This window comes from Peromyscus eremicus, chromosome 4 (assembly GCF_949786415.1).
Source record: "Peromyscus eremicus chromosome 4, PerEre_H2_v1, whole genome shotgun sequence".
Lineage (NCBI taxonomy): Eukaryota > Metazoa > Chordata > Mammalia > Rodentia > Cricetidae > Peromyscus > Peromyscus eremicus.
The window spans coordinates 90,972,079-91,116,257 of record NC_081419.1 but is presented as its reverse complement, the minus strand read 5'-3'; the positions used below and the strand labels follow the sequence as shown (position 1 = coordinate 91,116,257).

Below are 144,179 nucleotides of genomic sequence, written 5' to 3'. Positions count from 1 at the left end.
CACAACTGATCAAAATCGTGTGGTGCCTAGTCCCAACTGAGACAAGTAATCCACAACTCCTGCACAAGTGTAGAAAGACTGTAAGAGCCAGAGCAACAGGAAGTTTGCTGTAGGTGTGGATCTCCTAGAAATGTCAGAGAAGCCATACCCCATGACGTCTCATCATCATGGCTACCTAAATAAGACCTTAACAAAGGCAACAACGATAGCCACACTAACACGGAAGGGGGAAAAGTCTCAATGCCTCAACCCTAGACAAATAACTACAAGCAACCAAGGAATTCTTCGAGAAGGAGAAATCATCTTCCCCAGGGAAGAGACTCCAAATTGGTTATCCAGCACCAAGGAGTTAGCCCTGAAATCATGTACATACAAGTAACTTTATGTGGACTGAGCAGGTTGTATGTAACAATTAATGAAAAGAGAGGCCATGGACTTGAAAGAGGGCAAGGAGGGATATATGGGAAAGTATGGAGAGAGGAAAGAGTGGGGAGAAATGATGTAATTATAATCTCAAAAAACAAAATGAAAGAAGTTTTTTAAAGAGAGAATGAGTTACGTTTGTGCTTTTAGATATGTTTTGTCTGTACGTGAGTATATTTATAAATAGAAACACTCAGGTTGGGCAGTGGTGGTACGCGCCTTTAATCGCAACACCCGGGAGGCAGAGACAAGCAGATCTCTGTGAGTTCGAGACCAACCTGGTCTACAGAGCGAGATCCAGGACATCCAGGGCTGTTACATAGAAAAACTCTGTCTCTAAAAACAAAAATAAACAAACAAAAAAAACAAAAGCAGTTAAAGGACTTTAAGGACATTTTTGGCCACTGTTGCTTCTGTAAAAACAAACAAACAAATGGTCTCTATTTCTTTGTTTCAATAGCCAGAGTCTATTCTCTCCTTCCACCGTGTGGGTGGGTTCATTGGGGAAGGGTCAAACCTGGGTTCTCAGGCCTGGTGGTAAGCCCATTTCCCTTCTGAGCCATCTCAATGGCCTTCTCCCTGTATTTTTGAAGATTCCAAGTTTGTGATCCATATCTCTACTTCAATTTTTACTATGTTCACTCTGTGCTTGATGTAAATAGGCACTTAACGTTTCATGAGTGAATAACAAGACAACGGTTACCTGAGGACTTTTAGGTGTCCGTTTTCTATTGTTTGTTTTCTCTCATGATTTTGTTTTCTTGGTTTGGTTTGGTTTTTCACCATCAGTGACTGAGCTGAGGGTCTCCCTCTTAGTAGGCACGTGTTCTATCATTGAACAATTTCCCAGCTCCTTTTTTTTTTTTTTTTTTTTTTTTTTTTTTTTTTTTTTTTACTTTTTAAAATGTTTAATTTTAGGTAGGGTTTCACTAAGTGACCCAGGCTGGCTTTGAACTTGTGATCTCCCTGCTTCTACCCATGAGTGGTAGAATGACAGGCCAGCCCCACCAGGCCAGCTTCCCATTCTTCTCTCATTCAGTGCTCTGGTTTCTTCATCTCAGATGCATTTGTATTTGGATTTTTTTGTTTGTACCCAGTTTTTAGAGTTGCTTCTTACATCTTAGAGTCACACCAATCTTATTCTAGTTCTTTTGTTTGTTTGTTTGTTTGTTATTTCATTGAGAATTTCACACTTTGTATTTTGATCATATTCACTGCCCCCATTCCCAAACTTCTCCCAGATCCACCCCATTCCCTACCCACAAGATGTGGGGTCCTTTTTTCTTGTTTGTTTGATTTTTTTTTTATTTGTCTTTGTTTTTCCATCATCAAATCCAGCTAGTGCTGCCTATATATTCTGGGCCATCTGGCCATCTCCTGGAGTGTGTTAGATCTACCAAGGCCACGCCCTTAAAGAAAACTAAATCTCCCTTTCCTGGCCCTTACCGATTACCACTAGCTCCTCAGCTAGCCAGTGTAGACTTCATGACCACCTCCCTGGTCCATGCTGGGACTCCGTCTGGCTTGAACTTGCACTGGTCTTGTGCATACTGTCACAGGTGTTGTGCGTTCACACATGCAACTGTCCTGTTTCCTTCTTAAAATATTGTTTCATTGTCGTCCACTGGCTCTGATCCCTGAGCCTTGAGGGGAGTGGTGTGATGTCCCTTCAGGATTAAGCATTCCAGTCTCTTACAGTTTCTGTGTCTCTATTCTGTTTTTTGTTTGTTTATTGGTGTGTGTGTGTGTGTGTGTGTGTGTGTGTTGTTTAGTTGGTTGTTTTTTGTTGGTTGGTTCGTTGGTTGGTAAAACAGGGCCTCACTATGCAGCCCTGACTAGCTTGGAACTTTTATGTAGACCATGCTGGCCTCAAACACACAAAGATCCACCTGCCTCTGCCTCCCCAGTAAGTGCTGGGATTAAAGGTGTGGACCACCTGGCACTGGTTTATTCTGTTTCTTAAACCCTATTTTAGATATGTGTTCTTAAGCCCTAGTCTTGAGAACAATGTGGTTTTTGTTTTGTTTTCCCTTTTTCCTGGGCATTAGCTTAGCTTCACATTTCACCTGCTTTGTCCTAGACTGAAGAGAACTCCAGGCAGATTCTGTGCTTTGCCTTCCGCCCGGTGTTTTGCCCTTGACCCCTGTCCAAGTGCAGGGCATTGATCCACCTCCTCAGATCCACGTACATATCGGACATCCGTAGCCGGATCGCAGTTTGCAGCAGGATCTCATCTAGCTGGGATCTGCTGAAATGGAATCTCTCCCTACCCCACTCCACAGCTCTTGGATGCTCAAACAGATGGAGTTCATAACGCACGACAACCCCCAAGTGCCGCCAAGGCTTCCCGAGGGCTTCCACCACAGCTCTTTGCTTGCGGGAATCAAAGCTCCCAGGATGAAATTCAGCCCTCCCTCACTTCCTGCCCACTTGTTTCTCGAAAGTGTTCTATTCTGCTGAGCACAGGGAAAAGATACAGATGAGAAACGGGGGCAACGCTGGCTGCTTGGACACAAAGCTCCAGAAAGTGGAGTCCACTCCAAAGGTGGGTCTTTCCCAGCAAAGACCTTCCATTTCTGAATCCCAGGCGAAGGCCTGTCTTACTCTTGCTGTCCACACACAGAAGAGATGACCAATTTTGTTTTCCAAATCAGTCAGTTTCTTAGGCTTTGAGACTGCAAAATTCTTCCAGATGCTGGCGCCGGATGGACCAGTGATCAACCAACGTGTTTTCAGTGATATTTTTCAAAACATGAGCTCTGTGTATCAGCCTGAGGAAAGCCCCTTTCAGACAGGTTTACTACTGTTTGGTTCACTGATGCCCCCTGCCAAGTGAGAATCTTTTCCTTTTTCTCCATTTGTTGGAGGTTTTTTGTTTGTTCTTAACATTTGCAAATTTTGCATTCTAAAAACCTTGATGAAACCCAGATCAGCGTTACAGTGACTGGTAACCTTCTGGTTACTAATATCTTGTTCTTTTTTTAAATTTATTTATTTATTTATTTATTTATTTATTTATTTATTTATTTATTTTTGCCTTTTTATGAGAGGACTTAGCCTGTAATTGCCTTTTCTGTAATATGCTTGTCAGGCTTCAGTATGGAGACTCTCCTGGACTCCCAAGACAGATTGAAAAGTGCTGTGCATTCATCATTTACTAAGACCGTTCATGGTTATGGCGTTCTTGTATGACTGTGTTTTTCTTTCTCTTTATTAAATGTTTGGTATAATTTGCCAAACAGGTAAATTATGGGTTTGGTTTGGGGGCAGTTCATGCATCTCATATAAGCTTTTAAATTAGTTGTGGCAGTGGCGGGGTATATTATTATACCTCCCCCTTTTTTTATTTTTTACTTCTCTTATACAATACATCCCAGCTGCAGCTTCCCCTCCCTCCACTCCTCCCAGTCCCTCCCCACCTCACCTCTCTCTCAGATCCACTCCCCCACCCCCATCTACCCCAGAAAAGAGCAGGCCTCCGGAGATATCCACTGAACACCAAACAACAAGATCCAGTGAGACCAGGCATAACCCTCACATCAGGGCTGGGCAAGGGAACACAGTAAGAGGAAAAGTGTTCCAAGAGCAGGCAAAAGAGTCAGAGACCCCCTCTCCCACTGTCAGGAGTCCCCTCCAAACACCAAATCAACAACCATGACATATATTCAGAGGACCTAGAGTAGGCCCATGCAGGCTCCCGGATTGCCTCCATTCAGCCTCCATTCAGTCTCTGAGAGCCCCCATGATCCCTGCTTAGTTGACTCCATGGGCTGTGCTCTCCTGGTGTCCTTGACCCCTCTGGCTCCCACAATTCCTCCTAACCCTTTTCCACAGGGTTCCCTGAGCTCCTAGGGGAGGGACCTAATAGAGACCTCCAACCCAGGCTCTCTCTCTCTCTGCCTAATGTTTGACTGTGGGTCTCTGCATCCACTCCCAACAGCTGCCATCAGCTTCTCCAATGACTACTGGAACTGGACTAGGCACCAATCTGTGAATACAGCAGAACATCATTCTGGAATCATTTCATTCCATTGACTTTGGGGGAGGGCAGTCATGTTTGATTCTACCCTAGGTCTCTGTGCTACCCTGCCTCCAGTTCCTGGTCATCCAGGCAGTGTCAGACATGGGCTCCTCCTCACGTTGTGGGTCTTGACTTAGACCAGTCATTGGTTGACCATTCCTACCGAGTTTTGCACCATCATGCCCCCGCACATTTTGAAGGCAGGCCAGATTGTAGGTGGAAGGTTTTGTGACTGGGTTGGTGTCCCAGTCCCACTATTAGAAGCCTTGTCTGATTAGAGAAGATAGACAGTTCAGGCTCTGTGTCCTCCATCACTAAGAGTCCTTGATAGGGTCACCCTCATAGATTCTTGGGAGTTTCTACCTGGTCCCCCAAATGCCCTTCAATTCCAGTCATCTCTTCTCATACTCTTTCCTCCATCCTCTCCCTCCTCCACCTTGATTCCTCCTGTTCCCATCCTCACCTGCCCCCAGTCCAACTGAAAAATCTATTTATACTATTTTCCCTTCCTAGGAGATCCATGAGTCTCCCCTTGAGCCCTCCTTGTTACTTAGCTTCTCTGGGTCTGTGGATTGTGGCATAGTTATCCTTTACTTTAGAGCTAATAGCCACTTATGAGTGAATACATAATATGTTTGTCTTTCTGGGTCTGGGCTACCTCACTCAGGATGATTTTTTTCTAGTTCCATCCATTTACCTGCCAATTTCATGATGTCACTGTTTTTAACTGCTAAGTAATATTCCATTGTGTAAATATGCCATATTTTCTTTATCTGTTCTTTGGTTGAAGGACATCTAGGTTGTTTCCAGTTTCTGGCTATTATGAATAAAGCCGCTATGAACATAGTAGAGCAAATGTCCTTTTGGTAGGATGGAGCATCCTTTGGGTATATGCCCAGGGGTGGTATAGCTGGGTCTTGAGGTAGATTGATTCTCAATATTCTCAATTTTCTTTTTTTTTTTTTTTTTTTTTTTTGGTTTTCTGAGACAGGGTTTCTCTGTGTAGCTTTGCGCCTTTCCTGGAACTCAATTGGTAGCCCAGGCTGGCCTCGAACTCACAGAGATCCGCCTGGCTCTGCCTCCCGAGTGCTGGGATTAAAGGCGTGTGCCACCACCGCCCGGCTCGACTCTCAATTTTCTAAGGAACTGCCATATGGATTTTCATAGTGGCTGTACAAGTTTGCAGTCCCACCAGCAATGGAGGAGTGTTCCCCTTGCTCTGCATCCTCACCAGCATAAACTGTCACTTGTGTTCTGTATCTTAGCCATTCTGACAGGTGTATGATAGACTCACAGAGTCTCTTTGATTTACATTTCCCCTTGTCTTTTAAACTCTCCCCATTTTCCTACCTATTGCCAGTGGAATCTCTCTTTTTCTCTTCATTTGTCTTACCAAGGAACTATCTGGTTTTTCAAGTAATTTTGCTCAATTTTTTACATGCATTTGTTTATATTGGTAGTATTTTCATTTGTAAAAGAATGGCATTTTTATATAAATCTATCCCTTTCTTCTTTGGAATTATTTTCTTTGAATGCCCCCCCCATCAGAAAAAAAATATTTATCTCTGTTTTCTTTTAGTTGCCTCTCATTTGTTTTTAATGTTAATAAATTAAAATTTCCAAATAAAAGATAATATGCACATATTTAAAAGAAGATACACCAGATAATTCAGGAAAGTGAAAGGTAAAATTCTGTCATCACTCAGTTTCCCCTTTTTTTCTCAATAATCCTAGAACCAGATCCTCTGCTGAACTTCCAAAATGTCTTTTAGCGTGGACTAGCACATCTCTGTGTTTCTACTATATAAAATACACTTCAAATCTCTTGGGACACATGGTTCTAGACCTTCCACATGTGTTCACATGTTATTCATTAGACAGTCAATTGCAAGCATGGTTTTGTGCTTCTAAGTTAGATCTTATCAGACTAGAACATGGCTCAGAGTCACCTGAGGCATTCATAAGCACACAGATGTTGTTGCCCTCATGTCGCCCTCAGATTTCCTAATCCAGTGGGTCAGAGGAGGGAGAGGGCTGAGAATTTTCCCCGGTGACTAGTCCCTTGCTTGTTGCTGGTCCTGGTCACATTTTGAGAATCACCAATTTCTTTCAAGTATCAAAGTAATGACCCCATTCCAGTGCGTTTAACAAAGAGAAATAGAACTGAGGTCATTTGCTGATGTATCATGAAGACTTGTGAATTTCCCAAGCTCTGACTATAGCCCGCTCCCTCCCAACACAAACACCACTTTCAAAGTCAGTATCATAGCCGAGTGTTCCTCATATATTTTCTGATAATGCAACCCCAATGTATAAGTAAATGGTGATATGTTAGTGGAGCACCACGAATTTAAGGCATTATTATCTGCAACCGTCTGGCCATATTTCACAGGACTGGCAATTTCCTGTGTTTACAGACGGGCAGGTCTTAGAGGACCAGTCTTTGAGGTGTTTTGGCCTCTGAGCTAGGGATGTTACTCAGTGAACACAGCAAGAACAGGCTCCAGGTTTGCTCTCCACAAAGATAACAAAAAAAAAAAAAAAAAAACCACTAGAACAAAGCGCAGACTTCAGCCTGCATCAGTATCGAGAGGAACACTTATCTGACCTGTAGATCCCATCAGCATCACCAGGAACACTTATCTGACCTGTAGATCCCCATTTCATCACCAGGAACACTTATCTGACCTGTAGATCCCCATTTCATCACCAGGAACACTTATCTGACCTGTAGATCCCCATTTCATCACCAGGAACACTTATCTGACCTGTAGATCCCCATTTCATCACCAGGAACACTTATCTGACCTGTAGATCCCCATTTCATCACCAGGAACACTTATCTGACCTGTAGATCCCCATTTCATCACCAGGAACACTTATCTGACCTGTAGATCCCCATTTCATTACCAGGAACACTTATCTGACCTTTAGATTCCCATGCCATCACCAAGAATACTTATCTGACCTGTAGATCCCCATGCCATCACCAAGAACACTCATCTGACCTGTAGATCCCCATGCCATCACCAAGAACACTTACCTGACCTATAGATCCCCATGCCATCACCAAGAACACTTACCTGACCTAAGGGTCCCCATTCCATCACTCTGAGACTCAGAAGATTGGAAATGTAGGGCATGGGCCTGGGGACTTGCTTTTTAAAAATTATCCAGGGTAATCTTTATGTACCGTTGCATTTCACCACTCTGGGTAGCGGAAACAGAGTGAGTATATTGCTATTGTTATGAAAACTTCCAGAAGCAGGGAATAGCCCGTGAAAAAAGGAAAAGGAAGAAAGGAAGGAAGGAAGGAAGGAAGAAAGAAAGAAAGAAAGAAAGAAAGAAAGAAAGAAAGAAAGAAAAGAAAGAAAGAAGAAATTGAAATGAGGGTCTGCTTACCATTATCAACTCCAGTTCATAAGCAACGCCTGGGTACCCAGCTCTCTTTGGGGTATTTAACGTATTTCACACTCATTATTCATGATATAATGAGGGTTTTTAAAATTTGTTTGTTTGTTTTTAATGAGGGCATTGGAGATGGCTCAGCAGTTACAGCACTTGATACGTAAGCAAAGCAAGAGGTCCAGAGTTTGGACCCCCAGGAGGTATGCATATGCTGGAGGGGGTGGAAATGGCTGTAATTCCATCCTTGGAAGGTGGAGACAATTCCATTCTTGGAAGGTGGAGACAAGGTGGCTAGGGAGACTAGCTTTATTGGTGAACTCTGAGTTTTGTTGAGAGACTCATCCTCAAAGAACAAAGTAGAAGAGCTATGGGGGAAGATTCCAGATATCAACTTCAAGCCTCCACACATAAGATCACACACATGTACCCACATGTATCTAAGCACACATATCTATTCACCTACACAGCACACTCACACCAAAAAAAGTGGGGGATGTGGGGAGAGAAACAGTAAAATCTACAGGAGAAAAATCAGTAAGAGAGTAGTGAGATTTGAACCCACATCTGACTGTGGTACCTTTGTTTTTTTCCTTATAGTACTCCCTCCCTCCCTCCAGTGTTTCATCTAAGCAAAGCAGGAGAGTGTGGGTTGCTCCTTCTACCTGTGCAGCCCTTTGGATGGGGAGTGATGATGTGGGTGGAACTGTTGGTGCTTGTCACAGTGATGTTTCGGAACAGTTAAGCCCCTGGTAAACTGCTGTTATGGAGACACAGCCTGAATAATTAAAGCAAAAATGGGGTTTTTAAGTGTGAGCTGCCTAACACAGCTCCTGGGAAAGACACATTTCTCAGAGAACTTTTCAGTCAATCACCCCCTGAGTCACCTTTGGAAAAAAAAAAAAAAAACTGAGTGTGATTCTGGAAACCCAGCACGCACTAGGAACAGAAGAGCACACGGAGTCTGGAAAGCCCAACACTAACATTACCGCGCTCTTCCTTCTGATGTTTAAATCCGTGGGTGTGTGCTTCTTGGAAAATTTAATCCACATGTTTTAAGATCATTTACACTTAACCCATCAAACTCGGTTTTGGAAGAGGCCGTTTAATGTGTAAGAAGCCTGATGTGATTTAAAAACAAAACAAAAACCGCAAGGCCATATGTCCTTTGCCATCCCTCCTCTGGCTTCTGAGGCTGGAAGTTGTATTTGTCCATAAGAATCAAACCTAGAACCTGAAAACAGGCCACGTGGGGCCTCACCTACAAGCTTGTGAAGAGCGATGGGTCTAAAGTCTGAACAAATAAGTTCTCTCATTTCCCAGAAAAGTCAGCTCGCAGCTGTGGGAAGCAAGCCCACCACACCGCAGATCCCGCCTCCTCCGCAGACAGCCTTCTGCCTCTCCATGGGACAGGAGATGTATTCCAGATCTATCTGGTTTGCGTTCTAATTCAAAGAGAGCTTTGCCCACTTTTCTCAGGGTAGCATTCTAGAAGTCCAATTTAGTGATTCACTCCAGAGAAGACCAAGGAGCATCCAACAACGATGAACAGGCTCCCAACTGTGTCTGCCTCACTCCTGGGGAAAGATCTCCAGGGAGAGGATCCAGGCTCTGCTGAGTGTCAGTCACCCAGAGCCTCTTCAGGGACACTGGAATAACAGGGATTTGGGGGTGTACACATAGCATGTGCCCAAGAAGGGAAAGAGAACTTAGCCCCGTTCTTTCGTGCATTACTTATTTGTGTGCTCCAGCCCCCTCTGATGTATCTGGCTGCTTTTAATTGTCACAGTTTTGTTCTTGTTTTCCAACTTGGAACTATCATTAAATTACTGTTTTTTAAGGCTTTCAAAATCAATCTCAAATCCTGGGTAAATTGTTTCTTAGCATAGAATCACATTTAAAGTTGATTAAAAAAATAAAAAAAGGTGACGGCTCAACAGGTAATGCCACTTGCTTCCAAACTTGACAGTCTAAGTTCAATTCCTGGAGCCCATGTGGTAGAAGGAGAGAACTGACTCCTGTAAGTTGTCCTCTGACCTCCATTCTTTTACCAGAGCACTATACTCACCCACAAACACAATAAATAGATGCAATTAAATACAAGCAATGTGACAATCCTTCAATAAATTAGAATTGCCGTATGCTCTAGCTGTTCTCCTGGGTACACGCCCTCACAAATAGAAAGCAGGGCCCCAATAAGACATTCATGCATCAACCTCCAAAGCAGCTTTACTCAACATAGCCAGAAGACGGGAGCAACCCACATGGTTGTTTATTAATAAATGCATAAACAAATGTGGTATATGCACAAAGCAGAGTGTTGCTCACCCCTGAAAAGCAGAGAATTCTGACTTGTGCTATGAGTGGGCCTTGAAAGTATAAGGCTAAGTGAGAAAAGCCGGTCACAATATGGTTCCTTTTATAAGACATACCTAGAGATATCAACTTTATAAAGACAAAAAGTAGGTTGATGGTTGCCAAGGTGTGGGGCAGGGGAGTTGAGAGTTACTGTATGATGGGTATGATTTCAGTGTGCATAATAAAAAGTGCCCTGGAGAGGGTGGGTTGTGATACTTGTCCAGCAATGTGAATGTAGTTAATGTGTGCTTTAAAACTAAAAATAGGCTGGGCAGTGGTGGTGCATGCCTTTAATCCCAGCACTTGAGAGGCAGAGGAAGGCAGATCTCTGTGAGTGTGAGGCCAGATTGGTCTACAGAGCGAGATCCGAGACAGCTAGGATGGACTGTTACACAGAGAAACCCTGTCTCAAGAAAGAAAGAAAGAAAGAAAGAAAGAAAGAAAGAAAGAAAGAAAGAAAGAAAGAAAGAAAAAAAGGAAAAAAGAAAGAAGGAAAGAAAGAACTAAAATTAAAAAAAAAAGAGACACATGGTTAATTGCACATTACAGTATTTTACAATTTTAGAAAAGAAATAGCAGGAATGTGGGGTGGGGGTGGGGTTCAAATTAGGAAATGGTAACAAAAGTGGAGGAAGAGAGTAGTAAGAACGTGTGAAGGGATCCGTTGAAGAGGAAGGGGCATGCAAAGAGAATGGAGGAAGAAGTGGTTTTAGTTTGGATTTTTTAAAGATTTATTTATTTATTTATTTATTTATTTATTATTTATTTTCGGAGCTGAGGACTGAACCCAGGGCCTTGCACTTGCTAGGCAGGCGCTCTACCACTGAGCTAAATCCCCAACCCCTATTTATTTTATTTTTAATGATGTGTATATGTATGTGTGGTATGTGCACATGAGTGCAGGTTCCCAAAGAGGCCAGACGAGGGATCAGATCCTGTGGAGCTGGTGTTACAGGCAGTTGTGAGCTGCCCAATAGGGTTGCTGGGACCAAACTCATGTCCTCTAGAAGGGCACTATAAGCTTCTAACCACCACTGACTGAGTCATTCCTCCAATTTCCAGAAGTCTTTTTGGTTGTTGTTGTTTTGGGTTTTTTTGTTTGTTTGTTTGTTTGTCTATTTTGTTTTGTTTTTTATCAGAAACTAAATCCTAGAGGAAAAACATACAAAATTGTCGCACTCACCTTGTCTGTGTGTTTTGGATCACTAAGTCACAAAGCAAAGCTGCACTGTGAAGTTGACCAAGAGAAAGCTGAGAAGCAGAGCATTTGGCTCTTCACCGCTGGGGAGGCTCAGGCTGGCTGAGGGGATTCCTGAGTTCTTGCCAGTCACCCACAGGAGCACCTAGACTCTTCCCCAGTGAGTTCTGTGCTGCATTCCATCCCCAGAGAGAGGAACGCCACAGTTTTCATTTGATTCTTAGCCACAGGCTGACCAAACAGGAAGCTTGTCCTAACGTCTCCAGAATTCAGAATGTTTGTGGAAGGTGGAGTCTTGCCAGTGCTCAGTGAGTCAGCCACAGTTACCCGGAGGGGAGAGCTGGGGTGACCACTTTGGACAATATGCTGTTTGGAAGTGGGGATTTCTTCTACAAAATTTGAGCTTGGGAACATAGCGTGCTTTATATAAAGCAGAAAGTAAATAAATGATTTCAAGGCATTCCTCTCCCACATGACCAATTCAAAAACCAAAGCCATCAAACCCAAGTACCAAATGGATTCAATGAGCACTCATTTACCCTAACCTTAAAAATATAATACACATGAAACTATTTTAGAACCGTTTTTTTTTCCTCTCTCAAAAATGGAACTCACTGAAATAGAGACACACTGGCCACAATAATTTAGTTTTCATCAAGTGTGGGTTTTCAAATTTCACCGAAAGGACCCCAGAAAGAACATCTTTTTGGTAGAAGGAGCAAGGCATGGCAGTTTGATGTCATGCTGGGAAGTATGTTCAGCCGTATCTGAAATAATTTTTAATAGTTTAGCAAAAGTTAATACGACAACTAAAGCTGCTTTGTGTTTTCTTCGTCTTTGTGTTTTGAAATGTTGGGGGCTGGGCCCAGTGCCTTGCACATGCTACGAAAGGGCTCTATCCCTGAGGGACACCCTCAACCCAAGTACCTTGTTTTCAGTTTGAGAACTGAATTCCCACTGTTTCTTGTTTGACACCCTGATGTTTATTTGTAGCTGACATTATTAATTGTATTATTCTCTGACCAGGTGTCTCCTGATACCCATGTTTTTCTCCTTTCATAGTGACAAAACTCATAAGCTTTTTTTTTTTTTTTTTTTTTTTTTTTGGTTTTTCGAGACAGGGTTTCTCTGTGTAGCTTTGCGCCTTTCCTGGAACTCACTTGGTAGTCCAGGCTGGCCTCGAACTCACAGAGATCCTCCTGGCTCTGCCTCCCGAGTGCTGGGATTAAAGGCGTGCGCCACCACCGCCCGGCCGCAAAACTCATAAGCTTTTAACTGACCTTCTGGTTGCATGACCTAAAGATATTTCTCTTTCTACTTTACAGCTGAATGGGCTATGGGACCAATTCTGACAAATGCAAGGAGAAAGTGGTATAAGAAACTCCAAAGTTTACTTTTAAATAGAGGGGACAGAGCTGCGCGTGGTGGTGCATGCCTTTAGTCCTAGCACTCAAGAAGCAGAGGCAGGCTATTGGATCTCTGAGTTCAAGGCCAGCCTGGTCTACAGAGAGAGTTCCAGAACAGCCAGGACTACACAGAGAAATCTTGTCTCAAAAAGAAAGAAAGAAAGAAAGAAAGAAAGAAAGAAAGAAAGAAAGAAAGAAAGAAAGGAGGGAGGGAGGGAGGGAGGGAGGGAGGGAGAGAGAGAGAGAGAAAGAAAGAAAGAAAGAAAGAAAGAAAGAAAGAAAGAAAGAAAGAAAGGAGGGAGGGAGGGAGGGAGGGAGAGAGAGAAAGAAAGAAAGAAAGGAAGAAAGAAAGATTTTAAAAAGTAAAATAAAAAGAGGGGTATGCTGTTCTTTGTGCCTCCCCCACCCCCTGACCATTGGCTGGAATTCAGATATAAAGAGTATAACTGTTCTCATAATAAATCAGGGTCATGAGATCCTTAGGAATGGAGCAATAAGATGGAAGGTGTTTGGGTCTCAGCCTGTGTGATCCTAGATTACTCGGCTTTCACCAACTCTAGCACTCCAGAACATGGCCCTTTATAATAGCTGAAACTACTTATGGTGGTTTGAATGAGAAATGTCCCCCAAAGGCTCCCATATCCGAACACTTGATCCCCACTTTACAACCTAATTAAAGGAGATACATCCCTGGGGATAGGCTATGAGAGTTCATAGTCTCACCCTCACTTTCTAGTTTGTATCTTTGCTCCCTTGATGTGAGCTCTTGGCTTTCTGTCACAGCTGTCATGCCTTCTGCTCCCTGCCAGGCCTCCCCACAACAATGGACTATTACCCTTCCGGTCATCACCTTGGTCATGTCGTTTTATCACAGCAACAGAAAAGTAACCACTACATTCCTGTTTCTTCATGCTTTTAGCCAACGGTCATTGTTAGCTAATAAGCTATTTTAAAGTGTTATACTACTGAGGGATACAGAAGTCTCAGTTCCATTCTGTCTCTAAGCCTAGACATGAAGATGGCATAGACATGTGTTGGAAGATTTTATGTTACCCCATTAAGATGGACATAAGTTAAATGTCCCAAAAGCGACTCTGTCTTGTGAAACCTGCAGCCTTGTCTTCAGTGTATACTGTCTTTCCTCTGAGCATCTCCCTGTGTCTCTTGTAATACATCTGTTTAATTCTATGTTAAACCCTTTTCTTAATAAACTCTAACTTTGCTTCATAGAAAAGCAAACAAACTTAAAAACAAGTGGAAAAGGACATGGTGGTCACAATTCTGCATCTTGCCTATGTGTACCACTCAGCCGCCGGAGGCTGTGGCATAAAAGAGGCTTTTGTGGAGGAAAATCTGAGCAATGGGCCTCCCACTCAAGAACAGACACACAGGTACGGACTAGACTCCGTGTCTTTCAAGGTCAGAAAGGACCTGAAATTATTATTTTTTTTTAGGGAAAATATGGTTTTACAAAGTCTCCAGGAGCCAGGCTTGGTGATACACATATTTAATCTCAGCACTCAGGAGGCAGAGGCAGGCAGATATCTGTGAATTCTAGCCAACCTGACCCTACATAATGAGTTCCAGGTCACCCAGAGCTAGAGCTACACAGTGAGATCCCATCTTTTTAAAATGTCTTCAGGGATTCATTTCTTAGGTTAAGAAAATCCTGCAGGGTTTTCCATTCATGTGCACACTCTCAAGACTCAGTTTGCTCATGTTAGTGAAGAGCTTGTTGTATTTCATTCTGATTTTAGAACAGTCTTCATGAAAGACACATTTATTGGAAGAGAGTAAAAAAAAAATGCTACGTAAGGAAAGCAAGAAATCTGAAGCAGGACAGGAAGATTGAGATGTAAGAGCCCAAACCTTCAGTGTAAATAATGTCAGAACAGTACTGTTCCCTGGGGACCCTGGCCCAGATTAGAGTAAACAGGAAGTCAGTTCCATAGATAGGAACCCATTGATCTGTGCTTCAACTTAAATAAAAAAAAAAAAATTTAAGCCAGGCAGTGGTGGCGCACACCTTTAATCCCAGCACTTGGAAGGCAGAGGCAGGCAGATCTCTGTGAGTTTGAGGCCAGCCTGGACTACAGAGTGAGTTCTAGGAAAGGCGTAAAGCTACACAGAGAAACTTGTCTTGAAAAAAAACTTTAAAGAACTTAAAAAACGAGAGCATGTAGGAGGGTTAAACACAAGCCAGAGGAAGCATATCTTCCAGAATTCTGTCTGCCAATCCCCTGGGAAGTTTGAATGATGGTGATCAGACTAGTTGTCTACATTTTACAACCCCTAATGTAATAAAAATGTGGCAATAGTCGTCAATAACGTGCCTAAACCATTACTTAAACACAGATGTAATGGATGGGATTAGTTAATACCATCGGAAAGAACACAGCTAACACAAACAGCCATATGCAGAAGTTTGTGTGGACACTTGTTACCTCCTGTGATAGTCTGAATGTAATGGCTCTCAAAAGCTCATAGGGAGTGGCACTATTAGGGGGTGTGGCCTTGTTGGAGGAAGTGTGTCACTGTGAAGGTAGGCTTTTGAGGTCTCATATATGTACAAGCCACACTCTGTTGCAAGGTATTTGATTACACTGTATAAAGATATGTCACTGTGGTTGGTTTAATAAGAAGCTGAATGGCCAACGGCTAGGCAGGATTTCAAGGCACAGAGGATGCTGGGAAGAAGAAGGATGGAGACATCAGGACTGAGAGGAAGCAGCATTGGCAATACAGAGTAAATGTAACCAAGCCACATAAAAGAACATAGTTTAAAAGATATGGGTTAATTTAAGTTATAAGAACTAGTTAGAAACAGGCCAAAATTATCAACCGAGTTCTCATAATTAATAAGAAGTCTCTGTGTTGTGATTTGGGAGCTGGCTGGCAGGACAGAGAAAGACTCACTACAAATGACATCCAATGTGGGAGAACGTATTTCCATATAAGACCTAAGAAAGCTCAAAAAAGGTTCCAAACACAAAAGCAGAGCCAAACATGGCTTCCTGGTCCTGTGTCTCTCATGAGGGCCACAGTACAGAGATGTGTCTCCCAGCCACTGTCTGTGGGCTTGAGCTGCCAGGAGCTAAGCTGCACAGCAGTGTAAGATTTTGCTCATGCAGACAGAAAAGGTTACAGATACACAGTAAAGCAGGTTCAGATGAAAAAAACAAAACAAAACTCTAAACAGGTTACAGTGTGTTTAACAATGTGAGTAGGCTTAAGAAAAAAAGAAAAGAAAAAAGAATATAGACAGTTATGAAAATAAATAAATAGTTTAAAAATAATAAAGTCTTTAAAAAGAGTAAATAATTAAAAAAAATAAGCTTGTGAAGAAGATGGGAAATACATAAGGAGTCTGGATCCTGTATGTAATTGTGTTATCTTTGAATTTTTTTTGATTGCTGATAAGCAAACAACAGCTGCTGGGAGACATGGTATTGTAAAAGGGACCGCTAAAATAAACCAGCTTAGAAACTTTAAGAATGCCTTCACTTTAAAATGGAACTCAAAAATGTATTGCTTTGGGGAAGAGGTTATGCTTTTGTTTCCACAGGAAACTAAAGGCTGTGTACTCATTCAAGGTTGATATAGATCAGATTTGATTGAGGGAGACTCCCTGAAAATCTAGCTATAGACATAAAGAAATATACCTAAAAAAACAAAACAAAACAAAACAAAACAAAACCCTACAAGACAGGTGATATATATATATATATATATATATATATATATATATATATATTAGCTGCTCAAACATAAAACAAAAAAAATCATCTTTGACTGGCTTGTGTACAATATACAGTCCATACTTGTGTTAATGCAGACATGATGTATGTTACCTTTGAAAGTTAGTTTTCAGAGCAGGGGACCAAACACTAATAAAAATGAGTGGCCCAGGCGATCCAGCCTCTCAAAGTGAGTCTATTACAGTTTCCTCAGAGTTCTGCATCCTGAATAGCTTCAAGGCTGCTGGTTGAGATGGTCCAGCCTCACAAACTATTTTAGCTAGGACTTGACTATTTTCCTAATTTTCTCAGGATGCTCCAAAGATTTCAGTACCCCCAGACAACAGGAAGCAGTCTAGAGAACAAAACACCCATATTCCCAAGAGGTAGATTGGGTGGTTTTTGGTCGTTCAGTAGGTTATGGATATTTGTCATCATTTAGGGGTGTGGTTACACGGTGTTTTTAATAATGGTCAGGAAAAAAGCTGAACAAAGATTAGATTCAGGGATCTTGTTCTGAAAAGAAAAAGTGGGAATATAGAAACAATAGGCTAAAAGGGTAGGTTATTGAATCTACTTTTAAACTAAAAAAGCAACTACTAGTCTTAAATATTTTACATTAGTATGGATTTTTGTATATTGATACAAATTTAAGGTTATTTTTGTTATACTGTATATATATTTCTGTTCTTGTTTAAGATATTGTACCTCAACAGCTCATTTAAAAAAGTAATGTAAAGTTTTAGTCCTTGAAAGCTATTTAGGATAATAAAGAAATTCATCTATAATAATCAAACTTGTAGTCATATTAGAAATGTTTTCAAGATTAAACAGATATACTTAGATAGATAGATAGCCTTCAAACACTTCAAAGACCTACAGAATATGGCATTTAAGATGTTTAATAACCTGACACTTTTCATGACCGTGAGACACATCTGCTCCTGACAGCACCAATTTACTTCAGAAAGGATGATGGGCATCGAAGAAACTCCATATGGAATTTGCTTTCAATGTGGCAAAACTAGCCATTTTGGCAAAAAACTGTTCATGTCTTGAATGCTCACCATATGCTTGTCCAAACTGGACAAGCAGGACACAAAGGAAAGAGGCTGTTGAATTTTGCCAAGATAAGGTAGGACAGTCCTTCAAAGCTCCTGCTTCATAGAAAAGACTTTCAGATATTCTAGGCCTGTAAGCTAAAGATGGATGCACCAACATTGCAGAGGAATATTGGGGTGTCTGTCTGGGCAGCCAAATGTCTCTGTCATTTCTTAGTTTTGAAAGTTGCTTGTACTGCACTTCCTCTTCATTCAGGTAATATTATATCCTTCTGGGGTCTTTGATGGAGTTGAAGACTAGATAGTTATAGTTGTACTTTTCCTTAGTTATGATAGAAGGTAAATTAAGTACAAAGCTTTGGACTCATCAAGATAAGATAAAAAAATGGAGTATTTTCTTTGAATTTGCCAAATATATTAGATTGTAAGTATAATTTTTACATTATCATTGTTCTTATTGTATGTAGTTGTACTATGTCAGAGTTAAAAATCCTTTCCTTTTTATTTAGACAAAAAGGGGGAAATGTTGCAAGACATTTGAGTACACTGTGTAAAGATATGTCACTGTGATTGGTTTAATAAAAAGCTGAGTGGCCAATAGCTAGGCAAGATTTCCAGGCACAAAGGATGTTGGGAAGAAGGGCAGAGATACCAGGACTGGGAAGAAGCAGCATGGGCAATACAGAGTAAATGTAACCAAGCCACATAAAAGAACATAGATTAAAAGATTGTGTTAATATAAGTTAGTTAGAAACAAAACTAAGCTATCAGTTAAACTTTCACAATTAATAAGAAGTCTCTGTGTTGTGATTTGGGAGCTGGCTGGTGGGACAGAGAAAGACTCACTATAACACCCAGTGTCTCAGTTCACTTCCTTTTGCTTTCAAATCAAGATGTAGCTAGCACCATGTCTGCCTGCATGCCACGATGTCCCATCATGATGATAATGGACTAAACCCCTGAAACTGTAAGCCACCTCAATTAAATGCCTTTCTTTGTAAGAGTTGCCATGATCGTGGTATTTCTTCACAGCAATAGAAACCCTAACTAAGACACTTCCTTTGGATTGCCCTTTTATAAGCTAAGAGTATTTTTATATTTAATTTCAAAAAAGCCACCAAATTATCTTTCAAAAAAAGTTATTCTATTTTGTATTCCCATTCGCACTGAATAAGATTGCAGTTGCCCAGGTCCCCACAGCATCTGGTATCATCAGTGTTCTGGATTCTTGCCATTGTCATATGTGTGTAGTGAATCTCAGTGCCATTTAAATTTCCATTTCTTTAACAACAGATGATGTATCTTATTGTTGAGTTTCAAGAGTTCTTGTCTTTAAAAGATTTAGTTTTACTTTAGGTATATGAGTATTTGCCTACAGATATATATGTGTATCACATGCGCACCTGGTGCCTGCAGAGGTCAGAAGAGGGTGTTGATCCCCTGGGACTGGGGAGTTACAGGCAGGTGTGAGCTGACATATGGGTTCTGGGATTCAAAACTAGGTCCTCTGCAAGGGCAGGAAGAGAGCTCTTTGTGTATTTTGAATAGGTCTTTTCTCAGATAAACCTTCTGCAAGCATTTTCTCCCCGTGTGTCACTCATCTGCTTCTCTACAGTTTCCCTCCCCCTCCACCCCCGAGCAGAATTTTTTGAAAGTCAATGACATTTGGCTCACTGGTTCTTTCCTTTATGGACCTCAACTTCAGTGTTTCATCAAGAAAAAAGTCACCAGCAAACAGACGATCACTAGCTGCTCTCCCATAGTGCCTCTTAGGAGTTTTATCATTTTGCACTTTACAGTGAGGTTTGTGGTCTATTTGTAGTTGTTTTTGTGGAGTGCAATGTCTATGTCTAGGTTTAGTTTTTCACATTTGGATATTCAGTTATTTTATTGCTTTGCTCCTGTATAAAAACAAACAAACATAAAACCATTGGCTTTATTTCACAGCCCTGTTTCTGAACTGTATCTACTATATGCATTGGTCCACACAGTCTTGATTATTGTTGTTTTCATGTGTCCTGTGGCTGGGTAATGTCAACCCTACTTCAATACTGCATTGTTCTTCTGCATTGGGACTCCATTGGTTGCTCTTAGGTCTTTTCCTTCTCCACATAAACTTTATGACTAATTGTTGATATCTACAAAATGACCTACTTGGATTTTGATTGAGATTGCACTGCCTCTATAAGTCAAATTTGGAGTATGATACTTTCTTCTTAGCCATGAAATATCTCTTCGTGGATTGTCATTTATTTAGTTCTCTGATTTCTTTCCTTCCATCTTACAGCTTTCCCAGATAGATCTTGTGTGTTTTTCAAGATTTGTACTTAAGTATTTTATATCACAGGGTACCAAGACAGATGGTATTTTGTTTTAAGTTCTAATTCCACCTGTTCATTGTTGTAATATAGGAAAGTGGCAGTCTTTTGTATGTCACTCTTACACCCGCCAACATTAGCTTTATTGGTTATTAATTCCAGAGTGGTCTTTATTGCTGATGATTGTTTAGAATTTTTTGCAAAGAAGTGTTCTATAAAGACTCATATAGAAATCGTGTTAAATTACTTGGGTCAACTTTGGTTGCAACTAGTAACTACACTGCTATAGCAGGAAAACAGTCATGTGCAATATGTAAAGAAAGGAGTGTGCCTCTGTTTCAATAAAACTTTATTTCAATATATATTTATTACATTACTACTTTACATATTTAGTTTCAGAGAGTAGGTAGACTGACTATTTTGACTCATGAGCTGTGGTCTGCTGGCCCCTGATCTAGAACAACTGACCCTTTGGAACCTAATTCCAGTTCTCTTTTCACTGACTCAAGTGGACACAACAAAAGTTCAGGAGCTTGCCATTGACTGGCTTTTGCTCATTTGGGAGCACTTAGAAGAAACAAAAACAGTATCCTTGAACTGAGACTTCCTGTCCATGAATTCCTCTCAGCTCAACTTTTATCTACAAATGACAGTCTTGTGGCCTCTTCAAATCTCTTTACTCTAAGCCCTGAAGAATCTCACCACCAGTAGGCAGGCTAACATGGAAAGGGGGAATCTCATAGGACCCACTCCCCATAGACAAAGAACTATAAGATGCCCAGGACTTCTGAGAGCAGGAGAAGCAGTCTTCCTAAGGGATGACTTCCCTCATTGGATATCCAATACCAAATGGTCAGCCCTGAAATCATATACATACAATTAACAGTAAATGGACCCAGCTGGTTGTATTGATTTATTTAGGCATTTGTGTATATACACGCAGCAACAATAATTAAAGGAAAAGGGGCCATGAGTTTGAGAGGGAGAAAGGGGGGATGTGCACGAGAGGAACTGGAGAGAAAAAAGGGGGTAAATGATGTAATTATATCTTAATTTTTAAAAATAAAGAAATTGAAAATCCTCTTTGTTCTGTGAAATAAATAGCATTAAAACAGAACACATGGACTAGAGCTTTAGATGAAGTTCCAAAGGAGGAAATGTTTCATCAGTAGTTCTGGGCATAATTGTCTTTGAGCCAGTCAGGTTTTAAATACTTCAACAAAACGTGAATTAATCTGGGGCCAGAATCATTAAACAAAGTAACTGAGTAGGTAAAAAACATTGTCTAACATTTAAAGACCTTTCTGTTTCTCTCTGGCACATGGGGGCAATACCACACAATCTTACAAAGGCTCAGAGAGTTTCCCCACTACAGACCTTAGACAGAGTGGTATGGGCTGTGGAAGAGAGGAAGGTAAAGGATAGTGGGCAGACAGGAAACAGCCAAAATCCTAGGTCTCACCAAACTGCAGTGCTTACTGGCTTTTGTTTTTGTTTTTCCTGTCTGGTATTCCCCAAGCCGAACTGAAGAAAGGTCTGAACAACTGAGGGGTAAGTACTGGATGGCCAGAGAGAGCTAAAAACCAAACCAAAAACAAAACCAAACCAAAAACCCTCGTATGCTTAGCCCAGAAACAGAAAAGGAACTGCCAAAACTCAGAGGATGCCACCTCCTTCCTCCCCTCTCTGTTTTCTCACACCTGCAATACCATGGCAGTAATGACGGAGGCCACAGAGCTGAACCTTCTTTTGCAGTCCAGGGAGATGGGGTTCCAAGAGGATGAGGCAATCAATCACACCCTCTGTCTCTCTTTCTCTTTGCCCCTAGTGGTCTTCCCCCAGTTGGTCCCAAGGGCAGTGGAGTCAGGTAACTAAAGCCTCAGCATCCTGGCAGATGATGATATAAGAAGAATTCAAGAAAATACAATTCAGGAAAATGATGACCCCCCCCCCCCCCGCTGCCCCCATGCTGTTTTTAAACCATTGGGGTAACTGCCTAGCTGCAAATGCATGGAACTGATCCTCAGCAACCTTCCAAAGACATGGGGGGCAGATGGGATGATGGATGGCTACCTAGACTACAGACCGACCACAAGGTAAGACCCATGCAGGAGAGCCAGCAGACTGACTCTGAAGAGATCACAGGAGGGAGTTGGCCGATCACACAACCATTCCACATGCAGAGAGAGCATGCACCAGTCAGGTGGTAAAGCTCCTAACAACGTGTGCTCGAAAAGTACTTATTTTCTGTGTAATAATTTTAAAACAAAACAAACAGCAACAGAATGGCCATGAGCCAGTGTTATGTCTTAAGGTCTTTGGGCGCAAGCATCAGAAATACCCTAGTTCACTTAGGCAGAAAAACATTTTGTTTGAAAACTACTTATTGGCTCAGGGAATTGACAAGAACAGAGAAGAACTAGAACAGTAAGGTGATGAAAGGTCCTGAGGAGGACCTCTCACTGGCTTTATCATCAGGGCTACTCAGTTCCAAAGGGCTGCTCAGGCTTGGCCTCCCAGGGTGGGAGGGTTGCTGGATGTTTGGATTTCCATGGGGATGTCCAGAAGGACTAGGGGACAAGTACAAACCGGAGAGATGTTTACTTGTCAGCTGTCAACAAAATAGGTAAAATACAACCATCACCCTGTCCTACAGATGAGAAAAGCAGTGTAAAATGCCTAGAACATGTGCTTCCGACTGCCAAGGAATTGCTGGAAGAGGCTCTGGCCTCCAGGGAGCTTCGTACAAACCATGGTGCCCGCCTGAAACAAAGAAGAGAAGTAATTTGAAGCAGAAGTTCCCATTTGTGCCTGACTCTGCAGTTAAAACGAACCGTAACCCAGTTTTGTTTTTCTGTTTGTTGTTGTTGTTTTTAACAGTTTTGGGTTTTATTTTGTCTTGGAAATATGAACAATAATTTCTTTTTCAGTCTATACTGCCTCTGATATATCCCTAAGGAAGCAGTATTTGAAGATTTTGGCCACATATCCATCAGCAATATTTTTGAGGTTGGGTCCTTGTGTGTCTATGTTCTTTTGTAAACTATGTCTACTACAATATTCATTCATTGTGTGTATTCTCAGTAACATGTTAGAAAGAAAATGTTCAAAAATATCCATACACTACAAAATCACCATTTCTCTAGTAAACTGCTCACGAGTCAGTTGATGAATGTGCTTCGAATATCTGGTCCTACGTTCAAATGATTTTTAGACTTGATGCTAATAGCTGTTCTAATTAGAAAAAAATAAAACAGACATGTAAATCCAAAGGTGAAAACTTCATCTTTGGCTATGTTCATTAAATTACAACTATGGGTCTTGTTTTTGTAAACCCAAGCTATGCAAATGCCAAGAGTTTCGGTGGTGGGAGTGTAGTGGAGAACTGAGTAACTTTCCATTTATGCTGCTGTTAGGCAAAGAAGGAGAAGATGTTACATTGTTTTATTTTTAGCAGATGGCTTCAAGACTCCTGTAACTTGTTCTTTTTTTTTCCAGCTAGAAAGCTTAAATATATTAGAAAGCTATGAGTCCTACTGTTTAAGGATTATGTAGATAGAAGAGTTCATAGGAGCTAGCCTGGAATGGGAGGATTCATAGGAGCTATCCCAACATCCTCTGCAGTAGTGAAATCATGACAGGATGGAAGTGCATTGGATGGAAGGCCTTTGCAGGTTGGGCAGTGCCTCAGCAGGGACAGTTCTGGCTGCACAAGCATGGGGACCCACGCTGGAATTCTCAGCCACCACCTAGACGTGGGTGTAGTAGTCCCCACATCTGTACCCCAGCACTGGAGAGTAGAGACGGGAAGATTCTGAAACTCACTGGCCAAGCAATCTAGCCAATAGGTGAATGTCAAGTTCAGTGAGAAACCTTACATCAGAAAAAAAAATGAAGTGGAGAAGAAATCCAGTAAAAAATTCATCTTCAGTCCTGCCCTTCATGTATATGCAATGTACATCTACACAGACACATGAATACATGGAAACACATTTGCACACATACAGCACTTATGCTCCTTTGCTGTAGGATGGTCTGTATGTCAAATTGCTCTGATTGGTCAATAAATAAAACACTGATTGGCCAGTGGCCAGGCAGGAAGTATAGGCAGGACTAACAGAGAGGAGAATTGAGAGAACAGGAAGGTGGAGGGAGACACTGCCAGCCGCTGCCATGACAAGCAGCATGTAAAGATGCTGGTAAGCCATGAGCCACGTGGCAAGGTATAGATTTATAGAAATGGATTAATTTCAGTTATAAGAACAGTTAGCAAGAAGCCTGCCACGGCCATACAGTTTGTAAGCAATATAAGTCTCTGTGTTTACTTGGTTGGGTCTGAGTGGCTGTGGGACTGGATTGTGACAGAGATTTGTCCTGACTGTGGGCCAGGCAGGAAAACGCTATACACTCCTTTGCAAATTTCTTTCTCCACAGCACTTCAAAAGTAGGAAGAGTGCTGGGGGTAGGAGGAGGGAGGAGGGGGGATCTGTGGATGGTATATGGAGTGAGCAGAAAATTTCTTAATAAAGAAAAAAAAAGTGGCTCCTGTCTCTCTAGTAGACTTCACTTTTACCTTAAAACAGTAGATTCAGAATGTTCTTTAACAATCTGCAAGGGAGCATACTATCCATAAGTATCTGACAGGGAAAATGGCAAATAGTAAGTATATTTGATCTTTTATTAAGTAAAAACACTTATACTTCATCTTCTCAATGAAGCTTTTCTTCCAGCTTTGTTGGATGGGTTTCATCAGAAGTATTTTCCTCTATACATGTTTAAAGAAAAAAAGTAAAATAAATTTCAATCTGAAGGCTTCAGGAAGTTCATTGACTGTGGGGATGGGGGGCCAGGAGGTACAGTTAGACCTGCTTCTCTCTCTAAGAAGAACCAGGCTGAAAGGGTCATCAAGCTCTCAGCTCTGCTGACCACGGTGCTTGGGGCAGTGGAGCCTAGGGGTAAGCTGGTAGCTTAGTTAATGTGGTGGCTGTGCTGCTTGTCAATTTGAGTACTTCTGGAATTAACTACAACCCAAGCAGTCAGGTACACCTGTGAGGAATTTCATTTTTCTAATTTAATCATCTTAAGTGGGAAGGCCCCCCTTTAACCTGAAAATTTTTGAGGTGAAAAGATACACCTTTGATCCAGATCTTTTGAGGTAGGAAGAGCCACCTTTAATCTGGACCACACCTTCTACTGGCAACCTATGTAGATGATATGGAAGAAGGAAGCTCTCTTTTTGTCTGCTTGCTCCTGCTCTTGATCTCTCTCCTGACCACAAGTCCATTCCTTCCCTGACATTGGAGCCTACTTCTTTGGGATTCCAACGTATAGTGAAGACCAGTTGAGACATCCAGCCTTGTGGACTGAACTGGACTCTTAGACCTTTTGTTGGTAGACAGCCAAAGTTGGACTAGGCTTACCACAGCCTGTAAGCTATTCTAGTAAATCTCTTGTGTGTGTATGTGTGTGTATGGGAATATATATATATATATATATATATATATATATATATGTGTGTGTGTGTGTGTGTGTATACATACACACACATATAATGTATATATGTATATATACATACATATATATACTCATTCTGTGAGTTCTGTTCCTCTAGAGAACCCTTACTAATGCAGTTACTTTTCTGTTGCTGTGATAAAATATCCAACAAAAGCAACTTAGGAGAAGGAAGGTTTATTTTGGCTCACAGTTCCAGGATGCTGTTCCTCATGGTGGGGAAGGCGTGGCAAACAGAGCTCAAAGCAGCTGCACATCATCACCAGTCTTGAATCTGATATGGGTGAATGTGCAATGCAGCTGACCTCTTTCTTCTCCATTTGTTCTGTTCAGGACCACAGTGGGTAGGTCCTCCCACATTAAATAACTTAATCACCACAATCCTCCATAGGCATGTCCAGAGGCTCATCTCCCCAGTGATTCTCCATGCTGTCACACAGACAACAATAACTATCACAGCTGGATTAGCCTTCTCAGTAACTCAAGTCCAGCTCCTGATCTTTCCCATCTCTATGTGAATCAATGTGATCTCTAACTATTACCCTTCATTGCTTCCATTTCTACTTAAGCAAAGGCTACCTTCTTGGAAGAGGAGCACATAAGCCAGAGATTGAGACAATCTGATCAATGTCAGTCTCATTAAAGAATGACTAGGTCCTCAAGAGCAGGAAACATAATCAAACACAGAAGAATGTAGGCAGAATATTTTGTCCCACCACTCAGCTCTGTCCCACCAGCTGGCTCCCAAATAACCACATAGAGACTTATTTTTAATTATAAATGTTCAGCCAATAGCTTAGGCTTAGTAATAAGCTCTTACAATTTAAATTAACCTATATTTCTTATCTATGTTCTACCACGTGGTGGTACCTTTCTTCAGCACAGCATGTTCATCTTGCTTCTCCCTGTGTCTTCTGGTGACTCTGCCCTTCTTCTTCCCAGCATTCTCTCATTCTGGCTCTCCTGCCTAACCTCTTCCTGCCTAGCTATTGGCCACTTGGCTATTTATTAAACCAATAAGAGCAACACATCTTCACAGTGTACAAAAGGATTATTCCATAGCAGAAGAAAGAACACATGACAGATATAAATGTACAAGGGATCCAAATAATGTGGTTATTAGCTATGAACTTAAAATACATATGACTAACACGCCCAAGTCATTAAAAGATAACTCTGAGAATATTGGCAGAGATTCAGGAAGCATAAAATAATCAAAATCTGGGAGAAAGCACAAGTAAGACTTCAATGAATGGACTGAACACCAAATTAGGAACAGCTTCATAAACTGTATAAGCTGGATGTAGATCAGGGGGAAATGTTTAGACTGAAGCATGAAGAGATGGCCAGAGACACAGAGTGGAGAAGGAAAAAGGGGGAAGAAGCAGAGAGAAAATAGGTAGAAGAAGAAACATTTGCGAAGAGAATGAGCTTCTGCATGCTGGTGATGGACATGAGATTTCAAGTTCAAGCTGCCTAAGACATCCTGTGCAGGCTAATGCGTCTTTCAACAGGTTCCACTGGTACAAAATTCACCTCACCAGTGGCAGCTGGTGGCTCTCTGTAGAGGTCTGCCTTGCCCATCTTTAGAGAAGCCAGTGAGGGTTGTGTGGAATGTGTTTCAAACATCTAATTGTGCTTGTGAGTCCCAAAGCTTTTCTCTCATCATCTGGGTCACAGCGACTATCTCCTGTCCATGGTGGCTGCCTGTACAGAGACTTTGTATTCACCTACAGTTTCTTTTAGGTTTCAATTACTCTAAGCAATTACACATAAAGATTCACACAAACAGACTTTGTACATTTCATTATTAAAACATCCCAGGGCAAACAATAAATATACTTGAATCTTCTAATTCAGAGCGAGCGCAGCAAACTTTTCTATAAAATGATAGAGAAAATATTTGAGCTTCCTAGGGCACTTACAATCTCTCTTGTACCTATAAAGCAACACCATCATGGCACAAAGTAACCTCAGACAGTCCATAAGCTACAATCATGGCTGTGTCCCAAGCTTTATTACAGCCAGTATTACAGATGGGCCATAGTTTACCTGCCTTTAATTTAAGTGAATAGCAACTTCCCACTCTATAGAATTTGTTATTTTATTTTATTATTATTATTTTTTTTTTTAGATCTTGACTGTAATGGTTAATTTTTCTTGTGGATTGGATACATGCAGGCTCACCCAGGGGAGGAATCTCAATGAGAAATTGTCTAGATTGGCCTGTGAACAGATCTGTGAGTGACTGCTCTTAGTTGGGTTAGCTGAAGTTGGAAGACCCGCTGTAAATATGAATAGCATCATTTCCTAGGCTGGGCTTGAAGGGGAAGAGACCCAGCTGAGCACAGGCAGGCAGGCAGCAGTCCACTGCTCTCTGCTCTTGACTGGGGAATATAATGTGACCAGGTGTTCCAAGTTCCTGCCACCTTGTTCTCCCTGAAATGATGGACTGTCGCCTGGAATTGTGAGCCCTTCCTTTCTTAGTCTGCTTTTGTTGGGGCCAAATTATCACAGCAGCAGAAAGGAAGCAAAGACATTCATATTGCCAGCAATATCTTCTAACATCACAGCACAGAGCAGGCCATTGCCAGGCTAGTCTCTATGAATCATTTCTGACATATTAATATAGCAAAAGTTTTCCAGTGACAATTTTTTAAATATTCTATTAATAGAGAAGCATATTTTATATGTTCTTTGGGTTTAGAGATACTGAATATGCTGCTGAATTGTGCATTTCAGAATATAAATTTAAACACAGCTGGAAAGAATGTAAAGGTTTTTCATTATGTTGGATTGCCAGTTTTTATAGCTTAATCATGTTGGCAATATTTGAAATAGCAGTGCAGGGTGGAGTCATTACTGAGGATGGAGAACACACATTCATACATGAAATGAGTTCCTAGTCTTTAGGTCTTTGGGTTGACTTTAAGGTACTCCATAACATTATTGAATGAAAACATGTAGCGACATCCAGTATAGTCTTCTATCTTCGATTTCTTTACAGACATCTGCAAAGCTCTTTTTGCACATTTCATCAAAGCTTAGGTTTTTTAAAGCTGAATAATACTATCTGTTAGCTTGGTTCCTATGTAATATGACCAACTCTCCTGCAGATCTCACTGTCAATAAATATTTGGAGCACATGATTTTTCCAATTTTCCAGTTTAAAAAAAGGTACATGAAGGTTCCATTATTTTCTTCTTCCCCAAGCCAGTCATTATTTACTGTCTGGATGGCTAGTCTTCCATGCCAACCACAGTCCTTCAGAGCAGCAGTCCCCTGCTGTTAACAGACAATCCCTAACTTACATTGTCACAAGGGCAGAGTACACTCAGCAGAAACTGTACATCAAAAGCCTACATCACTGTACTGTATCGGTTTCCTCTCCTGTTGCTGTGATAAAATATTTGACCAAGCAACTTATAAGAGAAAGGGTTTGTTTCAGCTCACCACACTGCATCCATCAGCAGCAGAGAGGAAAGAAGGCTCACATGCTAGTGCTCAGTTCATTTGCTTTATTTTATACAACCCAGGATCCCCTGTCCAGGGAATGATCTCGCTCATAATTAAAACAGTTCTTCTAGTATCAGTGAATATAATCAAGATACACCCCCCCCCGCAATACACAACACACACACACACACACACATACACACACACACACACACACACGTAGGCATGGCCAGAGACCCATCTCCTAGGTCATTTTAGATTCTGCCAAGCTAACAACACCAACTATTGAAACAACCATTCTGGGTTTCATCTCAACACACATATCTCATGAGATATTTGACATTCTATCCTAAAACACGTTTTATGCTCTGTAAGTTTTGCCAACTCCAGGCTAGTGTAAGAGTTCTGCAGAAGCTGAGGTAGGCTGGGTTAGGTGATGGTATTTGTAGGCTGGATGTATTTTCAACAGCATAGTTTCAGTTTATAATGGATTCATCAGGACATAATCCCATCACAAGTCAAAGAGCGCTTGTAGTGTTTGCATCTGAGAATTCAAAAACGCTTGACTATATCCTTATGAGTACTGAAGTGAGAGGCCAAAGCCCTCTCCCTACCTGGACTATTAAAGAATATGTACCTCTGTGGAATTCTTTTTCTATTTTCAAGGAATTTTAACCACCCCCTCTTCTCTCCCTCGCATCCCCTCTCTGAGTCCACCTCTCCCATTTTCTTTCCTGACCCTTCCTAGACCCTTCCTGCTTCAATGCGAAGGGTTTTGAAGGTTAGGGAATGGAAAGAATAAGATGTACCTGGTATCCCTGGGGGTGTCGGAGAACCGTGTTTGACAATTATGGCAGTGAGGGCAGCGTGATGGTGGGCAGAGGGCCACAGGAGCTGAGTGGGATGGAGGAAGACAGAGTACGTGAGAGCGGGATGTGAATCTCTCACTGCTAAAGAAGAGGAATAAACAAAAGGGGAGGCTCGAACCCTTCATGGCAGACTGGAGAAGAGCTGGTGAATGGCTCAGCAGGTAAAGGCACTCACTGGGCAAGCCTGGTGACCTGAGTTCAATTCCCGGGTCTCACAGTGGAGAGAAAACAGACTCCAGAAAACTGTCCTCTGATCTCTGATTTCCACTTGTTCTCTGTGGCATTAAACACACACACACACACACACACACACACACACATACACACACACACACTAATAATAGTAATAATAATAAACAAGTCTAAAATAAACAAAAAAGAACGAGCTTGAGCTTTTTTATTTGTATGTTTTTAAAATAGGTAGGCAGCTGGATCTAAAGACAATAGACATGCAGCCAAACTGACAGACAAATGGATGTAAATGCACGAGCATGTGTGTATGCACATGTACACACCTGTGCAGGGCAAAGGCAGACAGCTGCAATACCTCAGTAGCAGCCCACATCTAGTGCCTTTTCTAATACTTTCCTCCATTGAAGCAAATTGGAGACTGGGGTGGAAAATGCTGGAAACAAGCCTGGAATATCTATGGTGCCAGATAGTAAGGAAGTGCTCAGAGAACGGAGGGCACGGGATCACTGATCGGCCTGTGATGGGAGCTACTGGCACAGGCTCAAGTGGACAAAACTGGGGGCAAAGGAACAAATTATAATGGTGGTAATAACAAAGGGCGTGTTAAAGCCCCTTGAGGAACCCCGAGTCCACACTTACATCATGGTGTGAATAAGAAGCAATTACAGAAAGGGGGAGCTTTCGGCTCATAGAATAACAAACACAGGTAGACAAAGGCATGAAAACAAGCAGGAAGTAGGGGAAGGCTTGATTATTGAATAAATAACGGGAAGTTCAGCAGCAGCAATAAGGCAGACACATCTGGGCAAGCCAAACTGTATCTACTAGACAAATGCAGGGCAATGGGACCATCAGCAAAGCCAGTATTGGTCATGGATTCAATCAAACACACCAACTGTGGTGCAAGCTATGATTTATTTACTCACTTCAAACTTCGCTGGTATCTTTGCGGAGCTTGTGAGAATGCACCTCACTCTGTTGGGAGTTGGCACATATTGGAGAAGAGTGGAGAGCTTTGTAGAGCACTAGCATCTGGGGCTGAGGACATAGCTCAGTCGGCTTGTCTAGCCCACATCGGGTCTTGGGTTTGATCTTCAGCACTGCATAAAAACTGGCCATCGTGGTGTATGCTTGTCATTCTAGCACTCAGAAAATGGAGGCAGGATGAGCAGAAGCTCAAAGTCATCCTCAGCTTCACAGACAATTCAAGGCTGGCCTGGACTGAGACTTTGTCTTAAAAAGAAAGAAATAAACAAAAAAAAGCTAGCATCTGGCATCAGTTAATACCGGGCCACCACACACACAGTGTCAGTGAGGCCCCAGCCAAGGGAAGGTAAGCAGGGGCAGAAGCAGCCTTCATCCCCCTTGCCAAGCAGTTTGCCTTTGGTGGGCAATGGTATCATTGGGAGGAAAGAATGTGGCTTTCTAAAGGCCACACTGAGAGCGGCAGGCCGTCCGTTCCATGCTTGTGATGAAGCAGCCTTTACGATGACATGGTGGTGTGCGGTGGCCCTAGGCAAGAGTGGCATTTGAGAACTAGTCTCCCTGAGGACAACTTCTCCGATGTGGAGAGCTATATGGTAAGGCTGTCAGAGTGACAGAGGCACCAGCATTGAAGCCTGTGACAGCACAAGAGAGGATCCATGAGCTGGTCCCTCCTCCAAGTGCAATGACATGGCAGCAAAACACAAGGACCCTGTCCTAGGCGGTCACAGCCACTAGGAGGTGCATTAGCCTCACCACGGCCTCACTCACCGTAATGAGGGAGTGGAAAGCCCTGTTTCCAGGAAGCGCTTTCAATGTGGCTCAGGGTCTGCCTTAGAATTGTATTCAAGTTTGTGTCCCAGAGGTGGGAATGGACTGAGATGTAATAACCACACACTATCCTGCTCCCAGGGACTCACAAATTCTCTACCCTCTCAGGATGCTGACAAACATCCTGCAGTGGACACTCCTGGGTTCTAGCCACGGGATCCTGGGGAGTTACATGCTAAGTGAATGAATGCTTAGAGGCAAATATACCTTTGCCTCTAGATGCATTTCAAAAGGGTGATTTATGCTTTTTCAAGAACTTGTAACACAGAACGACTAAAAACATACTTAGGTTGCTAAGATGTGCCAGGCAGAGGGTCAGTTGATTGGAAGGCAGCCTTGTCACTCACAGTACCAGTCCTGAAGCCCTGACTGCTTCACTCAAGCCCAGATGCATGGCCTCCCACACTTTCCCACGCTGTTGGCATACAGACTTAGAAGAAGCTGTTCTCAGACTCACTGCATGGGGAGTCTGACTTCTCGGCTTCCTCCCTGGTGACTTCCCAACTTGGCTTCTGTAGGAAGAAGATCTGCTTTTCTCCCAGAGGAGGCCAAATGTCATGACAGGAAAAAAAAAAAAAAAAAAAAAAAGCTGCTAGCAACAAGGGGCCCCAGTGCAAGAGCAAGGAGTAGGTTGGACCCAAGACCCTGACCAGATCCTTCTACTGGAATGGAGAGGGGAAAAAACAAAGGGTTTGCTAAAGCTGATTCACTCACTCAAGAGACTTCTCATTCCAGTAGCTCTGCATGCCTTCCTTGGTTCCGTCCCCACCCCTGTACACCCCCTCACTGCTAGTTCTGAAAGTCAGTGAGTGATAGGTTAGCATGGTGTTCATCCCATGGTGTCACCTAGCAACGTGCTGTTCATAAATAGCCACAATCATCTCTTCTCCAAAAATGGCTAAAACTTCTCTTAAAGGCATCAGGAAAAATGCTTAGCTCTTTGGAGCTGGTGTGAAATATTCCCGTCTCAGCTTTATTCCCAGCCTTCCTCTTCCTCTGCTCAAACTGACCTCCCAGTATGTTCATTGTTTACACTTGGCCTTTTTTTTAATGCATATTTCCTCCTAGGGGCGACATCACAGCTGTTCATGTAAGTATCACAGTTCTTTTGCAAACTTCATTGAGCTAAAAAACAACTCAAAAGCCAAAAACAGCCCTTTCTAATCTTCACCTTTTGCACTTGAGAGGAAATCACACTGAAAGTAGTAGAATTAGAATATTAACTCTGAGAAAGAGTTGCCTCTAGGAAAGTTAAAAGTGTAATAGATGTACAGTGCTGTCAGGTGAGAGATTTCTCTTTCTATTAAAAGTTGGAATTCACAATAACACTAAGAGTCCACTGCCAACCATGTTGGTGCATACCTGTAGTCTCAGGACTCAAGGGGCTGAGGTCAAAGAATTGCACTGAGTCTCGCCTGGGCTATATAGTAAGACTGTTTTTAAAAAATAGTAAAGGTAGGGTTGCTTCCATTAGCTAGGTCAATATTTAATAAGGTTAAACTAACTAATAATTCCAATATGCCTTTCAGGGTTGCCTACAGTATTCCAAATACTGACCTAGGTAACAATACAAAAATGGATGAACCTGTGCTGTTAAGAAGTTAAAAGTATACAGAGAAATGTGGGAGATTTCTCATTGCAAATGGAATAAACAATACTTGAGACAAATATCATAAAGAAGTGTGTCTTACATTTCTGGCTTGAACAACGTGGTAGATGTGGGCACCACATATTACAGTAAGGAGGACCGGGAGATGGAGGAAGAATAGGAGTCTCCTTTGGGATGCACTGAACTTGAGGTGTCCTGGAGACATCTACAGAAGTCAGGGTCAGACAGGAAATGGATGCACCTCACACTAAGTAACTGAGCAAAGAGGGAAAGGAGATCCACCTAGGGTGACCCCAGGACAAGCCAAAGTAGAGTGGGTTGACCTTCTAGCAGTCTAAAGGAGTAACTGACACTGGGGAGCACTGACCTCAGTAGAGGAAACCACTTCTCCTAATAGAGGGATGCAATAGGGGGTCTTGTTCCTCAACTTCCCATCTCTGGTTTAGGCCTTCCAACAGGCAGGGTTGGGATTAAGAGGGGGTATCAGGGTGGTACGGTTATATTATAACAGACAGGAAGGAGATGGGCTGAGGATGATCTGGAGAAGTAAATGGAAAAAGATCAGAACCACAGCCAGTGTAGACGGGAGAAGGCGGCATTGGTTAGACAAGCCTGAGAGTTAGGAAGGGGGTCTAAAGCTGGACATCCTGGAATTTCTCAGTTAACGATTGGTAAATAAAGCCATGTCTCCAGATGAAGTCACTCTGAGGAGACAGAGGGCTCAAGCCTGCACATGAAGACAGCTTTAAGGCCCTAGGTAGCATGAGCTTTCAAATGGCGCTGAGAAGGATCAGCCCGTGAGTTCGAAACACTACAAAACTCCATCTTCTGCACTGGGACTTCCAGAAAGGATTTGGTCTGTGTGATGGTAGCGTGTGCTCCCTCATTTCTTATCAATTTGATATAAGCTAGGTTCATTAGGTAGGAAGAAACCTCAGTTGAGAAAATGCCTCCATCACGTTGGACTGAGAGCAAGTCTGTGGAGGGCATTTTCTTGATTGATGTATAAAGTCTGCAGTTTGGATGCTCAGAACCCATGTAGAAGCTTCACAGTCCTGGCAGCTCACCTGTAATCCCAACACACAGGAGGAAGAGACAGCTGATGCAGGGTAAACTGGTTACCTACCTAGACTATTCAGAATTGTTGAGTTCCATGAACAGTCAGAGGCTCTACCTAGGTAAATAAAATGGACAGCTATTGAGGGGGATAACTACCATTAACTTTGGGCCTTTGCATGCAAGCGTACACAGGTGTGAACACACACACACACACACACACACACACACACACACACACATTCAAAGACCAGGAAAAAAATACCTTTAATCAGAACTCAAAGAGTACAGTAAAAAAAAATATGTGGATTCCTTCCTCACAGTTGCAGTGAGCTAATTTAGCCCAGGCTCATGATTTTTCTGGCCATTCTGAGGTCATTATTCCGTGGCTACTTGATTATTTTCTCTTTTTGTTCTCTTGTATGGGACTCCAATCCAGCACAAGGACTAGTGAGAAGATGCAGTTTCCAAGCAGGGTTTCCAAATAGGTAATCAGCATGCAAAACTAGCCCTGGGCCAGAAGGAGCAGCTAGGTCCTTCAGTCTCCAGCACCCCTCTCGCCCACAATACCAGGCATCCAGTGATGGCACTGCCCTCTAAGTGGGTATTGCCACTGATGAAGACATAGCCTATCACTGTGGGTGTTCTGATCTTAAGAGTACTGTGTCTCAAAGGAGGACCAAGGAAAGAGGAAAATGCTTACTACTATGTGTTCTTTATTTTTTAAGGTGTCCCCAGGTTTGCTGAAGATACTGCAGAGCTGCAGAAAAGGTTTGAACAGCTCCACATGGTGTTTTGAAATTCATCCCAACTGTAGGCTGATGGACCTGAAATGGGATAGACTGTCAGAATCCAGAAGCTTCAGCCATTTCCTTGGTGTCAGGATTCTACCTTAGTGATCTCCTGATCCAGGCCTGAGACCTCAGGAACACAGTTATCTCTTCCTCCTTTTGCAACTTGGTAGAAATACCTCCCACAGGACCTCCCTAAACCCACTTTATCAGATGTGTGACATAGCCTACTATCTTATTTGGGAGCTTCCTGCCAGACATAATGGCAGTGTCCTCACACTAGAGCTTGTTTGTGCACAAGATGATACCCAGGTGCATACAGTTCCTCTCAATGATAACCCAGGATACCCTCAAAGTTTGGGTGTAAATGTGGTCCCTGTTGGCAGGTCCTGGTACTGTTTTATTTACTGAGCTCTTGTCTGCTAGGGATCAGGGGGATAAACCTGAACTCATCTCAGACAACTTAGTTTACGATTATTAAATAGTCACAGTCCTTAAGAGTCCAGTGCACACCCAGAGCTGTGAGCAGGCATGACTGCTAGCCAGAGCATCCTAGGAAGGCTTTTCTGGGGGAGGGGATGTGGCAACTGCTTGAAGTGCTGATGGGAGGCGGTTAGGAGCAGCCAGCGGTGGCAGCTGTCAGGCGTGGAGATCTCATGTGCCTTGTGGTGGGAGGAAGTGTGGCCTGAAAGACTAAGAGAAGGCCAGAGGAACAAGCTGCAGGGATGAAGGCCAAGAAGGGTGCTGTGTCCCAGCAGCCCCAATAAGTTGTGATTTTGCCCTATGGACAATGAGAAGCCACAATAGCAGATTTGAAGGTCCAGGGAACAGATTAAGGGACTAGACAAGGCACTCAGGATGCAGGAGCAATAGATGGATGCAGAAGTCTGTCCTGAGCTGAAGTCTTAAACTAAAGGGGTGGAACTGAGCCTTCTATTCTTACACCCTCTAGAAAGAATGTTTTCTCAGCATATGTTCCCTTTGGGATAGCATGGGTACAGAATACTCATTTTTGTTTAGGAAATAGGGAGCTGTTGAAAATAGTATTTCACTTTTCTATATAGGCAGGGCTTCACGTTCAAGGCATATTCACATCCAGCTTTTCATTCTGTACTCAACAAAATTTATCATTTCGACTCATCCCTTATTTAAAGATCCTTGCATTCACAATCTTCATCCTATTGCGATGTGTATTTCCGGGCACATCATCAAAAACCTGCAGCTGCTAGGCCCATTATGAAATCCTAGACTCTCTGAGGTTTGAGGGAACATTGGCTCTCCGTTACTACCATCCCACTTATTTTGCTGAGGCCCAAAGAGCTAGCTGGAGGAAGAGCGGGCGTTCCAGTGAAGTAAAACAAGCACAAAGCCAATCGATACTCAGGCTCCCTAGTAATTACTGTATTGTTTTCCTGTTTATTTTTTTTTCTTTTTTTCTTTTTTTCTTTTTTTTTTTTTGGTTTTTCGAGATAGGGTTTCTCTGTGTAGCTTTGGAGCCTTTCCTGGAACTCGCTTTGTAGACCAGGCTGGCCTCGAACTCACAGAGATCCGCCTGCCTCTGCCTCCCGAGTGCTGGGATTAAAGGTGTGTGCTACCACCGCCCTGCTTCGTGTTTGTTTTTACTTCGGTGCTTGGGATCCAATGCAGGGTCCTGTATAGTGTACGAAGTTTTCTTCCACTGTTTATCTCAAGCCTCTCAAAGGAGTATTTATTTGTTTATTATTCTGTGTGTGCATGTCATGTGTATGCAGACACTGGTACCACACATGCACGTGGAGGTCAGCGACCAACTTTTTTCTTTACATGGGTTCCAGGGATCAAACTCATGATGCTACACTTGCATGTCAGGTGTTTTTACCCAGTAAGCCATCTTGGCAACTCTCATAAACGAGTTTAGAAGAATTAAATGGCAACCATGTGTCGTATATGTATGCTTGTACACCTGTGTGCACACGTATGGGAAGACACCAGATGAGGTTAACAGGGCATCCTCCTCTATTGCTCTTTAGATATAGTCTCTCACTCAACCTGGAGCTCAGTGATTTCTCCGATAGGCTATTCCACCCCTGCCCCTACACTGAGGTTAAAGTTGCATGTGGCTACACCTGGGTTTTGATATAGGTGTTCACTCTCAGGTCCTCATACTACAGCAAGTGCTCTCACCCACAGAGCTGAACGGCAATGTTAAGACTTTAATGTAGCTCAGTGTGTCCTGATTGTGCTAACATGACAACCCAGTTTTCACATCTGACAAGCATATTATCTCAATCATCAAATGAAGTGTGGCTCAAGGCAATGCATAAGACGTTTCAAGATGGAAATGGCCCAGTTTCCTCATCCTGCCTCTCCAAGTGGGAACCAGCCCCCACCAAGTACTTTCCTCAGCTGCCCTGACTCCGAATTCAATACCAGGGTAAAAACATCCAAATGGGTGGAGTGAGCAGGTGAGTCAGAAATGTCTGCTCTGGCAGGGACCCAGGGCAGCTCTTCTGAGAGAGACTAGAAAGTTGCACATTGCCTGGAATTTAATGAATACCAGAAGCCTGTTCAATAGAGAGGAGAGGGTGGGCCGTGCACTCAGGCAAACAAGCCAAACTCCCTAGCCTTAAAATCAGCCTCAAAACTCCTATGATCAGCTAGGGATGTAGCACAATGGCTAGAGTACTTGCCAAGCATGCCCAAGACCCTGGGTTTGATTCCTAATACTACATAAAACTGGGCGTGGTGGTGTGTATGCCTGTAATTGGGATATGTGGGATCCTGTCTCAACAAAAACAAAAAAAATGGCTGGGGAAAGTCAGTAAAATGCCTGTATTGAAAGCACAAGGACCTGAGTTCATATCCCCAGAACCCACATAAAAAGCAGGGGGTGGTATGGTGAGCAGATGGAGTTCTGAACATGGCTAGGTCAGGGACCCCAATGCCTTAGACCCCTGGGAATGGTTAGGCCTTCTCCAGATGAGGCTCAGAAGAACGGCAAAGCCTCTCCCTGGTCCTAGTATGGATGCGGACTCTGTGTGTAGAAACTGCCAAGCACAGCTTCCCCTCTCAGAGGACTGCAGCCTGAGGCTGCTCCCTCTGAGGCCTCCTACTGAGATTAGCTAGCCTAGATCTTCCCCTTACCTACTGTGTATAATAAACTGGCTGAGTTTCCCTACTGCTGCTGGTATACCAGCTTTAGCACGCATGGCCTACCCAATCTCAGCTTTTGAGTGCACACGCCTGTTATTTCTTCACTCCATGTTACCCCAGTTTGGTCAGTTTCTAAGCTGTGCAGGTAACAGCAGAACACTCCTGTAAACCTTGGTGGGGGGAAACAGATTACTGAGGGTGGATTCTGGAACCTCACTGGCCAGGAAGCCTAACAGAATCTCTGAGGTCCAGAGTCACTGAATGAACCTGCCTAAATAAAAATAAATAAATAAATAAATAAATAAATAAATGCTGATTCCCATCAAAGACATGTGTCAATCCTGAGTTATCTACATGTATGCATGAATAGCCACACACGTGTACACATACCACACACACACACTTTTAGAAAGCCTAGGCAGTGAGTGCTTTGTGGGCTGCAGAGTCTGACACAGCTACTCAGAACTCCTCCATGGTGGATGCACAATGCAGAGCATCCTACGAACACACACACACATTCTATAATGCCAACTTTACAGACATTGACATCTGAATTCTAAGTCATCTTCATGTCATAAGCTCATCGTTTTTCAACCACATTAACATGTAAAAAACCTTAGAGTGCAGGCAGAATGGAAGCAGGTGAGCTAGCCTTGGCTCACAGGGTTGTAAAGAAAGATGGCCAGTCTGGTTGTCTGCTGGGAACTGGAAACATCGGTTCTGTGCTCAGGAAAACTGAGCTACCGCTGCAGAAGTGGTGCCACCTGTGTTTTGTGGTTGATGCCCCTCAAGCCGGTAGTATTCCCCAGTGTGTGCTGAGTGGGGAGCTCAGTCAGTAAAGCACTTGCCTTGTATGCAAGGGACCTAGATTTACCTGTATAACCCATGCGTTTGTTGTTTGCTTTTTAAGTGTGCTGTAATGTGCTTGCTCCATGGCAGCGAGCCTAGCTTACCTGTCCACTTCCAGAACAGTGAGAGACCTTGTTCCCACCCCCAAAAAACCTATTTTTGGATGATGCCTGAGGAATGGTGCCCAAGGTTGACCTCTGGCTTCCTCATGCAGGAGCATATGCACCTGCACACATATGAGCATGTACACCCATGCACATCTATGAATGTACACACACACACACACACACACACACACACACACACAAACTTCCACCTATTTTCTCCTCTGGCTCTCAATCTCCTTGTCTGTGCTTCCTTTCTCTGATCCCCACCCCCATCCTCCCACCCTTGCAGCTTCCAGTTGTTTGTAGAAAGGTGTGAAATATGAAGCAAGCACTTTTCTTTTCCATTCATTCATACAAAAACTGCATGAACTACTTCATTAGTGAAATCTTGTTATCTATGCATTGGCTTTAATACATGGAAGTGAACCATGAGGAGAGAGACAAGAAACTGAACTCTATGGACCATTATTTGCAAACAGGATGGTTTGTACTGGCAAGCAAGGTCAGTTTCTCTAAAGACAGCACTCAATAGATGGCTAGAAAGTGAAAAAAAGAAATAAAAAGGACATGACTGCTTCTAGGTATGGTGGAGACTTATTGCAGATATGAAGGAATATTTATCGTAGATATGAGAGAATAAATAGCCAGAGGCAGAGAGAGAAAGAGACATCTGGAAGAGTCTAGAGTAGACATGACCAACAGACTGAGCTGGGCCATGTATATGTGGGGGATAGGCAGGAGCCAAGAGGTCAAAATGCAAACAGGACCAGTGTAGCCAAAATGGCTGGCTTGTACAAAGAGCAGTTGTGGAGAGGGCGGCCCAGCCCCTGGGGGTAAAGTTTAGGGGGGGGGGCAGCCAGCATCTGCTTTGATGTTAACAGGCACCTCTCAGCCTGTTGTTCCGGGTTAAGACCTAACACATTGTATGCTTACTTTCCAGTTTACTGGAGTCTAATCTGAAATTCTCATCTCCTTTCCTTACTTTCTTTGGCCTAATTAAGCTACTCCTTCTTGGGTTTATTGCTTTGGCGTTTCAGTTTGGGCTCAATTTTACTTTCTTCTTTTAAAAATTAAATGTTAAAGGTACAACATTTTCTGAAGTACTGCTTTGGCTGTACATGTTTCGATATTTGGTATGTTATTATTGTTGTTCGGGTTTAAATAATCCTAACTTCGGCTGGGCAATGGTAGTGGCACAGGCCTTTAATCCTAGCACTCAGGAGGCAGAGGCAGGTAGACCTCTGTTAAGTTCAAGGCCAGCCTGGTCTACAAAGCAAGTTCCAGGACAATCTGGGCTGTTATACAGCTAACCTGTCTCAAACAAAAAAACAAACAAAAAAAACCCCAACAAAACAAAAAACAACAAAAATAATTAACTTCTTCCAAAATTTTACTATTTGCTTCATGTTTATATATAATGTATATATGTATGTATAGGTATATATATGGATGTCTGAGGACAGCCTGTCCTTCTACCATGTGGGTCCTGGATATAGAACTCAGATCCTTAGGCTTGGTGGTAAATTAACTAACCCTTGGTCCTTTAACAACTGAGTCATCTCCACAGTGCTAATCTAAATTTTTATCATAGGTCTAATTTATTACTTTTGCAGTGTTCTTATGTTTCTTGTGTGTGTGCACGTGTGTATGTTCCTGCGTGTGAGTGTGGGTGCACAAGTACCACAGTTTGAGTATGGAGGTCAGAGGTTAGGTGTCTGTCCCCACTTCCACCTTGAGACAAGATCTCCGTTTTGTTATTTCTATTGTGTATGCCAGGCTGGCTGGCTCATGAGCTTCCAGGGATTCCCCTGCCTCAACCTCCCATTCTCCTAGAGTCCTGGAATTATAGGTACATGCTACCATGTCTGGCTTTACAGAGCAAATGAGTCAGCACCCCTAAGGCCTTTAATATTTCTTAAATATTTCAGATGTGTCTATAACCTAGCCTTTTGAAATTTATTTTATTGCACAATACAGTCATTTTTGTAAATTTTTTGTTTGAAAATAAAGTATGCTTCATATTTTTAAATGTTTTTATATGTATCGTTTGCCTGCACGTATGTATATGCACCATGTGTGTACGGTGTCTGCAAAGACCAAAAGAGGATGTCAGATCCCCTAAAACTGGAGTTGCAGGCAGTTGTGAGCTGCCATGTGGGTTCTGGGAACTGAACCCAGGCCCTCTGCAAGAGCAGCAAGCACTCTCAACCACTGAGCTACCTGTCCAGTCCCGTGTTTCATAATTTTGAGATACAGTGTGTATTCATTATGGACAGGTTTATTTTGGCTCAAGAGTTCAAGGATACCATTCATCTTTGTGTAGAAGTCACAGCCCCAGGAGCCTGCGCCAGCTGACCACACTTTCTCTGCATCAGGAAGTAGAGGATGAATAAATGCTGGCGCTTAGCTGGCTTTCCCCTTTGACAGTCTGGGACCCCACACCATGGAATGGTGCTACTCAGTTAGGGTGGGTCTTCCCACCTCAGTTACTCTAATCTAGGTAACTCTTCACAGATACTCCAGAGGTTTGTTTCCATGGAGATTCTAGATCCTCTCAGTCTAGATGGTAAATCTGACAATCAAGATTAACCAGCAAGCAGGGAACAAATGAAAAGCCTAAGAAAAGAACCATTCACTGGAAGAAAAGGGTTTCAGATCTTCAGGAGATAAGTCTCTACGATAATATGTCAGCCAGACCAATAGATTAGTTGTTGGGTGCCTGCTTATTGTGCTCAGGACAGTGAGCTCATTCTCAGAAACACAAACTTTAACAACCTTCTCTCTCCAGAGGGAAACGACTTTAATCAATTGCAGTCAAGCTGCAGGAAGTAATGGATGAGTGCCCACATTTGCTAAGCACAATAGACTTGAGGTTGCACTATGACCAGGAAGCAAACAGAAGCCTCTTTGTTAGCTCCTAAGGCATTGCACAAACATGGTACAGAGGCTCACCCTGACTTTCTACTGTCACCTTTGAAACATTCAAAGCATAATTCTTCTAGTGGCATTAATACTGAAGTTAGGAAGGATTTAGTTTTATTTATGTGTGTGTGCCTGTATGGATGTGTACCACGTGTGGAACTGGAGTTAGAGAAAGTTGTGCGTTGCCTGATGTGGGTCCTGGGAAACAAAACTAGATTAAGAGCAGCTAGTGCTCTTAATCCCTGATCCATCTCTCCAACCCTGTACAGACTTCCCTCTGAAACCTTAATATTGCTTCAGTGTCACTGTGGACAAGGCAGAAGTGAAAGAAAGGAAGAAGCACTTACGTAAGTGGAGGGAAAACAATAATAACAACAACACCTGAACCTAGAATGCGATGGGAATGGTGCACGCCAGAGGCTGTACTGATGGGAGCTGTGCACACCCGAGCCTTATTCTGAGATGGGAGCTGTGCACACTTGAGCTTTACACCACTCCCATCTCAGTGCAAGGCTCAGGGTGATGACTAGGCCAACTGGATGGCAGCAGTGCAGCGGTCCATCGAGGCAGAGAAGAGCATGGACAAAGGTCTGAGGAATGAGGGCAATCACTGAGAACTGGAGCATCCTCAACTTTCTGGAAGAGACACACTTGGGAAATTCAGCATCTGGTTTAATGGAAGGTTGTTATGATGCAACTCAATGGCCTTGCAGAAATCTCTACAATTCCTTGACCTGTTACACGGAGTATACTTGTCTAAGGAGTGCCTTACAGCCCTGTGTCCCGAGTGAATACGATGACTTCCTCAGCATCTCATTACAAGAACATCACATCATTTGTAAACATGTTGCTTTCATACTTTAACAAGATCTACTAACTAGCAGGAAGCTCATGAATTCATTGTTCTTTTAAATTTTAAGGCAGAGTAAAAACACCGACTCCCCACAAAAGGCCTTCTTGGTATGAACTGACATTGCCTGAAAAAGCTACATCCATGTCATAGACTCTACAACTGACCAGAACTTTGTCATTATGGAGACTCGTAATTTTGCAGACTGAGAATCAGAATTACCTTGGGCTATCCTGAATTCCTTCAGTAACTTTATCATGCCTCCTGTGTCAGGTAAAAGCTTTGGAATGTACTAATTTAGCAGATTATTCTACTCTGAAGCTAAAATATGCCACCAGATAGCATCTGAGACCTTTAGCAATGGTTTCCTCCCGCTACAACTCATGTGCTCAAGGTCCCCACCAGTGTATGTGGGGATTGCATTTACGACTAAACTTTTGTTCTGTGACCATAAAAGCTTATGCAATAATTTCCACAGCAGAATGTGTCATTCAGGGTAACCTGAATCCATGTTCCTAGGCTATGTTCATTCAGACCTGGCTAAGATAAATCTCTTGTTTTCCTTTTGGCACAAGAGCTGTATATTTTGCATTGCTGTGGCCTTCCTTAGAAGAACAGAAAGAGAGGTGGGCTGTGTATGTATATATATAAAATATACTGTTAAAATTCCTTTTTATAAATTCTTCCTCTACAGACTAAGTTGAAAATTATTTTTAGAGCAGGAAGAAGTAGGGAAGAAAGTATGGAGGACACAAAGATCTAAGATACAACAAACATTAAAAAAAAATCAAATTGATGGTTCCAATCTGACAATGAGTTAATAAGTAATGGAAATAAAGTTAAACCAATCTTCAATTGATCCTGTCCTTCCTTCCTACTCATGCATAGCCTCTTAACTGTTAACAATTATTTCCTTAGTACAACCAGCAACTCTGAGGGTAGAGGGACAGTAATCTTGCCATGTTTCAGTAACCCCGCCCCCACAACTCTACTCTGGTTCCAAGGACAGGCTTGTGGGAAAGATGATAGAAATGGCCCACCGTTCTTTGAGGGGTGATGAGGGACTCACTGGAGATCACTGTTTTTCTTCTGCCTCAAGAGGAAGTATCTGCCATTGCTCTGATGAAAAAGAATCCCTCTAGGGAAATGTCACCAGTGAGTAATTTCACACTAGACGACATCTAGCTTTAAAATGAGGGTCAGCCACAGTGGCCAGGACTCAAGGATTCCCCTGAGCTCTACTGCAATTCTATGTTCCCACTTTTCTGGGACTCTCCATGCCTCAGTAAGAGGGCTGAACAGGGGTCCAGGAATGAAGGGGAATAGAAAAAATAACTGCCTCATGATCTAATTCTAGAGTGAACACTTATTTCACATGACCCTTCTAATCCTACGAAGTGTGTCTGAACCTGTCATAGACAGACAAACTGCACCTGGACTCTAGAGTCAGAGACTAGGGTTCAGACCAGGGTGTTCACTCATGGGACCTCAGGAGCACTTTTTAACCTCCAGAGTCTCCTCTTAGGAAAAAGGATCCATACATTATAATTAAGTAAGGATTAGAAGTGACCAGGTATAGGGTACTTCATGGAACAATAACATTCTAGTTATTCATGTTAGATTTAATATTACAAATGGAGTTTTGAACCATCATTTATTTCAAGGATCTAAAAACTCAGATCTCAGAATGGTTAATTTTAACTAAATTCCCTCCAACAATCAGACATTGACAGATTTTTAATCATTTATGTGCATGTATGTGTCTGTATGAATGTATGCCGTGTGTGTGTGTGTGTGTGTGTGTGTGTGTGTGTGTGTCCCCTCCATAATCAGAGAGTGCATCAGATCCCCTAGAACTGGAATTACATGTCATTGTGAGCAGCCTGATGTGGACGCTGGAACCACTCAGGTCACCTGAAGAGTTAGCAAGCACCTTGAACCCCTGAGCCATCTCTCCAGCTATCTGGAGTTTCCTTAAGGAGTATTATTGGATATGCCACTATATTAATGGCATCATAGGAACCCAATTCAACTTCACTGATATAAAACTGTTCTTATACTTGGTATTGACCTTATGTGAACAACATAAAAAGCTTTCTCAAAGCTTGTAACCAAGCATGATATTGTATCATGCACAATCTGGGTATAGTTCATTCTTCAAATGACTACAACTATAACACAATAACCTAAAAGCATTATTTTGGTATCGTGATATTATCACAATTGATACTGCCCTAACAGTTCCCCCTTGTTTTTGATGTAATACAAAGGCAAGTGGTTAGTGTACACACACACACACACACACACACACACACACACACACACACACAAACAGAGTTTGTAGTTTGTTCAACATTTGCCACACATCTTTAAGGTAGCTAGTAACTGCAGCATGGGTAAAACCAGTAATTATGTAAATTAACAACAATTCTCTGGATCAAGGGTGACGTCATGAAGTTGAACTGCAGGTGAACTTTCAGTTAGAGAATATGACTCTGAAGAACGAAACCCCATTCATTGCTTTCTTCTCTAGCGATTACCATCTTACATAGCATATGCTCTGAAGAAGTAAGAAAAAGCCCTTTTAAATTTCATGATTGGTTTAATCAGGTAATTCCAGGAGAGGGGAAATCACTGAAACAAATCGTCTACCATCTGATAAGTCCAATTACATGGTATGATGGGACAAAAGCAGTTACAAACTCATATGTGCATATTTACATTATATACTCACAACTCTCAAGCTAGTTGACTCTACGTGGGGAGATGCATTGGGACAGCAGTTAAACAGGCTTCCACTGTCGTTAGAAAGGATGCAGTTAGGCTCCTAGTGGGGGTAATATACACGTGAGGCACTTCTGAGGTCAAGGAAATAGAAAGCAAAACATCCTACACACTGGAAATGTTCACACAGAAACTTGTGTATCTTTAATACAAAGGCTTTCGACTAGATTATTCTTGAAAATTTTCAAACACTGACAACTTTTTCAATTCTAGCTTTTGGGACAATGGGTAACGTTAGTATACCAAAGCAACTGAAAGGTTTCTAACCGTCAGGCTGCTAGGCTACGAGGACCTTGACGCCCCTTGTAATTCTCCTTCTCTCCCCACCCACTTTTTGGTTTGTATAAATCATCTCTGTCAGTGTGTGCAAGTTCTTAAGATTTTTAGTTTGACTCACCATAAAACACACATGGCCCTCATATCATTTATAGCAACTTTCTAGTGTTTCCCCTAATACTTAGAAATGTGATTCTGGAAGCCCAGTCAAGAGTAAGAGCAACATTTTAGTGATGAATTGGTTTTATCCATTAACTAAGGTTCTCCAAGTTATTTTTCAGAAAAAGGTTATACTTGCTCAATGCACTGTTGGACTACAATTAAAATTACTTTAAAAACACATTAATCGAAGTTACACATTCCAAATATAATCAGACATTCAATTTCAACAGAAGAAAGACCCATAAAACTCTCTACATTGCCCATTTAGAGGAAAGTACATGTTTTCTGCACTCTGAAGACTGACAGGAGTATTGAGAAATACCTGTGTGCCACTTCATTAAGGGGAAAAGGGGAGAGGGAGAGAAGAGAGCTGGGCTCACCCAAGGACTTAGATGGCACTATACACATGAATTCAAAGTGCATTTGTATCATTTCAGAAGCTCATTTTAGGCACTGCTGAATAACCAATGGAAATAGGTAGTTTCAAGTTTTTCCCTTTAAATTTAAGCCCTGTCTTATCATCATCATCTACTTAGAAACATACACACTCTCTGGAGTTGTCATGAGAAAATACAGGCAATTATGTTTATTTTTTTAAAAAATTCTCCCTGACTGGCACTGGGAAGAAAATAGGAATACCATTTTGGTAATGGCTTCTCCGTTCAAGGAACTGGTTGTATAACTGCTTCAGTACATACATTAAGTTTGACTGCCAGTTCCAAGTTTCAATAAATATTTTAAAACAGGATATGTAAGAAAAAGTGCTTAAAATCTTCCAGCAACCAAAAACTGCATTTGAGAAAAGATTTATTTACATTCCTTTGAGCTGTTCCTTACCCCTGGTTTCTCTGGTAGGCAGTGGGCCACCCTCTGAACAGCCCTTTACAGGGCAGACACCATCTCCATCTCTCGGCGCTGGTCTAAAATCATCCAGCAGGTGGCACTGGAACTCCACAAGTATTCCTGCTCAACAAATCAAAGGCTTCCCCCATAAGCCACAAGAACCACTTGAGAACTACTGATTCTGAGCAAACAAGCCCACCAGGCAAAATTCTTTCTGGTCATGCCATTCCGATGATTTTCAATATTTACTTTTACTCTAACAGTTCTGTTGAGCCATCTGCTTAAACTTTAGACACAAGGGGAGTTTTAAAGGAAACGCCCAATGGCAGTGCCAAATCTGTACAGCGAATGAGAAATCATTCCCAAATCCACCTCTACGTGCTTGGGAATCGGATTAAACTGTCCAACTGATTCACATAGGGACTCAATACTATATCATCAGCTACTTTTCTGGACTGATTTGAATTCGTATATGCTAATTACAAAAATCCAAGGTGGAAAAAAAAAAAACAATTTCATTACCATAGTTTTTAATGAAGAGAAATGTTTAAAACTGTAAAGGAAAAAATGGGAACAGGATGGCAAAATCTTAGCAGCAAAGTGGTTAAACAAACTGAAAATATTAATGCACAAACATTAAAATATTAAAGCATGTATGTTGCGTATAAAATACAGTAGAGAACCAGAAGATGCACTATAGTGACTAGTGCTTAACAGAAAAATGATTAGTTTTGTTCTTCCTAGAAGTATATACACAGTTCATTTCCACGGCATTTCCTACATAGCCAGCAAGTTATTTTCTTCAGTTATTCACACCTTGCTCCAACCTGAATTATAAACTCCATACTTACAAATATGAATATTCATTCAGAAAGAAAACCAGTATTTCTATTTCAACAATAAAAAGGAATTTTGAAAGTTAACAGTCTGCTCTAGGAAACCAAGTTTATCTGAAAATGTCAGGGATGAAGATCATCTGTGTAGCAGCCTCCAAATATAGAAACAGTAAAAATAAGACTTAAAATTGCTGCTACAGTGTCCGGTTTTGGATTTAGTTCATCCAATTGATTTTTAGTACAAAACTAGAAATAACCTCTTCTTCATAACATCTATAGTTATCAATATATTTTTCTTCTTTTCAATGTGAAATAATACTTCAAGATGATCTATATACATAATGTTGTCAGTTCAAGCTGTCATATAAATATAAATGCTTTCTTAAAAAAAAGTATCTTACAGACAGATAGTGTTATATATACATTGCTCAGTTTGATCTGGGGCAAAAGAAGAAAGCTAACACAAGCTGAAGCGTGACACATAAAGTAACGGTACAGAAATGACACTGAAAACCTGTGTGATTTTCTATCACTTCAGAAACTTTAAGCAAAGGGGAAAAAAAAAAGGCACACTGCTCAAGTGTCAAGGGAGTATTTTCAAAGAATCCCTCAGATGGTTAGAATTTTAATGTAACATTAAAAAAAAAGATAATTTGACCCCAAAACACTTTAAATGGTTTGTTGAAATATACCATACCATTCTGTAAATCAAACATCCCATAATACAAATGCTCTGCAACAGGATGTGATGAACAAGATGTTCCATTCACAATGGCGGATTAAATACTTTCCTGGGAGAGTTCTGCATACATTTTAATGCAAAGTAACTTTGCTCCTAGCTAGCTGAAATAAAATGCAGCTGAAAAATGTTATTGTTATGTGAGTAATAATAAGCACAGAGGATTAAGCTTTAAATAAAAAAATCAGTGAAACAGCTGTGTACATTCCGGTTTAGCAGAATGATAAATGGAGACTCAAGAAGAAACTGCTTCACACTAACTATCCAGTTAATGCTCCTGCCTTGTAAAACCTTTATGAGCAAGGTTAAGTTTTTTGGAAGGAGGAAACTCTGAAAGAAAACAACTTGCTGGATGAATACCACAAAAACAGAACAACTAAAAACCCTCGCTTTCCCTTCTATAGTTACTCAGTCTCTTGATATAAAAATAAGTGTTACGTTTCCATCAGAACATTAGACAATTACATCTGTGCTTAAAAAAAAAAGTTGGTCACTCAAGGCTATTAGAGTATTTTAAAGAGTTTAGAGTTCCAGAATGTACAGACAATAACTCAATATAAACTGCAGCCAAAGAAAAATGAGGACGAACATATCAAATCTTTCACATGAATACAAACATTATTAACTAGATGAGTTAAATACTCAAAATACATGGAATGTGGTGGTAGATATATGCACATCTACCTCAGAACTAGGAAGGGCAAGAAAAGTTTAATATGTCATAGTTCGTACCTTACATTTAGTTAAATATAAACATTTGTTATTTATACATAAAACTGCTTTCAAAAAACAACTAATAAATGATTTAGTTGTACTTGTTTTCTCTTTTAATTTCCAAGTATTAACTTTTCTGTACTGAAATCAACTGTCTCTTAGTGCACTTTTTAGTTAATGTCCTAAAAAATTCGTATCTTTAAAAAGTCCCGTCACCTAGTGCATAAATATAAAAATGCCAAAATTAATCCCTTTTAGTTGGATCATAATCTATGTTGACCTGTTGTAGTCAATAACCAGAAATGACTTTCTTCTGCAAATGCTCTATGATCTGTCCCAGAACATGCCATGCACTTAGGGAAACATCGGCACGGCTAGCATCTGTAAATCACAAGAACTGACGAGTTCTGCTTCCTCCAAGCATGGCCCCAATACCAGGCAAGATTCCATACTGCTTGCCAACAGCTTCCACAAATCCAAGTTAGCTAATTCCTGGAGATGAAGATTTTAAGCTCGTGTTGGCCCTGGACTGCTTCACCCAGCAGCCTTATGTTTCCCACCACAGCACCCACACGCCTCACCACAGCGATGGCACATTCTCAAAGGGACGTAGCAGCACATACATGGTACAATGAAGGACAGAGCTACCAGGGCTAACCATCTTAGGCAGAACTTGTCATCACTAGTGTCACATGAACAAGGGTCAGAAAAGTCTCCCTCTGAGTCTGACATACAATGATACAGCATGCTCTCTGCACAGAGCATGCAACTAACTTGATATATGCATCTTTTAACAGGATCTGGAGCATCCTGGCATTTTCCCCTGCCATTTTCTTCATGATTAAACCTTTCCTGGCAGTACACGCAGCGAGAACGTTCCCCATCCTCTTTTCTTCGTTTCGACTTAAATTTTAACGAGGGAGGCTGTGTCTTAAATACCACAGAGTCTTTCAGGGAACTTAACTTAGTTTCATCTCCACAGTGGTAGAGATAGTCTGATTTTTTACTGTCTTGTTTAGAAAATGGAATATTGGAGTCAGTATCGTCTCTCTCCAAGTCATTTTTCCACATGTCCGGATGTCTGTAGTCTGCATACCGACGTATTAAGATATCACGAGGATTTATTCTGACAATCTCATCCTCATCTTGAAAGCTGACGTGTCTGATTGACTTCAAAGGAACCTAGACAAGATAAAAATTGCAGAAAGGACTATGACAGTTAATTTTATGTCAATTTGATGGAGCGACCCTATCTAGGGATTCATTCAAGGAGCTCTGTGAAAAAGTTTTGGATGAGATCAACACTTCAGCTGGTGGACCATATCCAATCAGATAATACCTAAAACTAAAACTGTCTCTCTGGCATGGCAAGATGAAGTTCTGCCAGCAGGGAGCCTTTGTACTCAGGCTCCAGTTTTCCTCTATCTCCAAACCAATGGCTTATCTGTAGATTTTGGGTTACTATTTCTCTCCAGTACTGGAGAATGAGCCTAGGATCTTGCACCTGCTAGGCAAGCACTCAACCATTGAGTTACACCAACTAGTTCTTTGCACTTCTATCTTGTTACAGGACCTCACTAAGCTATCTAGACTGGTCTTGTGTTCTCATTCATCTTGCCTCAGCCTCTTGAGTAGCTGGGCTTATAGGTCTGTGCCATGAGACCTGGACTAGATTTTGGATTTTGTATAAGCCAATTCCTTAAAAGATCCACCTACTGGTTCTATTTTACAGGTTTTTTTTTTTTTTTTAGTGCCAAAGAGCTGGCTGCCATTGTACTATCTTTAAAAACATAGAAACGGGTAATGATTCCTGACTAGAAATGTTTTATGACACATGTCAGAGCCTCAGAAACTACTAGTAGAAATATGGCCTATAAGGTCCTGTTGGTGAGGACTAGGACAGAAACAAGAACGTGCTACTGGACACTGGGAGAAAGAAAAAGTGACGAGATCAATCAGGTTTGTTACACTTGGAAGGTAGAACTTGGAAGTAACAATATTGAGCAGAAGTGCTGAAAGTGTGGCACAGTTTTCTTCTTACAGTTTACAATACCGTGTGTGTATGGCAGGTGTGTGGGCGTATGTGTGCGTAGTTGTGCTTGCACATAATGATAAAGGACTTCCTAAGCAAAGTGAAACTAAAACTTTGGATAATTCTCAGTGTACTATTATTGCAAACAATGGGAAAGTGGAGAGGATAGCGGGCACACGGCTGGATAAAGCAAAGTGCTGCCAACATGGACTAAAGCAGGTAGTGCAGGATGAAGACAGAAGGTTTCATCTCTGGGTCTCTGCAAAACAGGCCAAGAGCATTGTGTGGCTACAGGCATACTCCATCCTTCCAGTAAAGAAGCCTGACTCTGGAGGCAGGGCTGAGACGTGTTCCCACAGTTCAAAAGTGAAGGCTAATCTTTTATTGCAGCAGGCCATGCTATAGTATTCTAGGACCCTGATAGCAATGCTGATACTAGGGGTGAGGAGGAAGCAGGGAGGACCACCAACTCAAGAGGGTAAGAAGAAACAACCACAAAACCAAAGATGATTAATTCCAAGTCCTAAAATGGAACGAAATGCTTCTTATTAGGGTTTGGACTCCCTTAGGATGAACTATGACATCTTCATTTCAGTTTCTCAATTCAAGAGAAATAGACAGTCAGTCTATTTTCTCCTCTACACTTTTCCTAACACTGTATTCTAGAAGCTATCTTCTGTCTGGTTCCACAGGATCACAGCTGTAGAGGAATTTTGTCTCAAGATGAATCATTTCCCCGGGGTTATCTACACTTGGTTGAAATGATAGTTTAAGACTTGGGAATTAGAGTACATGTTGGAGTGGGACAAGCCTTCTGGACCCCTGGGTGCAGGTGCTATATTATTATTCTCTATGTGAGAAGGGCATGTGAAGGCCAGAGTATAAAGTGAAGGATGCAGTGCATAAATTAGCAACATGAGTTCCTGTTTTGTCCTATTCTGATGATGCAGAGTCAAAAGCCACTCAGGCTGAATAGAGCCTACATACAGAGATGCAGCAGATGCATACTGAGTAAGTCTCATGTACATTTCTCTCAAGTGGAAATTAGACTTGGGTGCTGAGCTGCTATGTTTCAGACCAAGAGACAAATGACCATTACTTACCCTATTTTGGGACTTTAGGCTCCCACACTCCTTAGATATTTGCCTCTGTACATATTCCATACTTCGGCTCTGAATGTCCAGGCCTTGCTGACTGAATGGCATCTAAAATTCCAATAATTTCGATTTTAAGTGACAGCAGTATATAAATTTCTTACTTTAAACAAAACCAAGTACAACATACATTTCAAGCCTTTACACCTGATAGGTTGTAAAATCATGCCTAACCAGCCTCCTCACCACCACACACACCAAAAACCCATTTGGATAAAAAGCAGAATCAGGCTAGAGAGATAGCTTAGCAGTTAAGAATACTTGCTACTCTTACAGAGGACTTGGATTTGGTTCCCAGCACCCACACGATGGTTCAAAGCCATTTGTAACTCAGCTCCTGGGGATCCAAGCTGTTTTCTGGCCTCCAAAGGAACCACACATGTATGTTTGCTGTGCATGTATGTTGTGCATCACATATGCAGGTAAAACATTCATACACACAAAATAAATCTTAAAAAAAAAAGGAGTGAAAAGCAGAATCACTTCTTCCCCCATTTTACTCTTGGAAAGAATTTTCTGTTGTAAAATGCATTTAAAATCCAATTTAGCAAATAACATCTTGCACCAAACAACGCCCCCCCAAAAAAGAAAAACTACCACCAAAACCAAACAACACAGAAGATAGGTATAGTGACCCATGCCTGTAATCTCAGCACTTTGGAGGTTAAGAAAGGAAGATCACTAGAGCTAAAGGATAACCTGGACTAGAAAATGACAGTTCTAGTCTAGCCTGGGCTACAAAGTAAAATCCTGTCGAAACAACAAAAATGGGAGGGGCAAAGCACAATAATCACAATGAGTTTTTTGGAGTGATAGAAATATTATGGAATTGAGTAGAGTTACTGCACAATCTTGTAAATATATTAAAACCAAACTTAAATACATTAACAAGAGAGATTTTTATGGTATATGAATTACGTTTTTAAAAAAAGAGGGCAGTCAATGTCCTGGTAAGATTGCTTAGCTTGAGTTGTAAAGAAAATTAAAACTCAATAGATTGTGGTTAAAATTTTATCAGTTTACTTTTTAGAATTTTATAGTAAAATTAAATAGACATAAAAAGTAAATAATATAATGAACTTCCATGTTAATCATCAGTATTTGTCGTTCTGTATTTTTTATTGTTTTACTGAAACATTCTCATCTAAACCCTGCTACACTTAATAATTAAAGTGTAATTTGAAAATAGCAACACACATGTGTTCTATATGAAGTATGAGGTTTATAGGTAGAACATATAAGAATTCAGGAATTAACAGAGAAAGAGACCAATATGGATTAAAAGTTCTGGTAAGACTCCATGAAGGAAACACAGAATAAACTATTTGTTAAACTATTATAAATAGGGGAACATTACAGAGAAGGAAGTAAGAGGGAAACTTCTTGACTTAATACAATGACCTCCAGTTAAAAAGTACGTAGTCTTAATGGCCAAGGATTATAGCTCTGGGGTAACACATTTGCCTAGCACCAACAAAGCCCTGGTTTCAATCCACGGTGCTAGAAGAAAAAAACAAAACAAAACCCAAACTTCCTGTAATAGTTATTTTATTTTACTCTAGGAATAGACTTTACAAGTAAAAATGTCCATTTTCTATTATCCCTATTTTACTATCTCAAAAATCACATATACACATCCCATATAAACACATACACATTCTGCAACTATCCAAGTTAATGGACCAATAATACAGATACTGTTCTCTCATGTGACCTGTAAGTAAAGAGACAAATGGACAGTACTGCTTTTACACTCATTTAACAAAGGTGTTAAAATAGACACTGCAATTAAGTCCTGCTTTTGAAAACACTGGGAATACATGCTATTTCTATTATCTTTTGGATAATTTATCAGCTTAAAAGCCAAAAGATACTTTTCAAAAGGATTCTACTCATAATGGCAACAAAATAGTACAAAGGAGTAAATCTGACATACAATCCCTTTTCTTGAAGAAAATATAAAGTTAAGAGAAACAGGAAGAACTATATAGAAGGATGCACCATCTTCACACATGACACCAAAGCCTCCCTAAGCTAATGCACTGATTCAAAACAACATATATAAAACACAAAAAGTTTTCTTTTTTAACCAAACTTAAACCGAACAAGCTGCTAAGTTAGGACCCTTGCCAAACAATAACATTTCTTACAGAGATGGAATCTAAAGATGACAATGTGGTACAGGAACAGACAAAATGGTAACAGATCTCATCAGAAATACTAGAAACAGACTCAGACATACAGGTAAGCTTGGTATGTGACACTCAAGACACTATGAACCAGCAGGAAAGGCTCCAATACACAGCACTGTGCACCAATAGGGGAGGCTCTAATAAATCAGTTCTATGCAGGAAATAAAAGCAACTGGAGCTCCACTACAGAAGAAAACATGTCGAGCTGTGTTAAGGACAATAGTCACAAAACTTTCACAACAGGGAGGAAAATGGCAAGATAAGTACAGAGAGGAATTTACTAATTAACACCAGCAAATACAACACAGATACTACATTAAAAGTTAAAAATCCGTGTTTATTAAAACAACCCCCCCACACACACACAGGACAAGAGCCACAGACAAACCTCAAAAAGGACTAGCAATCAGAGCACACAGCAAAATATCATTTAGTTTACTACTCAATATGAGGTTTGTTATGACAGCATGTTCTTAAATAATTTATCAACAATAACAGCTATTTCCAATTACTGGAATTTGTATTGATCAATATACACTCCCTGTGCACAAAGCATACATTACTTATGTAGTCTAACTTGCATCTTCTTAAACTGAGTAGTGACCTCATGAGGTCACATATTTGAATGTGGGATTTGAAATAATAAATGAAATTAAACAGGTAACAGCTGGAGGTGTCTGAGGACACAACCAGACCAAAAAAATTAATTCAAAATCAAACATCATCAATCTGGGGTGATTCTGACAGCACTTGCCCATGTTACCACTTCACCGCAGCCCTGAGTCTAAATACACACAAGGCAACATTGCATGGTACACGCCTTCAGGTCACGCCTAGGAACACTGCCTGAAACACTGTGTCTTAGATCAAAGACTGTGTGTATGGATGGCAGTCTCCTTACTGTACATAAAAGGCTTCCTGCACTTACAGAATCATAATGGTTTAATTGTAAAATGGGCTTTATTATTTTCCTGCTGCCATTCCTCAGCATGTATCAGCACTCTATCTTTAGACTGTACTGTTAACAGTATTTTATTTCAAAAGTTGCTGACTTACAAGTTTCATTTTAAAAAGTCAAATTTTGGTAAAGGATTGATTAGGAGATTTACCTGCAAATCTCTGAAATGGCTCTAAACATATACCTACTATTTTGTATTTGTGAGAAGTGGCATTCTCAGCATTGACAGTAATAAATCAAAATACTGATAAATTCAGAATTTTTTTTTAAAGACACACAATGTTTTGAAGTATTAAATACTGCACCTGAGGCAGGGTTTAATTTTTAATTTTATGTTTATAAGTGTTTTATCTATACATATGTTTATGCATCATGTATGTGCCTGGTGCCTGTAGAGGCTAGAACAGGGCATTGGATCCCTTGGAACTGGAGTTACAGTTGTGGGTCCCACATGGGTTCTGGGAAGAGGACTGGGGTCCACTGGAAGAGCAACCAATGCTCTTCACCACAAATCACTGGTTTATTTATGTAAAAATCTTATTAGTGCACATGTTGCATTTGTCTCTGGTAAATTTAAATGTTGCCAAGGAGCTGTTTTAAAGTCAACTACAAGTTATCACTTGTATACCTATTTTATATCCATACATACCCATGGTCACACAAAAATTTCTTATGCAAAGGAGGGTTGCTAGAGCGGAAAGTTTAAGAAGGGCTGGACCAATTTGTCACGGAGTCTTTTACTGCACACCAACATCAAAAACCCACCTATGCACTCCCTAAGAAACTCACACATGCAAATAGCTAGAGAAAAGAATTATCAAGCCTGGCAGAAGAAAAAGACCAAGTGTAGAGATCCAGAAAAGCACATAAAAACCAAAGTAACAGAGGTAAAGGTAAGGGGCAGGCTGGGATACTTCTGGGTTGTGTGGTGGCTTCTTGGGTGCTCCTACATTTCACAAACCTCTGATCATGACCTCAATTCATAAACATTATCTTGTTCATGGTAAGAAAAGCAGCTATAATGACTTTCATGCCAGTTGGTTGAACTAAGCCTTAACTGAGTATTATCATTTTCAAACAATGTACTTATCTATACGAACCATTTAAACAGCCCATGGAACACTAAAGGAGCCAAAGAAAAACAGTGACAACATCTGTAAGCATTTCTGGAGGGAAGACTCGAAGCCAGCATTGGGGACACTTTCCCACAGAGCTCGCTTCTGCAAATCTCCCGGGTATATGCTTTGTCCACCTCTGTTTCGGACCTTTTTAAGGATATATGCACAGGGAATCCCCTGAAAGAGAAAATGCTCTCTCTGAAGGCAGGACTGTTTAGTACCCAGAGAAAGGAAGACATAAGTAAAACAGTCAGGCCAGTTACAGTCTTGACTTCCTGAAGTTTAAGGTTCTGTTTTAATTTTTAGCATTTCATATAAATTCCTAGATATATTTAGATTATTTTCTTCTCTTCTCCTTCCAACTCCTTCTGTGTCCTCTGCTACTCCCTCTCAAATTCATGGTCTCTTATTCCTTAATTGTTATTGTTAAATATATACACATAAATTTAGAAATACAACCAGCTGAGTCCCTTTGATATTTCTCATGTGTTTGGGATTAGCTCAGCAGGGGCTTGTTCCTGAACTCTCCTCCTCTCAGTAGCCATTAACTGCCTACAGCCCTTCATCGAGGAGTGAGTCCTTGTGAGAACTCCCCTATGCTGGCATGCCAACTGGTGTTCAGTTTTCAGGTCTTGCTTAGGCAGCCATATTGTTGAGATTTCACAGCTGCAGCTTCTCTCTCATACAGAGAAGACACTAGCTCACAGCAGTCATCCTAGTTTTCTGGCTCCTTAATCTTTCTTCCATGTTCCCCAAGCCTTATATCTGTGGGTATAAGAGTAAGTATTTAAAATACAGTCAGAAATTAAACTGGTTTAGGAAAGTGGCAGTAGGGGGTTCTCCTCTAGGGCCTGTGACCTTTACCAGCCACAGAGAGTTGACCAACTCCCCTCCTACTCAGTGGACCCAATATCCAACTAGACGACTGTTGGTCACTCACTGAATATAAGCACCACTATTGCATCTTTCAAAATATTAACATCATTATGTTGGTGTCACAACTGGGTATGTCTACTGAGTACTTTTCTTCCTTGGCAGCTTGCATAGCTCCATCAAATACTATGAGAACTAGTCCTTATAGCTCTAAGCTCTATATGCAAGCCTATTTTGTACATCTTGAGCGAACACCAACCTGATGTTTTAGGAAACAAGGAAACCAACATGAAAAATGAATGTCATGCTACTACGCTGTACTGAGAAAGAAGGCTCTTTGTGTCTTACCACACAATCTTGTGTCTTCTGGAGGAATTTATAAACATGGCAGCTAAATTTGGTAGCTATAAGTAAGGTAACATTCTAGACTTTATAGTTCAACAGGGCAACTGTCCAGTCCTTTTGAAAGGTAGCTTCTCTGTTGTAGAAAAGGATCCATCATTAAGATAACTCTGAAGCAGACAACTAAATATTCAAGCATTTTAATTCCTCTGTTGAACACTTATACTCACACCAAAAGGTTTTTAGTAGTAGCCCAGATCATGAACTACTGCATGTAGAGTATGTGCTAAGATGATAAGATACTGGTTATATAATCGTCTTGGATTCTGATTCTTATGTATCATTTCCTCAAACTGAAGTATTTGAATCTTAGAAAAGGGACTTTAATTTAGTTATTTTGAAAAACAAAATGAGGTTTCTGCTCTGCAAACTAAGGGTTGGATTCTGTACTGTGGGAAATTCTCCGTGATGCCTTTTAGATTATATCCAAATACAAATGGTATGGAATCCTAACACCATTGTGCTGAACACAAGAGTGTTTTACTCTTGGCAAGTATGAAAGCACCATCATTTGTGGTGATATTGTGTCCCCCAATATATTGTGCACCCTAATAAACTTATCTGGGGTCAGAGAACAGAACAGCCACTAGACAGACATAGAGGCCAGAAAATGGTGGCACACACACCTTTAATCCTAGCATCTAGAGGTAGAGATCCATCTGGATTTCTGTGAGTTCAAAGTCACACTGAAAACAGCTAGGCATGGTGACACACACCTTTAGTCCCAGGAAGTGATGGCAGGAAGCAGAAAGGTATAGAAGGCATGAAAACCAGGAACTAGAGTCTGTTAAGCTTTTAGGCTTTTGAACAGCCTTTCAGCTGAGATCTATTCGGATGAGGACACAAAGGCTTCCAGTTTGAGGAAACGAGATCCGCTGAGGAATTGGTGAGGTGAGGTTAGCTGTGGTTGGTTCTGTTTCTCTGATCTTTTAGCATTCACTCCAGTACCTGACTCCGGGTTTGTTTTTATTAAGACCTTTTAAGATTCGTGCTACAATCATCAAATGCATAATTTTGTACATTAACCCCTCAACAAATAAATGTATAGCTTTAAAGGAAACAAACCCATCACATTTAATTCCTGCTGAGACAGTTACTATCTAGCTCTGTCTATAATCTTGGAGATCAGGACAGATTTGAATTATAAGAGACTATGAATAATATCATTTTCTTTATTTAAAAAAATACTTTCCCCAAGTGCTTTATATATCACATTTTGTCATTGTAGTTTCCTAACTCCTGGAGGCAGATTCTAGTACTACTCAATTTATAGACAAAAAAACCCTGAACTATGAAGATGTTATAAGGCATGTACGTAACAAAGGACTTGGTTCTAAAAATAATGCAAAGAATATCCCTGCAATTCAGTAAGAAAAGGCCGGGCAACTCAATATGAAACGTGCAAGACTTTCTAGGTTCTTTATAAGAGAATTCCACAGGAAAACAGCTGCTCAATACACTAGCAATCAGGAAAATAAAACTTAAAATCACAATAAAATACTATTTATTTCTACCTAGTGACTACTTCAGTATAAAAGAAAAGAGGTAGAGTAATACCAAGTGTCCCAGGAAATGTCAACTACCTGTGGGAATGCAAATGGGATAATGACTTCAAATTGTTGTTTTTGAGTAAAATTGACAATCCATTTAAATGTTCTGTGTTTTATCTCTGGTGTTTGTATAACCCAATACACAACTGTGTACCCAGGTTTGTGAAAAACACACTAGATAAAATACAAGGTGATTCCCACAGTTTGAATACTCAATAATCTGGTGCCAGTTCTCTGCTTTTTTCCCTTTGTTTTTAATATGTTGGGTTTTCTTCCAGATTATATACACCTTTGCTCATGGTGTTCTCTGTAATGGAGACTGCATGTCTCTTCTTGAAATCAAATGTGGAATTTCTAGCTTCCTCTATGTAACGGTTATTTGGAGATAGGCCTTTGGCTGATAGTTAGGTCATGAGAACAGAACTCCTGATCTGACAGAATTAGTGTCCTTGTTAGAGCCACATCTGTCTTTATTTCTATCGTTCCCAAACAACTGGGGACATGGCAAGAAGGCAGCAGTTGGCCAGCTAGGAAAAAAGGCCCTTACCACAGCCACTCCAACTCCCTGTCACTCTAACTGCTAGAGCTATAGGATAAAAGAGACAAACAAAACCTTGCTGTTTGAGTTACCCAGTTAATGTTGTATCACAACAGCCTGAACTATGATACTCCCTCCTCTCTGTCTGCAGCACTCACCTTCACATCCCGTGCCCTTTTACAGAGCACTACATTAACTTGTCTATGGCCATACCACCTGAATGCACCCAATCTCGTCTGACTAACATTAAGTGTAAATCAATACCCTTTCTGGGTTTTGTTTATTTTTAACCTGGTAAAGAACAAAGGGTTTTGGTGTTCTTCTGTGGCACACCAGTTTATATATGCTATACATACGAATAGTATGCATTTCCTCACCTGGCTGCCTTGCAAGTAGACTCTTCTGGCATTCAGATCTTCAAAGGGTAAAGGTCTTATGTCTGAGCTTCTGTAAGGCTCACTGGTAACAACTGTCTCTTGCTGGAAAAGGTGATCTTTCACTAGGGAACGAGAAGCGTCCTCTTCAGTGGTCTAATGGGAATAACATCAACAAAGAAAGACACTTCAGCACAATGAGTAAGTCTATGCCATTACCATCACTATGAAAGGCAATTCCCTGAACTCAAAAGTACACAATCAGAACGCCATGCCAAAACAAAAGGAAATTTAGAACACTTAAACTTCATGAACACCGACCTTATTAAAAATAACTCAGAAGAAATGAAAGGATACTGTTCTACAGAGATACAATGATAAAGCCTTTAATTACATTGAGAGTAGTACAAATACATAGGTGATAAAGAAATTAGGAAGAAAATACAAGTAAATATAACAATATGCAAATTAAAAATATAAAGCACACAGTAAAAACTATACTGATGATACAGTGAACAGAAACATGAACAACAGTGGTCCATGACCATGTTGAACTTGTTAATGACTTACACTTAAATGTTTCATCAGTCACCATAGACTTAGGTGAGGAAATATACTCGACTAATGATAGTCACTTAAGACATTATTTCAAAATATCACAAACAAAAATGTCTATAATAAAATAAATGTTATATAGGTGAAAAGTAGCAACTATAAGACAATAGTTGTTTCCATTTCTTTTCAGTGTAGATTATACCATTTGCTACTGTCTCCATTAATGTGTAATTATTTGAGAAGAGATTTTGACAGTCAAGTAGAAATGGCTGAGTATTTTCACTGACTCAAATTATCCTAAAATAATCTGGAATAATCATTATAGTGTTAGCAAATTTAAAGGTTCAAGATGTATATTTTGTTTCTTAAATAAGTTTCGAAGAGTTTGCTAATGCTACTTCTAAAATAAACAAGTAAATTACATAAACTGACTAGGATCTTTTAAATTTATAAGTAAAATTTTATTTTTTGCTCTAGAACCACAGTCTCCAGCTATTTAATTTCTCCAGAATACAATTTCTAAATTACAAAATAACTGTAACATCTAGTAAAACCGTTTACGTGAAAGCAGCCATTACAGCAGGAATCAAGCAGGTAAAGTTTAAAATATACATGAGGACCCACTGCCAAGTAACGCTAACTATGTCAAAACCAGTTAATTCAAACAAAACAAAACACAGTTTTAAATAATTCCTTAATGATAAAAAACCAAAAAAATGCAGTTTTAAAATGAATTAAAAAATTCTTTAATAAAAAACAAAACGAAACAGTTAACTCACATTGTGAACTAATTCTCCTAACAGTTGTCCCAAACTATTATGACAATAAATGCTAAATTATTGAAAGGAAGCTGGCTAAACACTGTTACCAGCAAACATTTTCTGTCAAAATACATTTGAAAATTGGGAAGAGCAAAAAAAAAAGAGAAAAAGAAAGAAACTTGTTTACTTGCTGGAGACTTTAAAAAACAAACTACCCAGCTACCCACAAACTGAACATAAGACAATGTAAAACACAAATGGCTAAGAAAAAGGACCTCGGAGGCTTTGATTCACTCATTAAAATATGAAAGAAAATTTAAATGGTCAGACAACTTTTTACTATAAATTTGGTACAGTAACAGACTTAGAGCTGGTTGGGATACTTACAAGATAAAAATTTCAATAAGCATGAGTTGTAGCAACAAAAATAATTATAAGGTAATTATATCTTTAAGATAACGTCTTTGATTGTGTTATCTTTTACTAAAGTATAGCCTAACTGAGAAGTCATTCAGGAATTCTGAATTAAAGCTGGGCATGTAGCTCAGGGTACCAGCACTTGCTTAGCATGAGCAATGCCCTGGATTCCATCCGCAGCACAGCAAGGAAGCAACAAAACTTTTTGTTCCAAACAATAAGCCTTACTTAAACTATGTATCTGAACAAACATAAAACGGTTATATAGCCCAGTGCTGACATGGCTAGAATTCTATACTTCCATGAGTTGAGTGACAACTGATGAATTTTTAAGTATACACTTAAATGGGTCTCAGCCAGCAAAACAACTAAAGCATCATTTGGATATGAGAAATGACCAAACAAGTGTTTGAAAAGTGCTATGCACACAATGTATAATAAAGCACGTATTACTTATATATTATGAAAATGTAACATTTTAGACAATCCCGAACCAGGAGAAAGGTTTGATTATTTTTAGGTTGTTAATTTCTTTAAAAAAAAAATTAGGTTTATGCTTTTCCCCTTACTTTTGATAAAGAATCTTAATATTTTAAAATATAATACAAATACACTCTACCAGTGAACCAGTCACTTTTTAAAAACCATAATGTATCTTTTCCCTTTCACCTGATACAATGGACTGCAATATTCTACACCCTTGCCTGAGATTTTCAGATTGATGCAGAGTAACTCTTTATGTCCATAAAATGACTTTGTAAACATCTGAGCCTTTCCAGCCACTTTCCAATCTATTTCCTCTTCTCAATACCCACTGTCTGACTGAAAGCCCCATTATTCTTCTTGCTTATCTTATTTTAGTGTGATTCAAACTGATCTTTTCAGACTTTGGCCCATCATTTTTCATGAAGAGTTTTTGATTTTCTTTTTTATACTCAAAGTCCTATTAAGAGTCCCAACTACCAAGGCTGTAAGAGACTGAGCAGAACCTCCAGAACATTCTCCTAAGGTAAGTAACTACACAGTCCACAGGAATGCACTGGGAAAGTTTAATAAAGTTCAATTTTATCTTACAAGCAAAGAAATGCACTACATTGCACTTGCTCAATAATTTTATTTTTGAAGTTATCACAAATTACATTTTTGAATAATGTGTGGCTAGATGATATTCAACAAGACAAAATCTTAATTATTAAATATATATACATATAAGCATATATATAGTAGTTAAAAACTGTATGCTCAGATTTTGTCACCTTATAAATTCCAAAAACCTCTACAATTCTGTTGTCCTAACATCATAACAAACATTTTTGTATAATGTTTCTAGTGCCAGTTCATTTTAGAATTGGCCACAATCAACTATTCTGTTTAAGAGATCTCCTCAGGTACATTTTTAATTAAGAATAAACTCAGTCCCCTCATATACACCTTTGACTTTGAAGACAGGATTTCACTAAATATGTAGCCCTGGCTGTTCAGGGACTCATGACGTCATTTAGACTGGCCTTGAACTTACACAGATCTGTCAGTCTCTTGCTCTCTAGGGCTCAGATTAAAGGTGTATGCTTTAATGCTTCCTATGCTTCCCTTAACTTTTTAATTCTGTACTTTTCTGAGAGTTTTGTCTGGAAACATCACTAATATAAAATAGTCTACTTAAGCAACCTCAATGAAATAATTGTGATGAAACAGTAAGAAAGGAACATAATAATGTCAAGACATCTGGCAAAAAATGTATTATTAAAAAATCAGTCCATGTGCTGGCTTAGATAACAGAAGAGCATTCCAATGAAGAGTTCATTTGGCTTAAAGTTTGTAGAGATTCTTTACTGTAGATACAGTTTTGCAGCAGTTACACAGTTCTTGCTAACTATATAAATCTTCATCTAACCCTTTTTGGTAAACCTATTTCTAGGATTCTAGCCCAAGATAACACTTTAGAAACGTGAACAGAAATATATGTGAAGTGTGGATAATCAAACTCAACCTAAGAAGCACCAGAAACCTTCAGAGCCATGTGACAATGTGTCTAAAAGAGATGCTGTGTGCACAACATGAAAACACTCCGGGAGGGAGCTAGGGCTGTCCACTCACCTCACTCTCAGAAACAGAGCCTTACTAAAAGTAAAGCCTTTCAAACTCAGCATGTCAACAATTTGTCTCTCGCAGTCTGAAAACTATTTTTAGACAACAAGCGCTAACTGAAAGCTTTTAAATCATTTTGGCTATGGCATCTCATTTTACAAAATGATTAAACTGAATGCTTTTCACTAGTGAAAAGAAGATGTGAGAACATTTAAGTTCTGACCAGCTGGTTTTTCTTTCTGCCCTGAAGCATGGCACCTAAGATCTTTTCTTTGTACAGTCTCAAGTACGTTATGAGGCATATTTTGTGGTTGTATCAATTAAGATTATCTTAAGATATGTTCTTCTTGGGAGAAGTTCTGCCTTTTCTGATTGGAAAGACATTAAAAATGACACTGAAACAAATACAAACTGGAATTAAGAAACAAAGTAATCCCCATAAAATCTTAATTGCTTTACCAGAATAGTCTAAGAAAAGAAAGCAAATAAAAGAACACAGTGGTTAAGGTTTTTAAGTCATGACTTTAATCTTAGCATTTTTCTTTAAAAATCATTTAAGTAACAACTATGTTTGTGATCAAGGCTGTAATACACACCAGAAGTAAAACATGAACGAGAGAGGATTTTAAACCAAATGATGGACCTGTTCTGAAACTAGTCCAAGACAGTTCTCACGGCAGGTGATAAAGACACTGAACTGCTGAGAGCAGGAGGTGCTCTGCCACCCAACAATCTTGCATCTAACAATGAAGGCAAAGAATGGGATCTTAATATCTGCTGGATAAATTAATGAAGGAGATTCCTGCTCTGACATTTAATCCTTTCAAGATATTAATTTAAATTTGACATTTTTACTTCTACTAAGCTGAAAAAATTAAAAGAACAGGTCATATCCTAGTTGTCATTACAAATAACGTCATAAAGCAACTTGTAAAAAAGTAAGTAACTCAAGAGTCAATGAAATGGCTCAATGGGTAAAAGCATTTTGCCTCCAAGGCTGATGACCTGAGTTCAACCCCCAGAACCCACATGGTGGAAGAACCGACTGATCCTCAAAAGTTGTTCTCTGATTTCTACAAGTGTACTGTGTGGCACACATTCCCTATCTCACACACACACACACACACACACACACACACACACACACACACACACACACATGCATCCCCCGACCCCCAGTCATTTATTCTCCAAAACTCTGGCATATTATCACTATATGCCAGAGTTGGGGAGGGGAGGACACATCCTATTCCAAGCACATGGAGGCTCACGACCACCTGTTACTTCAGTTCCAAGGGATCTGATTCCTTCTTCTGGACTCCTCTGGCACTGCATGCATGTGGTGTGCAGACTAACACCCACACACATAAAATACAAATAAGGACCTTCTTTTCCTGTGGAATAATCCCTTTGTACAGTGTGAAGATCTGTTGCTGTGATTGGTTTAATATACAAGCTGACTGGCTAATAGCTAAACAGAATAAGGCAAGAAAGCCAAACAGAATGCTAGGAAGGAGAAGGGCGGAGTCAGGTGTCACCAGCCAGATACAGAATGAGTTGGACACACAAAATGGGATAGAAGTAAAAACCTTGAGCCTCAGGGCAGCACACAGATTAATAGAAACAGATGAAGGTGTAAGAGCTAGTTAGTAACAAGCCTGTGCTACTGGCTGATCATTACAATTAATACAAGTCTCTGTGTTGGTTATTTGGGAGCAGGTGGTTCAGGGCAGGAAAATTCCACCTACACTCTTTCTACTCATCTTAAAGAAGTTAGCTTCTCTGCTCACACACTGTTTGCTGTATAAGACATCTCCACAAAACTCAACAGCTTAAAACAATTTTCATAACATAAATTGAACCAGAAATTTGGGAACAACATAGATGTACAAAAGTAAATAATCTCTACCATTAAGCCAAAGTTTTCATTGGAATGTTCTTCTGTTGTACAAGCCCCATTTAAATCAATATACAATAAGTAAAAGAGATTTCCCTCAGTGTGTGAGGCCTTATCCACATAGATGATGTCCTGAAGAGAAAGGACTAGGGGTCTGGAAAGCCAGTTCAGTGCTGCAGCAGGAATGTGACCAGGTTCCATCATGCCAGTCTGACCACTTGATAGATTTTAGACTTCCAACCTCTACAACTTCATGAGTCAATTGCTTACAAAAACAAACCTATAGGCAGTGGTTCCATTGATCAGGAAGACGAGGTAAATAAAGCATTTTTGAAATTTGTGAGTTATTAACATGAATTCTAAGACTTCCTCAATATGTTTATGTTTTGTAACTCCTTTCAAGCCAAACTACTTACTTGTAAATCATTTTCTCCTCCTTCAGCCTCATTTTTTGATGCTGGGCACCCTAAAAAAAGAGGTCAAAGTTAATTAAGCATAGCATTTACATATATTTTGCCTTAGATTTTAGTATTAATGGTTGACTATGTCATTATAAAGATCAAAGATTGATTTCTGGGTTGCTTGGCAACAGATTCAAACACCACACTTGTAGTTTTTCTGTTAGAATAATAAAGTGACTGCTTCTATCATCTCTTGGCAAATTTCCACTTTCTTTCAAAGCTAAGCAGACTAGTTGTGTTCTATTTCTCTGATTGTTTAAGTGATGTCAAAATGTGACTAACTCAGTATTTCTAAATTGTGTGATCCAGGAAACACGAGCATTCAAAAATCAAGATTTCAGTTGCTCAAGTTAAAAAAGAAGTCAGTCTTGATTTATTATGGACAGTCAAAGCTCCACTGACTGACTTGTCATACCCGTGTCTGCATAAGCTTTTATGGTGTTGAGTGTCCTTAGTTACAATAAATTAATGTAAAATGATGTGTAGTAGTAGAGTATACTGCATTTGTTATGACACATGATGATATTCAATGTTTAACAAGACAGGCTGAATACAGCAATAGTAACCTGCTTAGGCAAGTATGCATTTCCTCCTTAAACGTAAACTGGCATAATACTGTGAACCTGATTTACTCCATCTTAGAAAAAGGAGTATTCTCTTACAAGTATATAAATACAGGCTTTAAAAAAATTAATTCTAAATTTAAAATATATGACTTTAAATATTAATAGTTATGAATAATGATTTTCTCTTTAAAAAGCTTGTTTTATAAAACTTAGCTAAATAATTAGAATCAACCGGGGAGCTTTAGAAAACATGCCAAAATCAACCAGCTTCATACACTTTCAAAACATACTCAGTATTAAGCATTTTCAAGCTCATATCCAGTTTTCTCATAAGTAGTTTATTTCTTCAAATTTTTCTAAAATACCACTTGTACTTCTCTACTTTCTGTCTGCTTGCTTTTTCAGATACAGTCTCATAACCCAGGAAGATCTTGAGCTCTCAACCCCCCTGCCTCAGTCCCTGAGCATAGGACTAATGGGCATGTTTGACCACACTGAGGGTTATTACGGTTTGATTCAGTTACTCTTAGCAAGTTTGTTTCTATTATTAAAGACCTTTTCCTTCTAGATTAGGAGGGGAAAAAAATGGTTATTCTCTCCTATGGGAAGAGATGGGTTTAAATGTAGTTTCTTTCTGTTTAAGTAAACACACACCAGAACTATGGAAAAACAAATTCTCCATTTAGAATCTCCATGTTTGGGGCTAATCAGCATTTAACAGACTTGTAAGATATTAAAGGGGATAGATAAGATTGCAGTCTCTGCCAAATCTCAACAAAATCAGAGTTTTATAACTGAGTATCTAGCTAGAGTCTACATATGTTTGAGTATTACCAAGTTTCTTTAATCTCATTAAAGAGAAAAGAGTGTAATGTACCATGACACACACTGCTGACAGGCTCTTCACAATACAACATTCAACTGCTATCGACTGCGACTTGACAAACATAAAGGAAGCCAAGCAGCCTTCTCACTGCTCACTACTCTTTACTCATTATGTCCTTCAAAGTGTGGTCACAAAACACAAATGCTTACTTGATTAAAGGACAGCAATCACTTTAGGTCAATGTTACAGAAAGTATCTACTATATCTATATAATGTGTAAACATTCAGAAAATAACAACCACAGCAAAAACCCTACCTTGAGAAATATCCTCTATAGCTCTTCGAATGCCTCGATCAAAAGCCCTGGCATCAGCAGGACTCTGAAAGGTAAGGCCGAACTTCTTGTCATCGATCTTCCAGTGGTGAAATGTGGGAGTGACCTTATTATAAATGAGGTCTTTTTTAAGCATACATTCCAAAACCACCTGCCAAAAGTCAGGTGCCAAAGTTAATGAACACACAAAATCCATCTTATGTAGCTATTACATAAACACTGAGGACTATAAATATAATGAGTATTTTTAAATAAATTGAGATACTGAATGTAATCTTCACAAAGTCAACTTAAAGGGACTAAGAGAGGATTAAAAAGATCATACAAGTTGTAAACAGAATGTGGATTATGCTATCATTTAAAAGACTAAACACAGTGCTGCATACAAAATTTCCAGAAGAATATAGTTAAAATGGTTTTTGAAAAAGCCTGGGCAGTAGACACAACAGAAGTGGTAGTAACAATTTAACTTTTAAAATCACTCTCCCTTTCCCTTGTGTTTCTGGGCATCTAACAAGTGCTCCACTATTAATTACGTCTTCCAGCCATTCCTTTGCTAAATTTCTTAAGAGACCCATTACAGAAGCAGATCAAATACCTATTTGTCATTTTAGTAGCTTGGTTATAAAACTTGTTTCCCCCTCTTTGAGACAAGGTCTCACTATGTATGTCTGACTGGTCTGAAACTTCCTAGGTAGAACAGGCTAGCCCCAAACTCACAGACTGCCTCTGCCTCCCAAGTGCTGGGATTAAAGGTGTGTACCACTATGCCTGGCTCTGGTTTGGTAACTTTTCAAAGCTCTAGCTTCCTCATTTTGAAAATAACAGTATTAATTACACCTTATAATTTGTGAATGAAAGTTTCGTGTAATTTGTAGGACAATACAGCTTTGTTTCTTCGTATTTTATATTTTCTGAAATGGTTTCAGGGAAGTAACAACAATAGGTATAATGCCTTCCTCCCTTTTACTTGGGTTATCTATTTTTAACATTCGCTCTATACATTCTAATGTATACAATTTTTATTTTATTTCATTTCTGTTTATCTATTTTTGCAGTGCTAGGAATTGCATTTAGGGCCTCACACATGCTAGGCAAGTGGTCTACCACTGAGCTACATTCCTAGCCCAACATTTTTATTTTATTCTGAATTGTAGCAAGGAGGTAATTATTTGATGTCCCTTTAATTGTTCTTTAATCTTGGGTGCCTTTCTTAAGACAAGACTATTCTTGTATGTAACACAGTGACCAACATTAACATGGAGACAACACTTTTACCTAAATTCGTATTTTAATTTTGTCTGACAATAACATTTTAAAAACTTCCAATACAGGATCCATTCTAGGATCACACATTATATTAAGTCTTTAATATGGGGGCACTTTCAGCCTTTGTCTACCATAATATCCACAGAGTACTTTCTATCACATTAGCTATCATTATTACTACAAAAAAGAAAAATTACCCACCTTAGTTATTTTAAGATTACTCTTTAAGGCCAAAAGAAAACAATCAAAAGCCACCTAAATAACCCTCAGATCATACATCCTACTTTATTTCTTCCCACTAGTCATAATGACTTCAATCCACTGTTTCCTAGTCTGCTCATTCCTGGTGCTCCTAAGACTAGGAATGCCACAAGAACAGAAATTTGTACTCAGCTTTTTGCCAAAATTTCTGACCCCAGAGCAACATGTGATATGCATATATACACACACATTATATGTTAAAAACAGTGGTGAGATCTGAGCATCTCCTCACCACTGCCCTCTATTCCAGCTATCTCCTTCATTGGCATGCCTTTTCCACACATTGCTAACAATCTCCTCAGACAGGGTAACTACTCTGCATGTGAAATATTTTCTTTTTTTTAAATAAAAAGCATACTTTGTTTCAACGTTTACAGTCTTCCCAAAGCTAGGATCAAAACCAAAATCCTAATTGTGGCTCCTTACACCCGAGAGATGGTTCTACTCCATCCATTCTCATTTCCTACCCTCTTCTTTACTCCCTTTACTCATCTGACAGTGACTCTGGAGATACATTCGCAGAGACAGACAGTGTGGAACAGGTCACTTTCTTTGCCTATACTTTATTAATACTTCCTACTTTAAGATTTCAATTCACAGCCAGGCAGTGGTGGTCCACGCCTTTAAGTAAGTTCAAGACCCCGGTCTACAAAGTGAGTTCCAGGACAACCAGGGCTACACAGAGCTGTCGTGAGTTCCACTCCCCCCCACGCCCCCACCCCGTCGACAAATCTCAATTCACACATACATTCATAAGAAAAGCCCTTCCTGACCCTAGACAAGATACAGTCTGAAAGTCTCTGACACTGTAATTTCAAACTGGTTATTTTTTAACACCTCCTTCCACTGAGTCTATAAACTGGATGCTATATTTGGCTATCACTGTATCCACCAATCCTTACAACACAGAAGCAAGCTTACATATCTAACAAACATCCTTCCTCAGAAAAATACACATGTGCATAGTTTCTTCAAAAAAAATGTAGGCTTCATGTGTTTTCCAGATTTCCACACACTGATTTAGGTTATACCAGTCTACAATTGACTTGTTTTCCAGATTTCCACACACTGATTTAGGTTATACCAGTCTAGTCTACAATTGACTTGTTTTCCAGATTTCCACACACTGATTTAGGTTATTCCAGTCTACAACTGACTTTTACAGGTTCTGTAGAGTCCAGTGGATAAACATTTTGGAATTTTGGAATTCATTATTAAATCAGTATTCCATGCTGATTTACTATTTTTTATACAACTATTTTTCAGAAACAGAAGTAAAAAAGAGGCAAATTAAATTCTAAGACTCAAGAAGTAAATACTGTATTGGTGTTAATCACTACAATACTTGTACTGTAACTCATTCATAAACGTAGGAAATGCAGTATTTTAGAAAATGTTAAACTGGATTGTTTGAAAACAGGAAGAATAAAAAACAGTTTTCTTCTAGTTACTATGTAACATGTCACCAAATCTTAATTTTAATGCCTGAAAATATTACTGAATTAGCTCGTTAGATTTTCTAAAATTAGTACTGTCCAACTGTTTCCTCTTAGGTAAAATCCCAATGTGATCTACACTACTGTCCACCACCCGTTTCCAAATGCTGTCTTCTCAGAAATACACACACACACAAAAAGAAAACAAGTTTTAAAGATGAACCTGAAAGAATACTGAAGAATGGAAAGAATAATGATGCAGTTTTTGGACACACATGAAGGCTTATAGAAGAGCGTCTACCTAGAGTTGTGCAAACACAGAGTTCATGCAAACAGGTACAAGGGCAACATACTAACTAATTATGAACCAGAACTCAATTTGTTCTTACCTACATACTAGGAATTTACTTGCTGATACTACACAATACATTTAATGTAGCAGAAAGCTTCTCTTTAGGAAAGGGCTGTTATGGTGGTAGCTACTAAGGGTTTAAGAGGAGCCAGTAGAACAGAAAGACATGCTACCTATTTATTATTACTACCCCCAACGAAAACCTTTGTAGATAATCTTCAGTGTATGCCCCAGAGGATGTGTTGTATCAAACAACGGTGACATAAATCTCAGATCCCATGTCTGAGTTAAGTAATTTCTTTCCCATTTAAGTCACATAAATTACAAAGCTGTTTCACATTTGACTGAAAGTAACATTAACTGAGGGAGACAAGGGTGGAGGAAGGGAATAGCAGGGAGGAACTATAATTATTGGAGCTTCTTTATAAGAGAAGACTCTGCATACATAAAATGAGTAATTCCAAGTCCTATTAAAACTATCCTAAATGCAACTGCCAGACATCATAAAAACATGTTTTAAAACCATAAATAGTTTGGTTTGCTTATTTCGCCATTCATAAATGCAGTTATAGTTTGAAATGCAAGGCCAGGAGCTTGGGCAAAAGTGTTTGTGGCACAAGTGTAAGGACCTGAGTAGACTATCTCCAGAACCCATGTAAAGATGAGCATGGCAGCGCGCATCTGCAATCCCAGTGCACCTACTGTAAGTTAGGAAACAGGCAAGAGAATCCCTGGAAGTTCTCAGGCCTGCAAGCTCGACATATTCAAAGGCAAAACTATGAAGACAAACAGGGTGGAAGGCAAAAAGAATGTTGTCTGACCTCTACAAGTGTGTCTTGGGATGTGTATATCTGTACACACACACACACACACACACACACACACACACACATACACGCAGAGAGAGAGAGAGAGAGAGAGAGAGAGAGAGAGAGAGAGAGAGAGAGAGAGAGAGAAACAGAGACAGAGATTGTATGCTTCAAATGTATCTCTACCTAATTTCATAACTCAAATTTTTTTCCAGGACTTATGTTTAGGAAATGGGTGAATTTCGTCAGGTCCCCTTGATAACCTTAATTAATGAGTTAATGAGACAGAAATACACACAAAAATACAAGTACACACACACATAAATAGCCTCATCCTCATTTCTACCCCAAAGAAAAGCTTATATTAAGTTAGTAAAATATGAAAAACTATTGTATATATTAACACAATATTAAATCAATAAAAGTAACTATAGAGAATACTTTCCTAAAATATTTTGCCAAGAATAACCCCCTAATTTGTGACTGATCCATTTAGAATGTGGTTGGTTAGCAAAGATCAAATTAAAGAGCCATGTTTTAAAATCACATTACTAATTGTTTTTAACTTGATCATTAACAAGTACACTTCTGTTAGAAAGTAAAAATGTATTATTCCTATTCTGGTAAGGTTAAATAGATATTAATTATAAAAACTATATAAAACTCTGGTATTGCATAATATTAGTTGAAAATGTGTTTATGCTGTGGAATATTTGTTTAATGATGCAAAGATGTGTTGCATTCTTTTTATGTTGCATTTGTTTAACTCTATAAAGCCGTGTTACTGTGCCTGTCTAAAACACCTGATTGGTCTAATAAAGAGCTGAATGGCCAATAGCTAGGCAGGGCAGAGGAATAGGTGGGCCTGGCATGCAGAGAGAATAGAGGGAAAGAAGAGGGAAGAGAGAGAAAAGGAGAAGAGAGGAGGATGTCAGGGGCCAGTCACACAGCTAGCTACGGAGTAAGAAAAAAAGAAAGGTATATAGAATAGAGAAAGGTAAAAGCCCAGAGGCAAAAGGTAGATGCGGTAACTTAAGAAAAGCTTGACAAAACAAACCAAGGCCAGGCACTCATAAATAAGAGTAAGTCTCCATGTGTTTATTTGGGAGCTGGGTGGTCGGTCCCCAAAGAGCAAAGAGTAAAAAAACCAACTACACTCTGGAATTTAAAAAATTCTACTACTACCAATTTATTAAAATCCAATATTAAAGGGAAAGAGAAAAAATGGGGTCTCTGTGCTATTAAGCAGAGTTAAAGAAAAGTGGAGAAGGATGGTATACTAGCTAATTTTCTCACTGCTCTGACAAAATCCCTGAGAAAGATAAATGATAAAGTCTAAGGAGGTAAGAAGCCGGTGACAGCAGCCTGAGGCGGCTGGTCACACAGCCAGTCAGGAGGGAGTAAGACGACTACTTGAGCTGTTTGGTCCCTTTTTATCCGGCCTGGGTCCCTAGGCCACAGGTCGGTGTGCTCCACATTCTGGGTCCGTCTTTCCTTCTTCCTCAGTTAAACCTCTGTGAAAGCACTCTAGAGGTCCAGAAGTATGTGTCCTCAGTGATTCCAAATCCAGTTAGGTTGACGAAGATTATTCATCACACAAAAGTTAATGAGCATGGATATTTTTAGTAAAGTGTCCAAAATAACAATATTGAGTTATGAAAAACAGAACAAACAGAAACATAACACACTCCCAAAGCATGATGAAAGATGGTGAAAAGAAATTTGGTACAGTAACTTGTTAGGTCTGTAGGCCTTGCACCCAAGAGCAGTTGGATCCCATTCCATGTCTACCACTTACTGTCCAGCTTACTTTGAAGAATTAACTGAAGTAACACACAAAGTATTCAGAGTGGTATTAACTGTCAACTTTATAGAATTTAGATTCACATGGGAAATAGGCACTGAGCAGGCTTGTGGTGAGTTGTCTTGATTACATTAATTGAGTGCGAAGATCTATCCTAATTGTAGATGGGGCCATGCCCTGGGCAGGGATCTTGGACTGTATAAAATGGAGAAAGCGAGCAGAGAACTAGAAAGCATTCACTGATCTTTGCTTCTTCAACTGTGAGAAAACAGATTTAAAGTTGGAAGGGTAAAGTTGATTTGGACAAGACCATTAAATTTCATCTGCCACCCACATGCTGGAAACAAATGCATGAAAGATGGTCTTTAAGGTGTGTAACATTTAAATGTTTATCCACAGTATAAAATGTATCTTGACAAAAGAATCACAGACTGCATTCTCTAGGATAAAAAGTGAAAATAGCCGGGCGGTGGTGGCGCACACCTTTAATCCCAGCACTCGGGAGGCAGAGCCAGGCGGATCTCTGTGAGTTCGAGGCCAGCCTGGGCTACCAAGTGAGTTCTAGGAAAGGCGCAAAGCTACACAGAGAAACCCTGTCTCGAAAAACCAAAAAAAAACAAACAAAACAAAAACAAAACAAAAAAAAAAAAGTGAAAATAACCCAATTCTCTAGTGAACTATACAACTACTTCTAAATGCCCAATGAATCAAGGAACTCAGCATGAGAATCGACAATCCTAAGAATCAAAGAGGAAATAACTACATAGGCGTGAAGGGCAGTGCATGAGGGAAGAGTTTGGCATATATAAAGGCCTAGGTTTCCGGAGAACAGGAGGCAGGGGATGGTATCCCATGTGGGACAACCAAAGCAGAATGTCTAAAATGAGTTTGTAACATAAAAACATTAGCAGATAAGAAAACCAGGAAGCAAAAAGAACTTGATGTCAAATGTACAAAACAAATATGCTCTTTTTTTTTTTTTTTTTTTTAAAGAATTTAGAGATCTGAAAAGAGATCGGATGACTGGTCATAAATACAATTCCTGCCAAGGTACCATAAGCCTTCTTGCAGGCAGAGGCAAGAGCAGCACTTAGAATGTACACAGAAGGGAAGACTGTAGGACCTACAATCACCCTGAAGAGAGAAGAAACAGTGGGAGGACTCCCTCTCCGGGTATCTTGCTGCTGATGCCCATACAGCAGCATGGGATACAGCACCTACAGGAAAACTGGCAAAGCTGAAGAACAAGAGGGAACCTATGAAAATGTGTTTAACTCATCTTAAAGGAAGACAGAAAGGTGATTCAAGGAGGAGGGACAACCTTTTCAACAAACTGTGCAGAGTAAAACAATCATAGTATTAACATCCTGCCCAAAGACAGAGAATCTTAAGTATCACACTAACTAAAAATTAATCTGAAACATAAAATACAAAACTGTAACACCTGTAGGACAAATTATAGGATATAGCCTCAGAAACCACAGTCAAGAGAAGAGTCTGTGGATTTGACACTAAAACTGCAGTCTACTAAAAGAAAAACAGATCAATGAACATTACCAAAAGTTAAAGCTCTGTAAGAGCCTATTAAATAATGAAAAAGAAAATTATATGCTGGGGGAAAACATGTACACAGCATATATTTCCACAGAGAACAAGTATCTAGAATAGAATCAACATTCAAGGCTCAACAGAAAGAAAGTACCCTAGTGAGGAAATGGGCAAGACAACAAATAATCACCAAGAAAGGGAACTACTAGCTACTAGGGAAACACCAATGAAACCAAACCTACAATGACTTTCTCACTAGATACCTAATTACTAAAATTGAAAAGTGAGTCCATGCAATGCTGACAAGAATGCAAATTTAACACAGCATGGCCACTTTCAATGTAAGTTTGGCAGCTTCTTGTATCATAAAACAAATGATTGCCGGGCGGTGGTGGCGCACGCCTTTAATCCCACCACTTGGGAGGCAGAGCCAGGCGGATCTCTTGAGTTTGAGGCCAGCCTGGGCTACAGAGCGAGATCCAGGACAGGCATCAAAACTACAAGGAGAAACCATGTCTCGAAACCCACCCCTCAAAAAACAAAACAAAACAAAAAACCCAAACGATTATCACAAAATCTACCATTTTTGATCATTTATCCTAGAAAAAGAAAAGCTATGTTCACAAATAAATAAATGTATGGTAAAATGTATACAAATGCTCACAGTAGCTTTATCTATGAAATGGCCCTAGAAGAATCTAGAAGTCCTTCATTAGTCAGTGACTAATATAAAAATAAACGATACTTAGATTGCAAAATACTAACAATAAAAAGGCCAGACTTAATGTGAGTTATGCTGAATGAAAAACAGAATTCTGAAAGGTTGCATACTTCCAATTCCACTTTTATAGCACTTTGGAAATGACAGAAATCATAGAAACGATCCAGAGAACAAACAAATCAGTGCTTGTCAGGCTAAGAGTGGTTATAAATATTAACAAGGAGTTGCTGGCTACTTTATATCATGCCTATGAATGTTAATTTATGTGCTTAAACTCTACAGATCTAAATACAATAAAAACTGACTAAAGATAAAACAGAAATCTGAGGTAGTTGTCTGTATGAATATTCTAGTATAATATACAGTTTTAGAAAATGCCATTTATCATTGGGAAACTGAGTAGAGGATATACACAAGATCTCTTTACATTGTTTTTATAACATTAATAATCTAAATTTGCTTTAATAAAGTTACAATATCTATGGGACACATTCTAAATATTAGTAAATTCATAAAAATTAGTAACAAATTCTGGTGGCAGGTGAGAAATACAAAAGTGCTATCTATGTCCACAATACAGGATAGCTCTCCAGGTAACATTATACTAGAAAGTCTGTAAATTCACAAAGAAAACAAGGGTCCTTAATCATCATTCAGAAAAATCAACTCAGTACCTAAAATGAGAAGTTACATGAAGAACTTTAAAAGACTCCAAGAATGGTAAAAAGGAAATGGTGATTTTTATGTATATATGAAAAAGATTAAATGACATACTCCTATGGCTTAATGATAAATCATTTATACTTCTCAAAGAATGAGCAAAACACATTCTACAAGAAAGTATTAACACTAAACTCTCTATATACAGTTATAATAATATAAGAAAGTCTGTTTGCCCAGAAATCTACCAGCCAAGTGTTAAGCAGGAAGCTGCCTGGAAATGATCTGCGTCCCTGCAAATTCCTCTGCTGTAGCTCTAACCTCCACTGTGGCTTCCTTTGAACACAGGCCTGTGAGAGAGTGACAAATGTCAAATGAGATGGGACATACAGGGCCTAAGTTGTTAGGAAGCCAGTGTCCTTGTAATGAAAGAGATAGCAGCACTCCTCTCTAGGCCAGAAGACTTGGTGAAGAGTCTGCCAAGGAGGAAGTGCCCTCATCAGAAACATGCAGGCAACACCCTTGATCTGACTCTGCAACTCCCAGAACTTTAAAAACATTCATTTTTGTTGTTGAAGCCATCCAATCAATACTGTATTATGGCAACCTGAGCAGGAAGTCCAGAACATAGAAAGACAACAGGAAATGATTAAATACAGACAGGAGTGATATTAATTAACCAGTCAACTAAAAGCGTGGATAGTCAGATTACAATTTAGAGTCTGATGAAAGTAGTGGAGAAAGCTAGTATTCAGCACCAATAATTTCATTTGAAGATTTGGACTTTAATTCAGTAATTAAGAAGGCTACAGAAGTTTAATAGCCTGGACAGTAGTGTAGCTCAGTAGTAAAGTTTTGCCTAATAAATATAAGGTCTGGGTTCAATACCCAACACACCAAAAGCAAATAAGAAACAGTTCAAAAGGAAACAGAGCATATTAGAATGGGAGACCTAGTCTGAAGCACCAGTGTTAGGCACTATAGAGAAAGATGACGTCAACACAACTAACAAGTGTGACAGACCATACCAGTATAAATCATTTCAATATAGCAGAATCCACTGAACAAATTGAGTAACTAATGAACTGACTGGTGATCATCTTTTAAAACACACAATTCAATCTTAAAAAATGTGACGCACAGGCTAAAGAAAGGTCAAAGTATGAAAGGTGAAGCTGTCTCAAAGAGGAAATAAGGGCAGCCAGAAGGGTAACTGGCCAACAACTCCCAATCCTAACTTTCAGGAACCAGGTACCACAAGGCTCCAAAAGACAGCAAACAGTAAGAGTAATGGTAACAGGCAGGGTTTTTCCTCTTCAAGAGGTATCAGCTACATTAAAAAAGCAACTGCTTTAAAACTACTTCTGAAAGAAAGTCACAAAACTTATGGGTGTCTACAAAGATCCTAAAGGTGCAATTGACTTCTGTATCTGTGGACTGACCTTGAAATTCAAAGGTAACGATGGACTGGTTGAACACTGCTGGCATCTGTCCCAATTCCATTTATTCACAGCAAAGCTGATTTTCTCAAAGTACTCTATCTCACCCAATTCTATTTTTGGCCTGTGGCAACAGAATGCAAATCTGCTCTCTACCATTACCTAGAGTCATGTGAGCATCTACTTAGAGTCTCCTTACTACAGAATTTTAATTAAACTTTTTCAATATTTGTTTTATGTGCATGAGTGTTTGCCTGCATGTATGTCTATGCACTGTGCACACGTGTGTCATGCCTGGTGCACAAAGTCAGGAAAAGAATCTCCCAGAAGTGGAATCACAGATGGCTGAGAGCTGACATGTGGGTTCTAGAAATCGAACCTGGGTACTCTAAAAGAACACCAGTGCTCTCAACCCTGGGGCTATTAGTTCCATACTTGTAAGAATAGATATATATTGCTTTAGCTGATCCGTAAGTACTCAAGCAATAACATGAAAATAACTGACAGTCTATCCTTGAGAAGAATGCAGCTAGACAGATGAAAACAAAGCTGATGAGGGCCAGATTGTTTCCTTTTGAAAGAAGAAAATAAGATTCTCCATAGGAAAGTGATTGGTAAATACAAAGGATTATTACTCCAAGCTTTAGAAGGTTTGCAATGGCAAACAATATAGATGCTACAAAGAACTGAGTAAAGCTGGGCAATGAGAAAAATTAGGAGTCTTATCTGTGGCAACATAAAAAAGATGCAGAGGAGGATGACAGAGATGAAGTACGAATAAAAGCCCATTTGAACAAGCAGAGGTCACAGTGAATCCCTAGGTGAATGACTATTGTTAACAAATATTTTGATTCCACTTACCAAATCCAAAAAAGTCCAAGATTTGATATAGCATACTATCCAAAACTAACATCATAACTGTATCCTACTTTAAGAATGCTCAAGCTGTGGAAACCTAACCATACAAACTAAAGTATAAATCACCTTCACACAGATGTTACCCAGTCTTTTCAGTCAACCTGCCATTGGCTACTCAACTTCCCAAACAAAAAAAAAAAAAAAAATCTTCCTACACCCTTTCTTCTAGCACTACCTAGCATATTGCTTATTCAATATTTACTTATCTTTCAGTAGAATGTATATACTCTGAGAACAGAGATTTTCATTTACATAATCCCAGTTCTTTTAACTGGTTTGGCACAAGCATCTACTGACAAACCATGTGTTACATGGTTGGAAGGACAGTTCACCTTTAAAAAGGTAGTATTAAAACTAGTTATAGTATATGGGTTCAACAGGCTCTATCTGGGAATATGTGTGTATGTACAAATAAATATGTGCATGCGATAGCAACTGGTGAAAAAGGAGGCTATGAATTAGCGGGAGAGGTACATAAGAGGGTTTAGAGGGAAAAAAAGAAAGGAAAAAATATAATTCAAATACAATCTTAAAATATTCTAAGCTTTTAAAATGTAGTTATTAAAAGGACATGCTGTATGATGTTGCTTTTATAGTGATATAAAAATTCACCAACTTATTGCCCAGCACAGAATGAATGAGAAAATAATTTACAAGATAGGAAAAATAAAATCAATGCTGATAAATATTAATAAAAATAATACTAAAGACAGAGGAATTTAGTGAGCTTAGAAGAAAATTACAGGCAAAGTAATGTAATAGGCATTACATTTAAGGGCAAAAGAGGAATGTTAGGAAACTACAAAGTCCCAAGTGGAACAGTACAGCCCTGACTACCAACCATATCAGGAGAACCTGCTGGGAAGAAGACCAGAAGGTCAAGAAGACAGAGAGTCCTCAGGAGGGATAAGAAGGCCCAGAGGTGGAAGAGCTGATATGGAAATATAGGATATGGATATGATAGGATAAAAGGGTGGATTGTTGAACCTACTTTTAAAGAGCAACTTGCTTAAAATGTTTTACATTGGTATAGATTTTTTAGTTTACTGATACAATTTTAAAGTTAATTTTGTTATACTGTATATATATATATTTCTACTCTCGTTTACGGTATTATGTTTATGTACCTCATTTAAATTGTAATGGATAATTAAGAAATACAGATTAATAATTAGTCTTCTATGATAGTGAAACTTATAGTCATGTTAAGTTTTCTAGGCATACATAGATATAATTCAATTAGGTAGGTAATCTTCAAACACTTCAAAGACCTACAGAATATGGCATTTAAAATGTTTTAAAAACTTAGACTTTCTGGACAATGAGATACCTGGCAGCACCAATTACTTCAAAGAGGAGGATGGGCATTGAAGACACTCTATATGGAGTTTATCTTCTTCTTGGCAAAAATAGCCATTTGGGCAAGAAACTGTTCTTGCCTGGACTGCTTGACAAAATGTTGTATCGACTGGACATGCAGGACCCACAGGAAGGTGACCGCTGAATTTTGCAAGGCAAAATGGTCCTTCAGGTTCCTACTTCGAAGAAGAAACTGCCAGACATTCTACAGGACACAGAAAGAAATGACTAAGAGACTCTAGGCCTATGGGCTGAAAATGGATGCCCCAACATTGCAGAAGAACTTTAGGAGACTGCCCAGGCAGCCATCTTTCTCTGTCATTCTAGATTTTTGGAAATTGCTTGTAATGCACTTCCTGTTTACTTAGGTAACATTATATTCTTCTGGGATCTTTGATGTAGTTGAAGACTAGATAGTTATAATTTTCCTTGGTTATGATAAAAGATAATTAGATATGAAACTTTAGACTCACAAATATAGGATGATAAAATATTTTCTTTAATTTTGCAAAATACAAATAGACTAGATATTGTAACTGTAACTCTTGCTTGATAACTGCTTTATTGTTTGTCATTTTACTATGTTAAAGTTAAAATCTTCCTTTTTTTTTTAAAAGATTTATTTATTTATTATGTATACAGTATTCTGCCTGCACATATGTCTGCAGGCCAGAAGAGGGCACCAGATCTCATTACAGATGGTTGTGAGCCACCACGTGGTTGCTGGGAATTGAACTCAGGACCTCTGGAAGAAGATAAAATAATTACTTAATGCCCATCACTTCGTTTAAAATGACACTGACCTCCTTTCTTTATTAGGGAAATCTTAAAACACTGATGTCTTTCTACTGTGGGTTGAACTTGGTAAAAGTACAAAACAAGAATTTCCTCTTAACCTCTGAGTCATCTCTCTAGCCCTAAAACCTTCCTTTTTGATTAAACAGAAAAGGAGAAGTGCTGTGGAATGTTGTTCTGTATGCTGTGAATGTGTGTTGCTCTGATTGGTTGATAAATAAAATGCTGATTGGCCAGTAGCCAGGCAGGAAATATAGGCGGGATAAGCAGACAAGGAGAATTCTGGGAAGAGGAAGGCTGAGTCAGGAGTCGTCAGTCAGACATAGAGGAAGCAAGATGATATGGTAGAACTGAGAAAAGGTACCAAGCCACGCAGCTAAACATAAATAAGAATTTTGGGTTAACTTAAGCGTAAGAGCTAGTCAGTAATAAGCCTGAGCTAATGGCCATACAGCAGTTATAATTAATATAAGCCTCTGTGTGTTTATTTGGGTCTGAGCAGCTGTGGACCAGGTGGGACACAGGAAAACTTCCAACTATAATGAGTTGCTTTGGGGAGCAACTGTGAAGGTCAGAGCTGAAAGTGAAAGTCAGAGGCTGTGATCTGCAAGGTACAGCATCAGCAGAGGAACTACTGTATGTGGGCGGCACACAGAAATAAATAGCACAACACCTCTCCTCCCACTTCTCCCCTCTTCCTAACCTTGATATTCTAGTTCACACAACAGTCTTTCAGGAGACAGAACTGCCAAGAAGGCCTAGCCCTAAATAAAAGCTAGTAAAGTTCTTTAGTTTTCAGTGGCACACACTTCTATAGTATGGCCATTTGACAGTGGAGTAATTCAGAGGTATCATTGGAAACTTAGCAGGAAATTCATGTTGTGTACTTTTACCAAGTTCAACCCACAGTAGAAAGACATCAGTGTTTTAAGATTTCCCTAATAAAGAAAGGAGGTCAGTGTCATTTTAAACGAAGTGATGGGCATTAAGTAATTATTTTATCTTCTTCCTAGGAAATATTCTCATTTTGTCATGGTCTCCAAGAGATAGCAAAAAGCCCCACTTTTAAAAATATTGTTGTTGAAGAAATGAAAAACTATTTTAATAAAAATTTATTTTTATTAATTGTTTATCCACAATCTATTTATTAATTCTAAAAATAATTCCTTGATTTCCTCAGTAACTTCCCACACTAGAAACATGTGTCTTTCCTTTTCTCAATTCAAAATTACCTTAGTCAATTAATGTTTACATTAGTAACTATTTTCTAACCTTCTTGTTCTTATTTTCAAAGCGCCTTAAGCAATTTTTCTGTTTTAGGAAGGTCTCACTGTATCTTCCTCTTGCCATTGTATAATCTTTGGGAATCATAACAAGTAATTACAAATCAAAGGCTGGAAAAGTCAGTCTTCTGTTAAAGCAAGACTCTGTTTACCACTTGGGGGAGGGGGCTAGCTTTCTTTAATTCAAGGGTCTTATAGGCATCTTTAATATCACCTAGTATGTCTCTCAGTCAGCAGTGACCATGTGCAATTCTTCCTACTATTTATTTTCTTAAGGGGCACAAGTTCATTCAAGAGTCTAAAGAACAAAAACTTTACTTCTATAATTCAAAGGGACTGAACTCTTCTTAGCCCACAAAGGAGTACAGGATAGTTTCTATCAACTACCTAATTATCACATGGAAAACTATTAAAATACAATGTTTATTTACTAGGAAAACCTTTTTAAAAAAGTAACTATTAATTTGAAAAGAATTTATGGATTTCCAGATTTGAAGAGTAAGGAAGCCTTTGAGAAAACAAAACCAGACCCCCCACTCCCCAGGGGTAGGGGGAGGAAGGTATAATAAAACCGATCAACAAAATAAGTCGAAGAAATAGACACTGTCATCTTAGAAGGCCTATTATCTCTTGATTTCAATATTCCTGTCTTCTTTGCCTTGAGTCTGTATACTTTAATATTTTCAAGATATACCCAAGAGTTACTGCCTATACCTTTGTCCCTAAGTCCCCATAACCTAAAATGCTTCGTTACAGCTAATCTCTGAAACAAACGTATAGCAAACTTCCAACTGAAAGCAATGTCTCCTTGAGGTCTACATCGGATCTGCTTATTATCTCTGCGTCACAACCAGCCAACAAGTGAAACAACAGATGCTTTGATTCCTGGTCAGTACTTCTGGCAGAAAAACCTATCTAGTTCACTAAACATCACGGATGGTCCTCTATCCCAGGAGAGGTTCTGTGCTTGTATATGTACATACTCTCTCTTTCCCTCTCTTCTAATTCTCTGATTTCCTATTGTTGAAAATAAGACTGTCTTCTGAATACCAGGTTCATTTTTTGTAGTTGTATGGTAAAGTCACATACTGAACACTCACTGTCTCCATCAACCTGAGCTACTTCAGACCAGCTTCACTTCAAATTATACTGTTTGGGTCCTTAATTAACATTATGTAAACCATCTCAATTAATATATTCAAAGTTTAATCTTATATTTAGGTCATCTCTTACTAGCAAATATCCAATTTTTATTCCATATTTGACTTCTATTTAAAAAAAATATTACCAAAGGTACCACAAGAAACGTCTTAAATCCTTCCTCTTTACACAGTTTCTAAAATCTACAACTTACTTTTTAAATACTTAATTATCAAATTAGAAACATTATACTCTAGGACAGACTACTTACAACAGCATTACGGTCACTACTTAGCATCTCCAAGCTTAAAATATGCAGACACCATTCTATGTGTGTACAGAACCACTTAAACTTTATAAGGTGACACATTCAATTTGTTCTATTTTCCTCTGATTCCAACTGGAGTTTTCCATAAAACTGAACATATTCTCTAGTTAACTGTGTTCCATTGTGCCATATGTACCATTAAGAAGTAATTATAAACCCACAAAACAGTGGTCTTGGGAGGATTTCAAGGTGATTTAGGATAACTCTAACCATGGGAAAAATTTGGGCAAAGATTAGTTTAGCAACTTTCTAAGCTATTGAAATGATACATCAGTAAAAAACATGATGAAATTCAAATCCCAATCTAAAATATAGTTGCATTCAAAATGTTCATGCACAAAAGAATTATTTAAAACTCAAACATCTCTGAAAAAAGTAACAGAGGCTAAATATGCTTATGAACTCATCTGCAAATATATCTAAAGGGATTTCTAGTTACTTAAGATCTTAAGAAATTTAACACTATTTCTATTTTGCTTCTACATATATGCTCTTTCCTTGATACAGAAATGACCCTAACATAACTCAGCTTCTCAAATGTAGTAGTTTTTGGCTCTCAGGTAAAATGAGAATAAGCCTTCCACACTAATTAAAAAAGGACAGTTAACATCAAGCACTAGACTACCATTTTAAAATCTATTTATAAATGTGTGTACACACACACACACACACACACACACACACACACACACACACACACAAAGGTGGAAAATAAGGAGTAGCCAGTAGGTAATCTTATGTGGCTAAAAAAATTTATGGGGAACTAAGAGAGAAAACCTGAGATCCCAAGAGTCTAAGGCAGAAGCAAACAGTTTCTCTGCAAGGGACTACACACTTAAGGCCTCTGTGGCTGCTACTAAACCGTCTTTATAGCATGAAAACAGTAACAAACATAAATAAATGACTTCAGCCAAACTCCAAATAATTTGTATGGAGCTGGAGGATAGTACAGCACTTAAGTGCACTGACTACTCTTCCAGAGGATACAGAGTTCCATTCCCAGCACCTACATGCAGCTCACAACTACCTGTAACTCTAGTTCCAGGAGACCCAACACCCTCTTCTGGCCTTTGAAGGCATCAGACATACATATAGTGAACAGAAAAAAATGTAAGCAAAATACCCATATACATAAATTAGAAATAATTTTTTTTAATCAAAGACTTTATTTATGGACACTAAAATTTGATTTCACATAATTTTCTAAGTCACAAAATTATGATTCTTTGACTTTAATAACCCTTGCTTTTTGAGAAAATGTCTGTGTAGCTCAGGGTAGCATAGAAGTATGTATTCCAGGCTGATCTCAAACTCATCATAATCCTCCTGCCTCAGCCTCCGAACTAAATCAAGGTTACCATGAGCCATCATGATCAGCTTTCATCAACTCATTGATAATGTTTAAAACAAACAACATCCCACCACACCCCCCCCCCCAAAAAAAACCCACTATTAGCTCATGGACTGAATAAAAAACAAAAAGAACAGGTGGCATGCCTGAATCTGTCCTTCAGACTAGGAGTTGCTGATCTTTGGCCTAATGAACAAGGAGAAAAGTGGGGGAGGCTAGAGAGCTATTCATGAACATTCTGGAGTTAATCGAAACAGTAAAGAAGGAGCCCCATGCGATATGTGTACATTACTGTCAGATCCAGCCAGACATAGTCGCATATTGCTGTCTTTAACATAAACATAAAAATGACTCCCAATAAATAATCATTGAGTCACAAACAAAATTAACTAACTCTCACATAAATGGTATACCAGTTAGAATTTTAAACAGATAAGTCATTTCTTCAGAAAGCATCCTAAAATTACAGTGATAGCTACATTAATCATTACCATTTTGTCCCTGAGTCTCTCTCCACGGATAAAAAAGTCCGCACAGCCATTCTCTTCCTGATGAGGGACTCTGAAGACAGTGACGCTGCTCAGTCCGCTCCCTCCGAGTGGTAGCCATCCGCCACTTGAGTCATCTCTGGTCATTACCACAGCTCGCACTTGTGCATAACTATTACTAAAACAGATACAAAGATCAGGAATTAGCTTTTCCATAAACAACAAGAAAGCCAATGTGTTGGTCTTGTTTAAGATGCCAAAGACCACAGTAATTACTATGTAGTAACTAGTATGTTTATTACTTACTTCCATAATAAGCCATAGGAAAAACCTAATTGAAAGGGGGAAATCCACAAACTGAAGGTTGTTCTTTATTTTGAAGGCTCAACTCATAATAAGACTACAGGACTCCTATTTCAATTCATCATTTGGTAGTCAGAGTATATCTGGATCACCCTGTACATGTGTGATCATAGACCCGAGACAGAATTTGTCACCTTGCCTCTATGTATTCATTTGATGCAACATTATAACAAGGACAAATTACTGCTGTATTTATTTAGCTCATTTAATTATTTCTAAGTTCCGAACTGTTCTGGAATATATTATAAACAAAACATTGAAATAAGCATCCTTAGATTTAGAAGTCCATTTTTAAAAATTTCTACCAATGAATGGAGAGCCTACATAATTTTTATAAATCACAGAGGGATATTCTGTTTATTCATCAATCAAACATACCTGTGGACACCTTTCATGTCTTCATTTTGCTAGATTCTACTCTTAAGAGACTAGTTCCATTTCATATTGCTGTCCCAAATTAACAATGATTTTTTACATAAAATCTAGGATATTCACTTAATGCATTAAATATCCTATACAACTGACATGTAGCCCTCAGTTTAAAAACTTTTACTATTAATAAACCATTTCTAAGTCTGCATAATAAATCATGCAGACATAGAAAAGTATACTGGATACAACTTGGATCTGTGGACAATTATAAATATAAGCTGAAGTTCTACACAACAGTTCTATACCTCTTAATGTATCTCTGCATGCTCTAAGCTGCTTCTTGTCATTCCTATGGTACTACACTTATCCAAAAGTCCTTCCTTTGCTTCTGTTGTTTCCATTATTTTTCTAATTTTTAAAAATTATAAACTCTAATTATAAATTTATTTATATTATTTCCCTCTTCCCTTGTTACTCCCTTCAACTCCTTCTGTGAAATCTTTGTTATTTCTTTTATTGAGGTAACTTCATACACAGTACCATGCATCCACTTTAAATACACAGGCACCACCAAAGTCTGCAGATGTGTACATATGCAGCTCAGTACAAGTGTTTGTGTCCCTGCAGAATGCATTGCTATCTAAAGGTGAGAGTATGCAGCAGTGGAGAATTTGGGTCAGGAAGGCAAACACTCATGATTGGGATGATCAACCTTAAAGTCTTAAAAGCTACCTCATTCTTTCTCCCATGTGATGACATAGCTAAAAGACGGTCACCTATGGTCCTGAAAGTGAACCCAAACAGACAACTTAATCTTCATGTTCTCATCCTCCAAAAGTGTAAAAAAGAAATATTTGTTGATGACAATCCATCACATCTATGCTTTATCTTGTAGATGCACAAATGGACTAAGATATGCAGAACAACCATGGAAATTTAAGACACTTCTGCCACACCAAAGAATCCCCTTTGCCTTTTGTTTTTATTTATAACATGCAGACAGTTTGGCCCATGCTAAGTTTTCATATAAACTGAAGCAAGTAGTATTACTATCATTATACTTTAACTCACTACACTGGTTTAGTGTATCAGAGTAAATTTGACTAAGTAGTCCCCTAGTTGAATCATTATTGATTTTTTTTCTTACACTGAGAGAAATCTGAATCATTCCAGTTTGTAAGCCATGGTCAAGTTCATATATAGATCTCTTTTTCTATAATCCTGTTTTTGAGACAGGGTCTCATACAACCCAGGCTGGTGTAGAACTCACTATGTAGCTGACAAGGACCTATACAAGTCTGTTATTAGCAATGCTTTCATTTCTCTTAATTACCTAGAAATGCAATTATTAGGTTACAAGGCAGTTGCATGTTTAACCATATAAAAAGTTAGTAAATTGTTTTCCAAAGTAGTTGTAATTATACATTTTGTCAAAAATGACAGCTTGTGTTCCACATCCCTACTAATATATGGGGTTTTCAATATTTTAAATATTACTGTATTGTGTACATTATAGTGCTATTTGTCAACTATTCTTGTTTTTTAGAAGATTAATGAGAGCTAGTAGCATCATTTCATTTGGCCACGTGCTTATCTTTTAAGTCTTTTCATCTCTCTCTCTTTGTTTAAAGACAAGGTCTCATTGTGTAGCCCTGACTAGCCTGGAATAAGCTATGTGGAGCAAGCTGGCCTCAGATTCACAGAGATCCACCTGCCTCTGCCTACTGAGTGCCAAGATTAAAATTATGTACCACCATGCCCAGCTTGCTCATTTTAAAATTAATTTTTAGAAGCTTTTTACATATTCTGGACACAAGTCTTTTGACAAAGAATATTACACTGCCCAGTACTGTGATTAAGAGTGAGGATTTCGTTGACCATGATGGAACACACCTTTAAGCCTAGTACTCAGGAGGCAGAGGCAGACAGAACTTTGTATGATGGAAGCTGGCCCCATCTAGTCATCGTAGCAAGTTCCATGTCAGCCAAGGCTACATAGTAAGACTGTCTAAAAAGAAAAAAGGAGGAAGAGGAGGAGGAGAAGGAGGGGGAGGGGAGGGGGGAGAAGGAGGAAAAAGAAACGTGTAGATTCTAGTCAAACGTCCATAAGTTGGATCTAGGTTTGGCTAAATACCAGGTCTGCAACCTTTGGAAAAATACCAAAGCTTCTGTGCCTAATCTTTAAAGAAACAGCACCTATCTTTATTACAAGTAAACAGTGCCCAACACATAGTAAATGCTGTATTTAAGTAGATGACAAAAAAACATTAAACTAAAGTTGCCATTCTGGTTATCCAAAGCCAGACAGTGATGACTTTCTATCGCTAGTCAACATTAAGTATACAGAAGCTCTGATGGCACTGGCTTTACAGGGAACCACTCGGTGTCTACACTTTTTAGTACTTAGCTCTTTAGTCTCTTGCCAATCTTCCCTTAGAACTGCTCAGAGACATAGGAGCACAAAGGCTGCATTATTAACAGCTTCTCGAGGCTAGATTCTTTAAGGTACATGAAGGAGTTCTTAAAGGATTTTCTTCATTCTTGTTTTTAATGTAAAACCAATACGGTACCAAAACTTCTGATCTCTGCTCTCTATTTGAACAACTGTTTGAAAGTATTCATTCACATAAAGAAGAAGAATTAGCTACTACAGTGTAACACAAGACTGAGCAATTTCTAAGTGAACAAAGACTTATTTTCCATAGATCTGGAGACTAGAAAATCCTGGATCAAGAAACAGGAAACTTTTTTTTGTCTCCTTACAGTTCAGTTCTTTTGCTCCAAGATGTTGCCTTAAACTCTGTGATCTCCAGAAAATAACACTGGCCCTAAAAACTTCTATATTAAAGGCTTGGTGTTCAGCTGATACCATTCTTAGGAGCTGAAACTTTCTAAGTGGGACTAACTGGAGGAAGTATGTCATAGGAGCACAGTTTCAGAGGACACACTGAGATCCTTGTTCCTTTCCTCTTTCTGCTTCCTGGCTCACTAGGAGTTAAGCAGCTGTTAGATGGTGAGTTCTCTGGCATATGATCTACTCTATCACAGACTCAAAGTACCTAGGCCAAGTGATCAGCTACTGAGATCTCTGAAACTATGCCAAAGTAAGATGTCTTCCTTTAAAGCTTGTTTTCTCATGTAGTTTTCAAAGCAATGGAAAGATTACTAGCATAGACAGAAAAGTTAACTGGTTGGTACTTGGAAATAGTAGGAGCTCCTAGTCACCCAGTCATCTCTCAGCCTCACACCCCACACACATCTGTAATGAACCGTAAAGCTCTTTAACCATGTATGTATTTTCTTTTCTAGAGACAGCATAGTTTTAACCACAACTTTTCAATTAATGTACGAACCATGGCTACACAAAACAGAATTTCCTGTACTACTCTAGCTTCTCCCAGGTCTAGCTCGGAAGTATTTCTCATCTAGCCTATCTGTAGTTATGCTTTGGCTAATTGTCTTAACATCTGTAAAATAAATTCTTTTCCTAGTTTTTCTTTCCTCTCTGCCTCTGACTCTAACTCTTCTACAATATACCAACTGACACACAACTTTATGTGAGCTTACTAAAAGGTTTACCTAAGTTTCTGGCCTCCAAGCAACAATATAACAAATTTCTATTGCCTTAAAGACACTGGTTCTCTGGTAATTTGTTCCAGCAGCAGCAGGAAATGAAAACAAAAGCATGAAGGAAAATCTTGAGGATATGAGAGTAATCTGTATACAGGAGAGGAAAATAACAATTTTCCTACAGTAAATGATAATTAACTACTCTTCTTACCCACAAATCGAAACCTTCTAGAATTCTATAAGTTGTATTCAGTACAAGAATTAGCTCTGTGTGTGTGTGTGTGTGTGTGTGTGTGTGTGTGTGTTCCCCTGATGTATGCTTACAATGGCAAATGGCAAAGTATTTTTGTGTTTTCTTTTTTACTTTTCATTATGGCATATTTCAGGCACACATTTGCCATTCAAATATTAAGGCAGACACTAAGAGAACCACACATTCACTTAACTAGGGAACATTACTTTTATGTCATGTACATAAACAAAATAGGAAACTATGTTCCTTTTTCTGTAGAGGCTTCACACCTCTCCAGTAAAGACTTAACAAATAGAAATTACTAATATCCCTTTATTTGGGATGGGGGTAAGACAAGATCTCATATGTAGCCCAGGTTTCTCTCAAACTTGAGGCCTTCTCCCTCAGTTCCTGGGTGCTGGGGTTACAGGCAAGTACCACCACATTTGACTTAACAGTCAATAATTAAGCCTTGTATATATGCTCAAGATTATTACTTGCTACTGCAATAACAGAATGTAAAATGCAGTAACATTGGAGGGAGACTGACTTGTGTTTCAACTTTCTCAAAACCTTGCTGTACTAATCCCAAAGAAGGTAGTTACTTTCCCACTTGAATAAGAAAATTAAAGACTGAGTATAATTAGAAAATTCCAAGTCCAAATTACTCTTCTGCACTAGTAAGTTTAAAAGTAGAAGAAACAATTCCCATATAGTAACCATCAATCCAAAGTACCAAATGGCATTATGTTCAATACCAAGTCAGGCCTCCTGGCTTTCCAATATGGTAGTGAAATCACAGGCCTACGAGGGAATTTCCTGTTGTTTTGCCCTAAGGATTCACAGACAAACTACCTTCTAAATATCTGGGTTTATACACATAGACTAATGCAGGTCTTGGCCTTGGTCAGAGAAGTCTCTTTCTGAAGTAGATGAGTATTTAAAGTAGGGACCCATAATTGCTGAGAATCGGTGAATGCTGAATACTCATTCCAAATGGTATATGTATGTCATGTCCACTGAAGTCCAGGAAATAGAGCAAAGAACAGCTGGAATGACTATGGGAAGTGAAAAATGGGGGGGGGGAGGTAAAAGGGGCTTTATGGAGACAATCATGTACACAGAGTAGCAGTAACTTCCCTCTCAGGGAAAGGGAATCAATCACTCTGAGCAAGGAAAGACCAGAGGAGAGTGGAAGAATATAGAGACACGAGTGTAGGAAGGGGTCAGAGGAGAGTCAGCAAAGAAAGAGAGGGAAGATAGAGGACAGTGGAGTGTGAATGAATGTAATCATAGCGTATTGTATATAAGCATGATACTAATTTTCTCAAAAAGCAGAATGAGTAACAGGTACTAAAGAGAATTCAAATAACATACGATGTTTATATGCATATATCTATATGTTCTATATGCCTGTGTGTTCTAGTATGGTTTCTGTTGCTGTGAGAAAACACTGACCAAAAGAAACTTGGGGTAGGAAAGGGTTTATTTGGCTTATAGATTATAATCTGCCATGAAAGGAAGTCAAGGCAAAAACTCAAGGCAGGAACCTGGAGGCAGGAATGAAGCAGAGACCATGAGGGAAGCTGCTGCTTATACAACCCAGGACTAATCTGCCCAGGGTTGTACCACCCATGATGAGCTTGACCCTCCCACTTCAATTATGAATCAAGAAAATGCCCCACAACCATGTCCACAGGCCAATTTTATAGGGACAATTGAGATACCCTCTTCCCAGGTAACTAGTTTACTCCCTATATTTTCTTCAATCAGATTCAGGGTATCTGGCCTTGTGTTGAGGTCCTTGACGCCATCTGGAGATGAATTTTGTGCAAGGTGATAAATATGGATCTATTTACATTCTTCACACATTCTATACATCTAGTTTGACCAGCATCATTTGTTGAAGATGCTGTCTTCTGTACAGTGTATATTTCTGGCTTCTTTGTTTGACCAATGGAACTGAATTGAAGACCCAAATCTAATTTTTTAACTGTTTCTACATCCTAATTTTTAAAACTACATTTTGAAGCAAAAACATCTAAAGTTTTAAAGCAATGCCACCAGTTAAATATAACCTTGGGCTCTCCCTATCTCGTTTTCCTGGTCTGTAGAGTAGGGTAATGCCTATTATCACAGTATTGTGAGAAATAAATGAAGATACAATGTGAAATGCTTAGCACTGTGTGTGCTCATACTCATGTGGCTAGTAAATCTTATAATGATGTGATTAAATTAACTTTCTATGTTAATAATGAGCATTCTGGAAATGTCTCTTTTTGTATTCACTATGGTTTTATGGAAGAAACCCAGGAGGTAGTGTCCTTCTCAAAATTTAAGATTATTAACTATAGCTAAGAATCAATAATTAATTTTCTAAATCTGCCACAAATTGTTTACTTTATAGAATGGAAACACATCTAACCAAGTCAGGCATCTGCAAAGTCCTCAAAGAGGAGAACTCAATTTTTTTAATCTGAAGAATGAACAGAAGTATTGAATTACCTTTTTAGAATGAACTAAACTTCTGACTGACAATATCATCAACTTTCCAGAGTACATAGTTAAAAACTATGACAGCTGGCATGTGATGTCCATAATCTCAAATCTGAAGAATACAGCAGAGCAATTGTAATCTCAATACCAATCTGGGCTACATAATAAGATCCTGTCTTTAAAAAAAAAAAGACCAAAAAACAGAATGAGAACCATGGGAGATGGTTGAGTCCATAGAGCACGCACCACAAAAGAATGACTTGAGTTTGCATGTCTAGCACCCATGTAAAAAGCCTGGCACAACAGGGCACCTGTAATCCTAGCACTGTGGAGATGAAAAAAGGAGGATCCCTATGGTTTGATGACTAGCCAGGCTAGCTGGATGAGTCGGCTCCAGACTCAGGAAGAGACTGTCTCATAAAATAAGGTGGAAAGCAATTAAGGAGAACAATGGACACTGATCTCTGGCTGCATATCTAGCATTCTCAAGACCCTATGTTGATCCAGCATGGAGAAATGATGAGAGGGAGAGTGAAAGAGGGGGGTAAAGAGATGCCAACATTAATACTAAAATTCAGGGTGAAATAAAAACATTATACAACAGTACAGTATGTCTACACAACAAACCACCACAAACAAGGTGATAAACAAGGTAACAAAAAGTAAGCAGCAAACTGATGGTAGCAAAATATCACACACACTTTACTGTTACTACTGATATAAAAAAGTTGCCAACTAAGTAGTTTAAAAAGACAACACACATTTATACAGCTCTGTGATTTGGAAGTTCATAGTTTCACTGGGTAAAAGCCAAGGCATTAGCAATGCTGCAATCCTTTCGAGAGGCTCCAGGAGAGAAGTAGCTCCTAGAGGCTGGTAGCATTCTTCAGCTTATGGCCCCTTCTCTCCTGTATGAATCTTCCTGAAGTCACTTCTCTCTGATCACCATCCCACAGTTGGGAAAGCTTACCACTTTTAGAAACCTATGGGATTAGGCTGAGCCCATTTAGGTAACCCCAAACAAGCTCTCCACAGCAATGCTAACTGCAGTCACACTTTCAAGGCTGCAAGCATATTTAAGAGTTTCGGGTTTAGGGAAAGAGCCTTTTTGAGGCAGGGGAGAAATGAAAGATACATTATTTGTTCTCTTTGCCACAAATAACACAAGCAAGCAAGCAAGCAAACAAGCAAAAGGCACTCCTCTTAAAAACTCCAAAACTCTATAATAGTATGAAATTTTCAAGAAACAAATTTAACTTAAAAACGTGACAAGAAAAAGAAAAGGCAACTCCAAAAATCAGTAAACAAGGAAGATAACTCAAAGTTTGTGAATAACACCCACAGGCCATTAAATAAAAAAGAATCCTAGTTATAATTAAAAGAATGCAGATTAGAGATGACCAAATATCAAGACGTTCACTAGCTCAAGAGACAGTGAGAATATGAAAATATAAATTAGTATGGTAGATTTTAAAGATAATTTATGAATATCCATCAAACTTTAAAATGTGAACATTCTCTCACTCAGCAATTCAGCTGCTCCCTTCTTCCATAATGTCCAAACCTACTACTCCCTACATAATGCAAGTAAGTACCCTCTGTCAACCTGGAAGGACTGATGGCTCTGTTCCCACCTATTCACTACTTATAATATCCTGTATCTCACTCACTTGCTCAACATGGCTTGGTATTGCAGTCTTTTCCACACTCCTTTCTAGAACACACAACATGTACTCCTTCTAAAGGTGCTATGCATATCTCATGAAACAAAGCAGCTGTTCTATGGAAATTGAAGGGGCAGCTCAAACAGTGTCTTGCCTAAAGAAAGGCTGATGCTCTCCTGTGGGATATGTAAAACGTAGACATTTCCTAAGAGAGAAGCTAGGAAGAGACAAGCAGGAGAGATTATTTTGCAAATGTTTCCATTAATTGGGGTGTGAATCCAAGACTCAGATAATGGATATCTGATGGCTAGTGTAGTTAATAGACTTACTTAAAGCAAAAAGCAGACACTACTTCATTTTTCTAACACAGGTTAATATAGCTCTCTGAGAAATTCCTTTTTGCCAGCTAAGAAAAAGGCATGCAAGTCTATTCTCATTTCTGTTTCTAGTAAAAATTATATTGCTCAGTCATTATTACTTGGTATTATCTGTGTTACCAAAGACATTAATGACAACTGTGGGTTCATGGGTAGGATGAAATAATACTTTTCTAGCTATGTGGGACAGCAGCAAGAGCATTTGGTGATAGATCACTGTTCAAGGAGATTTGTGATCATCCTGAGAAGGGAAGTCCTTTACTCTCAACAATGGAAGATGGCTTTTGCTAAGAATGGAAGAGCAAAACCTGTTCCATTTAATTGCTAGGACTTCTGAAAACACTGTGAACCCTTCTAAGGTTCTGTGCATACAACTTCATTTAGCAAAGATGAAAAGCACTTACTTTTCCAACTTCATCTAGGGGCAAATACTTAGCTATATGCATGCTGAGAGAGCCCACATAACATCTTGGCATTTAATGGTAGGTAAGTGAAGTAGGCTGTAAGCTGCCAGCCTTAAGTCAAATTTGGGGATACAAAACAATATGGAGTCAGTGGCAGGGACCCAGATTCATCAACAGACTAACAAGGAAGAAAACTGAGTATGTTCACATAGAGTATTAAAAGACACCTTCTAAGTGTCCTAAATATGACCAACACCTGAAAGTCTTAGAAGTACCCCAGGCATTCAATAAATATCTGACTGAATAGGTGAAGATGAGAGTAACAAAGAACAGATAAATGAGACATTAAAATGGCTAAAATGCTTCTTATAAAAACCTTTCAAGAGTGACTCTGGTATGTGGACACTACAAGGTGACTTACTCAAAATGAGAATTCAGTCGGAATTTAGCACTCCTCAGTGGTGTGCACACAGAGTGACATAATGCCCCTAGAATTTTATCCACAGAAGGCAGTTTAGAGACTTCCTCTTAAGAGGCCACACTAGTCTGGAAATAGAAGCTGTGAGACTGTGGGACCTTTGAAATTTTAAACACTCCTTCCTCTTAATGCAATATAAATCGATTTAATTTTCACTGTCCAATAACAAACAAACAAACGAACAACAGAATTCAAGCTATATAACTAAAGAGAGCAGCACTGAAAATGGTGACTACATTACTCCAAACATAAACACCAACAGACTGAGTAAAATGTGCCCAGAATCAACTTTGTTAGAACTGTAGGTACAGTGACTAAGCAAACACCAAATCAAAGAGAAAAACAAAACAAAACAAAACCTACCAGCAAGGCTAACCTGAACTACATTAGTAAGTTCAAATAGCCTATGTCACTATGTCAATTGTGATGACTGCTCTGTAATTACATGAATATAAATTAATAGGTACAATACTGGAAATTTGTTTTAAAATGTAAGGGGAGGGGCTGGAGAGATGGTTCAGCAGTGCAGAACACTGGCTGTTTAAAGGAACTGGGTCTGCTTCCCAGAGCCCACATGGCAGCTCACAACCCTCTATAAATCCAGTACCAGGGGTACCAGGGGATCTGACACATTCTTCTGGTTTCTGCAGCACTGTACACATGAGGTACAGACACATACGCTAAAATAAAAATTTTTTAAAATCTTTAAATTTAAGGGGACAGTACGAGAAAGACAGCATTCTAATGCTTTTTTAGGAACTGAAGTACTCATAAACAAATAAATATTCTTGCCTTTGTTTTTTTTTTGTTCTGTAGAATGCTCTTTTCTCCTATATAAAAATTCACACACATTCTCACATGATGGTTGAGGCTATAAGACTTCTCGGTTATGAGCTTTAGGATTTAACTCTATCTTACAGGTTTTAGAATTCCTGTGATGTCATCTATCCACTCTTAATGGGCTGTTTCAGCTGAGCTAAATAATCAAAACACCATCAACCTAAACCAAGCAAGACTTCACAAAAAAGAGAAGAAGAACCTAGATGCTTGCTTTTTTATTTATTTATTAGTACTTTTAGCTCTTAAGTTAGTCTGGTGATGATGAAATGAGCTCCTGTAAACATAGGTAGGTAAAAGCTGAGTTCCACTGAGAAACCAAAATATCTGTTAGTAATCCCACAAACAGCTTCAAGTCATGACAAGGCAAGAATGTTAACTCTGGCTTTCCACCAAGCATAAGTCAGCCAGTCCTACCAGTCCCATGCTGTTCATCAACAGTCAAAATGTCACCTAATAACAGAGCCGACAGTCCAGACAGCCATAATTAAAGTCCACTCAAAGTCATTTTCCACAAAAAATGGATTTGCTTAACACTTTATCGCTATCTAGAAGGGAAGAGCCAGTAGATAAACAGGTACTTTCTTACAAATATACCTTATTTAAAGAAGTACTTCCTCGTGCAGTTCACTTTGTTAATATCAGTTTTCAGAATATATTTAATGATAACCTGTCCACGTATGATGCATTGATAAACATCAGTAGAAGTAACTAGTCAGTTCTCACACATAGATTTTTAAAAATTTTTAATATTCACTAATATTTATTTATTTATTTATTTGTGTGTGTGTGTCTTTGTGTAGCAGTTCCTGTACCACTGTGCATGCCTGGAGGTCAGAGGACACCCTACTGGGGTCAGTTCTCTCTTTCAACCACATAGGTCCAGGGATCAAATGATGTCACCAAGAATGGCACAAAGTGTCTTTACCCACTGAAAATTTTGCCAACCCCCTTTTTTTCTTATGGTGACTTATAAATCTGAAAAATCATTGCTTCTTTAAAAAAAAAAAGCCACTGGAAGAGGAAAAATAAGAAAAAAAAGATTGTAAAAAAAATACTATTGAAATAACAGCAAATATGTATCTTGGTCTAAAAATGGAGAGCAAACTAGAGAGTTCACAGATGTGACCAGCAGAGAGCCAACACCCGTTAAGTTTTGAGAATGGAAAGCAAGGATACACACTCCCCTGAATCAAACCTTCCAAGGATAGTCTGGTGGCTGATCTCGTTTCCAAAAGAAAAGAGATCCCTTTGAGTACTACAACACAATCTCTTCTGGCAGTATTCTCTGGCAGACTACAATAATAAAGTTTTTCTTGCAGTGAGATATCCTTAAATTAACTCTTCTATTTTTCCATATCTATATTAACACATAAGTGTACCTAAGTCAAAGGATAGCAAGTAAGTCTCAATATCTCAGTGGTAAGACATATGCCCACCAAGCCAGCAGTCCTAGGTTTCATTCCCCAGCACACATACACAACACACACACACATGCACGTACACACAAAAGAACTTTGAACTTCCTCTCAGATCCAATCAAGAAAATATATTTACATTTACACATACTCTACCAAAACACAAAAATAAATCATTTTATCTCATTCTTCAGCGTTCTGGGCTGCTGGATTCCTTTGGTGAAGAAGTTAGAGGACTCTCCTAACTCACTGATACACATGGAAGTACACAAGTATCCATGTACGGATACAGTATACAAATGCCAGCCAGACGTTTTACACATCCTCTGCAATTGAGGTTCTCAAGTATAGCAAAAATACTTCAAAGAAAAGGGACTTATTTGTAAAATACATTGAACTTCATTTTAAATTTGCCTCCAGCTAAGGGCTGTTCACTGACCACCACCTCATCAGTTTTAGGTTCATAAAATTCTTAAGAGTACCAACAAAGTGTCTCTTCTCAGTGTTCAAGATCTTGGAATTGAGTTCCACTGTTTAATTAATTTGTCTGTCTTGGTTTATTTGCTAATTCCCGAACCAAACACACCTAAAGGGTTAACCCTGACTTAATGAAAAGGTCGGAGAGTGAGGAGGGGATGACTCCCTGAAAAGGAAAGCACTCTCACAGATAAAGAGGCAAAGTGTGCCTGACAGACTAAAACTATAGATGGACACTGACACCATGGGCACTGACTTAATTAGAAATGTGGTGCAAGATATGTACATATGCACTATCCAAGCATGACCTGAAGAGTCTAAACAACAAGAAAAACGAATTCAACTGAATAGAAATTTTATCGGTAGATGGCCTTATATATTAAAAAATGAAATTATTCTAGGCTTCAATGCTGAAAAATACGATTAAAATCTAAGAATAATTACACTTAAAAAATAGACTCAAGAAAGCTTGGAATAACCAGAAAGCACAAACAGAAAGGCAGCTAGGAAGATGTTATTTGAATCCTGGTACTATTTTAATGGTGAGGCCTGGGAATACAGCAGTGTCTTTACAGACAGAGCGAGAAGGTAGAATTCTAACTCTATTCCTTTCAACAAAACTCAGGCAGAATAAGCATTAAAAGACAAAGGATGAGACAAAAACTACAGGAATCAGATATTCTCTAAGACTACAAACCTGTTAAGACTGAGCCCAGCAGGGTGAAGAGAAGTTGCTAGCCCAGAATAAGCAGTCAGCATGGTATTATGGTTTGGATCACAACTGTCTCCTAAAGGCCACGTACTATAGGGCTTGGTCACCAGCCTGGGGTGCTACTGAGAGATGGTGGAAACCCTCTCCTGTCCTACACCCTTCGTCCCAGGAATTGAGCAGCTTTGTTCCGTGACATGCTACTCTCATCACAGGTCCAAAGCAACAAAGCCAAGCAGCAACACGAAGGTGAGTGGCACATGCACTAAGGACGTCCACAGGTAGTAACAGGAAGCCTGAGTGACAGTGCCTAGTCACATAGCACTTGCTATTTTTTCAATTGGACAGTCAAATGCACTCAATTTTTTTAAATAAAATAATACATTAAGGCTCGCTTGTTAAAGGGCTTGCCACACAAGTAAGACCCAAGTTTGGGTCCCCAGAAGCCTGTAACTAGGTGGGCACAGCAGTTGTACACCTGTGATCCCAGCACTGGTGAAGCAGAAACAGGAGGCTCATTGGCCAGCCAATCTAGCTCAGTCACAGTGAGCTCCCAGTTCGCAAGACACACTGTCTCAAAAAAAAAAAAAAAGTGAAACTGACCACTGAATGTTGACCTCTGGTCACTCAACACATGTATGCGCATATACACACACACAAAAACCAATACATTAAATACCAAATACCCAAGATGAATAAGACACAGTTCCTATCCTCAAAGTACTCACATGAACTTTAATAATGTAAGGAGAATAATGTTCTGAGGTGTTTTATTCTGATGGAATTATTCTATGTATTTAATAGAGGCTCTGGAAGTAAACCTGTGAGAAAGATTGCAAGTCAGGCCAATTTTCTGAGAAATACTACTTTTAAAAATCAGTGATAGGAGTCATGATACACAATATAGGTGGGTAATTTAAAATGTAATTAAAGTCAAGACAATGGTTTTGTTTAAAATTCAGAAGTGAATCCTATGTTTAAGTATAATTTGAATGCAGAAGCAATAACGAACTGGCACAATAAATATGAAACACTTACTTCTTCAGTAACAGGGACTAATGAATTAGCTTATAAAATCCAGATTCTGGTATCTTTTGATCAATCCAAATCACTTTAGAGTCTGCTTTTTCAAAAGAACTAGTCGCTGTAAACATCTGAATTTTCTCGGTAGCCTACATACCTGTAACAGCGTCACAGGTCTTAACATGAACAAGAAACAGTAGCTGTGAGTTGGATAACACTTCAGTGCTGGAGGCTCCGACCATCTGATGCAACATTTCACTCCAGATGCTGCCTTGTAGGAACAGAGGCGCAGTACTGGGAAGGTTTCAAACTATTTAGAGAAGTTGGACATCTTGCTTATGTGAAAGCTCCTGGTTTCTTAAATGGTGGCTCACTTAAATGTGGAGGACCATTTGCACTCCACTTTCCAGTCTGTCTTAAGGTAGCGAGTAATGATTCTTCAGCACAGTAGAAATATACATGTTTCAGCCATTTTTACTTTGGCATTAACCTGGCTGTAAGTTTTTGTTTGTTTTGTTTTTTGTTTTTTCGAGACAAGGTCTGATACTGTAGCCCAGGCTGGTCTGGACCTCACTAAGTAGCCAAGCTGCCTCAAGACACAGCAACCTGACTCGGTCACATCATGTCCAGCTCAATTTCCTTTTCTAAACTACAGAACAATAAAAACTACATAAACCTAGCACACTTCAGAATCTATAGACAATGTAATGTAAACAAGAAGCTTATCACTCTATCCTAATGACTTAGCTAAATTTAACTCATTTCAGTGATAAATATCTAACCTTTCAATATTAAATCCAAAACTTAAAGACCCCAGCAAACTCATTAGAGGGTCTACCATCTTACTACTCCCAACGTCCCCTCACTGTATTTCAAACACACATCTTCTATTCCTTAACAGCTTTCTTCTACCCCAGTTGTCTCCACTTGATTACCCAGAAATATGTAATTGGATGCTTGCTTCTTCAGTATCAGCTGAGTCCTCCCCACAGTAACACTGACACCTCCTTGCCATCCTAATACTTATGACTGAGATAATCTAATTAATTTAAATATTTGTCCATCTCCTAGTAACAAGGCCAATAATTCACATAAAATGGGCCTTTCAACTGTATTTCACACAATATTATATGGGATAGTGATGTTCAATATGCAATCACTGAGAAAACTAAAAAAAGTAGAGAAGTCCTAACCTTCATCTCAGTTCATTAGCATGTTATGTCTATCAGTCTCTATGAAGATAGTAAAATATTTTGTGAAAGTTTTGTCCCAAGCAAAGAGAAAATTTCAATATGCAATATTGATCAGTAAGTGCTGTAATATTAATTCAACCTCCATTCCTAAAACAGCTGCTAGAGTGCAACATCTCCCCTTTTTTCGTAATTTATTTTTTAAATTTATTTTATGTGCATTGGTGTGAAGGTGTCAGATCCCCTGGAACTGGAGCTACAGACAATGTGAGCTGCCACATGAGTACTGAGAACTGAAACCAGGTCATCTAGAAGATCAGCCAGTGCACTTAACCATTGAGCCATCTCTCCAGCCTCAGGAACATCCTTTTTTAGGTTAACTTTTTTCTGTGACAGGGAAGCCTAAGATTCCAGAAGGACCTCTAATAATACAGGGAAGTTAAAGCAGGTACATTCATACACGCCAGTCAAAAGCCATTCAATATGGAAATGTCTCAATTGTGTCATTCAGAGAAAAATATCTCTGTTCTTAGAGACTCAGTCTTTCCAGGAACCAGGTGCTCTGTATCCAAGCAGCCAAAGGAAGAGTAGAATATTAACAAGAAGGAGCAAAGGATTCTCCTGGTAGAAGATTATCTTAGACAAAGACCACAAGGCAAGAAAATGTCTAAGGTGAGAAAACAATGCTGTAAGATACAAACAAACCAGTGGACACATGGTAAAAATAAGGCTGCTCTTTACTAAGAAAAACACTTTTTGAGCAGGGAAATGTAAAATCTACACTTAAAAAAGAAAAGCACTGTCTTGCAGATTAAAGTAAAAAGTGGGGAGGGAGCCAAGTGAATGAAACACAGCTGAGTAATATAAAATTAGTAAAATAACTGAAAAAAATGGGTTAGAAAAATCCAACAGCATAAAGGCATACTCTATGCTGCTCAGTGTGCTTCTGAAGCTTAAGTCTGTAAGTTGTACTTCTATGCATTTTTCAGTTGACTCTGATCTCTGCAGTAAAGGCTTGTCAGATATTCTAAACAAGAATTAATGGCATAATCACCTCCTCTACCCATCACCCCATGTGGCCTGTTCCAGGACGGCGTTATAATACATTTGCTGTACATGGTTGTTACATTCTGCTGTACCTCTCACATCAATGTTCTACGGCAGGAAACCTAAGATTTCAGAAGGACCTCTAACGACAGAAAGAGGTACAAGCAGGTACATTCTTATAAGGCAGGCAAAAAAAGGATAGTCCACTCCAGCAGCTGTCTTAAGACAGATATGTTGGCTGAGTTAATATTATAACACTGCACTGATTAATTTGTAAGCTCACAGACCCTCTTTTAAACTCAGAGTGTCTGGTAGAGAATAAACGCTAAACAAAAGTTTTAATTTTAATAGGGGAGTGCTTTCTTGAGTTTTTACTGTATACCTTACACATACACAGGGTAGGGGTGGCAGAACTTGCCTATCAGGCAGCAGGAGTAGAATAAAGATACAGTATTTAAAATACTGTAGTCCAGATGAAACAATGAGGTTCCTCAAAAAATAGCCCTTAATATACATGCATCATAGTGATCTAATGTGTTTATTATGTCACTGGTTCATAAATCCCATCCAAATGTTTGAATACATTTCTCATGCCAAGGGCTAATAATAATAATAACCTTTAAAACAAAACAACAAAAAAGATGAAGTGAAAACTGCAGAAATGTAGTCTGGAATATATAAATGTATTCAAAGTATCTAGTATGAGATTGCAATAAGGCATATCAGATCTGTGGAAAACAGAATGTATGTTCAGTAGTGTTAAAGTAAAAAGCAAGCTTTCTGGAGAAAGAGCTAAAATTAAAAGGTAATTATTATTAGAAATTTTCATAACTCAGAAGTTGGAAGCTGAAGGATCAGCTGAAGGTCAGCACCAGCAACAGAGTGAGTTTGAGGCCAGCCTGAGATACACAGACTTTTTCAAAAGAAAAAAAAAACAAGCAAATAGTATTAAAGACAAGCAGAGAAAAGGCAATTTACAAGATGAACATCACTGGTGTTCAACATCATAAGAAATCACTGAAGTAGAAATTATTTACAACTGAGATGACTTTTTCAACTACTGAAATATAATAACAGTATCAGTACAATCCATTCTTCTACACAGCTTATGAGAATGCAGGTACAGTTTGGCAACACCCCCCTTCCCAAAATACATTTAAAAACTATACATACATATACCCCTCAGAGCCAGAAACTTTACATCTAAAAATTAATTCCATAAAAACAGAGATATACTCAAGACTATGCATAAAGCTACGGATTGCAGTTTAATAAGGAAGGGAAGCAACTTACTAGAGGCTCATTAGCCAGAGACTAAAAGTAAATCTTGTGTAACTAAGTATTATTATGAGGCACACTGTATACAAGCTGACACAGTAAGTACGAGGAAGTAGACTTTGAAACAGCAGGAAACATCACGATCTCAGTTTGAGATAATTTCTACAAGTGGATTTGTTCCTAAGGAAGAGTCACAACATATCGTGGTGGTCAGAAGATACAGGGGTTACTTTTTTCTTCTTTCACAACAGCAAAAACAAGGAAACAAAATAATCTGAGCTCTAAAAATATTAAACTGTCCATTCGGCATTGAAGATTTCAGTAGCCTATTATGCTTGGGAAACTGGGTTCAAAACATGTTTAATTCTGACAATAATGCCCACTGACAAGACTGCATCTTGTGTAAGAGCCAGAGCAAGGATTCAAATCCCTGTCATCCTGGTTCTGCTCTGTGCCTTAATTAGATGTGCCTACAAAAGAGGCTTCATTTATGAAAGCAGTCTTTGGAGTGGATATTCTCTATTAGTTGCAGTTTTATTGATGTAAGTATAAGCACATAGCACCTATTGAAAAAAAATACAATTCCATAATCACGCCCCCAAACATTACAACCTCCAAACATGTGATTGTACTCCACAAACATTCATCTCCAAGTGTTTACCATTCACAGCTACCTTGAACTTCTCATTAACCTCTTAATGTTCAGCTACTCACAAGTTCATGGAATAGATGCTACAAGATCCTTTGTAACAAAGATCAAAATAGGCTTCAAATTAGCCTCATGATTCCCATACAAAGCAGCAAGAGAAATGTGGTTTAAGAGCAAGACGGTTTGACAGTGAAGCACTTAAACACAACCAAACCAAGGTTCTTACTCAGAAGGGCAAAGGAGTTTGGCGCGCGCAAGCATACACACACACACACACACACACACACACACACACACACACACAGGCATCACTAGGGGAAAAACACATTTAGTCTATCAACTTTTCATTTCTGAAGTTTTAATGAGTCAAAGATTACACTAAAGGCATACAGAACACACTTTCCAAAGCTACCAACGAACAGACACAGATAATTCATTCTGAGTATTTTCAGGACCCACTAATCAAACCATTCTATTTTTGCTTATCTGTTTTGTCAACAGCTTTTCTATCAAATAAAACTGGAGTAAATCAAGGATATTTTAAAAAAAACTGGAAAGAATCAAGGATGTTAATCATGACTTCTACATCTGAATAAGAAATTTTTAATACATTCCTTAGTTGTATTTACAGATTGTGTAGATTATGTTGTAAAGTATTATGACTGCAGTAATGCTAATGCCCACCAGATTATGACAATTCCAAAAAGGTCAAGTTGATTTCTTAAAATAAGTGAAAGCTTTTCTATCCACAGAAAAACACACACAAAAACTGTATGAGGTTTGAACCCAGGGCCCACATATGCTAGGCACGGCCTCTCTTTCTCCTGCCCCTGAGCAACATGAAGAACTAATGCTTGCTGCCTTATCAATGGATAAATGTTTCCTGCTCAAGTCTACAAACAAGAGGAATGGAATTTGGATCTCAGGCACCATGTAAATGCCAGGCGGATGTCGGGGCATATCTGTAATCATAGCACTTCAGAGGTGGTGACAGAATCCCTGGAACCAACTGGCTGGCTAGACTAACCTGACTAGCTGAATAGGTGAGTTTAGGGGTCAGCAAAAGACCCTGTCTCGGTAATAAAGTGGAGAGTGATCAAGGAAGACACTGGACACTTCAACCTCTAGGGCACATTTGAACTCCCCCCTCAAAAAAAAAAAAAATCAAAACCAAACAAACAAGCCTGTGGGCAATTTCTGTGGCACAAACCAAACCTACATGCTGTTCTGTCAGAAATAACTAATGGGGGTCAGTTCATTTTTTTCTCCATTTATAAATTTCAAGCTGCTTCTCTAAAGCTAAGCATTGTTTCTTTTTTATACACACATTTTCGGAGAGTGGAAAGGTGAAGAAACAGCAGCATATTAAGTATAGAGGGCTAAAAGCACGGACCCTAAGCAACTGTAAGGAACCTTAGAAGACCTAGACCTACTTGACACAAAGCCCAGCACTCCATTTTGAAAAAAATTCAGATGATCAATCTTCTCTCTATGAAACTATGACTTCTGACTTCCTAGGACAATCCATTCCACCCTCAGACAAACCACATCAGAAACTTAGCTTCTGGCTCTATACGCAGAACCAAAGTCTGCTCTCTTCCTTTAAACTTCCACCTGCTCAGTCTACTTTTACTCTCAGGAACTGAGTGTGATTCATTCCTACCATGTGAAAAAATCAGGAGATTCCTACTATCTGGAGCTAGTTCACAGACAAGTTTCCTCAAAGCTCCGTTTGATGAGTCCTACAACTTGTCTTCATCTACTCTACTTTCTGAATATCACAGGACACTAAATAGAGGCACAGGTAAATGCAAAAATGAAAATAAATTTAGTATTCTATGTTTGTGTATTGTATTTACACATTAATTGAAGATTCTAAGCCACATAAGTACACAGAAAATGAAATAATCACAATCATCACACCACCCACCTGTACTAAAGCACATGCTTAAGAAAATGGCATAGTAAACAAAACATTTTCAAGTGTCTCCAACACGTACATGCATAAGACAAAAATCTAACAATATTCAACACACAGCCTTACTCAGAGCAAGCATGTAAATGGTTTTAGAATTGCAATGGCTATTTTTGGATTTGAAAAAACTATATACATTTTAATATATTTTAACTAGGCTGTGTCCAGAAAAGGCAAAACCCAAAATTATTATTAAAGCAAATGAGAAGTTCGGAGTGGTGGCGCATGCTTTTCGTCTTAGTACTTGGGAGACAAAGACAGACAAATCTCCTGTGAGTTCAAGACCAGTCTGGTCTATACAGTAAATTCCAGGACATTCAGGGTATGTAAAGAGACTATGTCTCAAAAAAAAAAAAAAGAAAAAGAAAAGAAAAAGAAAAAGAAAGAAAGAAAGGAAAAGAAAATACAGGAAAATAGGTAAATGTAAGGAAGGAATATCAATATCTAAGTGCTTAAGTAGAACAAACCCTGCCTTAGAATAGGAGTCTAAGTTCATAGCCCAACTCTTATTACAACTTTATCTGGATTTTCTGAGAAATATCTTCAATTTCAGCTTAGTTTTCTCCATCTGTAGTGTAGGCTAAATAATAAATACTATGGACTTACTCCAAAGCCAATGAGCACGGCTGGGAAATTGTTAAATACAATTCTCCAATAAAAAGAACCAGTGCTCCTTAGAAAAATAGTGACTCCAAAGCGAGGACAAGGAAAACATGCACCGAGCCTGTACATTTGTGATACCGGAAAGCAAGGATCCAAAAAATGAAGAGTTATCAAAGGGACAGAGAACCCAACACGCTAGTGCTTCCCAATGGCCAAGTCCAGGGACACTGAGCATAAAAATGCTGATAATGGGCCAAAGGTCATACTAATATAAGTATGCATATTAACGAGAAGGGAAGCCCTTCTACCATATACCAAATTATTAAAAAAGAGAAACCATGGTCATAGAAAAATCATTTGGCAAACATCACAGTAATTACTGTAGATAAGAATTATCAACAAATGAAAAAGTAGTGAATATATGCAAGAAAACTATTTTCCAGGCCTCAAAAATCTCTCCAAAAGCTGGTTATTACAAAAAGAACGTAACAGTTAAGAAACCTGGCAAACATCTTAGCCAAATGTTCAGTTCGTCTCACCAACCTCCTGATGAATACAGTCCTACCACTTTCTAACATGGTACTGGTGCACACCTTGAGTTGAGGAACATCCTGCAAATACCTGCCCAGTACTCTTCAGGCAGTGTCAAAACCATAAAAAGAGAAATCAAAGAGCTGCTTCAGATCACAGGAGACTAAGCAGAAGTAACAACTTATTGCAACATACAATCATGAATTAGGGCAACTGGTGAAACTTAAAATAGTATTGATAGATACTAGCAGTGTCAGTAGACAATATTGTCTATGTGTTAACTGTTTCATTTGGCTATGCAAGATACTAACATTTTGGGATACTAACTGAAGATATGTGTATATTCTTTGTAAACCGATCCCTACTTTTCGAGGTCTAATATGTTTCAAGAGATACTATTTCTCTAACCTTACCAAACTGCTTTGAGATTATGGCAAAAAAAAAAAGTGTTAGCAGATCTCAGCACCTGTTTCTGATTCTGATGCTCCAAGAAGCAGACACTTGCTCTTTGTAATCATGCAAATACACCCTTAAGTCTAAAGGAACAACCTGAACTGTCAACTGTAGAATTCTAGGCTTAAACCAAGGGCATCGAAGAATATTTGGGTTCCTTCTTTAAAGAGGGAAAAAATTTTTTTAAAAGAATTAGCTTTGTCAGTGGACATAAGATACTGAAGTATACAACTTTTAGAAGCAAAACAGCAGTATGAGTAGCTATAATTAACCAACAAATGCCACCTATCTTCCAACAGTCTCCCCAAGACAACGCTTGAGAATATGTAGGTAGACAAGTGAAGTAATGACAGATGAGTATACTTACCTCACCTCTTCACTGCTTCTACCTTCACCTTTTACCCATAAAGTCTTCAGTTTTCAGAATAACTGAATGGAAAGGGAGAACTAAATACAGTTCAGTCTGCTCATGGTCAATTAGAGGAGTATGCAACTCCAAACCTGTTTTTCACCTCAAATAACCTTTTGTCTTCTGATCAGAAAACAAAGCTTCTCGGAACATAACTTTGAGAGCAGCACATCTCTCACTCTTACATTAAATGCTGGCCCAACTGTGCTAATTGTCATATATTAACAATTATAAATTAATTCATTTCAAAGCTCTTTCTAGTGAAGGAGTACCAGACAGTATATACATATATTATATATATATATATAATATATATATATATATATATATATATCACTCATAAAAAGTTTCACCCACAACATACAAAATATAAAGGTACAAAAAGACTACTTCCACAGTATTCATTTGCTCTTTTCCTCCAAGCTGTAACCAACACTTAAGCTTTTAACTTTTTAAGTAAGACAAAATTTACCCTGCCATATGAACTTTAAGATGTATCAGTCATCAAGATTGTAGTTACATATCATAAGACTTCTGTTGTGTGATATTCTCATCTACAGAATATGGCATTAATGTTTTAATAACATAAGGTTCATTTTTTTTTTTAATGACCATGAGACATGTCTGCTCCTGGCAGCACCAATCTACGTCAGAGAAGATGATGAGCATCAAAGAAACTCCATATTGAGGTTACTTTCTTTGTGGCAAAAGTTAGCCACTGGGCGAGAAACTGTCCTTGCCTCGACTGCTGACAGCTGCTGTCCAAACTGGACAAGCAGGACACAAATGGAAGTGACTGCCAAACTTTACCAAGACAAGGCAGGACAGTCCTTCAAAACTGCTGCTTCACAGAAAAGTCTGTCAGATATTCTAGGCCTGTAGGCTGAAGATGGATGCCCCAATGTTAGAGGAACCTTTTATGACTGTCCAGGCACCTGGCTGTTTCTGTCATTCCTTAGTTTTGGAAGTTGTTTGCTCTACACTTCCTATTTACTCAGGTAATATTTTCTTCTCAGGACTCTAGAGTTGAAGTCTAGATAGTTATAGTTAGACCTTTCCTTGTTATCATATTCAAAAAAAGAAACTCACAGAAGAGGTGTAAAGTACCTAAGGTTAAGAGACATTAAAAAAAATAGTTTGGGGTTGGTAATCCAAGTTAGGATAGAAAGTGAAAAAAGTTTGGACCCATCAAGATAGGGTAGATAATGGAGTATTTTCTCTGAATTTGTCAAATGCAAATGGACTAGACATTGTTAATGTAATTCTTGCCTATATATATTTGTTTATAGTTATTGTACTTACTTTATATAGTTTTCCTATGTTAGTTAAAACAATCAGTTTTTATTAGACAAAAAAAGGGGAAATGTGTGATATTTTGACTGTGTTCTGACAAATAAAGCTTGCTTGGAGTCAGAGGGTAGAGCAAGCCACCAGCTGACCATAGAGGTTTGGAGGACTGCAGACAGAGAGGAAACAGGAAGTGGTAAGGCAGGGCTGAGAGAGGATCTATGTCCAAGAGGACCAGTAGAAGTAGGAAGCAACTGTGGCTGCTCTCTGTTCTCTGATCTTTCAGGTTCTTACCCCAATATCTGTGTTGGGGAATATTATTTTAAGGCATGTTACTTCTGTTTATAATGCATTTGTTTAACTCTGTGAAGCTGTGTTACTGTGTCTGTCTAAAACACCTGATGGTCTAATAAAGAGTTGAACAGCCAATGGCGAGGCAAGAGAAAGGACAGGTGGAGCTAGCAGGTAGAGAGAATTAATAGAAAGAGATCTAAGAGCGAGAGAAGGCGGAGGACATCAGGGGCCAGCCATCCAGCTACACAACCAGCAATGGAGTAAGAAAAAAAGGTATATAAAAAAAAAATAGAGAAAGGTAAAAGCCCAGAGGCAAAAGATAGACAGGATAATTTAAAGTTAAGAAAAGATGGCTAGAAATAAGCCAAGCTAAGGCCAAGCATTTATAATTAAGAATAAGCCTCCATGTATAATTTATTTGGGAGCTGGGTGGTGGGCCCCCCAAAAGACCAAAAACAAACAACATATTTGACTTCAGATTTTTTACTGATAAAGATTAATTAGATTAACACTTCAGACTTCAGAACTGTAAAGGTAAGCACACATGAAAAAAATGTCTCTTATAAATTATTTAATTTCAACACTTTTTCTCATGTTGGGGGAAATTGTACAACCCTCTCAGATATACAAAGCCCTACAGTACAAAGAACTATCACTATTTCTATTAACTGGGGAGAACTGCTTGAGAGAATGACCCAGGCTCTATTCATCTATACCCCAATACTTACACCCAGAATACCACAGTATACATTTAAAAAAAAAAAGTTAACTCCTTTCCTTCCTCCAGTATTTCACAAATGCTCAACAAATGCTTGCTGTGTTACCTCATTCAATGTCAACACTAATGACTGTGCCAACCCTAGAAGCAGTACAAAATGTGGAAGATGAACTATATTTGACTAATAAATGCTACAGCATCCTCATTTCCATCTGTATGGCTACTGCTACCAGCCCTCCATTCAATACCCATGAATGATTAAGCTCTTTGGGTCTACTACACCAAAACATTTAGTGACCTCTAAGGTATGGAGAACTTACATAATGGCTTTCAATTAAAGGACATTTCCTTACTGAAGCAGATCTAAACATTTTTTTTAACATGACCTGAATACTTTAATGTTAATGACATTTAAATTATCATACACAGCACAGGGATAATCATTTATTAATAGGTTCTAGCATTTTGCCATCCAGTAATAAATTCTTCTAACACTAACATTAGCATTTATCACTGTGAAATAATTACTTTAAATAACAAGTAAACAAACAAGAATCTGGTGCTATAGAGATGGCTCAGTGATTAAGATTACTTGCTACTCTTGGAGAGGGCTAGAGTTTGGTTCCCAGCACCCATGTCAACAGGCAGCTAACAATCACCTGTTACTCCAACTCCAGAAGATCCAACGCCTCCTTCTGACCTCAGTAAGCACCCATATACAGGCATACAAATAAAGATAAAATTAAAATTAAAAAGGGAAGAAAGACGAGAGAGATAAAGCAAACAAACAGCAATACAATGCAATTTGCAATTATCAACTGAGCACCCAGATCATACAGATGACTGCCTTCATGGAAAAACTACCTCAAGGAAACAACCAAGAATATTAACAAAGCAGCCTGACTGCAGGGTGTGCACAAACAACTTGGGGGGGGGGGGTCAGTGCATTTCAAGTCCACTCCAAGTTGGTTTTTATAATTTTTAATCAATAGGAAACAATGCACATGTGTGTAAATCGCTTCAGATTTTTAAATTACCTAAATGGTTAGTCCATAAGAGTAATTAACTGAAAATAGAATTATATAATAGAATAAGTCTTACTCAACTGTTTCACATTTTTATAATTAAAAAAAGCGAAATAAGACAAGTAATATCTTGAAATTAATGATGCAATGAACAGGAGAATAAGTCAAATTACAAAACAATTAAAACCAAAGTGCTAGAAATCATCAGAGCGATCTTACTCATCTTATCATCAGGGAAACTGAGTCTAAAAATGGGTTTTCAAATAATTACATATCAGACAATGCTTAATACTTTATGGACAGAATGAACTGCCAGCATTCACTCTCATGAACAAACTCAAATAACCCCAGGAAAGAAAATACAGTGTGTTAACAAAAGGAATATTACACAGCAATACCAATGAATTAAAAACCGCATCATAATTAAAAAGGTAAAATGTTTATAAAATAGACACCACAGATGTGCACTATAATTTATATACTACTGGAGTTTTTTAAAAATCAAGGTCTGTGGTCAACATTTAAGTAAATACATTCCTTTAATAGAGTTCAAAAAACAATGAAGCACTATTTAGGCATACTGTGAGATTTTTAAATTATTTGTAGGAGCATTTTGTTGCAGGTATACATATGTGCATCCACAATTGTGCTGGCACCCATGGACATCAGAAGTGGGCACTGTAACCCATCAAGTTAGGGCTGGCTGTGTGGATCCTCAGAACAGAACCTGGGTCCTCTGCAAGAACAACAAGCACACTCAGCTGCTGAGCCATCTCTCCAGCCCCTGGGTGAGGTATTTACTTACTTAGGGACAAAGCAGAGAGTAGGCTGGCATCAAACTTGTTATCCTCCTGCTCGGGCTCCTAATGGGCTTACAAGGGGTGCACTATCTCACCCTGCTCAATTTCCTTATTTTTAAAAGAAGACTAATGGTAAACACCAGTTAAGAATTATTTCTGAGGAAAAAAAAATTGATAGAAGAGCTGGGCAGTGGTGGCACATGCCTTTAATCCCAGCACTTGGGAGGCAAAGGCAGGTAGATCTCTGTGAGTTTGAGGCCAGCCTGGTCTACAGAATGAGTTCCAGGATAGTCAAGGGTACACTGAAAAATTCTTTCTCAACTAAACAAAACAAAACAAAAAAAGGAATAGCAAGAACTAAAATGTAAAAAATTTAAAGGGGGCTAAAGAGATGGCTCAGTGGTTAAGAGCACTTGTTCTTACAGAGGACCCAGGTTCAGTTCTCAGCACCCACGTGGTGGCTCAAAACCATCTGTAACTCCAGGTCCAAGGGGTCTGATGAGGACACCAGGCACGCACATGGTACACATACATGGATGAAGGCAAAACACTTACACATGAAAGAAAGAAAGAAAGAAAAGGAAGGAGGGAAGGAGGGAAGGAGGGATGGAGATGGATGGGTAGGAGGGAGGGAGGGAGGAAGGAAGGAAGGGAAGGACAAAGGAAGGAAAGAAGGTAGGTAGATGTGGGCCACAATTTAAAAGAAAAAAAAAATTGACAGAAGCACATGAAACAGATGTTAGTTTTCACATTCTTTCTCATTTGCAGATCGGATTCTGTAAGATTATTAGTCAAGTATTTAAAAATAATAGACTGCAGAAGTCTACACAAGTGCCAGCGATAACAGTATGAAACAAGAAGTAATTAATTCTGTTTTGAACACCTAACAAGGACTGAGGGTTAAGATAACCTGTTTTGGTGCAGAATGAAACGAGATAATGCATGTCTCACATAGCAAAGCATTTGATCCATGTCAGTCACTGATCAAAGTGATAAAATCTACCAGGGGTTATTTTAGAATAAAATATTCGTTTTTAAACATTAAAACCTCTCCAAGAGTGATGGTTCATACCTGTAATCCCAACATTCAGGAGACAGAGGCAGGAGGATCAGTTGTTTAAGGTCTTTCTCTGCTATACAGGAAATTCAAGTCCATCTAGACAACACGACACCCAACTAATAAAACACAGAATCACTTCTCATGTTAAATAACCCCTTTTTTGTCTCCCCAAGCAAAAACCAAACTTAATAGTTGATGTTTTTCTGTCAGCTTAGTGGCTGCACATGAATCTACTGACATTTTAATGATTGTCTGCAGCCCCAGAGCCCAACAGTCAGCACCCTACCAACCACTCAGGCCAAGGTCTAGTAGGGCTTCTGGTCCCAGAGCGGCAATATGTAGGTTTAAATTAAGTCTCTATTGTTCTCTTTACCAGCAAAGACTTGGAAGTCAGATGTGGGGGGGGGAGAACCTGCTAAAACTGCAAGAGATGGTCTCTTCCCTCACCCCAGAACCAAAAGGAAGCTCAAACTCTAGTCCCAGCCCTTTCCTTCCTGTGTTTCTTCTCTATCCAAATTGCTGGCTTCTCTATGCCTAATTACATGAGTTACTTGCTGGCTCCGCCCCCTGATTCAAAGTAAACTTTATTGACAGTCTGGAGTGTCACAGTGCAATCAAAATATTCCACAACAAATAGTGACTATCCCCAGAGCAAACCAATGGCACAAGAGGGTTTTTCCTTACTTACCAATCAAAATCTCCTTTTGCTAGATCAGATGCCACCAATGTTTTGACATTTACTACTTTCATCAAGTGTCAAGAATCTCCAAAGTATGATGTTCCAAAATAAGGACAGTTCAATCATTCGTAATTGACTATATGTATCAAAAGTCATGAATGGGTAATGACATTTAACATAGCAAATGGACTATGCTTCTCTATCAGACGAAGGATTTGCATGAGCGCGCACATACACACACATACATACACACACATACACACACACACACACACACACACACACACACACAAGCATATACAATATAATCACTTGTTAACCTTCTAAGATGAAATGTAAACATATCTATAAACAATAACATTCAACACATACTAAAAAGGACTAACCTTAGTTTAATACCGTTTTTGCAAAACAACTAAAATGACCTACTTTCAGTGACACTTCTACATTTTAGAAAAGCTAATCCTCAAGCTTTCTTATTAAAGTGTAGAACTGTCAATAGCTTGAAAAAGAATGATACAGTTTTCAAGGTATTTTTCTGGGATGAGATTGGAAATGCTCCAGATTTGTATTCAATTCAGAAATGGCTATTAAAACCATGATATTAAAAAATTAGCTCCCTAGGAACTCCCACCACATTCCCAAGTCTCTTACTTCTGTCCTAAGGCCAGTTTTGCCAGCATGGAGACCTTCTTCACCAGCTGTGGAAGTTTCACTGCAACTTAACTTTGCCAAGCCTCAGTTTTCTCACCTTTATGAAAGGGCAAAGTAACAGCAATGACATCTACTAAAACAAGTAGTTGCTATGAAGCCTAAATCTACATCTTCCTCAAGCACTCTACCACTGAGCTACAGCCCCAGCTCTTCTGCAAACTAATGCTAACAATCCTTCAAATATTAATGGTTATTAATTATGTATCTGGAATCATACAGCACTAAAAATACAAAATGAATCTAAGATATTTGGAAACAAATTTCACTTAAAAAACAATCAACAGAAAAAAAATATCAAGTATCATTAAAAGAAACGTATATTCTTTGACAATTATCATCCTTTCACAAACTTTGACGGCTTCTGGCAGGAGTGAGGGTGGGGAAGTACTCAGCTTTCTTTAAGGGTCTGGCCACTGGGAGTCTGACCATGCTCCAGTGGGCAACACAAATTGGACTTGGCATACTTTTTTCCTTTTCTCTCTTTTTTTTTGTTGGAGGGCACAAAGGATGGACATGGGAGGACTGGCAGTGTGATCAGGGTGCATTATGTGAAATTCCCAAATAATCAATAAAAATATTATGTTGGAAAAATAAAAACAAATTAAGAAGCTGGGGAGACGGCTCAGTGAACAAGAGTGCCTACGCTGCAAGCATGAGGATCTGAGTTCAAATTCCTAGCATTACATAAAAGTTAGGTATAGTCACATTCTCCACAGTCCCAGCTATGGAGGACAGAGAGAAGGATCCTTGGAGCTTGCTGGCTGACAGCTTAGGTCCAGGTTCAGAGAAAATAAGGTGAATAATTAAACATCCTTCTCTGGCCTCTATACACACACACACACACACACACACACACACACACACACACACACACACACGGAGAGGAAGAGAAACAGAAAGGCAGGGAGATGCTCTCCTGGAATTTACTATGCAGCCAAATTCTGTCCTAAAATTTGCAATTGCCCACTTAAAATCCTCTTGCCTCAGCCTTCTGAATGCTAGGATTCCAGCTGTACACCAACCAACCAATGTTATTTGTAATAGTAAAGAGCTGGAAACCTACCACTCATTAAAGAGAAAATAGCTATGTAAGCTTTTGGTACACAATATGGTGATATATTGCAGTATAAATAAGTGAGAACTATTAAAATATGTATATAAAACAGTCTTTATATTAAGTGTATCAATTAGGAATGAATAAATAGTTCTGTTGCTTTTTGGCCTCTTATTACAATACAATTTAACAATAACTTTATATGTACACTAGAAACACAAAATTATATTCACATAAAGCTTATGTATATGAAAGGTCTGAAAGATGCTTGCTTTTTTTTTTTTAATATCTCTTTCTTCAACATTAATTGCTCCTGTCGGTAAACCAAAGTCAATTAAACGTGTCCATTTTACTTTTTTTGGAGACAGGGTCCCACTATGTGGACCACACTGGCATCAAACTTAAGAAATCCAGCAGCAGGTGCCCATCTTGCTAGTATTGGTTTCCTTACTCTTCCCGATTAGGTAAATATATTTAAGGCAGGGTAAATTCGAGAATGGGATGATCTGAAGTTAATCAGTAATTAGAAACCAAACTACGCTTTTCCTTTGATATGTACTGGAGAACAAACAACACACATTATATAGGTTGTTCAGACTCAAAGCAATACAGTCTGTGTGTCTCTCATCAGTAAACTTTCTGGTCACTAAAGCTGTTTGCTCCCTTGTGAAGTGTCAAGACTCAGGGAAAAACTGCCAAGGAAAACAAAGGGTGGCTAAAGGTCAGCCCGTTTCATTCATCCCCTCTCTTTCTTTTTAAAACACAAAGTTGAACAATATTCTGGTTTGATGCATTTATTAAGGTTATTTGTAGCTGGGCGGTGGTGGCACATGCCTTTAATCCCAGCACTTGGGAGGCAGAACCAGGCGGATCTTTGTGAATTCGAGGCCAGCCTGGTCTACAGAGTGAGATCCAGGAAAGGTGCAAAGCTACACAGAGAAACCCTGTCGGGGGGGTGGGGGTGGGGGTGGGGGTGTATTTGTTACATGGTCTTGACTTCTACCTAGTTTTTTTACTCAAACAAGCCTGATTTTAAGTTCTGGATTTATGCTTATTCAACCTTAATTCATCAATAAACTTCAAATTAGTTCCTAAACCAAGTATATAGTTATCTATCCAAGGAGGTTATTTCTGAATTAGCAAATTAATTATCTCAGAATAGCAGGTTAAATATCAGAACTAAAGATAATATATATTAATTTTTTGCTACAGTTTTCATGATCAAAATTGGCTGCCTATATAGAAGCTGACAAACTCTTGATTGGCCCAATTAAAGTTCTAACAGATTAAACGAAGAAGGGTGAACTTCTGGCTAGCAAATCTCTCTCACCACTAAGAGATCTTAGCTGGATTGCAGCTTATAAAACGTTGAGTGTTTATTATTACCTCTTGAAATAACTGAAACTGAAAAGGCTCACTTCTCCCATGAAAGTAAACTTCTGACCCCTGTACAGTGATATAAACTGTTAGGAAGATGGCCCTTTCCACCTAAAGAGGTATTAAGACTGTTTTCTTTTTCTTTTCTTTTTTTTTTTTGTTTTTTTTTTGTTTGTTTGTTTGTTTTTTTGAGATATGGTTTCTCTGTGTAACAATCCTGGCTGTCCTGGAACTCATTTCATAGACCAGGCTGGCCTCAAACTCACAGAGAACCACCTGCCTCTGCCTCTGTGTGCTGGGATCAAGGGTGGGTTCTGTATTTACTCACTCTTTCCTCGATCTTTGACCAGAACATGGATGAAAATGTTCACAATACATTAGCATGATTTTGCTTGTTAGATAGAGGCAGAAGTAGGTGGATCTCTGTGAATTGGAGGCCAGCCAGGGCTACATAATGAGACATGGCCTCTAATTTAAAAAAAAAAAAAAATCGTTTTTTTCATTCCACTTATCATGGACACAAATTTCATAGACCTAAAGACTTTAGTTCTAGACTCTTGGGGTACGGTTATTCCAAACTTGTCATAGGACTATATCTAAATGCTGGAGAATACTACAACACTTTACCTGTGTTAACTTCTGAAACTAAATAAATATGCTATTAATATATTTTGATAAATGGCCAAGTGAGAATGACTTTGTGGTGTTCTTGGTCATTAAGTAAAGCTTAGAAACTGGCATAATGTTAGTGAGTTCCTTACAGAACTCCTCAAGTCAGCATCTAAGCCCAGTAGCTTTTTGTTCACTTTTCCAACTAACCCATGCTAATGGGGCAGGATGGTTAACTTCCTTATAATCCCCAACTAACTAGCTGGGGTTAGGAGATTATTTAAACCTGATGAATCTCAGAAGAAGCTGGGATTTATAGTGGGACCTCATTTTCCAATGACAACAAAATGGTTAGCCCAACTTAAAAGTTTCTGATGTACAGATCAGTGTAGCTAGAGTTTTCCAGACAACTCTTTCTCACCGGCCAGTCCCGCAGCTGCTCAATCCCAACCAAGTAAACACACAGAGACTTATATTACTTATAAACTGTTATAAACTGTATGGCCGTGGCAGGCTTCTTGTTATCTAGTTCTTATATCTTAAATTAACCCATTTCTATTCATCTATATGTTGCCACGTCGCTCGTAGCTTACCGGTACCTTACATCTCCCTTGTCATGGCGGCTGGCAGAGTCTCTCTGCCTCAGCCTTCCACTTCCCAGAATTCTCTTCTCTCCTTGTCCCGCCTATACTTCCTGCCTAGCTACTGGCCAATCAGTGTTTTATTTATTAACCAATCAGAGCAACACATTTAACATACAGAACATCCCACAGCAGATCAGTTGTCCGTAAATTTTATCTTTTAATACAAAATTCATGCGTTTACTTTACCATGCTATCAGGCAAGGTTTACTTAAATATGACAAAAATAATATAACAAAATTAGCAAAATCAAATGACCTAGTGTGTCTACCATTGATAACATCAAAGCAAATCATACACTATTAGCATCGAAAAGGCCCATAATGCTTAGTTCAAACTCCTTCAATCACAAAGGAGTCAACTGATCACAGAATCAGTTACACGAAAAATGTCTGACAATTTCAAGTTCAATGTTCTTTGTATTATACCACAGTGCACAAAACAGTTAAAAGTTAAATAGATATGCAAATGACTTCTGAATAATCACTTTAATTCTATTTATAATGCAGTATTTTTAAAAAGAATTCTAGATACCTTAAAACATTTTTTTCTAAACAAATCATTTCTACTTTACCACCCAGCACATTTTTAAGACAGTTTGAATAGAATTTCACTCTCTGCATTTAAAACTGACATAATTCTCAAAGACATATGGACAGACATTTCAAAGCCTAAGTATTCCCATATACTAAATTTTTCTTTTGTATATGGTAATTTAATATAGAATTAAGACATGATATTCCTAGATTACCTCAAGGAAAAAACAATAGATACTGATGAAGAAAAAAATTGAAGGTCAAACTAATACTGTTAAAAAAAACAGAACAAATTCTAGTATTAGACTGGTAAACATCAAAGTATGTCACACACTGGACATACAGTAGCCACTAAAAGTCACATTCTAGAAAGATAATTAAGGGACTGGAGAGATGGCTCAGCGGTTAAGGGCACTGACTGCTCTTCCACAGGTCATGAGTTCGATTCCCAGCACCCACATGGCAGCTAACAACTGCCTGTAACTACAAGATCTGACACCCTCACACAGACATGCATACAGGTAGAACACCAATGCACATAAAATAAAAATAATTATAAAAAAGAAAGATAATTAAAACACAGCAAAATATTTACATATATTAATCTACCATAGTATCCATTGTGAAACTCCACTCCAGTCAGAGAGGGTGTGTGTGCATGTGAATGTGTATAAACATTAGTTACATAATTCTTAAATAAAGCATTTTTCACAGTGCTTAGCACAAAGTGAAAAATCCAATATATAAACATCATCATCATAATCACAGGTAAAGGAGTATCCATGAAATTACATAAAAAAAAAAACTATAGTTCTTGTTATCTCATGGTAGCACAGCAAATAAATTATTCATCTCTGAACCATAGTTTTTGTTCTTGCATGGGTGGGTAAACTATTTCTCAAATTGGCAACTTTAGTCCAAATGCAACTCTTTGGGAAGGCTGGAGAAGAAATGCAAACCTCTCTGTATCACCCTTCCCAACACTTAGTGAGACAGACCTATTAGTCAAGTTCAAGTTACCCTAATCAGAGTAAAGTTGTCAGTCTTTCCCCTTGGATACTACTCAGTCACCACCAGCAGCATACGATTAATTAAGGGGCCTATAATTTGTATCCTTTCCCCATCAATGACCTTCTTTATTCCTAGCCAGTTTCTCATATTTGGCACCACGGAGAAGCTGTAAAAGGAAGAAATTTTCAAATCTTCAAAACTGATAAACAGATAGATAAATGACTCCCCTTTTGTTGATACAATGCATAGTTCAGAGGCCAACACAGTGATTACTCCAAAAGTATCTATGATAGTTTTAGGTCTCAACTATTATTTCCAGAACTGGAGGAAAACTAACATGTCAAAAATGAAGCCAATTTTGGCCTTAGGAAATAAAAGGGTAAATTTTTAAAAGATAACAATAATTCTTCCCGTAATCTTTCAGCCTATTTTCTAACAAAACTAAATGATCCCAAATGCATAAAATCACACACACACACACACACAAAAGTATAATAAGCATTATGAAGTAAGGGGCAATAGGAGACATAGAAGTGAGTAAATGATTACATTAATGACTTTAAAAATCTAACTATAAGTGTGGCTCAAGTACACAATGACACAGGAGAACAGACTGTTGGAGAGCATGGCACAATTGAGTCTTCTGGGGAAAAATTATTTCCACAAGATTTTTTTTTGAAAAACTATTTTGAGCATACTAGCATATAGTTTAGAAACATACAATTCAAGACCAGAAAGCTTTCTATGGAAAAGGAGGAATGAAGTTGGAAGCAGATGAGCTAGCACTGAGCTCCAATGAACTCCAAGCAAATTTTACATTATGTATTCATGATATCTACACAAACATATAATACTTGAATAACTGCTACAGAGCTTCCCAAGGTTTCTTTCCATTCAGTTCTAGAATACTTTCTAACTATATGTGTATAATGTATGCACAGACATACACATACATAAGACAAATGAAAGAAAATTCATATACTCGCATACTCCCACTGTGAGGTAAATTTTTAATGATGCACTAAATGATATAATCACAAAATTTGCTTTTGACGGGAGAAATGGTTCTAACCCAGATTTATCTCAAGTGATTCAATTCTAATTAGCCTTCTCTAAAATTACTGTAATCTCAACTTGATATTAAAAAGCCCAGCACACTGACATGGCAGGTGGTTCTGGTTTATTTAAGCACAATAAACAAAACTCTTAGTTTTTCAGCTGTTTCACTCCTCCGAGTGCTCTGGCCAAATTGGCAAAAGGTATGTAGTATGATATTCACTCAACAGCAAATCACAAAGATCCTTAGGTATTACATAATATAGCCTTAAGTGTTCAAAATTGTATTTAAAAGTCTAACTCATTATATATAATACGGTACATCTTTATTCAGTTTCTGGAGTATCAGTTTCTGCAAAATCAAATTTTACCTTCGAAAGTAAAATCATGCGTGGTAGTTCCTTTATTTGTGGCATAATGCAGTTTATTTACTGTCTGTTGAAAATTCATTTAAAAAATGCTTTTATTACATTTGTTTGTGTGACTGTGTTGGACACGCAGGTGCCACATAGGTTAGAGAACAGCTTGTGGGAGCAGGTTCCATCATGTAAGTCCCAGAAATGGAACCCAGGTCACCAGGCTAGATGGTGTAAAGTGAGTTTAGCAGTGGAGCCATCTTACCTGCCAAAACAACCTTATTTTTCAAACACGAATTTGAAACAGTTTAATGCTTCCTCCTATTCTCATTCATTTCCACATTTGACTTCTCACTGTTAAGACAAAGCTGTCTACGGAATACGTCTTCCACTAATTCTTCATTAGATATGCAATCTCCTCAGCTATTTATCTACCAAAAAAAAAACTAAATTCAAATAATGGTTCAGAATGAGGATTCTAAAAAACCTTATTATATTTCAGTACAATGGCTATCTATTAATTTTTAAAAGTCAACACACTCTTCAAGAAATTAGTGATTTTCACCTTCTTTCAAAGGCTAAAAACAAAGAAAACTTAAGCAATAAAATGTTAAGTACAATTTCTACTGTAATTAAATCCCAATGAACTATGGCTTAAAGAAAAAAGAAAAAATAATACAGGGCCATTTTAAAGTATACCTAAACCATGAGGGCACTACTGTATCTCTTGCTTTTTCATAATGTATGATTACAAATAATGAATTTCCGTTTCCAAACTTCACCTCCTACGTTAAAGATGAGATATACAAATGACCAGATTAAAATCGACATTCCAAGAAATCCACTTTGTGGTTGAGCTAAGGCACAAGTAAACAATGTCAGCTTTTGCAGCAACGATTACCAGATGATCACAATCATTTTTCCAACGTTAATTAAAAAAAAAAATACTTTTACTCTATGAAGAACCTTTCAGAGAATAAATACATGCTAAAATAGATTACTCTTTTCCTACCCAAACTAGTATTACAAGGCTCCTAGGGAACAATGTATTAATAAGGCAGGATATATTTGTGAAAACAATTTTTAAAATCTGGATGAATAATTTCCACATTGTTCTGTTTCAAAGCATCAATATCTTGAGAATTAAAACCATCAGAAATATTTTTTTTCATTTTAGTGCAACAAAGGTTTCATCCACTGAGATCATTCTCACACACTTACTTGCACTTTCAATTTACCATAGTACCAAAAAAAAAGGCCCGTTTTGAAACAATCTATTATATGCCTGCATTAGTCCACATCCCAAGGTTTGTTCCTCCGCCGCCGCAGCAAGGCAATACTACTTTCTACACTATTAAACTGGTAAGACATCCTTGCCCATCTCTAAAATAGATCTTAAGATTTTCTGCCAGCTGCTTTCTTCCAAGATACTAATAAAAGTTCCAGTCCTTCCCTTCAGCATTTTCGCAGTTTTTCTCCTAACCCAGTACTGAGACAGGCTTCTTGATCTCGATCAAAATAGGTCTAGTCTGCGGAAGGCAGTGACAGTGTACTGCACTGTGAATGGACAGCCAGGTATTTTATGAATGGAGGCGATCACGTGATCCCAGCACCTCCCCGAACTGATATTTCCCACATAACTGTGTCAACATTCTGAGAACTGGGGTAGTTGTTTGTGTGTTCGTATGTTCTAAAATTTAATCTAAAACTTCTAATTCTCCTCACTTCCTGAACTCAAAAATCTACGTAAAGACAAACAAGCTTCGAATGCTTTTCTTAGGAAACCCTTTCAAGTTGTCCAAGGTGATGGATGTTTAATTATTTTTTTTTATGAATGAAGTGTGCTATGCAAATGAGGGCGATTCACAAAAAAGAGAGAACATGGCGGCCACTTCTGCTTCCAGACTGCACTGACTGCAGCAATCCACCTCCTTCCACACCCGCTCCCTCACAGTGTGCTTTTCAAAGAGGGGGGAACACTGCTTGGCATTTTTCTAGCTATTTTATGCTAAACGGGCTTCAGCACTGGCCTTTAAAGCCTTCTCGAGGAGGTCCGACTTGAGGAATGTACTTTATTTAAAGGAATGCATCCTCATTTAACTCTTCATAATCCTCCAGAAACAAACAAAACTTGAACTCAACTACAAGAAAACGGATGCCAATATTCTGCCCCAAATTAACTCTCCTCTCAACAGGAAAATCTTACAGCACCATTATTCCTCCAAGCGGCTGCTACGTTAAAGCAAAATGTTTAAAAGGCACAGTGCTTCGTTTGGAAAACGTAAGGACAGCCCAAATAAGCAAAAAAAACTTAAAAGTCATGGAATGCTCTAGATGAAACTGATGAAGTCACCAACGCGTTCGGCAATGTAAACGGTGCTTTTTCACAGACGAAAGCCAGACACTAGCCTTCAAAATTCTCAACTGCTCTGTTCTTGATGAAGACAGGTTCAATATTCACAAAGGTTAAAAAAAAAAAAAAATAGCTCAACATCGTCCACACTCCAGGTGTCCTTAATCCTATTTAATTCTTAAAATGTTTCCCTAACGCTATTTTTTTTTTTTAACTAGAATAGCATAGGTCATGAGTTTAAAAAGTGGGGCAGGGGGCGAAGGCTTAATCGGCATTTAAGAGTCACTGAGTCATCGAATTAGGATTCAAGAGCAGTTTGCGGCAGGAGGTGCTCCCACACATTAGTTTCCGAGCGAAATAGCTGTAAAGGGAGGATGGCGCGATGGTCAAGGTGTGTGTGTGTGTGTGTGTGTGTGTGTGTGTGTGTGTGCGTGCGCGCGCAGGAGTGAAGGGCAGGCAAAGGGTACTTTCTACTCCACTTTGAGCCACCCCACATTACTCCGTCTCGGAGACGTCCGATTGCTCCAGCGCCTCTGCTCTGCACTCGGTCGCCTCTCCCAAGCAGGGAGGCGAATGCAAGGATGGGAAGGGGGGTGGGGGGGGGGCCTGCCATGAAAGAACACGGCCCGACAGACACATCGGGCATTCGATCACCTCCCGGGCGGGACGGGCTGGGGGGGAGGGGGCTGCCCACCCGGCTCACCCAAGCCAGGGCTCGCTTACTCGTTGTCAGAAGTCGCCGTCTCCTCGCTCATCTTTCCCTCACCGTGATCCGCTCAGGAGATGGAGGAGCAACAGCAGGCGGGGAAGCAGCGGCAGCGGCGGCACCGAGGGGCGGCGGGCGGCGGTGGCGGTGGCGGTGGCGGTGGCGGCGGCGGCGGCCGGCGGGGCGCGCGGGCAGCGGCTCGGGGGCCTCACCATGGTGGACGCCTCACCCGGAGCGGCGCCCCGCGAGCCGGGCAGCCCGGCCACCCCCGCAGGGGGGCGGCGGCGGCGAGCGCGGCCGTGGCGACCCCAGCGGTTCGCTGCGCCGAGGCCGGGTGCGACGCCGAGACGGCGCGGGCGAGCGGGCGAACGGGCAGGCGAACGGGCGAGCTGCGGGCGCTGGAGGGACGCGGCCGGCGGCTGAGGCGGTGCTGCTCTCAGGGGCGCGACGACAGGAGGGCGGCGGGGGCCGGCGGGGGGCAGCCGAGCGCTGGCTGCGGGCGGCGGCGCGGTCCCGCCGAGGTGCCGCGCACCATCTCCCGCCTGGCCGCCGGCTGCCCGCGCGGCGCGCCCGGTCGGCCCTCAGGGGCTCCCTCGGGCGCGCTCCAGCTGGGGGGCCGCAGGCAGGGCGCGAAGCGGGCCGTCCGAGCCCGAGGGCGCAGTGCCGAGCGGCGGCGGCGAGGAGAGCCGAGGGCAGCGCAGCTCCGCGGGCCCGCTCCTCACGCCCGCGAGAAGGGAGCCGCGAGGGGGGCGGCGGAAGCTCTCACGCCGCCCGCTCCTTCCGCCGCGCGAACCGGGGGCGCCCGCGGGAGAGGCAGGCGAAGTAGTCCCTCGCGACTTCTGGGGCGGCGGGGCTCGCGCGGGAGCCGGCGGGCGGGCGAGCGGGCGGGCGGGCGAGCGGGCGGGCGGGCGGACGTGGGGCGCGGCTGCGAGCGGGCGAGCGGCGCGGGGCCCCGGAGGGGTGGAGGGGGGAAGACCTCAGAGCCACGGCCCGCAGGCGAATCACTGCAGCTCGAGATCGTGGGCAGCATAACAAGTTTCAGAAAAGTAGTTCCCTCCTCCCCTCGCTTCTTCCCAAATCGTCGGGCAGCGGGAGCGGGGCGAGGAGGGCGGCGGAGGGATATGCCGCTGCACCGCGCGCGTGTGCGTGCGCGCGCTCCAAACTCTTGGCACGCCGCGAAAGGGGGCGGGGGTGGGAGCTGTGAGCAGAGCTGCTCCGGGACTGGCATTGTTGCGACGCGCAACTCCCCGTTACTCGGCCTGGAATACCCAAGTCGTCTGTACAGACAGCCCGCATACACCGTGTGTTCCGGGAAGAAATCAGAAGGCCACTCGGTTCTGCTCAGTTCGCGTGCACGCGCGCGCGTGTGTTGTGTTTTCCTTGCAAAGAATGGAACTGGCATGAGTTCATCTCGAGTTAGTGGGGGTTACAGGCCGGGACTGCAAAGCGAGCTCCTCCTGCTGTCCCTCTAGTTGCATTGCTGCAGTCCCCTTGCTTCTTGCACAAGGGAGTGAGAAGTGTGTGTGTGTGTGTGTGTGTGTGTGTGCGCGTGTGTGTAAAGAGTTGATTTCAATACCTCAGCGCGATTCTCACTGAGCAAACAGCATGCAAGGCAAGGCATTCATCTCTGAAAGCCCGAGTGCTTGTTAATGGAGAACGGCTTCCATTGAAGCCCGGGGTAGGCGGGTTACATGAATCTGGCGCATCCAGCAGCACAGGAAATAACTCCCGCTGCGAGTGAGGTTGCATAACTATAGCGCAGGAGATGCCTGTGTAGCACGAACTCAGCCGAACGGAGGCGGAACGATTGTTGGATAGGCAGCTGTCACGTTTGCATTGTCAGAGGACAATGTATGCAGTCGTCCCAAAAGGTCTTTTTTGCATAAGAGCCTTCTAGGGTTGAGGGCTGGAGCCTGGGATCTTTGTGACTGAAGGGCTAAGAACTCCGGGCTCTACAAAATTATCTCTTCTCCATCTACGAAGTCAGCCTATGTACAAGATGGCCTGGGGGACTGAATTCCAAGCGCTCCCAAGTTCCCGTCACGTCTTCCCAGGCGGTTCTGCTCTAGGCTTCTCACTTTGTTCTCAAGTTTACATGACCCCTAGGGAAGGAAACTTGCAGCTCCAGCTACCTTGAGGGATATAACAATTCCAGAGGAAGAAGAAAGTGAGAGGGCCTCCCAAGGAAACCGACACTCTCCTGCCAAGGGTTTCCAGGAAGCCTCAGAATTGCTGCTCTCCGGATGAGTACACACTGGTGTGCTAATAAGATTGTGCACATAGGAGTGCCTCAAACATAGGAGTATGTTTGAGGAAGGAATGAGAGCGCTAACCCAGCCAGCCGTGCACAAAAATTCGTACCGTGGATCACTGAGGTTTCTTTATATAACTGCCTTCCGGCCACGTCTGCCGGGTTGTTCTTCGGAAGGAGGAAGGAGCAGTGGTGAGGATGGGAAAGAGAAGTGAATGGAGCTTGGGATGAGATCTCTACCCGTACCATTTTGAACTTGATTGTGATATGAAGAACCTGAAACCCGGAGTGCTGGTGCTGGTCTGTCCTCCAAGTACTGCCACTAACTGACTTTGCCCACTCAAATTGAAATCAATCTGGGCCTGACTGGCAAGAAGGGTCTATAATTCCAGATAATGAGGGGGATGAGGCAGGAGGATTGCAAGTTCAGGGTCTGCCTGGGTTATAGAACCAGTTCAAGACCAGCCTGGTTAACTTAGCAAGACCCTTGTCTCAAAATAAAAATTTTACATTAAAAAGAAGCCAAAGATCTGGCCTGGTAGTAGAGTACCTGGGGAATATACGTGAGGTTCTGAGCTAAGTCCCCAGTACTGAGGTGGGAGGGGAGAGCTTCAGTAGGTCAAATCCCTCCTAGACTGTTTCGTAAGCAAGTCACTTAAACTCTGGCTAGTGCTGTGAGGTAACAGCACCTGTTTCCTGGAGGTTTTCCGTGGATTACTGGGATAGCAACACACATAAAGAACCTAGAGCAAATTCAGAGGTGACAGCAGGTCCAGTTCTCACTATGCTTTTGTGAGACAGAGGTATAAAGCCCACATCGCCGTGCTGACTTGTGAAGGTTAAATGTGAAGCTCTCGGCTGTGTTCATTCAACAAATAGCCACCTGTCTGTCGTCTTCCGTGGACCCCAGCAGACACGTGACCTGGTAAGCCTTCAACAGCGATAACCGTCAGAGTTATGATTAAGGACCAAGTTGGCCATGTGCAAGGCAGCTTTCACTTTTGAGCAGGCGCAGCTGGCTGAGGCTCCTGTGCAGCACAGAAATAATCAGACTCAGCTCTTGGGGAAGATGAGAAAACTGGCTTTGTTTACCAAACACCAAGCAATGTCCTCTCCACTCATACAGAGAGAGAGAGCTTACTGAAAGGCTCAAAATGTGGTCAACAGCAGCCTAAAGTAATACTCCTCAGCTTACTCTCTGCCCTATGGACAAGACACGGAGGCCAAGCCATCAACTCCTTTTAGTTAGGATTCTTCTGTGTCCATTTTAAGAGGACGTTTGTAGTTCCCACAACTTACCAGTAGTTGATGATGTTTTATATATATACATATATATATATATATATATGTGTGTGTGTGGTGTGTGTGTGAATATGTATATGTGTATGTGTATATGTGTGTATATATATCCCTGGCCTAGTCCCGACCTATATAAAATATATATATATATCTTTAAATATTATATATAATATATAAAATGTATGTGACATTATATATATATCTTATATATTATATATTTATGATATATACTATAATATAAAGTGTATTTTTTTTAACTGTGGAACAGAAATGATCTTACAAGGATGCTGAGAGCCCAGCATCTGGGTCTCTTGATGTATAAGAGATAAGGCAATGAGCTGGGCAGTGGTGGCTCACGCCTTTAATCCCAGCACTCGGGAGGCAGAGCCAGGCGGATCTCTGTGAATTCGAGGCCAGCCTGGACTACCAAGTGAGTTCCAGGAAAGGCGCAAAGCTACACAGAGAAACCCTGTCTCGAAAAACCAAAAAAAAATAAAATAAAATAAAAAAAAAAAGAGATAAGGCAATGGACTGGTCAGGCAGGGCCCTGGAGGTGGCTCCAGCATGGGGTTTGTTCCCACGCGGCTGAGAGGGGCAGGCAGCATGTCCCACACTGGTGGTGATGGGTGTGTGGTGATGTGTGGCAGGAAGACTCTGCTGCTGCCGGTTTTTTCAACTTCAGCCCATGGTCAAGGACATTGGAAGCCTCCAGGCAGAGTTTGCTGCTGAGCAGGACGGGGAGCAGTTCCACCAGCCTCGGAACTGCTCTTAGTCTTGGTGGGTGAGGTGGGCGAGTTGGCAGAACTCTTTCTGTGGAAGTCTGATTTAGAGCCTGCTCCTCAAGCCTGGCTACCAGAGGAACAAGAAGCCCTTCAAGAGGAGCTCAGTGACGACCTCGTCTACCTGGTTGCCCTTGCAGCCTGTTGTCATACGGCTTTACCTCAAGTAGTCATCTCCAAAATGGACACCAACTAATGATGTTACCCAGTCCATCTGTCCAGAGGTTCTGCCTGCAAGTACACAGACTGGCCCCGTGGGACCATCTTTGACAACCAAGCTGTGGGGTGCTGCAGACCCTGCCCCGGAGTTGAGAAACCAGGCCTCCACCTAGAAACGCAGTGTCTGAACAGCAGAGATGGACTTGTTGTGGTCTGGTCTTACTAAACCATGAATCTGTGGCCCAAGAGTCTCCAAAGCATAGTGTCCTGGTGTTTCTCTTTCAGCAAACGGTTTAAGGAAAAGGGAGAGAGAGAGAGAGAGAGAGAGAGAGAGAGAGAGAGAGAGAGAGAGAGAGAGGGAGAGAGGGAGAGAGAGAGAGAGGGCAAGCAAAGGCGATAGACGAGACCTTATTTGCATCCTGATTTGAAAAATATTTTAAGATAGATGATTGGGGAATATTGAATACTACCTAAGGATTTGATGAAAATAAAGATTGTCCTTTATGGCTATGTTCATTAAATCCTTATTTTTCATATATGTAAACTACAATAGTACAATTTAAATGATATGGTATCTAACAGTTACTGCAAAATAAAAGACTTCAGAGACTGTTGATGCAAGATTGGCTATAGATAAGTATTTTTTTCACTATTTTTTATATTGAAATCTTCCACTATAAAGGTGTTTTCCTCAAGTCTTCTGTGAATGCTTCTTTTTGTACTTCTTTACCAAAGTGCTGAGGATCAAACTCAGAATCTGTGTGAGCTAAGCAAGTGCTGTGCCTCTGACTCTCTCCCCAGCTCTGGGACTGGTGAGGCCAGTTTGTAGTATGGCCAACAACTCTCCTTTTTTTAGAAATACGCCAGGTCCTTCACAGCCTTCCTCCCCTTTCTTTGCAAGCACCTTGTCATCCTGTCTCCTAACACATCCTTAACTAAAACCACTGCTCTAGCCAGCACCAAAGGGACAGACTCAAATGTATGTGAGATACTAAAGACATCACGGTGGTACCTTAAGTTCCAGCTCTGTACACTTGCTACTAGCCAAAGATTCTAAGGCTAAGTTCAGGTTCTTCAAGGGAGGGGATGTTTGTATTTTTCCCAGGGGGGGCGGTGGGGGGGGTGTTGGGGGTGGAGGGGGTGGGGGTGGATGGGGTGGGGGGGTGGGGGTGGGGGGCAGGGTGGTAGAAGGAGGAGGGCCACAATTGCTGAATCCCACAGGTGGCTAGCTCTCTGTATTTTGTCCTGGGCTTCTTAAAGTTAGCCACACCCATTTAACACCAACCAGTTAAAGGGGAGTGGCTGTAACCTGAATATTTAAGTCAAAGGAACCCTTCCCTCCCTAAGATGCTTTTTGTTACATTTGTCATACCAACAGAAAGGAAACTGGAATAATTATGAGTAGTGCCAAGAGCCAAAGAGAGAGAGGAGCAAAAATGTGATTGTCAAGTGAGGCCAGGACAGGATAATTTCAGAAATGCTAAGTCACAGGTGGGTTCTAAGTTTCGGGCAGGTAAGTGTCCCAGTTTTGTTAATACATTGCTTGTCAACTCCACAGGATCTAGTATTACCTAAGAGACAGGTCTGTGAGGGGTTTTCTAGGTTAGGTCAACTGAGGTAGAAAGACCCACTTTAACTGTGGGTAGCACCACCTCACAGGTTAGGGTCCTGGACTGAATATAAAGAAGAAAGCTAACTGAGCACCAGTACCCATCACTCTCTGCTTCTTGCTTGTAGATGCAATGTCACCAGTTGACTCAAGTTCCGGCCACTAAGTCTTCCCCGGCATGATTGGCATAGCCTGATACCATAAGCTTTGCTTTCTTAAACGGTTTCTCTCAGGGTATGTTGTCACAGCAGCGAGAAACACAGCTCGTAGAGGTGACGAGGATGGTAAATGGTGCCCTCTCCTCGGCCTTCACACGTCTTCCCACTCTACTCTATAGGAACCATCTCTCCTATGACCTCAGAATTTGTCTGCTGAGGTTTTTTCCTTTTTATACATTATTGTTAACGCGTTAATGACCTTTTTTGCTAGTTATCTTTTTTTATGAATGTATATTTGTTTCCTCCGTTAAACTTTAAGGAACTTGAAAACAGAGGCTACATTTCCTGTTGTTTGTTTGTTTGTTTGTTTGTTTGTTTCCAGTGTTCTTTTTAGCAATGGTTTTAGGTAATAGAGCTTCCGAGGTAGAAGATTGTGCTGAGGTCTTATCTACATATAAAAGTGAAGTTGTGTTGCCTGGTTCTGGGCTAAAACCAGAAGTTCTTCACACTTCCTACTGTACTGGAATATATGGTGGTTCAGCATTTCACACACACTGTGTCTGGTACTCTTCACTCTCAGCGGATATTTGCACACTTGGCAAGCCCGAGAGGAGAGAGCCATGCCAACATGTGAGGTTCTCTTGGTACTTCAAGGACGAGTTCCCTTCTACTCCCCAGATCCCCCCCCCCACTAGCACTGCTCCTTTGCAGTTGTTATTCATCAGTTTACAGTTTGACTAGTTCTTCAAGGACTCTATTTTCATGTTGCAATATGCTTTGTATAATCTCTCTCTCTCTCTCTCTCTCTCTCTCTCTCTCTCTCTCTCTCTTTCCCTTCTCCCCCTCCCTCCCTCATTCTCTCTCCCTCCCCCTTCTTCCCTCTCCCTTTCCTTCTTCCCTCCAATCCCTCCTTTTTTCTCTCTCTCCCCTCCCTCCCTCCCTCCCCCCAGTTCTTTCTTCCTCTCCCCTCCTTCCCTCCCTCCTTCCCTCCCTCCCTCTCTCTTTCCTCTTTTCTGTAGTGTAATCAATCTCTTGACTAATGAGCCCTACCCCGCAGTGGAATTACTAAACAGTAAGCATGGTTCTAAATCGTTCCCTTGCCTCTAGCGTGGGTCTCTCTTCTTCACTGAGTTTCCGTCTTTTTCCAAACTAATGTAAAGCATGAAAGGCAATTGTGCTGTTTTCTTTTTCTCCCTAAGGACTGCAATTGTTAGTCTGGTTGTATCCGGTATGTGTGGAATCAGTTTACTTTTAATGCCATAACTGCCTTTTACAGGAAGTTTCCACAGGCTTCGGATGAGGACAAGGGAAATGATCAGTCTGCGATTTCCTTTCTGTTCAGTGTAATCCTAGCAGGGAGGATGCTTAGCAGAGCCTGTGCTACTGAACAGAGAGCACTCCCCTCTACCAGTGTCCTCCCAGACGGCTGCAGCATTCCTACTCTAGAAAGGTTATATTCCCTTATAACAGTCATGAAGGGTTGAATATGCATCACAAGAGAGTTCTAAGGCTATGTGCATGCAATACAGATTTATTAATGGTATAAGAAAAGAGTCTAGGTAGTTCTCAGATTTTTGTTTTATAGCACCGACTTCTCCTTTAGTGAGTAATAATTAACCTTTGCATAGGATCTTAGTGTCCTTTAGGACCTAAACTTCTATGTCTTTGCCTGGTAAGTATTATTACTAACCATAAGTTACAGAGATTTGGGATTGAAAATCAGGGAGGTTAAACTACTTGTCAGGGGGTTCTACAAGTAGTAAAGATGTAGTTGGAGCAGGAAGTGAAATCACGTGCTTCAAAAACCTCTCTTTCTCTCTCTCTCTCTCTCTCTCTCTCTCTCTCTCTCTCTCTCTCTCCTATGTGTTTCAGTATTTTATAGAATATTTAGAATATTTTGAATATAGGCTCCTAGATAGGATATGCTTCCATTTTGAGTCATTGTTCTTTTGGATGATGGTTTAGCAGGAGAATGCTAGCTTTAGATAAAAGGGGATTAAATTCCTTGGTTGTTATCACTTGCCTTCTATGGGTCTCAAGTTTCCTTCTGCCATCAGCTCTCAGGGTGGACCCCAGAGACTTCTGAGGTCTCTTTTATAAATTAGTAGTTAAATTAGAGCCTTTGTAGCAAGCATCCTTCCATCAAAGGCAAAAGCATCTGGGTATCTGGTGTCTTTGGGTGGTGTTAGCAGCATTAACAATCATGGTAGCTGGAAGCCATGTGTGGTTATTTATTCCTGGGGATATTAGGGACATTTCAAGTGCTCAATAGACACATAAACGTAGTGGACAGTCAGTATAGAACATGTCTATTATCACAGGAAGCTCTCTTGGACACCTTAGAGTGTAGATGTGTTGCTATAAATAATACAGGAACTTATTTTGTTATTAAAACAGACATGTAACAATGATTATGCCTTCAAATGTGTTATTACTGGCTTGAACAGGGACACTGGATTCCCTCTCTTGATATCCTATTATCTATTCATTTCCACTCACTAAAGGTGAAAGAGAGGATAATTTCATAATTAAGGTCTTTAATAAGCCCACAGGAGGTATCTCTCTGTTGGGGAACAGAAATTCACTGATTTATTTCTTTTATAAAAATACTTAAAGCATCCATCCTTGCTACTCAGAGCTGCAAAGCATCCCCTGAAGTTTGTTAGAAATGTCCGCTCCTAGCTTCCACCCCATCCTTACTGGATTAACAATATTCCCCAGAGAACTCATCTGCACATTGGTGCTTATGAAGCCCTCATGCAAAAATGAATCTGTGGATAGTAGTGTCCTTTGTTAACACCGTCAGGAACATTGTGTCTCACGCTTGTCGGACTCTGAGAATACAAAAATGTAAGGCAATCCCATCACGGATCTGGCTCCTTTCCTGGTCCCTCCAAGCAGAGCCTTTGCTCTGTTGTCCTTTTCCCTCTTATTTGCAGTCTGTGACTAGACCAACCCCCCCCCCCCCATTACCTTCCCTTGCCTCACCTCTGGGTGGGACACTGCTTACCTGGTTCCCTGCAGTCCTGGACTCAGCTTGAGAACTGTGCCTCCCAGTGAAGGTAGAGTAGGCAACAGACCTCTGGGGGACATCTGTGAGGGATGTTTTAGGTTGGGATCATTGATGTGATGACAACCCTCACTGTGAATGGTACCATTCCATGGACTGGGGTTCTAGGTTGCATGAAAAGGAGAAAGCTTGCTGAGCACAGACAGTCTCCTTCTCTGCTTCCTGACGGTGGACGCCATGTGACCAGTGCCTTCAAATGCCTGCTGCCATGCCTTCTCCACCATGACGGACTGTGGAGCTGTGAGCTGAAATAAACCCTTCCTTATGCAGCTGTTGTCTAGTTCTCCCTCTACCCAGAAATATACAGTAGAGCTAAGACAGTCCCTGCATCCTTCTCTCTAAAATTTACCTGACTCACAAACAACAAAAAAGCCATTCTCCCCACCCCCCACCCCCAGCTCCCTCTGCAATATTACTTACAATTTAACTTGGTCACTCATGGTTGGGTTTGTATAAAGCTTGGTACCTGTAACACAACTCATTTGAAGTTTCTTACGATTCTACATATTGTTGTAATTGTCAAAAAACAAAACAAAAAACAAAAACAAACTTAAAGACTCTTCCTTTACATGCAACATTGCTATATATAACAATTCTTTATCTGGTGGACAGGATTATGTGTATATATGTGCAGTTGTAAGTCAAAACCATAATGTAGATGTTTGATGGACAGAGGTGGAAGCTAGAAAAGAAATACTAGTATTTGAGGGAAAAAATGTTATTTCTTTGAAGTAGCACCTTGTGCTATCTAAATGTTTTCTTTTAAATGTTTATTTGTGTGTTTGTTGGGGTGGTAGGGGGCATGAATCTGGAGGTTAGACAACTTGTGGGAGTTCTTTCTTCCCATCGTGACGGTCTCAGGATTGGAACTCAGATCATCAGGCTTGGAGGCAACCTCCTTTATCCACTGAGCCATTTTGCCTGACCTTCCTTTCAGTTTGCGATGTTACCATAGTTATACTTAGGACTGAAGAACAGAAAAAAGCTATTGTAACAGCCTCTATGAGCCAGCCAAGTGTGGTGGTACATTTCCATAACCTTGGTGATGGAGAGGCTGGAGCAGAAGACCTGTCTTGTATTTGGGGCCAGCCTGGGCTACATAGTGAATTCCAAACTACCCTGGGCTACAGACTAAGACCTTTTTTCTTAAAAAAAAAAAAAAAAAAAAAAAGACTATGCAAGATTAAAAATTGAAATAGTGCTCATGGGTCTTGAAGCTAGAGAAAAGAGGTGACTGCAAACGCAGGGTGTGGTAGGATCCACAGGGCTGCTTCATATCCTCATGGAACCCCATACTCTTAGGAAGATGTGCAAACTAAAGGCAAACATTTAGTCAATAAAAGATGCCATGTGACTAAATGCCTAGCAAGTAATAAGTTAACTATTAGGACTTTCTTCAACTGAAGCGAAGTTTTATTAATATCCTCAAATGTGTCCATTTTGGAAATTTATGTGGTGATATTGTGTTCCCCAAAATATTGTGCACCCTAATAAACTTATCTGGGATCAGAGAACAGAACAGCCACTAGATACAGAGGCCAGAAAATGGTGGCACACACACACCTTTAATCCTAGCATTCCGAAGGCAGAGATCCATCCAGATCTCTGTGAGTTCAAAGCCACACTGGAAACAGCCAGGCATGGTGATTCACGCCTTTAATCCCAGGAAGTGATGGCAGAAAGCAGAAAGGTATATAAGGCATGAAAACCAGGAACTAGAGTCTGTTAAGCTTTTAGGCTTTTGAGCAACAGTTCTGCTGAGATTCATTCTGGATGAGGACTGAGAGGCTTCCAGTCTGAGGAAACAGGATCAGCTGAGGAATTGGCAAGGTGAGGTGGCTGTGGCTTGTTCTGCTTCTCTGATCTTCCAGCATTCACCCCAATACCCAGCTCCAGGTTTGTTTTTATTAATAAGAACTTTTAAGATTCGTGCTACAAATATATTTTATTATTGTATGATGCGCTGTACTTTTATATAGTAAAAACACTCATACAAACTGGACGTGGTGGTGCATGCCTTTAATACCAGCAGGCATGTGGATCTCTATGAGTTTGAGGCCAGCCTGGTCTATATAGCAAGTTCTAAGACAGCCAGGGCTGCATAGAGAGACCCTACCTCCAAAAGAAAAGCAGAAAGAGAAACCTCATGAAAAGTTGAAAACAAATCATTTACAAGCTAAAATCTCCAGTTCTAGTGAGACCTGGCCAGTCACCTCACCATAAAGAACTGCCTTCATTCTCCTGAGACTGAACGTTCAAGCAGACACTGGATTTCCTTTACACTAAAGAACCACCTTCAGCTCTACAGCTCCTTATCAAAGGCCCTACAACACTTCACACCCTATTTGCCTCCTGGGCTTTAGCCAATCTTTGTTTATTTCAAGTTTCCTTCCTTTGTTGCCCTGTCCCAGACTTCCTTCTGGGTCCCTTGCCAAGCCATGCCACATCCTTTGAACAGTCTCTTTTTACCTGTCTCATTGTGCTTACATAGTTAAATCTCCTGACTGTTTCTACAAAATGATTGTTTTGGAAAAATAAAATTGCTTTCTGCAACTATTTGGCCCAGCCCACATCTTAGCACTTCGTAGCTATTCTTGTTTTGGGCCATGAAACTATTCTTAACTCCATTTACTTAGTATCTTTATTTTGTTGTCTGTCCTTTTCATGCTTTTCTAAAATTCCAATATTCAAATGTATCAATTTGTTGTTATAAGAGCTTACAAAGTGAGATCCGGGATAGGCTTTTGTCAGCAGTCAACATGACTGTGGTAATTCACTACCTGTGGTAGGACAACTTTGACTTTGTAACTGTATCTGGGGAGTTCCTGTGCACTCAAGTGAAAAGGTATCATTAGAAGGCCTGACATGCTTCATCCGCCCACATTTATGGAATCTGCACTACAACAGCGTAATAGAATTCATTGTTACAGCATGAGCATAGGTGTGTTTGTGTCTGAACATGCAGGTCAGAGCACACATGTGGAGGTCAGAAGACAGCATTAAGGAGTTGGTTTTCTTTCCACATTTCTGTGACTTCCAAGGATCAAACTCAGTTCGCCATGCTTGCATGGCAAGTCCACCTGCCTGCTGAGCCATCTTCCTGGTCCCCATTTGCTTTTTACTTTCCGTAGATCTAAAAATATCATTTACTTGAAAAAGTACTTGTGATAGCTCATTTAGTTGTAGCAACTACCAGGCCTTGGCTCAGCATTTTTTTAAAATTATTTTTACCACTTTCGCTTTTAATACATACTTTACTTTATAACACTGAAGTATTCATTAGTAAAGTACTCTTCTGAAAATATCTGAGCCACCTAGACTTTACTAGCAAGCAGTATTTTGGTTTAACCCTCAAAGGACTGGCTTATCTTTATAAACTCACAGAAGATCTCCTTATCAGGAGAGTGCATTTGTTGAGATATTCATTTTAAACACAACGTTCATACTAGAGATGAAGTAAACACAGTCCTTGACTTCAAGAAACTTGCAGTCTAGTGAAGACATTGACTAGTTAAAGACTGTAAGTGAAGCTGGGCGGTGGTGGCGCACGCCTTTAATCCCAGCACTCGGGAGGCAGAGCCAGGCGGATCTCTGTGAGTTCGAGGCCAGCCTGGTCTCCAAAGCGAGTTCCAGGAAAGGCGCAAAGCTACACAGAGAAACCCTGTCTCGAAAAAAACCAAAAAAAAAAAAAAAAAAAAAAAAAAAAAAAAAAAGACTGTAAGTGAAGAGCTGAGTGAAGCATCATGGGAGCACCAGGCTTGACATCACAAAATAAAGAATTAACAGTAAGTCACCATGAAGCATTATTGTGAAACATAAATAAGAACAAGGAAGTGAAAAAAACAGCCTTGAACTTGACTCTCTCCATGTGTGCACAGAGAATGTGAACAGAAAAGTACTGACTGCTGTTGGTGTAGATTCAGCTTCCCAGGGGCGAGCCGGTGCCCAGAGATTGGACAAGTGTGTGGTTCTCTCTTCTGCACTTCGAGACACCAAGACCACACCACTGAGTGTGAGAATATCATGGTCCCCTCCCCTCTCCCTGCCCTGGAGAATATCTACCTGTCTGGTACACACAGTGACCCCTAAGTGTGGACCTTGCTGGCTCATATTTTTTTCAGCTGTATTTTCTGGCAGTTTTTTCATCTCTTAGGTCCTTTTGGATTAGGACGGCAATCCGATAATCTAGTTAGTACCTAAAGACCCAGAGAAAGTAACCTTTTACATAATTAAATGTGTTTTGTTTCGATTCCTAGATCCTAAATGCCTGCAGTTGTCTTTTGCATTACTTCTGAATGCTCAAGACCACCTGCCTGGCCTCTCCAGCACCTATCCCAGGGCGCTTTGCACTGTGTCTTCCGGTTCTCTTTTCTGAGTGCATGTAACATTTCTACACTACCTATATCTTTGTGGGGTCTCATTTTATTCTTTAAAAAATGTTTTAAAAGTTTCTAATGCATGTTCTCAATATTAAATTAAGGAGCCAGGAGGCGTAAACTGGGCATAGTGACCGGTACTTGGAGGCTGAGGCAGGAGGATTACTGCGAGTTTTTAACCAGCCTTGGTTCCATAGCAAAATCCAGGTCCAGCCTCAGATGTGGGCACATTTGAGACCAGACTGAGACTCTGTTTCACCCCACTCTCCATCCCCACACCCCAAAATAATAGAAAGAGACCAGGAATCTTACATCTTAAAATATATTTTGTTTTCCCCAAATATCTAGACTGCACTCTCAACAATGTTAGTAGATGGAAGAATCACATGCTGTGGCCTAGAAATCTGAAGGAAGCTCATGTGAGCCTGAGACATCATGTGTAATTCTAAACAATAACTCCAAAAAAAAGCACAAAATAATATCAAATGGAGACATCACAATGGTTTCTACTCAGATTGAATGGACTTGGAGTCTTCCATCCTGTGGTGCTTAGTGTTAACTGTCACCTTGAGAAGACCCAGAATCACTTAGAGGATACTCCTTCAGCACAGAGTGATGGACAGACTGTCTGGGCTGGACTCACCTCCCGGCAGGTCTGTAAGGAATTGTCTTGATTAGGTTAATTGAAATGGGAAGGCCTGTCCACAATGCCCCGGGCTGGGATCCTGAACTGTACAAACCAAGAAAACGAGCTGGGCACAAGTATTCCCTGTTCTCGGCTGGCCAACTGCAGATGGGAAGGAGCCTGATGCCTCAGGCTTCAGCGGCTAGGACTTTCCGGCCATGATAAACCAGATCCTGGAACTGTGAGCAAAAAGAAACCCTTTCTCCCTTAAGTTGCCTTTGTCAGGATGACTTATCACAGAAACAGGAAAAGAAACCAAGATACCTGCCCCCTAGGAATCCCAGAGAGCAAAGAAAATGATACTAAATTGCTTTTGAAATTAAATAAAAAAAATTAAATCAAATGTTCCTTGTAAACACTAGAAACTCTGTCAGAAGTTACTGCAGAGTCAGAGAACACCAATTTACACATCTCCAGGGCACTACTGTTAGTAGTTGAGAATATAAATGTGCATGCAGTAAACATGGGTTTGCTTATACCACTATTGTACCATGCATGTGCATGCTTTATAGCAGTGTTTATTCTTTTAAACAATTACATGGTAGTTTGTAATGTGGTTATACAGTAAGGTAGCTGTTGTGGAATATTATTTTAACTACGTAAAGATGTGCTACATTTGTTTATTCTGCAGAATATTACTTTGACTGTGTATAGGTATGCTACATTTGTTTTTGCTGCATTTGTTTAACAGGTAAGAATGTGTGTTTAATTCTTTACAGATGTGTTGCATGTTTCACCTTGTCTGCCTAAGGCACCTGATTGGTCTAAAAAAAAAAAAAAAAAAAGCTAAATGGCCAATAGCTAGGCAGGAGAGGGATAGGCAGGGCCACCAGGCAGAGAGAATAAGTAGGAGGAGAACTCTAGGCTCAAGAGAAGAAGGAAGAATGAGAGAAGGAGGAGAGAAGGAGGGACAAGCTCTGAGCAAGAAGCCAGACGGACACCAGCCAGCCAGACATGAGAAGCAGTGAGAGTAAGAGATACAAAGGCAGATAAAGAGAAACGGGTTAATTAGAAGGAGCTATCCAGAAACGAGCCTAAGCTAGGCAGAACATTCAAAGTTAATAATAAGTCTCTGTGTCATAATTTGGGAGCTGGTTGGTGGCCCAAAAGAAAAAGCCTGGTACAGGTACCTGCATCTATTTATTGATCTGTTTCTATATCAATCATTTCTCATTATTAGGTTTTATTTTTTTTCCTGTGAGAAACAGCACTTTCATAAAATTTTGTATAGTTAAAGTATACTCATACTTAAAGACAAATATTTATCTCAGAAAAAATTTACATAAGTGGCATTCCTAAGTTAAAAAGGAAGAACAACTTTCTTTCTTTCTTTCTTGACAGGCTCTTACTATGTAGCTCACGTCTGCCTCAGCCTCCTGAATATAAATGCTACAGCTGACTTGAGAATAAGCATTTTAATTAAAGATAGAACTACATGGCCCTCCCTCTAAAGCATGTTTTGTTTTTTAAAAAAACCCAATTTTCTCATTAGTACTGAATGACAGTACCATTTTCTCTGTCACACACATAAAGGATATTGATCTCTCTTCATTTTTATTAATGTGGCACCCTACCCAAATACTCTATTTCTGTTTTGTTTTGTTTTGTTTTGTTTTGTTTTGTTTGTACTTCCCTAATCACCAGTTTTAATGTCATTGACATTTCTTCTTCAATGAGCGTCATGATTTACCTGCTTCTCATCTATTTCTTTGCCTCATGTTCCTGTTCTGTATCCTTGGCTTATAACAAAGTAGCCATAGTGACACTTCTTACTCTAACCTTATTTAGGATGATGATTTCGTGGTATTGGGAATTGAGTTCAGGGCCTTATCGGTGCTAGGCAAGTGATCTACAACTTAAACATGCTCACAGTCCCTCTGAAAATACTCATTTATTTTATGCTATTAGTAGAAGGTCATTGATTTTTGTTTTCTGAGAAAAATAGTGGATAAATAAGGGTGTCATTTAGAAAGGCTTTTCCAGGTTTTCTTTCCAATATTTAGTGTGATTTCATGTTTTGCTCTGGGCACACAGAATGCACCGTGCATTGTAGTCGCACCACAATAACTCTGCTTATTCTCCAGGAAGGAATTCAATAGAGCTGTTACAGGTACATTTGTTGCCCCAGCACAAAGCTGTTCAATCAACTCCTAGAAGCAAGTACCCCGATGTCTTCTTTCCCAAAGCAGAAATGAGCAATAACTCTCCAGAGAGGCACAAGCAGGTGGGTGTTGCTGGACCCTGCAAGTGTGGCCCATGTTCTATGCTGGTAGAAAGGAAGATAATTGTTAATGTTGTTGGATGCTCACCACCTGCCCTTGTCCAGTCCCCCTTGCTTCATATATGTCCGTGGTCGTCTCACCACAGAGAGGTACTCTTGGCATCGTCCTCCTTTCAGTAGGAAGGAAATGAAAGCGGATGGGGGTTGAGGAGCTGGTTTCACAAGAAAGTAGCAGAGTCCTGATTCAAAGTCAGGCCATCTGTTTTTATGACCGCAATGCTGGGTCTTCATGACCAGCGTGCACCTAAAACAGTATCAGAGAGGAAAGAAACTATAAAAAGGACATAGACAGAGATAAGAAAAAAGTGAGGGTCAAGGGGGAAACCAGAAGGGAGAAGAAAGTAAACAGTGAGAGCAAAGAAAGAAATGGTGAGAATTCCTTCTTCCATCCTATACCACCGACTGAACCCACGGCTAACCACACCAAGCTCAGCAAATGTGCTACACTTTCAAGTTGGTTTTGCTCGGCCTCCCTGGCCCTTGGCACACCTATATGCAGAAATCCTTCTTCTACCTCGAAAACATCCCTTAGCTTCTCACTTCACCGTACTACAGCTCCCAGATATTCTAAGGGACCTGAACTCTTTCAAAGAAAGGTCTAATACAAACTTCTAAGTAATTACAAAGTATATCCTTGAAAACACTGTGGGAGAGCCATCATACAGTTCAGAATTGGGTTTTCAGGGGCTCACTAATTCACTGGACCCACTTATTTTAAGCACAATAGAAAAGATAGTAATCATTTCATCCAAGTGGCCCTCAGCTGAGAACAATTCCCCTCTGCCCCCACCCCAAACACACACACACACACACACACACACACACACACACACACACACATCCAGAGGACATTTGGTGATGTCTGGAAATATTTTTAGTTGTCACAGCTCAGAGGCTGAGTGGGAGGGAATGTCACTGGCATCTAGTGGGAATGTCCAGGGATACTTCTAAGGACAGCCCCTCACTGCAGCAAATTATCTGGCTCAAGATGTCAGCAACAACACGGTTGGAACCCCGTTTTCTGAGAGAAAGTGGTACCTGGGCTCTCTCTGATAGGATGGAATATGTCCCAAAACAAAGTCTAGAGGATACACAGAGCTTCTTTTTTTCTATCTTCTATTTTCTATTTTCTTTCCTTTCAACTCCTTCCTGACTGGCCTTAATTCAGACCATTCATTAAAAAAAAAATACACAATAGAAATAGTATACAGGCTTAAGCCAATGTATTTGGGTGCAATTTCTTGCCAGAGTTTTCTCTCTTTGGCCACGGAATTCTTTGGATAAGCATTCTATGAATGATATTATTTGAACGTCTCTTTATAAAGCCAGGGATTAAAATGGAACACAGCAGATGTTGAGATGACAATAGCAAAAGGAGAAGCTTTATTCTGCTTAAACTGTCTGAAGAGTAATTATTACCCTCAAATTAGACTACAATACTTCTTACCTTAACAAAACTTTACAGATCTGAATATTTCCTCTTATATATCTATTAATGATAATCTACAATATTTATATAGGGAATTATTTTACATGTTTCATGGTAGTAACTGAAATTGATATACTACCTAAAATTTTGTGTGCTACATATTCTGCTCAGTCCTACGTGCATTAGATCATGAAGCGTCATAAATCTTTTTAGTGGATGTGAAAACTAAGAACTCGGGTGAGGGATTTACTCAAGATTGCGTAAGTGAGTTGTGGTGGTTTGAAAGAAAATGGCTCCCAAAACGAGTGGCACTATTAGGAGGTGTGGCTTGGTTGGAGAAGGTGTGGTTTTGTTGGAGGAAGTGGTCACTGTGGAGGTGCGTTTGGAGGTGTCATATATGCTCAAGCCACACCCAGTGAGACAAACCACTTCCGGTCACCTACAAGTTAAGCCAAGGACACTTAGCTCCTTCTCCAGCACCATGTCTGCCTGCATGCCACCATGTTGTGTGAAACCCTAACTAACACAAGTATAAGGCACAGTAGGACTTGGATTAATGTTCTCTGAGTCTGGCCAAATCTAATATTATTAACGCAATCTGATTCTTCCTGTTCCAAGATCATTCAAAAAAATCAACTACATTCCCATTGTAACCTTAAAAAAAGTAAACAAAATCAAGGTACAAATATTATAAATACATTGCTCTAGTAATATATTATTTTAATTGTAAAAGAACTCTAAAGTAAAAGTTTTAA

At 39.9% G+C, this 144,179-nt stretch overlaps 1 protein-coding gene and 1 pseudogene across 1 annotated transcript; one reads left to right on the top strand and one right to left on the bottom strand.

Moving 5' to 3' along the window:
* Positions 1–45,668: 45,668 nt before the first annotated feature.
* Spred1 (sprouty related EVH1 domain containing 1) lies at positions 45,669–125,470 on the bottom strand. Its single transcript, XM_059261121.1, has 7 exons — positions 125,346–125,470; positions 86,501–86,675; positions 68,519–68,687; positions 66,766–66,815; positions 60,635–60,787; positions 52,576–52,677; positions 45,669–50,622 (listed from the first exon to the last, which is right to left on the bottom strand). The coding sequence occupies exons 1-7, from the start codon at positions 125,375–125,377 to the stop codon at positions 49,975–49,977; spliced, it is 1,329 nt and encodes a 442-aa protein (XP_059117104.1). The 5' UTR covers positions 125,378–125,470; the 3' UTR covers positions 45,669–49,974.
* Positions 125,471–129,442: 3,972 nt separating this feature from the next.
* LOC131907847 (dCTP pyrophosphatase 1-like) lies at positions 129,443–129,989 on the top strand (annotated as a pseudogene).
* The last annotated feature ends 14,190 nt before the right edge of the window (positions 129,990–144,179 follow it).

What these genes read in the sequence shown, in the direction of transcription:
- Spred1 (XM_059261121.1), bottom strand. Translation starts at nt 125,377, where the DNA reads ATGAGCGAGGAGACGGCGACTTCTGACAACGA. An exon ending in AGAGACTCAGGGACAAAATG is followed by an intron (nt 68,688 to 86,500) that starts GTAATGATTAAT and finishes GACTTTTGGCAG; the next exon opens with GTGGTTTTGGAATGTATGCT. An exon ending in TATAGAGGATATTTCTCAAG is followed by an intron (nt 66,816 to 68,518) that starts GTAGGGTTTTTG and finishes CTCTTTTTTTAG; the next exon opens with GGTGCCCAGCATCAAAAAAT.